The sequence below is a fragment of the Lepisosteus platostomus genome, chromosome 11, assembly GCF_059453375.1.
Source record: "Lepisosteus platostomus isolate fLepPlt1 chromosome 11, fLepPlt1.hap1, whole genome shotgun sequence".
Classification (NCBI taxonomy): Eukaryota; Metazoa; Chordata; class Actinopteri; order Semionotiformes; family Lepisosteidae; genus Lepisosteus; species Lepisosteus platostomus.
In genome coordinates, this window is record NC_142621.1 from 7,578,385 (window position 1) to 7,722,563 (window position 144,179).

General features: G+C 38.2%; 4 protein-coding genes across 5 annotated transcripts in view; 3 read left to right on the forward strand and 1 right to left on the reverse strand.

Moving 5' to 3' along the window:
- Window positions 1-7,272: 7,272 nt before the first annotated feature.
- LOC148651894 (BMP/retinoic acid-inducible neural-specific protein 3-like) lies at window positions 7,273-56,811 on the forward strand. Its single transcript, XM_088598176.1, has 8 exons — window positions 7,273-7,994; window positions 18,561-18,855; window positions 28,284-28,474; window positions 35,469-35,659; window positions 43,214-43,319; window positions 51,516-51,752; window positions 52,870-53,092; window positions 54,254-56,811. Exons 2-8 carry the CDS (start codon window positions 18,611-18,613, stop codon window positions 55,368-55,370), a joined length of 2,310 nt encoding a protein of 769 aa, XP_088454302.1. The 5' UTR covers window positions 7,273-7,994; window positions 18,561-18,610; the 3' UTR covers window positions 55,371-56,811.
- Window positions 56,812-69,223: 12,412 nt separating this feature from the next.
- dhx9 (DEAH (Asp-Glu-Ala-His) box helicase 9) lies at window positions 69,224-82,253 on the forward strand. 2 transcript variants are annotated; one of them, XM_088598177.1, is made up of 28 exons: window positions 69,224-69,252; window positions 69,971-70,099; window positions 70,471-70,611; window positions 70,695-70,833; window positions 71,102-71,241; window positions 71,532-71,680; window positions 73,403-73,449; window positions 73,636-73,772; window positions 74,078-74,167; window positions 74,526-74,687; window positions 74,946-75,023; window positions 75,128-75,319; window positions 75,435-75,576; window positions 75,948-76,030; window positions 76,171-76,327; window positions 76,519-76,616; window positions 76,837-77,050; window positions 77,151-77,245; window positions 77,580-77,653; window positions 77,862-78,014; window positions 78,324-78,484; window positions 79,211-79,322; window positions 79,502-79,663; window positions 79,799-79,926; window positions 80,040-80,269; window positions 80,458-80,573; window positions 81,016-81,216; window positions 81,374-82,253. In XM_088598177.1, exons 2-28 carry the CDS (start codon window positions 69,989-69,991, stop codon window positions 81,651-81,653), a joined length of 3,792 nt encoding a protein of 1,263 aa, XP_088454303.1. In that variant the 5' UTR covers window positions 69,224-69,252; window positions 69,971-69,988; the 3' UTR covers window positions 81,654-82,253. The 2 variants fall into 2 exon arrangements, with proteins under 2 accessions (XP_088454303.1, XP_088454304.1); XM_088598178.1 differs by lacking the exons at window positions 69,224-69,252; window positions 69,971-70,099; window positions 70,471-70,611; ... (1 more) ...; window positions 71,102-71,241; window positions 71,532-71,680 and adding an exon at window positions 71,744-72,823.
- On the reverse strand, window positions 82,230-87,874 carry LOC148651896 (testicular spindle-associated protein SHCBP1L-like). The gene is made up of 10 exons (XM_088598179.1): window positions 87,452-87,874; window positions 86,594-86,743; window positions 86,115-86,329; window positions 85,687-85,773; window positions 84,632-84,850; window positions 84,293-84,398; window positions 83,928-84,081; window positions 83,588-83,838; window positions 83,236-83,358; window positions 82,230-82,921 (listed from the first exon to the last, which is right to left on the reverse strand). Exons 1-10 carry the CDS (start codon window positions 87,872-87,874, stop codon window positions 82,661-82,663), a joined length of 1,989 nt encoding a protein of 662 aa, XP_088454305.1. The 3' UTR covers window positions 82,230-82,660.
- Window positions 87,875-96,234: 8,360 nt separating this feature from the next.
- The window catches only part of lamc1 (laminin, gamma 1), a 75,332-nt gene continuing 27,387 nt past the window's right edge, over window positions 96,235-144,179 (forward strand). The window contains exons 1-2 of the mRNA XM_088598180.1: window positions 96,235-96,871; window positions 141,215-141,519. Coding sequence (XP_088454306.1) covers window positions 96,499-96,871; window positions 141,215-141,519 — 678 coding nt within the window. The 5' untranslated portion in view covers window positions 96,235-96,498. The remainder of the gene's footprint in view (window positions 96,872-141,214; window positions 141,520-144,179) is intronic.

Below are 144,179 nucleotides of genomic sequence, written 5' to 3' on the forward strand. Positions count from 1 at the left end.
CCTCCTATGTTAACATGTTTATTTTGTCCACAAAACAATTTCCATTAATTCACAGCTTCACTTAGGATTTACTGGAAAATTATTGAACTCTAAATTGATGATTTAGAAATACAACCCATTCTTCAAAGTCATTAAAAGTCATCACTTTGAAGGTAATACATGGATCTCTTCCATCACATAATGTCTGTAGCATTTCTAGATGTCTGCCTTCTGTGCCAATGCAAGATCTTTTTAACAAATTACCACATTATAGCTAATAAAGCTTGCAAACTGAATACAAGATTCGATTCGATCCAATAAATTACTTCTGCTGTGTATTGTGCATGGAGAACAATCTCAGAATGTTTTACATAATAAGTGCATTCAGGGAAAAAAGCCACAAATACATACATAAAATAACGCTTAGCACAGTAGATCACAGTAGTGGACGATAACATCTGACCAACAGTGTGAGGTTTTCCAAAAAATATGATGAAATCTTATCCTAATTTCATTATTTTCCCTAAGCTGACTTTTTTCTAAGTATTTTTTAAGTTAAGATAGCCTTGATATGCATTTTGCTCAAAGGTGATGTGGTGCTTATTGCTGATACCTTACAACTCCTGAGTTCCTGGTTAACTTTTTCAACAAGGAACCTTTTGTATAGAGTTGGCATATTCTCCCTGTATTTGTGCTGGTTTCTCCTCCTGTCCCCCAAAGACAAGCTGACTAGACATGCCTGGCAACTCTGAATTGGCAGGAAAAGGGCTGTCACCTTCTTTCACTCCTGCCTAGTATCTGCTTCCAGGATAGGCTCTGGTTTAGTCCAGTTTCCACCAGGAAAGGAAGCTTTCTGATAATGGACGTAAGGGTGGCTGCATCATAATGTTTTAGCAGCAGTTAGAAACAAAAGCATTGTCTAAAAGCTGGTCACTTAAGTCCACATCAACGAGAAAAAGGAATCACCATTACTCTGATATTTTGTGTTGGAAAAGAAAAATTACTTTTGCAAGAATTCATTCATAGCGGTCAAAAATCCAACAGGCTCCTGTTAGAATTCAGAAATATACTGTCCATTGCGATATTGGGAGACATGTCAAAATTGAAAGACAGATAAAGAGCAAAGGTTGGTACTGTAGGTTCTGTATGCCTATGTATGTGATTTCATATTAGTTTTATCTTGTACTGTACAACTGGAACATTTTCAATTCTTGCTTATTAACTGTAATTTTGTAAACAATCTAATAAGTTGTTTACTCCACTGTTTTATTTGTGTGTTTTCATTCATCCATTTTCTAACCACTTTATCCAATACAGAGTCACGGTGGGCTAGAGCCTACCCTGGAGAGCAATGGGCGAAAGCAATGTTTTTTCACTACAAATTTAAAAAAAATAGTTGAATAGTTGAATAGAACCTCTTCAAAATGCTCACTTTGCTCCGTATTTTTCCTAGAGCTTCTATTTAAAACACTGTTTCCAAGGAAAAGAAGAAGAAAAAACATTTTCTTTTCAGATGCCTTTATCAGCTGATTTAAGGAAACCTTTGTGCTCAGTTAAATGCTTTTCCCTCACGTTGGCACAACAGTTTGATGAATCTTGATAGATGTGGTTTTATTTGATTTCTGTCCAGTTTTTGTGAATGCACCCTGAGAGAGCCGAGAGCCTGTGAGCAGAAAGATTGCACTTGTCTCTCTGAGAGTCCCTGCCAGGTGTAGAAATTTAGAAAATTGACTTTGCCTTCCCTCCTGCACTGGGCTCATTCTGATTTTATTTATTATTTTAGTTGTATTGTTAAGCTGAAGGCTGCTAGCTGGGCATGAAATGCAAAATAAATATTCACTGATCCAGTGGGATCAGTACATGCAAAGAAAAACTGAGCCTGCTTAATATTTACTGATCCCAAAAGGCCTTTGAAATATCACAATTTGAGTATATCAGCCAAATGAAATCCAGTCACGAATGCATTTAGTGTACCTCTCAAATAATCCTGACACTAGCTGCAAGACATTTTATTTCCATTTTTTTTTCCATTGCCACATTTGTGGCTATCTAGGGTTAAAAACTCTGTTTGCACCAAATTTTTCATACCTTATGGTTTAGGCAATATATTTCTCTTTACTTTGACAATTACAATCTTTTGATCACTGCACTGATCACCCACCCCATGAAAGTCCTTCACCAGCCTACTGCCTCATTAGGCTGGAGCTTTTTTTCAATACCAGCAACATTAAGCAAACTGAAAGCACATCAATTGTCCCTAAATGGGACACTATCCTCTGCCCAACCAGTGAATACTTTAAGACACTTTAGATTTTTTTATGTGAAATTAATATATGTTCCAGCTTGTACAAACTAAGAGTCAAATACTCTTATGAGCAAGGGAGGGGAATAGGAAGAAAGCATAAGAATGGTGAGATTTGGAAAAAACAGAGATGAATAAATATGTTCTATCTAACACGTTTTGCAGTATTTTCATATTTGAGCTAATGCAATAACATGACAATTAAATTGTAAAAGGGATTCTTTAATCAGATGGCTTGCAAATGGTCCATTTCTAAATATTTTAAAGAAACAGTATAACAGGACATTACAATAGGATCTAGTTAGAATATTGCTAGGATTTCTCTGACTGTAAGTGACAGAAATATATTCTGAAAAGAGTCATTATGTGCCTTTGCCAAACAAAGTCAGCAAAAACTATAGATTATAGTTTAGGATTGCTGTTGACATAGAGATGAATGTTCTTGAGTGAAGAGGCAGTTACAGTATCTCAAAAACTGTTGGCGATGCAGAACATGATGACAATCAAAAATCAGTACTGAAACCAAATTAGAGAGTGATGCAGCAGATAGGATATTATGCAGGAGATGCAGCATAATAGGATATTAAACATAAAAAATGAAATGCATTGAGCTGCAATGAATTTAAAGAGCCCTTTCAAATTCTCTTTAGCAATTAATCACTCCACCATCCATTCCATCAGGAATAACTCAGGGTATGAAAAAGCGCAATTAGCCAGCATACGCAGCCTTGTGCTAAAGTCTTAGACAACCAGGAGGTACAAAATACATTTGTTATTATGAACATTGTCAATTAATTGAAAGCTTTCTCTAATGTTTCTGTTTTATTAAAACAACTTTGACTGTTATTAATGCAGATTAGTTTGCGTGAGAAGAAACCACGTCTGCTAATTAACCAAACTTTAATTCCCATCATTAATCAGTAACTTTCTCGCAACAACGCAAAGTAAACTGAACAAGACCAGCCAATGTGAAGGGTTGTAGTAGCTAATCCATCATATTTACCAGTCAAAAATAGCTAACATTTGTTCATCCTTGCACATTTATAAAACAAATAGCCAGTTTCTCTACAAAAAATATTATACAATATGCAGTATAGTAATATACAGTATGTCACAGTACAGTATATTCATATTTCACAACAGTACAGATATAGGACAGGGTTAACTGGTGGCATAAATGGCTAAAATACCAGTACAGTTGAAAAAAATTGATCTATCTATTTGGTCAACTGTGATTACCACATTTTAAATTTAAATTTTTTACCACATTGCTATTGAGAGTGTGCTCACGTGTGGTATTACAGTGTGGTTTGGCAACACCTCGTTGCCTGACCGAAAGGTGTTACAGGAAGTCATCAGGTCAGCCCAGTCCATCATTGGAGTAGAGCTCCCTACTACCTTGTGGATATCTTTAAAACTCAGGGTGGTTGGAAGTATCGCTAAGGATACCAGTCATCCTGGTTTCTCACTTTTCTCTCCCCTTCCCTCTGGTAAGCGTTATAGGAGCATAAAGGCACAAACGTTCAGACTCGGAGACAGTTTCTTCCCACAAGCTGTCAGATTACTGAACTCTACCCCCACCACTGGCTCACACTGATGTTTTTTTTTCTCACACTGCTTGTCAGACTCTTTTTTAAGCTATATGTTATTTAACTTGTTGTTGCTGCTGCTGTTCTGTGTTTATGATTTTGGTTATTCCTTTAATGTCTTTGTATTGGAGCATACAGTACATGCAAATAAGTGTTTCATTGTACTTGTGCATATGACAAACTGAACTGAGTAGATGATTGCTAAAGAATTGTGTTTCTGACTAAAGGAAGAAAAACATTAAAAAGAGGGACAATACAGAATGTCTAAGACTTCTTCACAGTAGTGTATTTTACATATACTTACATATACATAAAAACAGTACAATTTGAAGAGTCATGAATTTTCTGGGAGCACATCTTTTAAAGTGCCAGTAGAAGAGTTTTAATCTGTTGAAGCCCTTTCCTTTTTGATTGAGAATTTGTGTATTTCGTTGCTCACTCTTGACAGCTACAGAAATGTCTGAATTGAAATGTTTGAAAATTTAGGCTGGGTTTACTCTTAGCATATTCTAGCATGGGATACTGGGCTTTTTAACCAAGGATCTGTAGTAAAGAGTCCAATACAGAATGGCTAAGATGATGCTATGTTATTCCTGAATGATGTCCAAATATCTATTTATCATATCAAGAGCACAGTCAGGAAAGGAGGGATACACTCTACTGATGAGCCCCAGCAAGGTCAAAACAGGTCTATATTTTCTAATTATCTGAATGCTCCTTTGTTGACTAGACGTGAAGAACCTTATATGAAAGGGTTATGCAGTGGGTAAGTCTTTAGAAGACAGGAAAAGTTTAAGTTATACTTTTCTGGGAATATGATTATCCTCACAAGAATCCGGGTCTGTTTTCCATGTAAAATGGAAAAGGAAAGGATTTAATAAAATGTATTAGTATATATATATGTGTGTAATGCACATGTTTGTTTAATCTGTCAATGAACATTTCAATTTTACCATTATCATACATTGAAAACTATAGTCTTTATATAGTCATATATCATATTTTGGAGTGTGTGACAGTATATTATCAGATAATGGAATACATTTTCTAGGAATATCTGAAAGTACAATGTTAAATACATTTTTAAAATGTATAATTGTTTACATTTTCAAAAATGTGTATCCTTATCTATCCTGGGCGCACAGCACTCATGTACAGCAGAGGACTCTGCTTTAGCAGGAGGGGAATTCAACATAAAGTTTCAAGGTGGGCTTGACTGGGCCTCAACTCCATGTTACTGAACCCAGTTACAGTACACATCAGCTGTGGGCTGCTTATGTCTCTATGGCACGATGGTGTTTTGCAAGGGGTGTTTTTACTCACCATGTCTTTTTTGGAGAGACGTCTTTATTTCTAGAATACATTCCTCCATATTTTTGGTCCTACTCTGACCTGCGTTTTCATTCAAAAACCTTTTTTCCCCATCAATTTCTTGGCAACAATCAGATTGCGACAAGACCCCTGAGGAAGATTATATAATCACTTCTGGAATTAATTTTTCCATTTCTATTGATCTATAAAGGATAACGTATATTTGACCATAACGATGCAAAATGAAAAGGTCAGCACATGATATTTACATTTTAAATAGCGAATAGGTTTGTTGTATGCTAGAAGTGTTCGTTCAGTAACGAAAAGGACTTCTAAGATAAACCATGTGAAGATACAAGGTGCTCTGTGTTTGACAACGAAGTCAAAAACAATCAAATTAACAATTCGTATTAAGCCATTCAAAAATATTTTTTAGGAAAGCAAAACATGTCCCACCTGAGTAATAAATACTGTATGTTCTGGCTGAGGTACAGTTTGAATGAGGCTGGTCTGCCAGTGAGAGGATTTGACTAGATAGAGATTGCAATGTTGTGCTTCACCAGCTGACTCACTAGTCCACGGGGATCGGAAAAGTGAAGTTCTTTTTTGTAAGAGGCGCAACTGCGCTCAGGATAGATGGACTTTGACAGATTTTGTAACGACTTGTATGGGTTTAAGAAATCCCCTCTGTCGGTTGGTCCCCAAGCAGACAGTATTCCTGCATGGACCATCAGTGTGTGTCTTAGATAGTAGATATCATTCCATCGATGCTTTGGAAGTGAAATGCCCAAGGAATATAGTATAAAAACATATTTCCACAAAGATATACAGTAACAGAACCACATGGTGTGCAAACCACAGGTCATTAATAATTTACTAGTGCGATGTTTATTTGGAAAACAATTAAATAAACCAGAACTGTTTTTGTTTAAGAGGGATTTTAATAAGGATAATACTACAGAAATGCATGGGTTTTAAGAAAAACCTTTTTTATGGGTTGTGCACTGAAACATCTTAATGCAAATACTATGGCAAGCAAAGGGAGAGAACCTATAGTTCAACCTGCGGTGTCAACTTGAAATTATAAATACCTTTAAACCTTAAAGTATGGGGTTCTACTCTCAATCAAAACGTTAGGTGTGTAACTGTTCATCTGCAGAGTACAATGGACGCAATGACACATCTTCATAGCTTCATAGCTTTTAATGCATGTTCATTCTGTTCCTCATTAATAAATAACCACACATACAGTGCAATGGCTCTTTATTCTACTGGATTGTGTGCAATGGAGCAGTATTGCTATTGGAGCTGTTTCTGGTCTTTAAGTCATCATGGACACCAAGTGCCCAGACCTTATTATCACATTTGAAAGGGAATTTTGTTCACTATTTCTGATCTGTACATATATTGGTTCTGTAATAAATGTAAACATAATGTGTATATGTTTTACATTTTGTATACATTGAAATGGAATGTACAGTATATAACTTTATTTTATCGTACTCAAATAGTGGAATAGTGGGTACAGTCTGAAGTGTGGTATAGTTATTCGAATCATACAGTAGGTTCGGATTTACAGCTTCTACAAACTTGATTATTCCTTTGTCTATTTGTGTGTGTTGCAAGGTCAGCATAACCGGGAAAGATCAGGTGTAAAAGAACAGGACAGTTTGCAGTCACTGAGATGTCGCATGTTTCTGCATCTCACAGTTAACAGAGGTTATTGTTACTAGAGAATATTGTTAAATATGCGGCTCAGAAAGTAAAACTAACAAATGGGGGGTTTGTAGATAAATTTAACTCCAGATACGCAAGGTGCTCGGCTTTCTCAGCATGTTTCGCCTATTGTGAACTAAAGTGCGAAATACTCCGTCCTTGAACCTCTTGCTAGGTCAGCTTTCTGTTTAGCTGTCGTTGGCACAGTGCAATAGCTTTTTTTCCACTTCTTTCATACCAATGTTAAACACCGAAACTTTACTATTCTCATAATTTTTCTACGGTACGCGTTCTGGAACAATAGTAGGCTGGAATATAGCGCACAGGAGTTTTGGTCCTTGGTCATAAGGAGCAGATCCGGTGTGATAATTCATGTTAGCGAGGCTCAGGCTAAGAATGTACACGATTCACCTCAGGATGGGAACAGTTCTTCTGCAACTGAGCCCTCCCTTGAACTGCGCACCCAATCAGAACCACTGAGGTGTACAATTAAATTGAACTGATTTGCTGCGTAAAGTTGAGTCGGAAAAGACTGAAAGGTGGTCTTTACTCGCAGAAGAGAGAGGCTTGAGAAACGCGAGGTGACGGTCATAGACTGTCAGTTTAACAACTGGGAAGTCTAAATTGAAGCACGAACAGGCTCGCGTTTGATCATGTTCACTGTTTTATCGGGAGGGATAAAGCTCTGCGGATGACGACGTATTGCTTTCCCTCATTGTCTTCATTGAAATCCTTATAGCATCGTCTCGAAACTCACTACTGCGGTATAAAGTTAAAATTATCTCAAAGTTGTCTAATAGCTCTCTGTTTTGTTCAACGAAGCTCGCTTTGCAAAGGAATTAAGTTGAAGACGACCACGACCGCGATTAACCAGCATTGTTACCAATCCTGTCTGTTTCATTTGGCTTAGGAAGAGAGGCGCAATCGTCGCAAAGCGAAACTACGCAATTAATTGAAGAATGGAATACCAGTATGCAATAAATTAAGGTGTGAATTCTCCGGTTGTCTGAAAGTGTGAAGTCTGGTTGTTGTGTGCTGGAAGCAACTCGTCAAGTAACAGATGAACCTGTAGGTGACGACGCATTTCGAAAACCCAGGTATGTGTAAGTAATCCACAGTACCTTCTAAATTCCAGCACTCATCGTTTTCAGTTTTTCCTAATCAGACATGAAATTGGTTATCACTGGTTGCTATATTTTCCATATACATCGATTTATTTCTGTTTCCCCGAGAGGAGACTTTATTCGAAATGAAACTGAGCTTGCAACTTGCTCGGACACTGTCGGAACCCTTTTATATAGGCTATATGAATGTGTCAAACGAAAGGGAGCTATATAGGAACAAAAGATTAACCTAGTAAAACTATGGTCAAAACTATGTACAAATCTGGCTCGGGAAAGGGATGATGAATAGAATCTAAAGTATATACTGTATACCGTAAATTAATTATCATAAAAATAGGAAATTCTACCCATTTAATTAAAATATAATGTCATGATTTGGGTACACGATTTGGCAGCCCATACAGTAGGTAACCCCAATCTTGCAGCTCTGCTCCAAAATAGTTGCTTAAGACGGAACTGTGTTGATTTCACGTTTGCAAACTGATGAAGGTACTGTACTGTATGTTCCCCCCATAGAATACATCGTGCTATGTTGGAAGCTTAAGCAAGTTATGTCTAACACAGAGTAAATGTAGTCTGTGCTTGTTCGGGTTCTTGACAGAAAGTAACTTGACAGGTCTAAATTTGATTTTTTTTTTAAAGAAAGTTAATTTTAAGTAACCGGACAATTTTGTGTTTAGCCGTCAAGAGCAATGCCAGAAATCTACGGTAAACTAGCCGCTGACGGTGCACTTGTAATTGTTCCTTATGGGGAAAAACCCTGTTTAAGAACACAGTCGTGTTCTTTATTGACTTCATCGGACTGCAGAAATAAAAAAATCCTACTTGAAGCGATAAATACATTTTTTTTGTCTTTGGTGTCCTAATCAAAATGAGTTGCATATTGATTTTTAGCGCTGCATGAATCTGACAAAACGATATACCCCCCACGTACTCTTTAATTTTAACTTAGTCTGTCAACATGTATTTTCTTATCGCATTGACACAATGAGCATCGATTTCATCGTGGAAGTAACAATGTGACGACTTGCTGGAATAGGGCTGGATTGCGGGCTTTTGTAGTGACATAAATTTGTAAAATACGTAAATTCCTTGAACATTTATGACACTGGAGGAAAACCGGTTGATCTGTTTTTAATCTCAAACTGAAAATTAAACTGCGTGACAGTAATCCTTAGTTTTTAAATGTACTTGAGCATAACCTTAACTGAAAAGTTTGTAAAATCTGAAAATCTATGAAGTTGTTTTCGGCCGTTAAGTGATTATAAATAAGGGCTAATAAGACCTTGTGCCGACCTGGAAAAAAAAAGTATTTGCTGGAGTCTCGTACACTGACCTCTAACGTAGGGGAATGAATGCGTAAATGTAGCAAAAACATACATACAAATAAGATGGGGAAAAAATGAAAAAAGGCATGAAGATCCAACTCATGAAAAAGACTTAAATGTTTATGTTGACATCGTTTTTATCTGCTAGGTGTTGTAATAAAACATAATATTAGGATATACAGATGAAAATGGAGAATTTAAAATCAAAGGATGCTGTGTTAAAATTGTACTATGTGCTGTTGGACTCATTGTGTATGTTAACGTCAACCGTAATCAGAACTCCCTACTCTTGAAGTTATCACCAGAGCTGTCCATGTGCAGATAACTGCACCTGGGAGTGATTAACTGGCTGAACAATCATGGAAGTGTGCTTGATGCCCTGGGAATCAATAAAAGGTAGTTTGTAACAAAGAATGCCTAAGATGGAAAATACCTGAATGGAGTGAAGGACTTTACAAGTGGCACAACACTGTAAGAGCAAGATAGCATTGTTGAAATGAATGGTGGATGTGTTTAATGAGTTTGGATTGGTTTAATTATTTTCAGTGCTGCTTTGCATTACATGCTAGGTAAGAACTGAAACAAAAAGGGAGAAAAACTCAAAGTTTAATTAAAGGAGAGCCGCTCTGACAAATATAGGCAGCTGATGACTGTTTTGTGCAAAAAACAGGCTGATAATACCTCTGCTGCTGCTTTTGTTTTATGTGTGTAGAAGTGGGTGGTACCCGGAAAGTCTTTGTTAAAGTGCACACTTTTAAAAAGCCATTCCATTAATGGTTACTGTTAATGCAGGCTGTGCTACTGATCTGTAAAGAGGTTCCAATTTAGAAGAAGAAAACATGGTCAAGGGACTTTGTTTTAATAAAACAAATAGAGGAGAAGCAGATATGAGCGGTGTTTCTGTGATGGTTAGACCCTTATATGACCAATAAAAACACATGAGCCTCAAGGGTGGGATTAATGGTGAGCTGAACTCCTAAACTTCTTGTTGTGAGGAAAGCAAGAAATGGATAGCAGCTATTATTGCTGAGAGCTAAAGAAAAGCAAATCTACCGTTGGTGCCTAGAGCCCCTTGAAAGCTGCTTTGTTTTCCCAAGATTGAGCTGAACATCCAGCTATCAATCTCGCTAATACTGCATGATGGTCCAGACAGATGAGAGAGACGGCCATAGAGGATTTTAACATGGTGAACTACATCATTATCCTGATTACTGTCTGCACTGGAGTGAGAATTTAATTTGTTTCAACTTGCCAGATCGCTGACTAGGAGAGACAGATAAATTGTAAACGCCAGAGGCCCAAGAATGGAGCCCAGAGGAACATCAAAATCCTTGAAGTAATTTCAGCCTCTGCTGTTAACACACTTTCACTTCCTAGCTTGCCTGTTCACAAGGCGTTCTCATTTTAAATACCAGTGTTACATCGCAGATGTACTGTATGAATCTTTTCTTTTGCTGATTTTGTTTTTTACAATGGACTCAACATGCCTGCACTGTACCACTTTTATCTGCAATGAAATATTCTTGTGCCACTTTACATCTGTGAGAACGGATATGAGCAACAAAAGTGATTTGGAAAATACTCCTAACTAGGGTGTATTATATGCTAAATCTTATTTATACCGAAGGTCAAAACTTGGACAACACTTGGCTTCAATGGACTTAAATAAACATTTTAAATAAGGACATCAATCCCAATCACAGAAAATGTCAATAAAAATACAGAACAAAGAATCATACTAGGGTTTCAATAGGAAATGTGATTCACTGTCAGAATAAAACCATTATTTTAATGGTAGGGTAGTGTATGACCTTGCTGATGATTGACAAACCTGGCAGCATTGATACTTACATTTGATACAAAATTGATACAAAAAGGTTCTGCCTTCGGACAAATTGCTGTTGGCTGTTTCTTCCACTTTTTCTGTGTGGCTGTAGCCAGCTGGGAAATGCTTCCAGCTTTGGGCGTCTCACATTGACGGTCCCACAAATGTTATTTTGGACTCCTGGAGAAAAGGCGTACCATAGTCTTGACACCATTTTCTTGAAGTTCACTTTTCATCTTGGCACTGCGTATCCTTACATTGTCCTGGTGGAAAATGGAAAATGGCTTGACCAAGTCAACAGTTCACTTTCCTTGACATCTCCACATGTTATCTTCCATTATGTCTGTCAAGGGCAAATTACAATCAGTGGTGAGTAAAACACTCCACAGATCTGTGCTTCCACATCATCTGCCACCTTTTCTGGCCTGCAGAAGGTGGAGCTTTAGTCTGTTCGCTGTCTACTGATGCTGTTTGCATCGTTCACTGTTCTTGCATTAAGTAACAATCAAGTCTTTTTGAGTGGTAGTTAATACAGATCCTTAATCAACTTGACAATTGTAATTCATCTTCAATACCAAACCAAACGCTGAGCACCTGACGTTTTTTAGAAATCATATGACTTGAACTCAGTATTTAAAGCACATCCTGTTTCATTTTCATTGCCGTTCGGTATATGTGTCGGCAGGAATGATGAGATGCAAGCAGTGATTCTTGGGTTTTTTTTTCTCTTGACAAGTGTAGTTTACAGTTTGCTGTCCTATTGTTGTGAAAAAGGAGCCATAACATCATATCTCTTTACACCATAGAAAACATGTTTTAATGAATTCAAACCATTCATACGTACTGTATTATTCTCACAAGACTGAACATTCAACCATTATTACAAGGAACATAATCTGTTGAGCATCTGCTTTTCCAGTCAACAACTACAATATCCAGTTTAGATTGTCCTCATGCAATTAAAATGAACTTTACTTGTATATCCCAGAAAGAAGTATTTGTCAGTTACACTGTTTACATTGAAATTAAAGATTCATCAGCAGTTTGCTGCAAAAGGCTCAGGAATTGCTTGTAAACATCTGAATTGCCTTAAAGTGCCAATTTGTTCAAGTGTAACCTGTTACCATAGCAATGGGTAAGAGTTTTTATTATTCTTTAAAAAACTACCTTTTTATAAACCAAGGGTGTTTCAAAGCTGAACTCTTCAATGCAAAGCGCATGAATCTTTTTAATAACTAATATTACAGTACATTTGTATGATAGTGACGCTGCTATTCTTGAACACTTTGAATGCCGTCCCTTTCTCTGTGAAAAGTTTATCACCTTTCTTGTCTCAACCCTCCTATATTACTGTACTGAAGTAAAGACCATAAGAGCAAAGCACACTTTTTGTCAGTTTACGGCTGTGGAACAACTAGAACTAATGTTGCATAGCTGAATCTAAATTTAGGGAGCTGTCACTGCCAGTATGTACAGTAAATATTAACCAGAATGAAAATACTGGTTATAAGTTTTATGAAGATAAGGTTATGAAGTGAATGGGAGAAAAGATTAGCATTTTGTTAATTGGCACACACTGCTTAATGTATATTTCAGAACGTAATGTACTTTCTCTTCTACCAAAGTAGATACTGTTCCATTTGTGATGAAGTCTACTAAGTGGGTATTTTAAGGTTAAATATAATGCATAGCCACTGTTTCAGTTTAATTCAGGGTAGTCAGAAAATTATTTCTTTTACATTTATGTATTATGTAATATAACTCTGAGTGTCCAATTGGATAGTATTAACCAAAAGCTGTGCTCCATGCCTTAAATCAATAAAGCCTAAATATTTCATTGCTTTGTCTAATAACTGATTACACATTTTTGTAAAGAAAAGGTCTTGGTAAAGAGCAGTTACAAACATAGAATCCTTTTTTAGTATTATTCTTTAACAGTCACCAAGGATTTAATGGTGATACAGGTTGAATGATTCAAAACCCATCCCTGCAACAGCTTATTAAACAGCTGCACATTCGTGTTGAACTTCACACCTGTGTGCAATTGAAAATTAAAGAGGACTCCTTTGATACTAATAGTCTTAAGAGGCTGGTGAGCAGGATTAAATATGAGGCTATTATGTTGGGTACTTTTGCAAGTTATATGCATATTTGTGTGTTTTCAATGCTTATTCAGTACTTTTTCATAAATGTGGATTAGGCAAACTTCATTGCTCTTTGACAATTAATTTAATTTCAGTCTGAATGATGCTCTGGATTCTTTGGTTTTCCATGTATTTGTAGGGCCAGCCAGCGAGTTAATCTTGTTTAATCTTAATAAATATGAAATTGATTATAAACATTTTTGTTAGATAATTTCTAGACACTTGGGAACTATCCGCAACTCTAAAGTTCCAGCCATTTCCACATCAACCGATTAAAAATATGCTAGCCAGACATTTGCTCTGATTTTCTGAAAATAAATGGAAAATCAATGCCTATTTCCAAACGAATTTTGACCTAAATGATTTAAATCCACTTTGTAAATAAATTTTGACTTTTATTTTATTTTTATCATAAAAATAGAAGAGAGAGTTTTCTGCTTTCTTTTTGAATTACTTTGATAGACCTGAAATGTAAATGTACAGTAATTACTTATCTAGCATATACTTACAACAGCATTATTTACATTTTTTCACTAAATGTTGGATTCCTTTCACAGTGTCCTGCTTTACAAATCCCAGGCAATGAGCTTTTTTGAAAAGTTGTTTATTTCCTTGAATGTTCTTTTAAAATGCCATAACTTGACCCGCTGTCCAAGGAAGGGCATAAATGTTGTAATAACTCCAGCTGTAATGTATAGCTTTGAAGCTGCAGACCAAACACCTCTTTTTCCATCTGAGTAATAAATTAATAAAACAGGGGCTCAGACTTGTATGTCTGTCTAACTCATTTTTTGGTGCAATAAGGAAAAAAGAAAAGTATCAGTATATCTTAACCAAATATGGCCACCGTTTAGTTTATAGCTGTATCTATGCTGTTCTTGTAGGGGTTTTATTTATTTGAATTGTCCTTAATTAATTTGCTGCATGGTAGTGTGGCAGATAGCTCTGCAGCCTCCCATCTTTGGGGTCCTGAGCTCATTGTCACCTGTGTGGAGTTTGCCTGTTCTACACAAACTCATATAGGATCTGGGCACCTCGTCCCTCCCAAAGACATGATGGCTAGTGAGCTGATATCTCCTCTGATATAATGGCGTCTTGCTTTATTTTCTGTACTTCCAGTTTAGGCTCCTGACTGCTGCAACTCTTAACAGGAGTACATACTATTCTAATATAAAGTAGCACAGTCTGATGAATGTCCCAAATTCCTGAAATAAATGCCATTTGATACCTTAACCAAGCATTTGTGGTATTTCTCTGCTTCATTCATAATGTATTTTAGGTGCTGAGTTGTAAGATATCATACACTGGTATTCTGAGATCTGGTCTCTCTCCATTGAAGAGATACTTCTAAGGTTTATCAAGCCACACAGAGATTACACCAAATCCTTTAAAATTCTATAGTAAAGCTACTTCGGAGGGAATTACATATCAGTAAGGAAATCTTCGCAGACGTTGAAACCTCTTTTGTGCTGAGTGGTAGACTTAAGCTAAGAGAACTAAAAGCATCCTTATTCTAATGCACTTCATGTGGATGGTTGGCTGAAAATAAGATTAATCCTTTTTGAATTACCTGTGTAGCCAAATGGTTAATACCAGTATTTTTTTCCAATATGTGTTTTGATTGATAAGGCAGGCTTCCTGTTTCAGGTCTGTTTAAAAACTGACCTGTTTGGTTGTTTTTTTAGGAAGTATATAGTCCATGCTGAAATAATAGCTGAAGATATTTCTGTCCTAACAAATGCTGTTGACTGAATTAATCTGATATCTGTCTAAAGACGTAGCTGCTATATTAACTAATCAGAAGAATGCGGAACATGCAGTGCTGAAATTAAACATTTTCTTTTTTTCAGAAGGAGTTTGAAAAACATTCCAGCAGCTCATCACTTTCTAATTGTTGTGCTAATTTGTGGCAGTGGCTCCATTCCTGCAATTATTACAGAGAAAATTTCAGTGCAGATGAGTAATACAGTGAGACTGATTATTTTTTCTTTCAATTACTCTGCAGCTAAAGAATTGTGGCTCTGGGAAAATCATTCCTCCTCCTTATTCTTGTGCTCAAAAAACAGTGATTCTCAACATCCAGTCCCTGGAAATCTCCTAGCCAGCTTGTGTGAGGTTTCATTAACTATTCTACATTGCAAGGAAAACAGCTTGACAATTCTTATATTTATTTAATGTATGTTGTAAAATCCTCCTCACTGCTCACAGTATGTTTATGCTGAGTTCCATGAGCTCTGCTCTGGAATTGAATGGGCATACAAAGTTAAGACTCCACTCCTACCTTGTCAGAAAGGTCTCATAACGTGGTCATAATTTAATTATCTGATTTGTTAAAACATGATCACGCTTCTTGCTTGTTGAATCCTCTTTATAAATCTGATCTGGTAATACTAATACCACATTGGTTGGTATTTTTTGGCTAGTTTACCATTTCTACAGTGCACGTGTTTAAAAGGTCTGTGTGCTAAAATGAGTGCTGAGTAGAAAATAAAGAAACCAAAAATGTACCATTTTCACTACGAATGGGTAGAACAATGCTTATTTTAAAATGACAGATTCCAAATATTCATTTGATCTGCGATGAAAGTGTAGCTCTTGTGAAGAAAGGAAATGTAGAGAGGTGTTTCAGAACTGTTCATTAGATGTACAAGATGGTTCTTCCAGCTAAAATTGAACTATTAAATGAGTTAAAGCTTGTTACCCAGCATATTTGAAAGGCCCATCTCAAACACGTAGGCAACTACAATGGTGTTGTTCTGGGTGAGTCATTTCCTTGATAAAATTAAGAAGTCTTTTCAGGAGAAATGGTCAAAGAGTACTGTTAAGAGGCAGCGGATTCGTTGTTTGCAGTTTTTGCAACAAATTGGAAATGGCTTCCCTTATCGAGGAGGTTCAGCTGTCCAGAAATATTGTGGCGCAGTGCTATGAAAGAATGGCTGAGGATTTGGTTGGAGAAACTGGAGAAAAGGCATACATATGTGTTTTCCCTTTTCTCTTCTCTTCAGTTTGCTGAATTGGCTGATGGGGTCAACACACTGCAGTTTTGCATATTTATTAGAGTGATGTTTGGAGACATGACTGCCTAAGAGGAACTGCTCAGAATCTAAGCTTTGGATTGGGTAAAATAAAAAAATGCAACACAGTTATAGACTTGTGACCATACTGGGCAAACATTCGTTGCTTGCCACAAATGGGTCCATTGCACGTTGTAAAACCGATTACATGTTTTCTGCCTGTCTTAATTATCACTGTTTAATGAATCATCAGGCTTGGTGCTGTAAAATATTATGGCTATTCCGCTTAAGCTTGTGTGTTTAATTCAGGCCAGACGTCTGCAGAGACAACTCTTTCATTCTCAATTGTGAGAAAATAAAGCAGGACATAGGCCTTTTAGTTGCTCAATGACGTAATCTGGTTCAGCAGAGAAAAAATTCTATAGAGATTTCTTGATCTATTACCTTAAATACAGGAGTTCCTTGTATTAAAAGATGTGAAATACAGGCAGTTGATAAAGATGAACTGTGGCTGTAAGAGGTAGCCTTTTTAAATGATATCGCAGCTCTGTTAAATGAACCAGTTTAAGAGCTGCAAGGAAAAAACAAAAATGTTGTTGGCACGATTAGCTCTGAGCTCCTTTGAACAAAAAGTTAAATTGCCATCTTCACAGCTGCAGCAACAAACTGAAATTTCATCATGGACACATCTGCAGTCAAGAGAGAACTTTTAACTTTGCAAAACAACATCAATATTTTATCCACGGTGTTTGGAGGAAGCATCTGGAACCTTTATCTTAAAGAAATTTTGATCAAATGAACAGTGGTCTTGACACCTTTGTGAATCTGCGTTCTGTCAATTTCTGTGAAAGTCATTAAATTCAAGTACCAGTTATCTCTAACAGATGACCACTTGGATGCGTGCTTGTGTCTAGGAATTAGCAGCTACTGTCCTGATTATGCAGTTACACCATGCAGTGCAAGTCACTATATCATTAAAGTAAAATATTTTTAGGTAACATCAATAATGGCGTCTGCACACATGATCAATCTCCATGTACAGTACAGTAGGTACAAAATGTATGTCTAAATAAAAAATACAGACATTTTCAGTCTTTACACATTGGTGTAAAGAAGTGTTTTGGGGGCATTTTTGTTATTTTTATGTATAAGCTGACATTAACCCTCTGCAGTGCCATATGTTTATGTGGTGAAAGAGTGTGTGTGCTGATGGACCGTGTTGAGCTGACTGTGAACTGGGAAAACTTCATCATGCTTTTTCCTGATACAGAGGTAGAGCAGAGTTCTAGTGGAAGGCTGGGTTAAGAAGCCGTTCTTATCTGTGGATGTTTGCAGATGCAGGCTTAAGAACACAAATCAGTGCAAGGACCGTTGAACTGTCCACTAGCCAGCAGACACACTGTAGAATTTGTTCTTCTTGCTCCCACCATGATTACAGTCAGGGTTTCGTTCAGAAATGCCTAATGCCAAAAGCATTGCAAATTTGGAGAATGTTATTACATAAGTTTTAGTTTCTCCTTTTGAGACTTTTTGCCAAACCTTATTGACTTCTGGTGTTTTTCAGCTCAAGGGTCGAAACCACATACAGTATCAAATAATATATCTTTATAAAAAAGAATATTAGCAAAGGCTCAAAGTAAAAATTCTTGATGTTGCCTTTACAGAAAATCAGAGTGGATCAGTACATGAATTTTACTTAAACAGGCCTGTGTACACGCATCATGGGATTTTGTTTCTGTTGCCTCTACTTGTCGGATCCAATCTATAGGGACATTCATTACACTCTTTCATGCTTTCATCACCATGTTATTCAGATTCAGCTGTACTTCTCCTCTTAAATGTTTAGTACTATTTTATCACTATATCAGATTCATGCTTCTTGCCTAATTAAGACTTGGAGTGTAAAAGCTTGTGCTTTTTTTTTTTCTATTTAAGTAAAAAACATGACTGAATTACAAAATGCTCTAGCGAAAAGGTATTCTCTGGTGGATGCTCAAGTATAATAGTGTAGAGTGGATGGTGAAAACAATTTGTAGGTGTTTTTAAACAACACACAGGATGTGAATGGTGTATCCTGAATAGAAGAAGGTTTGATGTACTAATCAGTGCATGCAGTTGTCCAAGTCTAGTATAACTTATTAAATACAGGCCCTGTCCCACAGTTTTTGTTTGATGGATTTGTTTGATACACTAACCCGATATTGGGGTGTCTCTCTCTTTCTCCTCAGGTCCCCAGGAATTATTAGGAGAATGATGATTCCAGGCTCGCTGCAGAAGCATGTCATGGTACTGGAGTGGCGCTGCTGTTGTTAAATGGTTTTGTCTCATGGTCCTGTCGGAGTGGACCGCCTTGAGCTTGCACTGCTGGGTTTTAGCTGTTGCCACTGCCTCTGGCCAGCATGAGAGCGCTGGCCCCATGGACTGGCTCCTGTCTGAAAAGGGTCCTTTCCACCAGTCACAGGAGTATGCCGAGTTCATCGAAAGATACCGGCAGGGATTCACCACCAGATACAAGATATACAGGTATGTACCGTGCTGTGCCAGGAAATATCTACCTCGTGCATGTATCCTGCGTTGCCAGGGATCGTCTTTCTCATGTGCCGTGTTGGGATCTGAGGTTTGTTTTTGCTTATGGTTGGGAATAATTGCTGATCGACAGTCAAACAATATGGTACCAAATTGGTGCCCTCCTTAATTATTTGTTGGAACTCAGGTTTGCACTGAGGACAAAAATGCAAATATCTTCTAAAATGTTATTTAAAATATTATAATTTGTGAAGAAAATGCTGCCTGCACAGCTTTTCATTATGAACTGTGTTATTCCTGGAGGGTATGTTCTCAACTATTTTACTGGGCATAATTAAAAGATTAAGTATGTTGCACCCGATTAGAAGTTTAATTAGTTTAAAGGACAAGAATGGAGTGTAGACCTAAAGGGACTGAGGTTGCCAGACACTCAAGGAACACACACACACAAAATAATTATTTTCCTAAGCTCAAAAAATGACTTCATATTTCTTTATGAATGGGAAACAAAACTTTTTCCCTATATCTGTAGGTTCATACTCAATCTCTGGGAATTGAAAAGCTGCAACAAAAAAAAAACACAGTAAAAATGTCAGAATGTTGCTGAATCTTTCCCAGGATTTATTGAGGGTTTCAAGGTTCACTAACATTGCTGAGGAACCTCATGTAGTGTGGAAATAAATCAGTCAAAATCTGTAATGTCATGTCAGACTACAGATCCAAGCTTTAGTGAGGACTGGACTCTATTAAAAAAAAAAGTAGAGCCATTATTTATTGACAAAAAATGTCCACTTCATTTTGACTAATCCCTTGTCCTGATTTCAGCTATTCTTTGCACTCCGACAATATGATATACTGTATAATCATGCCCCTTCAGGGTATCCCCAAGTTTAAAAAGCTGATCTGTTCACAGTCCCATCCTTTCATCATTTTCTGCTGCTGTTCTGAAAGCTAAGTGCCCTCTATACAACTGAAATCTAAGCCTGTGGGGAAAAATACAAATCAGTTGATCTCTTCCATCGCAAACCAGACGTTCACCCTAAGAAACCAGACAGGAAGTGGTTTTGAAACCTTAGTTCCATCTACCACTATTTTATTCATAACTCCATAAAAGTCATGCTGCAATATAAGTAGGCCGTAATTAAAAGGGAGCTTTCCTACTGGTAAGCTGTAGACATACTGTATATACCCCCTATATACTGTATAGTAGGTCTATATTCTGTCACCCCACAACTTACAAATTAGACTGTTAATCTGTCAGGTTCCCTTAATCATAATTTCTTTTGGCAAATGGACATCTTTAGCAAAGGACAGAGCCTTCAGAACCTTCAGCTGTAATAGAACAAATCTGTGGGAAGCTGACTTGGAGTGATGTACTGTATGTTGTCTCTTTAAAAAGCTGACTTTTAGTTATTTTGAAAATACTGTCCCAGTTAATTAGTCATAAAGAGTAGACATTTCTACAGCTATTTAAGAATGCCGAACAAACCCTGCTAAAATTCCCATGGATATAAATGTGTATTTCAAAATGGTTCTCACTGTGACAAACACCTGGAACAATGCAGATGCTTGGCTCGAGATGGATATAAAAAATGTTTTATGATCTTTTAAATTAATCAGCCACGGAGTGCAAATGTCTAACAAACATTTAACTTACCTTAATTTATCTGGTCCCTCAGAACACCCCAAATTAGCCAGACTTGTGTCTTCCTCATAAAAACATTATATTCTGATCAGTCTTCCAGCTCTAGGTTTCATTATACTGGGTAACGGAACATTAATTTGCCGAATGAAACAAGTTGCGGCTCTGTAAAAAGGCTACTTCATTGCAATGACCTCAAATTGAGCTATCTGTAGTTGTCATAATTAAGAATTAAATTTTTAATTATGTGCATTCATCTTAGGAGTGTAAAAGGAACATGTTCTGCTGGTAATTTGCTTAATGTAATGATGTTAAAAGGACAGTTTTGTTTTAATTAAAAAGTAAGATTTTATGAGATAAAAGGACACTTACGCATTTATGAACTTCGGAGTTTTGATCAGATTGATAAAAAAAATTGAAAAATGCAGGTACGTACCTTCAAAAACTCTTGATACTAAAGCTCAAAAAGTTGTGAATTCTATGCAAACGAAAGGACTTGTACAACAAAGCAGGCTGTACTATAAATAGCAGCTATTATATTAGTCAGACCGGGAATCAACACCCCCACTTTCCAAACCATCTGTGTTGCAAAACGGGCTGCTTCACTGCATCTTCTCTAAGCGGTATCTCCTAGAGGGGGAAAAATATTACGCTTCACAGGATTTGAAAGTTTTGTACAAGCCTGACTTTTTGAAATTGCGTGATAAGAAGTGTTATTCAATTTTAGTTATGCCTTCCATCAGAAAATGAATGCCCAGTAAAACAAGCAAAGATGCATCTAATTTTGGGACCAAGGCTCGTTGGCATAGAGACTTGCTCTACTGCTTTACTACTGTATATTGAAGAGCTTGCAAAAGAGTGTATTAGAGTATGTCAAGGACTTCTGTTCTCATATAGAGCTTTATGTTGAAAACTATTATTCGAACAAGAAGGTAGCAATGTAAAGACTTTTGAAGATGTTTTAGACCACGGCTTTCGATTCTCTTCTTTGTGAGCTTAAGTATTTGGGGGAATGTCATTCTAGCTGAGTTCAATTCATACAATCAGCTGTTAACTGAATCTTTGCTCACGAGGTATTGTACTGTACTGTATATAGACAGGATCTTTGACTACTAATTAACTACAGCCAGCAGCCATATCACCCTGCAACTCACAACTGGCAACCCACAGAAGCTAAGCAGGTGTGAGCCTGGTCAGTACCTGGATGGGAGACCTCCTGGGAAAAACTAAGGTTGCTGCTGGAAGAGGCGTTAGTGGGGCCAGCAGGGGGCGCTCACCCTGCGGCTCATGTGGGTCCTAATGCCCCAGTGTAGTGACGGGGACACTATACTGTAAACAGGCGCCGTCCTTCGGATGAGACGTAAAACCGAGGTCCTGACTCTCTGTGGTCATTAAAAATCCCAGGGTGTTTCTCGAAAAGAGTAGGGGTGTAAACCCATCGGCTGTTATCAATCATGGCCTCCTAACAATCCCCCTCTGTGAATTGGCTTCATTACTCAGCTCTCCTCCCCACTGATAGCTGATGTGTGGTGAGCGTTCTGGCGCACTATGGCTGCACATTGGTGGTGGTGGAGGGGAGTCCCCATTACCTGTTAAGTGCTTTGAGTGGAGTGTCCAGAAAAAGCGCTATATAAGTGTAAGCAATTATTATTATTATTATTATTATTACTAATCGTGTAAAACTGGACAAATAAGGGTGTCTCTCAGGACAGGCTTGGAGATCACTGTTCTGCTGTGGACTATTTTGGAAAGAACCAGGATCCTTGTCAAAGACTGCTTGTTACTAGGCAAAATAACAAGCAAATGCATTGAATGTTTTTAGATCTTAGACAAATGTGGAGGGGGGAGGAATGATTCACATTTCCCTACTTTAATTGTGTCCATAAAATGTGCATGTGCAGTGCAAATGTTTTTCATCATTTCAAAAAGCTTCAAAAAGACGAATGTTTCAGTCATTTTTCTGAGTCCTGTGCTGACTTCAAGGACACCCTGAATTGGTCAGTAGACGTTCCTCAGACTCTCCTAAGAGGTGTTGAATGCTCCCACTGCCTGTCCACATTTGTTATGGAGCAAAGCATCTCATTTAAATTGATCTGCCATTGAGTGCTATTGTGACATCCTTGAAAGTTCCCAAAAGAGCTTTTTTTATTTTTTGGGTAGTCTTCAGACTCAGTAGCTGTGGATGTCATGCCCATAGCTGCAGGGATAGAGTGTTGCTAGTTCATCTTCTGCCTCCAGGACAGAGCCTGGAGGCTGTGGTACAATCCAGACACAGCCATTTTCTGGAAATACCAGGATAAGGTGGTGGGCAATAAATAAATTGTATTTTCTTTAATTCTGGCACATTTTTTTGCTTCTTTCTGCAATTGAATTCCAGTCTCTTTGACAACTGACAGGTTTAAGACTGAGCTGAAAAATAATCATAATTGGCAAAGCTACCACAGAGGAAAAAAACTGTTAATGAGCTATAAATTAGAGCTTCCTAACACTTATAATCAAAGTCTTTTAATGGCTTTTTTAAAACGCTTTTGTAATCAACATCACAAAGTGTCACACGCATAAAAGTAGCTTCAGAGAAGAGTTCCTTGATTATTATTTTTTCAATACCCCTAACAACGTCTATGTTGAAGCTTAACTGTAGCAGATCTTTTGAAATAACATCAAATTGCAGGGTGTCTTTTTAGAACACATTGCTGTTTATGATCCAAAGCAGTGTTTGGAAAAGGAAGGCGACCTTTTAGCTCGCTGATTTTCTCATGAAAGTGAAAATGACAAGCGTATCGGCAGAGGATGTGTGCAACCCTACTTTAAATTTATTTTCTTACTCTCGCAAAACTGAATCGTTTTTTTTTCCTCTTGAAATGAAATACACTGGCTCAGTTACAGCAAGAAAGATTTCTTTAATGGCCGTGATAAGTTGGAAAGAGCATATTTATGGCTGGAGAAAGGATAACATGTTCTATGACCCCAGAGAGGAAAAGAGGATTTTCTTTGTGCAGTTTGGATTGCATCTCTGGGTGAAATGCAGCTCCAAAATTTTGACCTGATATCCTCTCTGAAAGCTGCCAAAGGTTTTGCTGTCAGTGTTATCGCTAGGAAATAAACAGAATAAACAGTTTAATGATAGCATGTTAGGTTAAGTGACCAGAAGGCTGTTCTATTCTGAATTCAAGGTTCAGCGTGCGTAATGGCCTATAATATCAGGCAAACCATTACAAAACCCTAAAGTGAAGAGAACAAGAGGTGGCGTGTTTTACAGAAGTTAAAATTAAATATATGGTTCATGTTTTTTTCATTCTTCAGCTCTTTTAAATATTTAATAATAACAGTTCCAGCTGGTAACCATTTAATGAGCTTCAGTAGATTTTTGAAATGAGGAATTTATTGAAAATGTTATGTGAAGGGAAGTGCACTGGGAAGTGAATAAAGGAATGTAGAGTGTTGGGATAATCTTATTACTTACTATACAGTACATGCATGTTTTGAGGGGAAAAAAAAGGTTATGGACTTTGGACATTTGAGCATAAATTGCGAACATTTTCATTAATGGATCGCTCAGGAGGGATAGTGATAAGCAACAAAGTCATTTCACAGTAAGTGTTAGCACTAAATCACCCCTTTGGTGCGGTGACTGTTGTGATTGAACCTGTTGAAGGTTAAACCTGGTGAAAATGCTAAAAGAAAAGCACAGAAAGGTACCAATATACGCTGCTTGTCCAGAGAATGATGCGTTTGTGCTATCAGTATGTCAGAACAGTGGTAGACTTGGGTGGCCAGCAGTGGACCAACTCTTCTTTAGGAATGAAACGAGTTTTTGTCTAGTTCGTCCCAGTGGATGTCAGCAAGTGTAGCTTTCTCTTTAGCAGAGAATTGCAGTGGAGTACTTCCATATGTGAGTATATCTGGACGTTTGGCTCTTGTTTCTGCATGTCCTTTGGGGGCTTGAGTTTGTAGTTCATAAAAGCTTAAGTATGTCATTATCTTTTCTGTGAAGTCTCTCAATCAGGAGCTATGCATCAACACACAGTAAATCATAACCTGGATTAAGAGCTGGCAAAGCCTACAAGCTACTTATTTAATTAATACTTAGTGAAGAAGGTAAGAGTAAATTATCCCTGTGTTTGTAAGGCCAATTACTTTTGCTGAGGCCAGATGGAAGAACTGCAGAATTGTCAGCGCCTTGCGATGTCCTGTTGTTTAAAGGTCAATTTACAGGTTTTTCATTTCAGTGCTCTGGAATTGGCCTGTTACTTTCATTCTTATTTCTTAGGTGGAGTTTATAGGATGGCATATAAATATCATGATAGAGTCACATTGACATTTCTGTTGTTCTAGTGGTCAATGTTGTTTCTTCCTAAACAAAGTAGTATTTTTTTATACTAATGCCTTAATCAAAGGATTGTGCGTTCATGGGTCTGAAAGTCTTGGATGTCATTTATGGGATGTCAAACTGGAATGTAGATATGAGGACATTGACTATGCTTTTTCATTAACATGCCTTCAAGTAACATTACTAGCAATCTGGGTAAAGCTCTGACTGTCACAAGGGTATTTATTTCTAAACCAAATTGAGGGAAGTTCTCCTAGAAATTTATTTCCAAAATTCACTGTCTATTAAGTCTAGTTAGAAAGAGCAATCTAGATAAGATTACAGTCCAGTGCAGTAATCTTCCCAACACCTTTTCCCATCTAAAATTGAGAATGTCTCCATTCAGACTGTATCTTGCAAAAAACATTTTACATCTGAACTGGCAAGATGTTAAAGATGATTGGCTTTACTTATCAACCTAGCAAATGTGTCAACAACACTTTGACTGTTGATGTTCCTACCATCTGTAAGTGTTCTCAGATAAGGCATCTTGGGGTCATTTTTCACCTGAGGTTTAAAGGCTCACATCATTGTAAAGGTATCTTTTGTTGTCCACCTTTCTAACATTCTGCATATCCGTATGCATCTTTGCTAGTCTGATGCAGAAAAGGGAATTAAGGTAGTTGAAGCATGTTCCGAGCTCAGCTGCCCAAATTTTACCCAAAGCTGAAGAGCATAAGGATATGTATATCACCTGTTTTTGCTGCACTTCATGTTTCAGAATAAAATGCAGATTAGGGATTTGGAAGGTTTTCCTCCGGTCTGCATCCGTAAACTGTTAACTGCCTTTAGACATACATGTTATTTGCACTCTTTGGACCTTCATTCAGATTTCCAATCCAAGGCTCTGAAGAGTGTTGTGTTGCTGCAGGACTGTGGAATGACCTCCTAGCCTATACAAGATCTTGCAAGTCAGTCAGCACTTTCAAATCCTGTCTTAAGACTCACTTTTATACTCTAGCGTCTCATTCTGTTTAATTAGGATGTTTAATTCTGTTTAATTTTAATTTTGTGTATACCTGTTTTTAGTTTGTTGTTTTTTTTGTGCAGCACTTTGAGATGATGTACTATAGAAACTAAAAGTTTTTTGTCTATATCTTTGCAGACACTTAGAATCACAGCTGTCACAATAGTTTTGGGTTTTGCTGAAAATGGTCTGCTTAAAACTAAATTGTAGTTTTTCGAACATCGTCCTTTTATTGATTCTGTTACTATTTTAAATAGATTTTTAATAACCATTTTCCAGTATTTGTTTTTGAAAGGTTTAAAATTACATAATAACCTTAAGTAACAGAGAAATTATTTTAGTTTTTTTCCTTCAAGATTTTTTCTCCTGTTTTTTACTCTGTGCCATTAGCAGGTATTTTCAGTTTTTAGGAGATAATGATGTAGCTGGCACTTGTATGAAAGGGTTTTTGAGAATTTTCCTGTTGTGCTGAGAGATCCCTTGTTAATTGCTTATTGCTTGACAAGAGTGTTGAGGTGATATGATTAGCACTTATTCTGAGGTTGTCTTTTCTTCAATTGTCTTCTTATATAAAAGGTGCATTGCTAAAGTGGTTCTCATTCAGCTAAATTAAACCCTTGCTGTGAATCCTACTACCAGTGACTATTAGAAAAGAGACTATGCTGTCCTCATTCAAGTCCAAACTAAAGGCCTGTATAGCTTTCCTTTAAACTTTTACTAATGACTAACTACCAGCGTTCCAAGTAGTCATCCCTTTCAGTAAACCACGTGTGCTTACCACACAATAACAAAACAAAATACATTATTTCAAGAAGTTGGATACCTTTAGCCCCTCAGGATGATGGACTGCAGTTTATCTATCCATTTTCTAACTGCTTTTTCCAATTCAGGATTGCAGGGGAGCTGGAGCCTATCCCAGCAAGCAATGGGCACAAGACAGGTTACACCCTGCACGGGATGCCAGTCCATCAAAGGCACACACAGACAGACACACTAACACCATGGCTAGTTTTCCCAGAAGCCAAGTAACTTACAAGCATGTTTTTAGACAGTGGGGGAGCACCTGGAGGAAACCCACGCAAACCAGGGCAGAACATACAAACTCCACACAGATAGCACCCCAGGTCCCAGGTTGAACCCAGGGGTCCCAGCACTGTAAGGCAGCAGTGCTAACCACTGCACCTCACTGTAATTCATTATCAAACTAAAACACTGTTAAATGGATCAAATACGACTGCAGAATTTGTAAGGAAACACCTGATAATACACATAATTGTGTTTTGGCCTTTAAAAGACACTTTAGGGTGTAGCTGGCTAATTCATCAAATGAAAGTCACTTCTATTGCTTGAGTACCATATGCCAACGTGAAAAGAGAGACACACTGAAATCACTGTAAACTGATATTTAAAAACAATTGACAGCTTAGCATGAAAGACACCTTTGTACCATGTCAAGAGAGTTGGAGGCACAATGTGACCAGAGGGGTATTTGTTACGATTACTGCAACGTTTTGATCTATAATGATACCTCTGACACCTACATTTAGCTTCAGAGCCTTAGGTCATTTTCATTTAGTTTAAACCTGCTTCTGGTTTTACTTTTTTACTCTATTTTCCTGCACTGCTGAGATTGTAAGGTGCATTGCAACGCAATTTGCTGTAAAAAGGGTTCTAAGAATAGTTTCATTTCACTGTGTTTCAAAGCCCTGAAATGTGGTAGCATTAGCGATTAGCTTGATGCGGCTTGTGAAAATAGTTTTTTAATATTTTCCAGATTTAAAGACAAACAGGTTAAAGAGAAATATTCAGTTTTTTTAACTGTTAAACGTTCTTTAAAAATCACTAATTAGCCTACACTTCTAGTTGCACTGTTATTTTGTAGTTTTAAAGTCTTCAAGATAAAACAATCACTAAGTCTTGGTGCTATTAAAAAGATGCCAGCGCTATCCCTCTTTGAGTTAAATTAGGTAAATAATTCCTGTTCTTGCACGTCTTGCTACATTGACTGCTAATTAGGGTAAATTACTGCAGTCTGCTTACAAAGAAAACATTGTTTTGCTTAAAAAACATCTTATCTCCAAGTACCAGGCAGAATGAGACACTGCATTTGTTTTACCAAGCCCTTCTAAGTTATTCATCCATTTGTCTTTCAAAACTTCTTTCAGTGTTTTGGTTGGACCAATGTTCAGCACTCACACATTCGGGTTTTATTCAAATCGGATTGCGTTGGAATTCTTTTTAAACTTCTTCTTCAAATTTTTTTTAATGACTTTCTATGGAGAACTGTTTGGAAATGTGGAATTTTCTGCTCCATCACCAGCAGCTGTAGTCTGCTGTAGTAGTGGTCCGGGTGTTTGTGGTTTTGCAGACCTGTTGGCAGGTACGGTTGACTGGCAGTAATCTGCACGCTTGCTCCCTGCCTGAGACCTCTTGCTCTTGTGTTCCAGGGAGTTTGGTCGCTGGAAAGTCAACAGCCTGGCGGTGGAGAGAAGGGACTTCCTGGGTTCCAGCTTGCCCCTCACTCCGGAATTCTTCAGCAGCATCCGGCTGTTAGGGCGGAGACCTACCCTGCAGCAGATAACGGAAAACCTCATCAAGAAGTATGGGACTCACTTCCTTCTCTCAGCAACACTTGGAGGTAATGGGAGGTTCTTGCTTTCCACATAAAGTTCGACTTTAACACAAGTTGAATTTTGTATACTTGTGTTGTCTGGGGGCGGTGGCTCTGTAGCTAAGGATCTGCACCTGTGGCTGGAAGGTTGCCGGTTCGTGTCCTGTGGCCGGCAGAGGAATCCTACTCCACTGGGGCCCCTGAGAAAGGCCCTTAACCCCAACTGCTCCAGGGGCGCCGTATAAATGGCTGACCCTGCGGTCCGACCCCCCAGCTTCTCTCCCTGTCTGTGTGTCTCATGAAGAGGAAGTTGGGGTATGCGAAAAGACAAATTCCTAATACAAGTTGAATATGGCCAATAAAGTGATCTTATCTTATCTTGTTACTGGAGTAAAACCCATTCACATTACGTCCCCCCCCCCCCCTTACAAAACAGGTTGTTGTATTTTACTTGTGTTTTATCCATCCATGATGGGGAGGGGGCCTGTTCTGGCATGCAGCTGGCGCAGGGCAGGGTGCATCCAGGACAGCAGGCCAGTTCATCCTGAATAGTGAGTAGTCAAACCACAAGTCCCATTATGCCTTGTGATGTCCGCCAGCTGCCCGGTTCTTGCTCTTGAGGACCAGTTCTGTCACACTGCTCCAAGATCTTCCTCCGGACTGGAACTGGGGTGCGCGTAGCTCCTGCAGCAGCTTAGACCCCTCACTGAAGATGTGGAAAAGCTGCTCCCTGGTCCAGTTGCAGGAGGTGATGACAAACAGCCCATCCTGCCTCCAGCCGATGAACGCAGGGCTTTCGCATACCGTATTGTTCCCTAGGCTGTGCTGTCCAGATTCATCGCAGTGTAGAGAGTTGTGGAAACGGCACAGAGGATTATAGGATGTGATTCACCATCAATCGGTGAGATCCACACCATCTGCTGTCACATTAAATCCCAATCTATCATTCAGGATCCCAACCATCCCGGACACAAACTGTTCCCCCGCACTATTAAAGCAAGGTCGATTAAACTCAAGAACAGCTTCTACTGCAGTACGCAAACTCAACAGCTAACTGCAGGGCCTCAATACACATTTGCACAGTGCACTTTTTCAATGGTCTACCATGTTTTTTTTTCTCACTCCTACATATTTATTGTCCCACAACATATTTATGTTCCATCTGTTATCATTTATTATGTTTGAAATGTACTGTCTACATTATGTGGTGTCGACTGTTGTACTTTGTATGTCCCGAGAGATCAGCACGACTAAGAATGCCAATGTACATGTTCATATAGCGATAAACTACTCTACCCTCTACTCTCACAAACACAGATATGCACACACTCACACCTAGGGCCAGTTTTAGTAGAAGCCGATTGACCTACAGCACCAATACATGTATGTTTTTTCTACACAGATAGCACCCCAAATCTTGAATTTAACCCAGGGCCACAGCACTGCGAGGTAGAAATGCTCACCACTCTTCCAACATACAGCCCACCTTTCTGTTAAGTATATGAAAAACGTCTATACAAAACCTACAGTAAGTCTGTAGGGCATTTGTGAAAACTGGTCATTTTAAATAAATGCATTATTTTTATCAGTTGATTTTTTGTTTCATTTAATTTCCATCACACATTTTTAAGTACAAGAGGAATGCACACATGCAGCACAGGCAATATAAGAAACACTTTTGTCCTGACCGAACATGTTCAGATTTGGCATTTATACAACCTGAAAGGAGGCCCTTCAAGCTGTTACACCTTTTTGAAGCATTTTGACACAACTTGAAAATGAGGGAGGTTTGTATTGCCTTTCTTAAAGTAGAATGCAAATTTACCGATTGAACTGTGCATTACAGGTGAATATTTTTTGAAGGTTTCTTGCTGAGACACTACGTTCCCATTAAAGACAACTTCAGCATTTTTAACAGAATACCATTTTACCTCCTATTTTACAGTGCATTATGGTAATATTTGAGAAAAGGATGTGTAGAAAGCACAACACTAGAATATTGAACATAATATACAGTATACATCTAAATATTTGCCCTGTGCACATTTGAATATTTATTGGAGCTACTCTGAAGACAATTGTCCAGGTGTAAAAAAGCAAACAAAGGGACAGTAAAAATTGGGTCTTAAAATTTCTGTACAGCCTCTACACCTGCTGTACAGTCTATTTCCTTTTAGGAATGTATTTGAATGACATGTTTCTAAAACATTAACCTAGTTAACAATGTGTCTAAAGCCTAGATATTGTGGTGCGCAAAGCAGATAAAGGCTTCTGGTCCTTTTACAAATGTAATGTAGAGAGAAAAAGCAATTCGAACATTCTGAAATTCACTCACATTTAAAAGATGTATTGCTGCGATAAAGGCAGAAAAGGAGAAAAAAGCTCTTTCCTTTAAAATGATGTGCTTGTAGACTGTAAATACCTGGGAAACAAGATTTCAGCTGATAAAAACAAGCTTTCAGATTTACTTTAACAAAAAAAAACAAGTATGCTGCCAGAGAGGATATCTTTAACTTGTAGACAATAGCCTTGATTATGAGATCCCTTCAATATTCTTGGGGGACCTGTGATTTTACTGTCTCTTCTCTATCATATTAAGGTGTTGTGATAAGAAAAAAAGAATTCAGGCTATTTTTCAAGCAGTGATTAAATCTGTGATCGCAGATACAGTTGCTTAGCCTCCTGAGACACCATGCAAGTAGTTTTCTCTTCTTAACTGCCACCTTTTTAGATTGAACTGGCATGTATAGTGTTGAATGGGGAACTGTTACAGCCCATATGACTGTTCCTCCCACACTGTTAGCAAGTTGTGTTTGAACTTTAAAAATAGCATGCTAGTTTGATTTTTTTCTGTTTTATTATGTTTTTTATCATCATTTGTTCCAGTGATAGAAATTCTGGTGTCTTCCTTATGTATTATAAACCTGCATTTTATACTGTAAGACAGATATACAGGTTCCACTTTCAAAATAGACTAATTATATTTATTTAGAATGTGAAATTTCAGTGTATCGCAAAGATCTAGATGTCGCACGCATTTCATATGCATTTCATTTCGGAAAAGAGATTTCTGTTGTGCTTTCATCTATACACTTTGTATTCTGTCATGATATAGCTAACCGAATTTCCTCCAGAGGGTTTCATAGTAAATGATGGTACAAGATGGTACATCTTGATCACCCAGCGATTTTGCATTTGCAGCAGTTTTTAAAAACTTTTGTTGTGTGTTATAAAAATAAAACATCGGGTGGGGGGAATATTCAAAACGTTCAAAAAAGACCTGCATTGCTCTTTTCTTCTCTTGCTCTCTGTTGTGAAGCTGGAGTGCCTGCTGCCAGCAGCTTCTGAGAACAAGTTGTCAGATGAATTTTTCTCCCAGTCATTTCCTGTTTTGCACATTTGATCTGACAAAATGCACATGGAGTTTCCTTAAAACAAAGTTGGACAATACAATGCATCTGAGTTTTACATCTGTGGAAGTCTGTCAAGGCCATTAAACAAAAAAAAAAAGGGCACAAAAGCATCTTTCGAACTTGTGCATAAAAGCTGATCTCCATTATACCTGAGAATATGCACAAGGGCTTAGTCTTCATGACTCAGTGGTTTTCTACAAGGCATTTACTTCTCTGAGGAATTAAGTTTTTTTTTAAATAACTTTTTAGTTCAGCTTGACATATAATGCAATTATGGGTGATTGCACAAACCCTCCCTGTACCCATTTACCATTATTGTGGAAAGAGATAAGATGTTTGATTTGCAAGTTTTCATTAAAAACCTGAAGGCATTGCAAAGTATTTTGTTCTTTTGGAATAGAAAAGTGATGCTGTAGTATTTTGGTGAAAGGTTTTTTCAATCAACATTTTAACCATTGCATGCATAATTTTAACCATTGCATGCATAAGGCTCCTTGAGGTGTCTGGACCCCATTAGTCTGCTAACACATTTCTGGGACCTTTCACTAAAGGTGTTGTTCTGGTCCAGTGCTGCTCCCCTCAGCAAGCATGCTGCCCTGGAAATGCAGAGTGCTTCTCTTGGATATTAGCAATTTTGCTGACACTCAACCTTCCCTCTAGGCAACTTACTTGACATAACATAATGCTTTTTGTAAGCAGTGTTAAAGCACTTTTGAAAACAAAAACTGGCCAAATGCATATTTTGTCTTCTATTCTTTTGCGTTGAATCTTTAACACTAGGATACTCCGTTATCTATCGAAAACATCATCCCCTGGTCCCACGAAACAGTCATCGTATCTGAAGCGGCATCATTCCTAAAAAAAAGATTTCACAACTTTTAATTTCAGGGTCCAGAATGTTTTATCTCCACCATCACATTTCTATACAATATCATTCCCCATCGGAAATGGGGAAACTTTATCCCACTATCTGAATTGGTTCTTACCCTGAGTGCATTCTTTCAATAATCTTTTCACCCACTAGCTCTGTAGAATCTCTGTGGGTACCAGATTGGGATCACATTGTGCTGTTATCTCTTTGAACAATGTAGAAGAACAGTTCTTTATATTCCAGTATTCCAGTATTCCTCCTATACTGGAATAGATGCTTCAAATAATACAGCGATGACTGTGTTGGCGCTATCATCAGCGTATTGCAAACCTACTGATTCACACAGTGTTCTCCCTAACAGTTCCTTTTTATAGAATTGGCCTTCAGTTGGAGCCTTTTTTCAGACACACCAATCATCTCATTGCACTGACTAATCTCCACAGCCACCATCCATAACTGATACTTTTTTTTCTGAAACAAAAGGTCGCTGTATCGTCTGCAAATGGATAATCCCACAGCACACATATACTTGGCCCCTCTGGCTGTTTCAAGATCACCCAAAGGGCACCGTGCTTGTCCAGTAATCTCATTTAGTGCTCTGCTTGCAGAAAGTGCCCTGCTATTTACATCCGCAAAACAGGAAGGAGGCTACCTGACCATTATAGGGAATGTCAGAGCTGTGAGGGATCAAAAATCTCTCCAAGCTGATGGCTGCTTATTTTAACTCTCCAGAACATGATTACAATGATCGTTCTGCCTGCACTATTTCACAGGGATTCAAAGACTCCTATAGCAAAAATCCCCTAAATTATCCTTAAACGTTGTTCACACATTCTTCTAATCTATTTTCATATCTCCCCAGCCATTCACAGACTGCGGTCTTGCACACTTCCCTCAGAATTTATTGCCCAGATTTCCATCTCTTTAACTACCTTTTCCCTTCCCCCACCCAATCTCACATTTTCAATCTTTTTACCTTCCCGACTCCACTCCTTTTTCTTTCTGTCCTCTCCCCTACACGCCTGATGAAGGCTTCGCAGCTGAAAAGGTTTTTGGTCGTTTCCAGAATGAAAACTGAATTAACCTCTATATGTTCCTTTGAAGCTCACGCGCTACTGCAGCTCCCCACTCTAACCTCTAGAAGAAATTGCAGGCAGCAAGTTATTTTAATTAAGAAAAGGAGTAACCAACTGTCTAATGGTGGATACTGGGATCCTTTGAAAAATTTGAGACATAATGCCAGTTCTCTGTACCATTGTCTCTAAATCTTTTAAGCAATACCATTTTTCATGTGGGTCTTAGCTCAGACCCAGTCACTGTTGTCAGGCACAGGCTTTTTTTTTTACTCTTAACGTATAAAGAATTTTGAGCATCTTCATCACTGCCAGAATTTGTTTTTCTTTCCAGCTGCAGGGTAGCTCAAAGTAGCAAAGAACAAGGATCAGGATGAAAATGACCTTATAAGAATATCCTACAAAGCTGATCATTTTCAATTTTATTTTAAGTCTTTTCAACTGCACTTTCGTGTTGAAACGGATATCAAAGACCATTTGAAGGAAACTTGTTACTGAGCGGTGCAGAATGTTCACTATGAAAATTGAGCTGCAGTTTAAATGCAGAACTATTAGAGGATTAAGAACAAGCTAATGAAACTGTGTTGAACCACAGCAGAGCAAGAGTCTTATGCCAGAGGTAGACTATTTAAAAAGTGCCTGAACGAAGCATGGAATTCTTTCATTTAGAACATTGGGATTTATAGGAACATATTCTGTGTATAGAAACAATTTGTGTAGGAGGCAGTAATCTGTTTAACTATAATAGTACAAGATTTGGGTATATTTCTGACTGACAACACCAACAAGGGACGAATGTGCATTAGCCTGAGTTAGTAACTGAATGGAAATGGTTCTCATTTGTCTATTTCTGCTACTGTTAGATGAGTCAGTCTATAAATGTCATGGTCACTTTCTGATGGTTAGACTAGACTCCTTTTTCTTTAGGAGTATAATAAATAAATATGTAATAAAATTATGAATTCTTGTCTAAGCATTTTTTTCATCTCACTTCTTGAATGTTTTATGTTCACCAATTAGATATGACAATCGATATCAACCTGAACAATGCCCTCTTATACTGCAGTGTTCTAAAAAAAATCAGAATGCCGCCTTTCAAAATGAGTTTAGTACCCAATTTTGTTCAAGGTTTCCCTTTCCAACACTGATTTGTAAAGATCGCTTTCCTTCCGACATCTGTGAAGATCAAAATCCAAGGTTTCATGAATGTACTGTTTCAGTGATTTAGTGGTACTTGTCACCTCAGTTTAGCAGTATTTAGCATCTCAATAGCATGAAGAACACTGCTCTTCTGTGTGAGTCCTTGTCCTACCAACGGTCATGACAATATCAATTTAGTGCAGCTCATTGATAAGCCAAGTCCTTTTTTTTTGGCTATAAACAAGCTCAAGCTTTGGTATCAATGTATTTCAAACATTCCCCCCCCAAAAAAAAACACCCAGAGCTGTAATTGAACAGCACTTGGCAAAACAATTTGGACCGCAGGTCGTTCTTATGCCTGTGTGCATCAACCAGCCTCAGGGCCTGCCTGATGTAACCGAGGTTGTGAGCCGACGTGGCTCGAAATGGAAATGTGGCATGAGCTTCTGTAGAGGCAGGGAATCCCGCTGTTCCACTGCACTGCAGAGTGCCTGGGATAACCCTGTCTTGCTTGCTCCTCCCAGGGGAAGAATCTCTGACCATATTTGTAAACAAGAAGAGGCTGAGTAAAGAGGGCAACGGGAAAGACGGCAGCGACAACAGTTCCATCGCCACTCTGGAGAACTTGCACCAGCTGGCGGCCTCTTATTTCATAGACAGGGAGAGTACGCTGCGAAGATTGCACCACCTCCAGATAGCCACCTCAGCTATCAAGGTAATGGTTTCCTAATATGCTGCTGACTTGAATACCCACTGTAAGCATAACTTTTCATCCCCCCACTTGGTTGCATTGCAACTGCATCGCTGCCAGCTAGGTGACTCCCACACTGTCTTAAAATCTGTGCAGCGGGAGTACAGAAATGGAGATGTCCTGTAAGCAGCACCTCTGGCACAGTGGGGGAAATCGTCAATTGGAAAATGAATATGTCTAACGCTTATTCGCTGTGAGGGATTCGGATACCTGAGTGCGAGCCGTCTCTGCAGATCCCCATTTGGGGACGGGGTATTTGGGGTTCAGCTTGCCGCTGGACGGTAAAGGTCAGCGTATCCGTGTGGCTTTGAAATGAAAAACCCTAGAGGGAAAATTGAGAAATCAATCATGTGTTCCGAAGCAATCCGGTATGGAGCAAAAAAAAAAAAATTGAATTCACAAAACTTAAGCCTCTGCCTCAGATCCCAAGTCATGCTGTGCCCTGGGCAAATCTGCGGTTGCATCTGTTATATGGACATTTGGTATGGTCTGCCCCCTGCATGTTAACTGAATCAAACAGCTTGAGTGTCCTATAAGCTGGTTCATCCACAGCAGGGATATACAACACTGCCCATTTGCAGTTAATATCTCATAGAACACTGGAAAAACCAGCCGTGTCATAAAACTCTTTGGGTTGTGGAAGTCTATTAAGTACCCTTGGTGTAGCGGGTTGCTATACTGTCACTTTGCTAGATAAGAGATTAGCACTCCTCTGCTCTACTCCTAAGACTATACTTTGGATCCCTCTACAACTCACAGTTAAAGACTTGGAAGAGACAAAATCACCATTAACTAAAGTCTCTCTAAATGTTAAAAGCATTAAACTTCCTGCATCCCTCTGATCACTTCCTGTCCCACTGCAAAGAGTGAACTGCACCTTCTTCAGTGTAGCCACAATAGTGAGAGGACAAATCTTGAATAATTGGTCTAGTTTGCAGACCTTTTCCTTGCGTCTCTAATAATGTAGCACCTATGATTAAATGCCAAGTTGTTCTCTTATTCCCGTAAGCTTTTCTAACCCGCAGTTTCTTTTTTAATTTGATTTGTCTTGTTTGGCCTGGGGAGTATGGTTTACCCTGGAACTGCTGTTGGAGTTTGTTAAATAAGAAATGCTTCTTAATCAGAGAAGTGAAATTGTTTAGAACGATTCATTTTCCTTCAGAGTGGTTTTGATCCCTTTTAAAAATAATCAGCCCATTTACGGTTTTACTGTGCAAATATTCATATTTAGTACAGTAAGTTTGATTTTCATAGTGTTCTTTTCTTTTTTTCTGATAACATTTAACTTTTGAGGTTTTTCATCATCTCTGCAACAGGGACGGCTGATTTCAATCCACGAAGGCCTAAAGGTCTTTTTGGCATGCTTTCTACCTGTTATTTTAATTACTTAAATTAGTTATTTGCATAATTTCCTGGAGGACTGGAGCTGTCAGTCCCCATTTCTAGACTCTTGGTTTGTCAGTGCTGCTTGCTTCGTTTTCAATGCAAATGAAGATTGTTTTGTCATTACTAAGCAGAAGAAGTTGATTTCTTAGACTGGTTGATGCTTTGTAAATTACTTTGCAGTAATCAGGGTAGGACAGTAGCTTAAAGGATCACCTTTTCTTATGAGGAATATTAGGAAGAGGGGGAAGAGTGTTCTCCCCAGTTTCAGAAGTAATTGGTATGCTCAATTCTGCTTAAACTTTGAAAACAAACACTGTCTATCAATACAGAAGGGTTTTTATGCAGCTGAGCACAGATGGCAGATGTAGCAACTGCTTCTGTACAAATACAGAATAGATAATTCACTTGAGATAGCTCCAGCTACTGAGGGAACTCGCATCACCTTGAGAAATTTCATCATCTCCAGCTGGTATCAGATGTGTTTAAAAAGAAGAAGCATGCACTTATATACATGCAATGATATGCATAAAGATTTTAAAAAAGCAAAGTTGAAATTTGGTGGCAGCATGTTAAAATGCTCATGTCGCAGTAGTTAATGGCTGAGTGTTCCTCAGATCTTTATTGAGATGCTAGAATTTATTGTGATTCGTAAGTTGCTAAATTGAAGCTTTGGCCAATAGACACATCTGTTTTTTTTCCATTTTTAAACTAGCTTAGTTTTTTCCAATTTTCATGGTGGAAACTTCATGTGTCTGTCTTTGTTGTGTTTGTTGACGGCAAGACTTCATGAAGATATTTAAATTGAACAAACTCTCTGTAACGTGCTATAAATGACAATGGCTTAGTCCTCGATGTCTGAATTTCAGAATGGCATGCAGTGTAGAGGAGAAGCACAAATTTGCCTCTCTGGTAAGAAGTAAAATCGAAGAATCTTAACACAAATAAATAGATGGTCGTCTTTGTGTTGTCTGTTGCAGCTTTGTATGTTTTTCATCCCAGCCTCTGAAACAGTTGCTGTCTTCATTTTAAACCTTGTCCCCATAATGCGGTGCTTTTGCTTCTTATTAGTGTAATTACAATTGTGGCATATAAAAGTGTAACCTGTCCCTAAGGTCTTCCTGCAATAACTTTGCAATTAAAATTCATCATGATAGCAATTGCCTTTTGGCTTCAGAGGGACTTGGTTACAACGGGTTATTTATGGAAAATTGGAGTTGAATAATGAGACCCTTATTCATCTCTCCTTACTGTGTAGCCTCTGGCAAGACTGGTGTTCGACAAATTAATTAACTCATTATCAGATGAAAACCCCATCGGTTATCATCAGTTATATTTGGGTTTGTGAGTACCTTCATAACACTTTAAGTGAAAAGGTGCATGCAGAATACGAGCGTACAGGCAAATGTTTCTCTGGTGATGTGGTAGTTATGATGAGAAATTCCTTTTTTTCCTTGCAACACCGAAGGAAGAAACAACAGTGATTTGACATTTGTGCCATTTTATATCAATTGACTGTAGTACAAAAATGTTTGATTTGTCTGCTTTTTTTATATTGCCATGATCCTCTTTGGGGGAGAGCCTGATCAGATACCTTCCAGTTTCAAGCTGCTGCAGTTACAGGAGAATGGTTTTAATGGCAGAAAAGCAACACTTACCTGATTTTTTTACGGGGTGTCTTGGTTCAAGCTAGGAACATCTGTTTCTCTGTTCAGTGTGCTGTAAAACTTGGAGAAAACTGAACTTTGTCTAATACTTTGCAAAAAACTTTGCCTCTTTTGACTTCCAAAAGAAGGCTTATAGTTTTATTTGAATTGCGACCAGTATTGGCCTGGTATGTGGTATCTTTTGCCTAGCTTGTTCTGTCAATAGTTCATAGGAATAAGACCACCCTTGATGCATTGCAGTTAGTGGTAGTGCTGGCTGTGGATGAAAATAAAGAAATGAGGAAAGGACACCGTTTGAACGTGGTAGTATGTTTTTTTTTCTTACTGCACTGAATATATCACAGAATGGGGTCAAACACTTTCAACAAGGACTGATGTCTTCTGTGGTGCACTTCTCTGTGGAAAAATGGTCCGTGATGAGCACTATCACATTTGCTGAAACAAAGCCCCAGTGTAAAGCTACTGCTTAGGGAATGCTCTGTAAATTTGTTACTTATCATTGAAGGTAGACTATTTTATCTTATTTTTCAGGCACCAAGAACAGCACATTACATGGTGGTCTCACGAGGGTTTTCTCTGCTGATGTCTAATGCATGGAACAGCACTAGAGCTATTTTCTCCCTCATGTTTGAGTCTGTAAATGCTCTAATAAAGTGTGAATTTTCATCAGCCAGATGAACAATTGACTGCATTGACTTTGCCGATTTGCAATTGCCAAACATAAAAGCAGAGAAATTCTGTTTTGAGTCCTTGTTAATACTGTATACTGTACAGTGTGTGCTTGGCTTTTATCTATTGGCTTTTTCTGTTTGCTAATATTTATATTAAAAGGAACTGTTTTCCCTTGGTGCAATGCATCGACAGAGGAATCAGTCAAAAATGAGAATTTGAGAACCTCCGAAGTTAAACGTCAAAGCCTCTAACATGGTTAAATGTCTTTAGATGTGAACAATCCCTGCTCTTAAATTAAATTAATCTCTGCAGTTTTGGCTGTATAGACCCAAGACCTCTGGGCAGTAATGTGATTAAAATTACATCTAATAATAGAGATCCTTGTCCCAGTGAGTCCCAACTGCAATTTCTTCATAATTCTAATCCATCACCTCAACAATTGCTTTTCATTTTAGCTTGGGGCTCTGAGACTTCAGGTTATTTATGGAAAGTTGGTCAAGAGTTGCAAACTGCTGATGCTTCATTCAGTACTTCAAAGTAAGTCTAGTCCTGTAGATTAATTAACTCATTATCACACTTGGATCTACACTAATTGCCAGTTCTCAGTATGTAAGTGAGCCTGAATTGAATTTCAGGTGGTATTTGCAAAAGAGGAGGTTAGTAGCACTAGATAGTGTTTTTTAGCATTTGTGGCAAAAGATGTCACATCCCACGATGCACATCACTGTGGGAAACAATCTGAAGTGCATTATGCTGCATGCTCTGCACAAATTAATTTGGTTTTGTACCGTGATAATGTTAACCGATCTTACTTTTGTCATCAGTGGTAGCATGACTATTTTTAAAATGGTAAAATAGGAGATCGTGATAAATAGGATATATGAAGATTATCCTCTTGCTTCCCATTAACATCACTGCAGAATACATTCGTCTGCGGAGCTCAACCAAATGTTGAACCCTGTGCTCCAAAGATAACATAAGAAGGGGAATCGGGCCACTGTACCACCTATAGCCATCATTTCTTTTCAGAATTGTAATCATTAAAATAATGAAGCTGCTTAGCTGGAGGAGAAGGTGATGACGGGGATAAAGATGCAAATGCTTGCTTGCTCAAAGTAATTAACAACCTGGTGATTATCTTTGAGAAGGGAAACGGAGGTCGAGGATCAGCACAGAGCACAATTTTTACTTGTTAAGAGTGCTGGTCTTTAGGATATATGCATATAAACACTATCTCCTCTGACTGCTATACCGCCTGTCGGGGGATGATCACTATTCAAAATTGATGATAGTCTTGAGTCAGCACCCATTTCCAAAGTGAACTTTGGCAGGGATACAGATACTATTTTCCTCTATCCTTTTTAATAAAGCCAGTGCCACATTGAGGCATTCTTTTTTTTTTTTTTTTGCTGCTTGATTAAATCAACTCTGGTGCTTTCCATTCTTGGGATGTGTAAATTTTATTTAAGTGTTTAAAGAAATTTCAATGTTTCACTTCTCGTAGTTCTAGTAGTTTTAACATTGTGGGGGTTTTGTGATCTAACATTGAATTATAGAAGCTGTGTTTGGCATTATTCTATGGCTGTTTTTTTATCAGTTTCTAATATTAAGCAGTTACTCTCTCTTGGTATTGCAGAGACATGTGCCTTTGCGTAACATTAAAGACACAATGAGGAAAAATCAATGAAGATAATAGAACATAACTCTGATTCACGTATTGCAAAGTGGTTAATGCTTTTATCCAAGGCAATGTGCAAGGGTTTTAAACTACGAACATGGCAAACATATTCCATATATACAGACACATTATAAAGTCAGAGAAATGTGAGAAATTATGCAAGAAGAAGTTCCATAAATCAAGTCCAGGGATATAACTTAGCATATCTACATAGTAGGAGGGACCGACATCAAATGTATTGTTAGTTGTGGGCCAGTACAATAACAAGTCAGAGTGTGCATCTGATAATGTGAAGCAGTGCTTCAGGCCTAGAGTGTGACTGGAGGCTTCTTCTAACCAAGTGTAGGAAAAGACTGGATGGAGGAGTAAGGAGTAAGGAAGAGGGATGGATCACAGGAAAAAAGATTTAATCGCCGACTCTACAGGGCAGGATGAGGGTGGGAGACTGGAGGAGTCAGTATCCTTAAATATTAACTGGTTACAGGCTTGTTTATATAATGTGAATATTGTGTAATCACTTTAAACTTGTTACTTTTTCTGAGGCTTGTTCTGATTTATGGGATGAGTGGGCGGCTTCATTTTCTTAAATGAAAATGCCTTTAGAAAAGTGCCTTGAAACCTTGCAATTTTCATGCATCAGTGATGTACAAAACAGTTCTATACCTAATTTTGTGCTTAACGTGAAGAAAAATCATTCAGCCCCCTGTCATGCTCTACAACACAATTGTCACAGTTTTGCAACCTGTTAAAAGTAAGAGTGCTGTGTGCCACCTATTTAAGGTAATGGTGGAGAAAAACACTTTTAATGTGCAAAAGATTAATGAATTGACTGATTTGACCAAAAGAAGAGGCATTACTTAACAGGTTAAAAATTTTAACTTGGCTGAATAGATTGATTCTCTGGCGCGTTTAACAGAGGTGCCAGGTGGACTTCATAATCTTGATTGTGAGCTGCAGGAAATGTTAAGATGCAGAAGATTCTATAACAGATATGATTTTTTTATACGTTCCTAGTGATGCCATCTTTTTTTACAGAACTTCAAGGGGACAAAACAAATTGCCAGTGAGTGAGTTCCTTGGGAATAAGAGCAAATCAGTTTGGTTACATATTATGAAGCTGAGATCAAGATGGCTGATGTAAAACCAGATTTCTACATCATGCATTGAGTGTTTGTGATCCCCTCCTCACAATCTTAACCACATTGCAAGCTTAAAAATGTAGCAGCCTCCATGGGGTTCTCCTCCTTATTAAAAGCTCAACGGCTGTAGTTTGTGTTGCTCGGACACTTTGACGGTATCTATTATTTTGCCTACCCATGAATAAAGTCGATCCATCAAAGCGTATCAGTAGTGGAAATAACATGGTATTCGCTGAAAGGCTGTAGGATCTCTCTGTCTTTTTGCAGGGAATAAGACTGACAGCCAGAAAGATTTCTAGTGCAATCTTTTTTCTGCTTTAAAGACAGGATTCCATCCACTCACTAATCCCAAAAGTGAACAGTCAACATTTTTCAAATGTTTCCGCTCTTAATTTAAAAATATTTTGACTTATGCTCAGAGCTTAGAATTTTTTTCTAGAAGCTTAACTTCTTGGTGAACAGGGTTCTAGTGCTTTTATTATATTGATAGGTATCTCAATGTTTTGGGTCTTTATCAACATGGTTCCAGTACAGAAGAATAAGCAATAAAATGTTGTTTTTTTTCTGTCACACCACCATATGTGATCAAATGGTTGTTAGGGATGTTGTTGCATTTCATGTTGCCTGTTTTCCTGAAAATGGAGACCCTCCTGTCCACAGTTAACACAAATGATTAACATTGTCCAGTAAAACAAGTAGTTAGTGTTCAGTTACTCCTGAGGTGTTTTTTTTTCTGAAGTACTTCTTCATACCTGACTGGAAATTAATATCTCAAGCTTATTTTAGATTAAAACAGAACATTCAAAGTAATAATTAGTTCCATGAGTGTCATTAAGGTTATTTTTTCTGTTGGGTGTACTGTAAGTTGATAGTCAAGCATTCCACATCTGTCCAATTTAATGATTGCAAGTGAAATATCAGTTTTAAGAATAATTTGTCGACGGCACCTTGAAGTTTTTTTTGTGTTCTTGTTTCCTAGGTAACAGAAACCAGGACTGGCCCTCTTGGATGCAGTAACTACGACAACCTTGACTCTGTCAGTTCTGTTCTAGTTCAAAGCCCTGAAAACAAAATCCATTTACAAGGTAATGTGGCCAAGGGGGGACACATTAGCGAGAGGTCGGTCTCATCTGTAGCCTAAACTAATCGGTTCTTGCGTACACTACCACAAAGAAGAGGAAGTATTACTTAGTGCTAGCTGAATTGCTGAATTGTGATAGAGCCGTTTATTTTCCATGTTCCATGTTTACTGAATTGGATAAGACTGCATTACTTTCCACTAGTTGCGTCGCTCCACATTTAGAAATTTAACAACGTTAAAATTCATTAACATCCTGCCAAGCGATTTTTGAAGAACTCATCCAAATTCATATTTGTCTTGAGCAGAGAAAATAAACATTCCTTAAGGCTTAGACAATATTGAGCCAAAGACGTGACTGTTGCTTAAAAAGCATTTTGATCTGTGTGCACAAAATAAGCTTTTATTTATCACTTCATACACAAATTCAGTCAATAAAGGTAAGTCTGTAGTGTAACTGAGACCTCAGGGGCTAATCCCATCCTACAAGTATTCATTCATTTTCCATGCATTCATTCATTATCTAAAAGCCAGTTCTCCAGATTATAGCAACCTAGTGCCTATTCCAGAAGTCTAAGGCACAAGAAGGGGGCTGGTTGTATACTGGTTGCTCTCATTCTGCATTGTCTATCACAGGGAGCCAGAAAGACAATTGAGCATATCCAATTATACCCAACCAGCATGTCTGTGGAAAGTATAATACCCACGAAATCTCTGGGAGAACATGAGAACTCCAACCAGAGAGCACCCCAGGCTAAAGTCAAAACTGGGACCCAAGAGCTGTGCATCAGCAGCTCTGACTGCCAAGCTACTATGTCACCCCCACAAGTAATATCCAATTCTGGATGCACGATTACTGCCTATCTTTGGAAGAACACTTTTTCCCCTGTTTGAAATCGGTCATGATTTAGATGTGACTTCTATTTACTGGCATGAAATGGCGAGACGGATGCTTTTTGAGGGGGGCTAGTGTCTACCATAATTGTGTCCTCCTTTCCTAACTTAATGGCATTGCATTCAGAGGCTTAAGAGAGCCGCTTAAATGAACAAATTAAAATTAAGATATTATCATAACACAATTAAGATAAAGTGGGAAATTTTAATTATTGATAGTCTGAAGCTAGACCCCTAACTGTCTTTTAATTAACACATGGATCAAAACAAATCATGTCTTTGCATATGAAGGTAGTAAATTATTAAAGGAATATGTTGATATATTTAATTTCTGTGATGTCTTAATTAGGACTAAACCAACACTAGTTCACAGTTTCATATTATGTAATTCAATATCAATTGCTGCACAGTAATGATACAATTGCACGTCATTTACAGAATGTGATTAAGTATAGAAGATATTGCCACCAGCAGGTGCTCAATATTTCTGTATTAAGCCGAGACCTTAATGTGGCCATTAGTATCAGCGTACCAGATGTATCAAAACACTCAGGTAATACCATTTTCAAGAATCTCGGATCACACAAATGCTGTGTTAAACTGTGAGCTTGCAATTGAAGATAGCCATCCATCCAGTGAACACGGGTGAGCTAATGAGGTCTTTCCATCAGTGGAAAATTGGAAATAAACAGTGAAAAAAACAACATTACCTGGGAGTATTAAACTCGTAGTTTAAAGAGATACATAAATGACAGAACACAGGATAAGAAGCATTTCTTCTTAATTAGCTTCAGAGTTTTATGCATTCAGTTTTTTAAAAGCAGTTTGTATGTTTTTTTTAATTCTACAGTACAATGGGAGTTGTTGAAAGCTAGCTTGCCCAATACAGTGTTGAATGGATTGGTACCTTTTTTTGGCATTTTACTTTTTCGTGTAGTGTTTTCCAAAATATGAAAAAGGAGGAAGTGCGTGGGTGGATATCCTCTAGTTCACTTTAGAACCTCACTTGATTAGAACAGTGGCATCTCAAACCCAGCCCATTTTGGAGCATTGCCCGTGACCCACCACATCAGCTCCACTGAATGCAGCAAAGCTGTTCTCGAATTAAGAAGCATCCCTTGCTGTCCCACTGTGATCAAAAAGGTAATCTTGTATTCCAGCTCCACACCACCCACCACAGCTCCCTATTGAGAGACGAAACAGATGTTTCAAAAAGAAGCCATTTAATTTACTTACGGGAAACTCAAGATGTCCTTGGTTTCACAAAGATAAAAAAAACATGGGAAGAGAGGAAATCCAGCCCTCTGATTAAAACATGAGAGGGAAACATGGCTTTTGATGAAGGCAACAGAAGAGTACAAGGCTGTAAACTGCAATGGAAGTAATGTCACTGTACCGCACACGCCTTTCATTAAAAATGTGTCAGTAACAAAACTACTGAGATGTAAAGGATGCCTCCCAACAAGCCATGAAATTAGGCCAGCATAATTGGTTGGGATAAAAAAGAACTAGCCTTTCAGCAGCAAAAAATATCAACAAAATCTGCATTTTAGAAAAGGCTGCTGTAAAAAAACTAAATTGTAGCGCAACCCTCATCCCAAAATTCCATCCAAAATCCCATTCCATTCCTAAACAGTGAATACAAACCAGCACTTTGACAGCATATTGGGAGACATGATTGCATGTTAATAAATGGAGTAACTCTACAGGAAAATTGTATGTTTTTGACGTTAATTTGTTTACTACGGCAAAGAGATGTGAGCGATTAGCAAATACTAAAAAAAACTAAAATAAAATGGTACACATCTATTTAAGAACAACGTAAAGACTTTAAATTAGATTACATTTGGCCCATCAAGCCCAGTTGATGATGTTTGGTAGTTAGTAGCTAATGTATCCAAGGATTTCTTCTAGCTGTTTCTGGACAGTTCTGAAAGTTCTATATGTGTGTGTATCTGTGTTTTATTTAGCTCATGCATGGTTGTCACAATCATAATATCCTTGAAGATAAAACAGCAAATTAAATGTGGCATGTAAAAGTCAAACTATTTTGTTTTTATTTCTTATTTAGTTGCTAGGATATTTCCTCTGAAATGTGATTCACTTAGGCTAAACAGACCAACATACTGGCTTACACTCTATACATTTCCTACAGAGATCAGTTTGAAACTAATACAGTTCCACATGCTATCCATCTAGTCTGATGGGGGGACGTTATTGTAATTGTAATATTATGATATTTTTGTAATTCTGTAATTTTGTAATTGTAAGTTCCTGTGGATGTTTTTTCTTACCATATGCGTTTAGCTAATTTAAGCTTTTGGTGACTCATTTTGTTAACCATCTGCACAGTTATCAGATACATTGTTAAAGCAAAGTGCGGCGCATAGCGTCTGATACAAGAAAAAGGGGTTAAAAGGTTTCCCTCTATGAATCATTTTTTTTAAAGTCTCCTCAGAATTTCAAAAAGAGGCAATTTTTTGCTGCAGTTTAAGAGCCTCTTATTACTACTTTTCGGGAAACAGTGTGCCTCTGGCAAAACATAAAAAAGGTTTTGATACCGAGATCATACCGTTCAGGCTTCCTTTCATAAAGACAGAGGCATTCTGAAAAACAGAAGGTCACTCACTATCTGTCAAATCAGTTATTCACAAGATTTCCTTTTAATATTACTCTATACCCTATGACAGTTTGAAAAGAAAAAGAGTACCTTTAATCTCTTACTAAATCATTGACAAGCAGTGTACTGCACATCTTCTGCAATTACTGAAGAGGGAACGGTGCAGCTCAAGGTATGTGAAATTATCTTTTGAAGGTTTGCAGCTACCATACCAGGGTGCAACTAAGCCAACTATTCTGTCCCATATCAGCATTTTATCTGCAGTAAAGCCGAATTGGTCCGGCATTCTGTTGTGCTCTGTATTCAGGTACTGTGTAGTAAGATAAAATGTGGGAAAGAGGTCACCTTGCACCATAGTTTGCTTAAACCAGCTATCCTGGGAGCATCTCACACTTGGGCTCCACTCTCCTTAATGAGCAGCACACGGTCGAGGGCTTTTTTTAACAGAAAAAATGCATCTGCCCGTTTTATTAAGAATCACCCCTGCTGTTCATCAGTCTCACCCAGCACTGAGGTGAGCACACACTGTACATAATAAAGACGTGAAAGTACAGTCATAGCAGCAGACCTGTAACAGTCTGACAAAGCATGTCAGTTATCCTTAAAGGGACTTTAGTGTTTAACCTTACATACAGGTCTGCAGGTCTAAAGCTTTCTAGTCAGGTCAATTAAAGTGTTATTCGATTGTTTTTGTTTTTTTTAGCTTCCTTCAGCACATTTTTGGGTAATACAGGAGTACCTTCTCTGCCTCTTAAAGAAAATGAAGATAAAAAATGGTAAAACCATATCATGAATACAAATGCAAATCACTGTTATAATTTTTAAGTTGATATTTAATTATCTGATCTCAACATTTCCTATTAATCTGCCTACTCGACCATAAAGCATGGTGCTTTGCCATGTTAAGGACATAAAATGCTTACACTTGCATCTTTTTCTGTACAGTCTGAAATGAAGACCTTTGGGTTAAAATCTCTAACGCAGAGTAACTTTGGTAAAGGTCATAAGCAATGTCTGAGATAAAAGCAATAAGAAAACAAATATTTGAACATGAATAATAAAAACTTGGATAAAGGTTTACAAACTGTCTCTTTATTTCAGTAAATGTGGTTTTACATTTTTGGCAGCAGTGAATAAGTCTGCCTCTAGTTTATAACATATTGGCTTAGTCTGATCTCTGGACGCAGTGCAACCAGCAATCTGTTCAGATAAATGGAAATAAAATATCTCGTAGGATGTTGCCACCTCCCATTTAGTGTGAATAGATCTGAGAATAAATCCCAACTGCCAAACCCTGGGAGAAGTTGGTCCTGCCATTTTGTTTTATAATCTAGAATACAGTTCACAATCTTAAAATGTCATCAGGGAATACAAGAAAAATGTTCTTTATCATCGACTGTGTTGTACCAGTCTTCCCTGAGGTATCCTCTCAGTTCTCCAGCGTGATGCTTGGAGAAAGTGATAGCAGATTTGAAATGAAAATGAAATCTGCGGTTTTAATCAAGATTCGCTTTTTTCCCCCCTCCCCTCTTACCACTTGGCTGCTCATCAGGCCCAGTTGACACGCCTCAGATCTTCACTTCGCATAATTAGGATGCAGAGAAGGAGTTCCTATGGCTGCTCCCATCACACTTGCTTAGCAGCCCCTGGAATATCTAATGGAAATTGGCAAAGTCTGCTTGCAGCTGCCAGAGAAGATTCCCTACCTATCACCTTTACTCAAGTTGATCTGCTGCCACTATAAGCTTGCAGCCCTTCGCACTAATTGATCCAGGAGTGAGATAGCAAGGTTGGCACATCAAGGCAGGCTAGCCATTCTCGTGATCCCAAAATGTGACCATATTGGCCTGACAGAGACGAGTGGATATTGTAGTTTAGTTGGCATTTTTATTAGAAGTACAAATCAGCAACTGTAATTTCTGACCTTTAACTGCTTGAGTTAGAATCCTCATCATTCAGCGAGGGACAGAATTGATTTGAATTGGGTTGGCGTCTGTGTTTTACCGTTTCAACAGTTAACATTTTGCAGGACTGCATCGCGCACGATTTCGTTGCCTTCCACCGTACATCAGTTTCCTACATATACATCATAATTAGATGATTCAATATTCAGATTTAAAAAGCAGGTTTACCATAGAGTTTTCACTGCTCTAAAATTATTACTAATGACTTCTTGCTTTATCGTTTCCTTTGGCTTCAGATAATGTCCAGTGGCATTATAAAATCCGAGGGTTGAGGTCTTTTTACAAGGATTTATTAAAGCCCTTAATGGTTTTGAGTTTGCACAGATTCCCTTTCATCAGAATTAATTATCACCATGTCATGACCTTTAGAATGTTCCCCCTCCCATGATGTCAACCAGAAGAAGACCTACTCATAGCCCTTTATGTTACCCAAGCCTCTTGACAAGTCAATATGGTACAAACAGAACAAACCTACTGATTGTACAATATAAGATTGCACCCAGCCAGAACTTTTTGGTTTTCTCGATCCTTGCTCTTTAGGTCAAACCATGCTGTGCATGAACAGAAAGATTTTAGCGGACAGTCCCATTACAAGCCTTTTGCTCTGTTTTATTGCTTTCTATTTCTCGATGATATATTCATTACGAATCCTACAGAAAAGTCTCAGCTGTTCGCCTGGAGCACGAATTGGTCTGCTGTCTGTAGTAGCCTAAATTCTTAATGTGATTTTTGTAAGTCCTTAGGCTCTCATTTAATCATGCTAACACTGTGTAACTGAGTCTGTTATACCAGCTTCCAGTCTCCTCACGAGCAGGCAATTGGAGTGTTGTCCTAGCTGGCCCTCTCAGACCTCCACAAGTTAGTCAGCAGCTCATCAGTATTCTAATCTCATGATTCTTATTCTCAGTACATCATGCCAGTACACTTTTTTCCATCTCCTGCAAAATCCTGATCAAAATCAGCAACTTTTTTCTGTGTTGGATTGGAATTGGAGTATGACTGATATCTCCGTCAGCTGATCACTATATGGTTTTGCATTGCAATCTGTGTGATCTTTCTCTGCCACTGTGCTTGAGTTAGAAAAACAGGGTAATGTCTGCAATAGTTAAGGAGTTGCTGAAATATTGAAATATGTAGTTGTCTAGGGAAAGCAATAATAGTGGAGAAACTGCTTACCCATTCATGAATGAGAGTGAAAATGCATAGAATGTATTCCTTCAGATCTGTGTTTGTAGTTTTACAAGTTAAGCTTTTTCTTGTTGAACCTCATTGAGTACTTTTGAGGTAGTTACTGCAAAGTCTATGCAGTATTACAGCAAGATCACAGCAGGCACCCACCACTGTTCAAAAGAGTGTTGTTGAAGTAGAATTTTTTCAACTTTTTTTTTATTTCTAAAAGCCAAAAATGTGATGTACAATTGAGGGTAAATCTTGGAGGGAAAAGAAAAGTGCCACATTAACCGTGAACCAGACTGATTTTAGAATCTCAAAGAATTAATAGCTGTAGAAGAGAAAAGCTTTAAAAAAATTGTTCTATTCAAACACAAGATAGAAAACTGTCTCAGATTACTCTCACAGCAGGTTCCAAAGGAAGTACTGCTGTGAGATGCAAGAACAACTGCACTATAATTTGGGAAAATAAAGCAAAGATATTGAAATACAGGCATTTTAGCACTAGGCTTTATTTAATAACGTCTCATTTGACCAACTACACCACAAGAGTTCTTAGTTGGAAATCTTCAGTTTTAATTAAAATACCTAGCAGTACTCAGCTGGGATACTTCTCTAAGGGAGTGATCTTGCTGTCAGGGAATCCAACCTCATCCATGGTCATACTGTATGTTCTGTTGAATCGTTCAGTATAATTATCACCTAAAGAAAAATGCTTAGCTTTGGGTGAGATAAAGACCGGATGGGTTTTACTCCTACATGGACTTCAACCTGATCTAATACATACTGTAGACTCCCATGCAACCCTTGTAAAAGAATCATTGACATAATGTATAGCATATTATGAAAGCTCTGTGTAGAAGCCGCTTTGTGGACAATGTTGTAAAGGTGCCAAAAGGTTCAATAAAGTCTTAATTGACAGTATTAATCTGCAATTTTTAAGAAGACATGGATAGGTTAGCTTTAAAACAATGTAAAGTGGAATCTAAATAAACATTTTGAAAAGGCACATTCAATTTGGGTAACTAAGAAAAAACCTATACTGAAGAATAAACCACAGTCTACAAGAACATTTGTGCTTTACTGTTACTCATGGTTTTAATAGGTTTTGTAGATTTAAGACCAAATTCTCTCCCTATAAATATTTAACTTTAAGTTTAAGCCTGTTATGGAGATTTGCTCATTTAAATTAGCCTGCTCTTCTACAGATGATTGATTAAATTACATTTTCCTATTGATGGATCTTAAATGTGGCTTGTAAGTTGGATCTCTGGTGTATATTAATGCCCTGTTCAATATATTGATGTTTCCATACTTCAGCTGTAATCTAGTGCCACGCAGGCTGTCTGACTCTACACTTTTGAAAGTTTTTACTGTTCAGTGCTAAGAGAAACTTAGTGGTATAAAACATTCTTAATGCGCTTGTACAGTGCATGTAATTATTATGCTTACACTTCATGCTTATGCTCCTTGGTAAAGACAATGAATTACTCATGAAGTAAAAGAGAGATGCTGTATCTGAAGAACAATTCAAGCTTCAAATCTTTTTTTCTAGGTCTTCAGGTCATACTTCCTCATTACCTGCGTGAGAGCTTCATCAGAGCAGCTCTTGGCTACATTACCTGCAATTCTGAAGGGGACTTTGTCTGCAAGGACAATGACTGCTGGTGCCAATGTTCTTCTGACTTCCCAGAGTGCAACTGCCCCACTGCTGATATCCAGGCTATGGAAGAGAAGTTGGTTCAACTGAAGGAAGTGTTGACAAATTACAACAAAGAGTTTGAGAACTCAGGTTAGGTCCTGCCTACATTTAGAGCAACTGAACGCTTTTGTATTGTACTCAGCGGATATTGATAGTCATTCATTTCCTCTATTTTAACAAATGTTTTAAAAACACATAGAAGATATTAATGAGTAAAAGGCTTCTGGCCTCTTCATTTCACCTCTGTGTTGTCATTCCATGGATATAATGAGTAAGTAGACTTGAAATGACTACTTAACAAAATGTGCAAATTAACAAGTAGGTCACCTTGTGAAACGTGTGCAGACTCTTTCAGTTTGGAAACTTAAAATAGCTTGTCTTAATGAAATCTGACCTTTAAGATTTTTCTTCTTTAAATATAAGTCTTCAGGATGCTCTGGTCTCTTATGGTTCTTCACTGAAGTTTTTAATAAAAGGTATCCTTAAAAATGCAACCTGCTTTTAACTAGGTGCTTCATCACTAGAAAACCACTAGAAAAACTTTTTTTCGGTCCCTTTGGGTCCTCTTCTGAAGCCTCTCTCTATTGGACTGAGCTGAACACAAACCCATAGAAAATTACAGATTACATTCTAATCATGAAGCACATTTACACAAGATTTTGTAATTCCTACCCTATATTTATTTACTTCCCTTAAGTTTTACTTTATTACTAATATTTACTTATTTATTTATACTGGATTCTTTTTACAGTTGCTTTTGTTGTGTGAAGTGTGGTGTATACTAATAGTCGATTGCTAATTGTTGATTCCAGCTGTAGGGTTGCTCAGACCCTACAGGGTAACCAGTGTTATTGTCCTGAATATCATGTGAAACAACAACCCCTACTTTACTCAGTTGCTTTAACACAGAAATCTCCTGTAGTAATTGGAAATGCTTAAAAAAGTTAAAATGGTCACACACTGTTCCTACTACACTAACAGTTATGACAAGGGTTGTGTTCCCGTTTTTACATTTTTATCCTTTTTCCATCGTGTAAAACTGAAGTTGGAGCAGTGTTTGTCTAGTGTCACAGCCCATCGCTAGCCCTGTGACAAAAGCTGTGTTCTAACTGGCATAGTGGATATCACCCTGGTGTGTTCTGCATATAACTCATATAGTTATGCATACATATTTTCTTTATCGCTATATGACATTTTGTTCTTTCAGATGAGTTTAAGTCCTTCGTCAAGAGGCTTCCACTAGATCATCTGCTGAATATGTCCACAATCTTTCAGCTGTGGAGCAAAGACATGAGCCTGCAGCGCCTCTATGAGAAGCTAGAGGGCAGCATGAAACACATCTACAGCAAAGCCCAGAAGATGATTCAGAAACTCTTCAACCTCAGTAAACGATGTGATAAACAGCCTCAGTATAGGCTGCCCAGAGAGAGGTGAGTTGTGCCCCTGACTGTCGTTCCAGGTGATTCTCAATAGTGATGACTTTGGAGAAAAAAATTAGAAAAACCCAATGAACCAGCCAAAACCCAGATGTGAAGGAACATGAAATGCATTTGAACAACAGGCTCTATTCTGGACAGTTTTCAGTTACAGTATATACCCATTTTATTTCATTTAATTGAACGTGAATGTAAATATACTGTAGTTACTCATAGGCACTAAAACTAATAAAATCAGTATTGAAACCAGTGACATTTGTTACGTTTTTACAAATACATTGTTTTTTCAAAAGTTTCTGAGAAGACTTTAAGAACTTCTTGCTATTCAAAGTTTAATTTTGGATGTACGCATTTCGGAGCATGTGAGAACTGTGAATCACACTGTGAATAGGAAAATAAAGGCCCCAGTGGTTTAGAAACAGATTTTCCAGACACCCTGTGGCATCCTGAGATGCTGAGATTGGGGGTGGGGGAAGAGACTGACTTGTATAGCAAGATTAGTCATCATTCTGAGTCACCACTTGCATGGTGCTGCAGTTAAGGAAATTAAATGAATAAATGTGTCAGTACCTTATGAGGGCTTTCATTTTTTCCCTCTTTAGGTTACACTTGCAGAAAGCAAAACTATAAAACAAGAATTGTACTTCTCCCCTGTTTACACTCGCAAAGCTAAATGGATGCTTTCCAGCTCAAGGGGAGTTTTGATTTCAAGTTTGCCAGCTCATACTTGTCTAATGCCTCCCCACTGGAAGACCTTCGGGCACCTCTTAACTGTGTTGCGTCTGTGGTCTGTGACTAGACAATAGTATTTGTGCTCAGATGAAAATGAGAATGAGCCACTCAGATTAACACCTCAATGTGCATACATTGAGTGAATGGAACTGTTTTTTCAAGGAATTCATGTTATCCAGTAGTGGTGTAATATATGCAGTGTAGGCTCAGAAACCCTGTTTAATTCAGGCAGTCCCAGTTGCATCTGGGTGTCATGTGTATGTATCTACAGTATGTAGGGTCAACCTGTTTTTCCTAACAGAAGCACCGTGAGACTTGATTAAGAGATGACAGCTGCAGGATTCAGAAAGCAATGTATTATAAAAATAACTGGAGTGTATTCATAGTATGCGTATTATTTTCCCTGTTCTGTTTCTCATGCAGACCGTTAACCTACTGGCTGAAGAAGGTGCAGTCCCTTCTGTACTGCAGTGAGAACAACCTTTCAGGCACCTTCAACGAGGAGCTGCAGAGCTGTGCCTGTCCCATGGAGCAGGACTCCTGTCAGGGGATACTCCCTTGTGTAGTGGGGGACGGCGCTAGCTGCTCGTCCTGTGCCCAAGAGAACCCAGCGCTCTGTGGCAGTTGCAATCCTGGCTACGTGCTGATTCTGGGTTCCTGCCGGCCTGAAGTGTCAGATTCCCCAGAACACTACCTTGGCCTGGAGACAGACTTCCAGGACCTGGAGATGAAGTATCTCCTGCAGAAGCACGACAGCCGCATTGAGGTGCACGCCATATTCATCAGCAACGACATGAAGCTCAACAGCTGGTTTGACCCCTCCTGGAGGAAGCGCATGCTGCTCACTTTGAAGAGCAACAAGTACAGGTCCAACCTGGTCCACATGCTCTTGGGACTGACCGTCCAGATCTGCCTGACCCGGAACAGCACACTAGAGCCCGTTCTCTCTGTCTATATCAACCCTTTCGGAGGCAGCCATTCTGAGAGCTGGTTCTTGCCCATTAGTGAGAACCATTTCCCAGACTGGGAAAGGACTACACTGGACGGCTTCCCACAATGCACCAACTGGACCTTGACGCTCGGCAACAAGTGGAAGACCTTCTTCGAAACCGTCCATATCTATCTGAGGAGCCGGATCAAGACTACCAACTCCAATGGCAACGAAACTACGTACTACGAACCCTTGGAATTAACTGATCCCTCTCGGAACCTGGGATACCTGAAGGTCAACAGTGTCCGTTCCTATGGGTACAGCATGCCCTTTGACCCCGAGGCCATCCGAGACCTCATCTTGCAGCTGGACTATCCCTACACACAGGGCTCCCAGCACTCTGCTCTGCTGCAGCTGCTCGAGATTCGGGACCGCGTGAACATGCTGTCCCGCCAAGGCAAGCAAAGACTGGACCTCTTCTCCTGCCTGTTACGCCATCGACTGAAGCTGTCGGCCAGCGAGGTGGTGAGAATCCGCGATTCCCTGCAGTCTTTTGCAGCAAAACTCCCCCATGCCGTGGATTACGAGTTGGCCAAACTATGCAGTTAGCTGCCACAAGGAAATAGAGCATTTCGTTTTGTGCTGTCAGCTTTAGGCTTAAGGGCTTGGGGGGGGGTTCTTAGCAGGGTAAACTTAAAACACGTCTTAAAGTACTTGCCGAATGTGAATAGGTTTTAAATATTGTGATCTTTACAAAATGGACCTCTGGTTTACATTTTGAACAAAGGTGGTGTGGCCATTGTCAGTGCATTTGTAGTGAAAAGGTACTACAGTAAATGATGTTTTTTTCTGTTCATTTTAAAGCTGTTTGTAAACATGGTGTAAATTAATAAAACCAATATGATTGTATACAGCTTTTGCAGGGTGATTCCGCAGTGACTGGCTACACATAGCAGCGTCTGGAAGGGTAAACATTTTTGCAAGCACTCTTAAGAAAGATCTTCAGACTGCACTGCCAGGCAACCCATTGTAAGATGACATTTACATGAGAAACCTACGGGATCATAATGCTTATGGCATTGTGAACATTCAACTTCACGACCATCTCTAGTAGTTTAGTGTTGTATCCTCCTGATTCAACCTTGAATTTTGTTTAATAGTAATTGTTATTAGTGAATTTTAACATAGCTTACTTTTTTAGCAACTGTACAGGTAGTATATTTTGATTGTTTTAATAGCACCCAGGCAGCAAGATGGACCAAGTGGTTTCCTGTACTTCTAACGACTATGTTCTTTATGCTAGCTTTCTGAGTAATATTCTTCTAATGTTTATTTCTGGATTTTTTTAAGAAGTTTTCTTTTACTGATATCCATTTTATCCTGTATTTCTACAATTCCAATAGACTATATTGTTTAATACGTGGACCTCCTAAATTCACAAGATAAAACCATACTGTATATTAATGGTTATGTCCTGTATATTCACCTTATATTCAAAAAGTAAAATTATATTAGCAGAAAGTCCGATGAAGCAATTCAGTGGTAAAGAAGTGTGGCCTTCCAGACCCCCATGCTGTATTGGACAGATTTATTTTTCTGTAATGCAAACTCTTTAAAACCCAAGGAGGATTCCTAAAACCACCTCAGTTGGTGCAAAACGGGGGATTTGAGTGTTCAATATGGATATTTAAGTCTAATAGAAACAAAAGTTATTTCCTACACACCAGCATTTCATTACGAGGATCAGTATAGTTGTACAAAATCCAGTTTCAAGCAGTGCAAACAGGATATTGTTGAAAGTAATCAAAATGTCATTTTCGTGCTCGATGCTCTGTGATGTGTGCCTAGAGATGGTGTGAGTATCCGGTTAGCATTCTCTTTCTATATTGCCAGTAAGTTCTTGCCTTTAACCAGGCACCCATCCCACTACCTTCAAAACTTTTTTTGTTGGCAGTGTTGAGCTTATTTTCTATGTTGATTTATATGGTTATTGACAAACATGAGACACAAGGACTAAATCAATAATAATAAAAAAAATCTGTCCAAACAACTCTGTGCTTCCTTTTTTCCCCCCCTAGAGATATCATCATTCAGTTCCAGTCATGTTTTATATTTCTGCATGAACTGTTTTATTAGACTGCATATCTTGGGGAAAAAAAAGTCACATTTCCCAAGATTGAATGTGCAGTCAGTCAAGGTTCACAGCTTTCTGGCGTCCCCTTTACTCGGTTATGTTTTTGCAGTTATGCTCTTTGGAGCTTTGAAGATAACAGAAGCCTTTCATGCTTTGAAAAGTGAACAAACGGTCAAAGTGCATGAACTGTAGTTAAATGCACCAGCTATTCTGCAGCCAATAAGAGGCCATATAAAGCCACAAGCAGCTAGTTTCATGACCATTTCTTTCTTATTTTAGTGCATGTTTAGACTGAAAACCCTAGAATTTCTGCCTAGCCCCATGTTGGAGGAAAAGCTAATTGAGAGATCCAATCCATCTGAAAAAGGTACTGAGGAAGGCTCTGCTGGGAGAGTGAAAAAAGTTTTAGGCTAAAGCACAGACTGTTGAGAGCATGCGCCAAAGATACGTCACAAATGAGTTTAAATGAATGGACCTCCTATTCACAGCATGGCTGTATTTTCACTAAAAATCTTAAAGGCCTTTTGCGTAGAATAGTTATTTTCTGTGACAGAACAAATGGCAAAATTACAAAATTCATTATAAAAGCTTGGAAACTCTATGCACAGGGAATAGAACAGACAGTATTGTTAATTATTCTCTTACATTTTTTATCCCAGACGGATAATGTTTTACTCTTTAATACATATCTTAGACATTGATAAGGTAGTTGTCTGAATGTAATAGCATTCCAATTACATGGAAAACCGTGCAGCTGGGAGGGTGTGTGGGATAATAAATCAACTGGTAATACTTGAAAACAGTATGAAATATACTTGTTTCTTTTAAGTATTCTTTGCTTTGCATTGTAGAGCTGTGAAAACAAAATCCCTAAGCAGACTGATGCACTATGCTGGTGGTCTTCTTGTGTGTACCTGTGGAGGAAAGGGGTACTAACAGGTGCCACAACTTTGTATTTCAAAAGCAATGTAAGCAAAGGTGACCTAAGGGATGCAAAGGAGCATGAAAGGGAGGACTTATGTTTAGAAAGTGAAGGGGTATTGATTTTATATCCTTTGGAAGTGTGAACAAGGGAGTACAGGGACCACAACACTTCTTAAATAGTTCAATAAACTCCTATTTGAGCTTGAGCTGAACTTGGAACTAACTGCTCTATGGGTACACTGGCTCAGTCTTTAAAAAATATTGGATGCTTGTCTTTGAAGTTTAGAGAACTGATAGTTTACCCACTTTTTATGATCAATTGTATTTTTTTCAGTAAGAATAGAACTATTTTCTGCTTGCACCACAAGATGTCAAACAGCCTGCTCCTGAAAAATTGATCTGAAGACTAAGTAATCAACGCTTCCACTATCTCCTCCTGAAGGACATTCTACAGTGAATGTATTTGAACTCAAATTCAATAACACTAGCAATTGGTGGTTCAATCTATACATCAAATGCCATACATTGATACAAATGTAAGTTAATTTATGAAGGTTGGAGAAGATACTTGAATACTTGATACTTGGAGCTACAAAACCGTTTTAATTTGACCACAGATGAAGCCAAGGCTACATTAATTGTTCTCAAATGCAATATATTGTAGATTAAGCTTTGTAAAAATCACAGTTTTGTTAAAATCAAGATTTGTTATATAATAATCATAAGACATTTAGTGAACTGTAAAATTGCAGCAGTTTCAGATCCATGCAACTCTTGCAGGCTGATGCCTTATGAATGGACAGATGTAAGTTTTATTAAATAAGGTTAAAACATACAGTAAACACTGAAGACTATTGTTGTAAGCCTTATGCATATATGGTACCTAAACTACATATGAACATGAAATGAGAGGAGGCTAATCAGTCAATCTGATCCATTTGGATTTAGAAGCTAATTGATTCAAGGAATTCAACCAGCTGCTTCTTGGAAGAAGCCATGTACAGCATATCAACTCCAACAACATGGCTAGGTACCCTGTTTCAAACATCCATAACCCTTTGAATAAAAAAGTGACTCCTCTTGGTGATTTTAAATGCACATTTTCTTAATCGTTTAAACATTTTTTCCATACATTTTCCTCCCTATGTTACCCCCCATTTAATATGACATTAACTACAGAATGAATAACATTTTGGGATATACTGTATACTGTATATACAGTACTATGTGTATTTTTGTTTTTATTGACCTCATACAGTTAGCCTTTTAGTTTTAGCTATGAAGTTCACAAGGCCTTAATCGTGATGGATGTAACACGTTTGGAGGAAAGTACAAATATACCAGGTAAACAGTTTTCAACAATGACTTATTGTTTTTCTGAGTTACACTATACTTACAAATCCAAATCTGCTTGGCAAGATGCTGAAGTGTGATGTTCAGCAGTTCTACCACACCAGAATCAATAGTAACAGGATTATTCACTTTTCAGAAGCAGTATTTTATTTGCCAAATTGCACAGCTCACGGAAAAGAGAGGACAGAAATAAATTAGAACCTCTGGAATGTTGTACAAACATAAGACATTCTGACCAGTTCACTTCTAATAGACCACTGGGCTGCCAAATTGATACACACATATGTGTTAGGACAAATATTGTTTTATTTAGTACTTCAATACAAGTTCTTCTTTCATTTAAGTCAGTTCATGAGTTTACAACTTTCCATTACATGATATAAAATGGAGGGAACCTTATACAACCCAGCAAGAAAGTTTCTCAGCCCATTGGGTGAAGGTGAGGGGGATATCTACTGTACAATACTGTCTATTGATATATATATATAGTATAAACTGTATAGGTTATCAAGGCAATGTAGGTTAGAGACTGTAGAGTATAAAGGAGTAGCACTGCCCGATGTTGGGTGTTGGTTGTTGGGCATAGTTCTCAGTGTTTTCAAAATGAGTTGTTTTTTGGTGCCTTCAATGCAATGCAAATGTATGTTGTTCCTTGTTCCATGTTAAAGTATGCTCAAATAAATAATGATTACCTGTTAAGCATGATTAATAATAAAATATAACTTGGAGGTCTTTACTCAGTATTCATCCTGCTGGATTATATCAGTGATTCTGTTTAGTACATACACGGATAATTGGGAAGAATGTGGGGTAGTGAATTCTAAACTACCACACAGTCAGAAATAGCTGGTCCAAAGTGCATCTTATGTTCCTAATTTTTAAAAGAAAAGTCAGCAGTCTTCATAATCCATAATTTTTAAAACATTATCTTAAGCAAGACCAGTAGATCTCAGGATGTTTTACTGTAAACTGTTCATGTACTGTATATTGTACTTGGGGGTATTCTAGTGAATAAGTAATATAAGTATGCTAACACTAATATTTGACAATTTGATTTGACAATGAAATACCCCCAATATTTTTTCAATTAAACCAATGCGACAGATGTGTGTTTTTGATTATTGCTGTTTGCATTTGATAAGTATGGATGGGGGCTTTGAATCTATATACTGTATATATTAAATTAACTTCAAGTTGTGCTTCATTTAGAATGTGCTCTTTGAGGAACCCTGTAGTGTAGTGCAACTAGTAAGGTCACTTGTATGGACCTTAGATTGAGGCCTATAATGCAGACATCAGCTGTTGGAGCCTCAGTCATCAAGGGCAAAGTAATTTTGTTACAATGATGCTACTTCTTCCGCAGGACTTTCAGCGTGAAAAAATGGAAGGTGGCTTGAGGATCTGCACTTTGGAAGAAAACGACCTCCTCTTTGCTTGTGTTGGCATAGCACATGGATGGTAGCCATGAGGATAGTTAACCGTAGAACAGGTGATTATAAAAACAGGGGAGTGAGGGAGAAGGGGAACCTGAAAATAAAAATATCTGGGGATCCCATTTTTTTATCTGAAATGCAGCATGGGCTGCCCCTGCAAACCTCATTCAGCTAGGGTTTCATTCAAGTCATCGAGATTAATGAAAGCTCTGTTTTTATGATTGCCTCCGTAATGTGAATGGACAGTGTATCCATGCCTGGTGAGCTGTGGCTGGAGTCGGTTTTTAATAAGGGAAATGGGCTTTGCACTGGTAGAGAATTCCAGGAGAAGAAAGGTACCATTTCATTCCTTCAGCAAAAATGTTTTTGAAATTGTGTTTTTAAAGTTAAATTATTATTTGAGTAGGTCAGAGTTTGTAACCTTCCCTCTAATGTCCTCTTTGTATTAAGTCCCAGGCATACTGTAGTTCCTATATTACTGTTTTATCCTGATATTATACTTCAATTAAGAATGCCTTTCTCTGCGCTCACAGAGAGCATGTGCTTCCGTGAAAGCATTCCTTGACCACACTGACAATTGTACTTGTCCTGCAGCTGTTGCTTTGGGTGGTATATATTCTCATATTTCACTCCTGTCTAGAAAATATCTTGGCACTGAGATGGTTAAAAACGTAGCTCATTTTATTCCCCCTAATGATGGTGGAGCAACAGCTGGAAGGAAGTAAACAACTGAACGTATCAATTAGGCACTGCAATCTCAAGCTTATCATTACCTCTTCAGAAGGACCACTGATAGAGTGATAGCCATTACCATTAATGACAAGATTCCAATTAGAGGTTTTTTGTTAATATTTTATTACTCAGCTAGATAGTACATCTAGTGAGTCCTGGCCCTAGTTTGTATTAAGTCCACCTCTAATGAGTCATTGCAAACAATAATGAAATAAATTAGTCCTTCCATAATAGCGCAAGGTTAAATTTAAAGTCAATACTCAGTTACTGGGAGCAAAATAATCGGGAAGGCTGTATTTAAAATCTATGCTGGTGTTGTTCTAACATATTTGTATTACATCCTTGAAAGTCTGCAAAACAAGGTACGAAGGCTGTTCATTGTACACCACTTCTGTTTTCCTTTCTGATATTCCATTTCACTTTGCATACTCCCTGTAAAACATGTGCTGTCCTGATCCCTGTGCTTGTCCAGTGTGTTTGCCAGCCAAGAGTGAGGCCAGCAAATTGTGTCACATCTCTGTTTCTTCATCATTCTGATTATGAAGGTAATATTTTGCTCCACATTTTCCATGTATCACATTGCATTATTACCACTGCAATTTAAATAAATTAACAAAATAACACAAAGCTCTTGAAAAATAGCTCATTGAACCTTAATTGCCCAATCATGGCAAAAGGAAAAGGTGATAATTGCATCTTTTTTCAATACAACATACCTCACCTTGGCTGATACTCATTCACCTTGTATAAAACAATTTTGTTACTTTTTTGGTGGATGTGATTAAGGTTAAGTCAGGTGTAACAGTCCCTGCATTGCTGTATCAGGTCTTTAGAGGAACACAACTTCCAGTAGTCATGTCTGCAGAGCCTTCGTTAAGCTCTAATGGGGGTTACAAACTAGAATGATGTCACTTAGACTTAATTATGCCTGAAAATAAACGTATGCCTTTAATTTGAATCATTAGAATTTGTGTTACAAAGGAAGTTGTCTACTGTCTAAATAAAAGCTATATACAGTAGAAGACAAGGGGAAATAATTATGAGAAGTTCTTCTAGGTTAAACTGTGTGTTAGTTCAGAACAAATTAATTAATTCTGGGCTCTTCTGATAAATGAATTGATATTAGTTTAAGGGGATTAAGTTAAATTGTGTAATAGGATAAATGGCTAATATGCTATGTCCCTTGGCTTAATTGGATTCTTAATAAAACTGTGGTTACAGGCAGCTTGATATGCTTTTACAAAGCACTGGATATACAGTTAGTGATACTTTTAAAACCATGCGTAGAGTAATTATGCTTATAATTAAATTAAATGTAGGTCTGATCCCGCCACATACAGGAATGATCCACTTTAAAGAAAAAAATATTCTTTGGCACACATTGGTGTGCTTATATCATAAACCCTGACAAAGAACAATTAAAAAAATAATTACTATGCTTAACAAATAAAGCACCACCCACTTGCTGTATAATACAAGTCAGTCACTGTACTGCATAAAATCACAGCAATTCAGGTCAAAAGTATTAGTGTAAGTAACTCTATTTGAAAGGGGTTCAAAATGAATTGTAACCGTATTATGGATAGTAATACAAGGTTTTCAGTGCTGCTGCCTCGCAACTCTTGGGTTTGGTTCCAGTTTGGAGTACCTTCTGTGCAGAGTCTAAATAGTCCCTTTCTCCATCTCCTAACTATACACACGTCTTGCACTACATAGTATTGAAATAGCTCCAGGTTCTGTGAATATCACCAGTGCAAGCAGTTTTCTGATATTGCATGGATGGAGTAATTAGGAATAGAAATACATAACAGTCAACCATTTTACTTGGAAATTAAAAACAACCCACCACACACACACCACCAACACACACTTTAAACTATAGAAAAATCAATTAATGATACTTATCTTGTATTTGCCAGTGTGGTATTCAATGCAGCCAAAATAAATTGGGGGTATATTAAGCACAAATTCATTCCTCTTGTTCAGCTGGATGAGAATGAATCACTTTCTGTACAATAATAAATTATCACTTCATGGTTTAGGTCAGTAACTAAATATGTTTTGCAAGAACCTTTTCCTCTAAGGCAAATTGTTACTAAGCTTGCCTTCAACTGTGATAATGAATGAGTTTTGCCTGCAAGGAATGTAATGAATTAACTGAAGTTATTTTATTATTATTCATTTCCACATGTATTTATTTCAGGCTGTGTCACCCATTCTGCCTTTTCACTTAAATCTAACGAGCTGTTATGATAATCTTTTGGGTTTTATCTGAAATAAGGAAAAAAGATTAAGAATTTAATGGCAAGATTAATAATCTGACCAGCCTCTCCAAGAATTACCAAATTCTCTTGTTAAAAAAATCTGTGAGAAATTACATTTTGCATTGTTAAACTGTCTTTTTTTTTTGTTCTTTTGGCATAAAACAAACACAGAAGAATCACATCCGCTCATATGCACATCATATCCACTATACTGTAGCAATGTATTCCTGAGTCCTCTTTCATACATAATTTTGATGTCATCCTGTTTTTTTGTCACGGTTTCCTGGAGCAGATAATTAAAGAATGTCACATTTCAAAATGTGATTGCCACTGACCAGGTTCAATTTTGTACAAAACAGCTCATTATAAGAAATTAGACACAAAACCCAAACATATCTGGAGTTCTTAATGTGACCTATGTGGTTTTTTTTTTATTTAGCATACCTCTCATCAATGAAAGGAGGCCATTAAGTCATTTAAATAGGTTAGAAAGGGGAGCTGTGTCAGCCAACAAGAGAGAGAACAAACGGAGGTTAATTTTTCTGAGTGGAATTATTCTTCTGTTAATCCTATCAAGTCCCCTATCAAGTCCCCTACGTGACAGCAACAAGTTTTGGGTGGAAAGCAAGTTCAGTTACAGCTTTGAGTAGCATTAAAAAAAATAGATTTCACTTTTCTTTTTCTGGAATTCCTGTTTAAGCCTGAATTATTAGCAGTGTACTGGATGAAGTGTGTTCTCCTCTTGATCATTATAGAATTTAGGTGATGAAACAATACTCAACGTAGACCAAATATGGACATTATGACATGAAAGGAAAAGCAGGCCAATTTCTGTGGTCACTTCTGTGTATTAGTCAAAACTGGGTTTTCATCCAAGTGAATGTACTTGTGTCACAGTTCCATTTGCCACTTGGTGAGACTTGGAAGAAATCTCAGTTCACCCCTTCAATTTCCTGTGGATATCAGAATGATACACAGGTGGCTTACAGTGAGACTAACTGCAGGTGTTAAAGTAGTAACCTCCAGAATGTATTTTATAGACTTTTTTTTTAAAGATGACAGAAAAACAGCATATTGCTAGTTTCCCACAGAAACATTTTTAGATATTAGCATAGTATTAAAAATTGAGAAGTGTGTTTCCGAAACCCAACATTATTTGTGTTTGCTTTGAAAGACATTAGCATACTATATGTATGCATGTGCAGCTCTGAATATTCAGAATTAAATTAAAATGCCCTGTGAGAACTGCTGATAATTAGGGGAGTATAATATATTCGGGGGTCAGTATACTAGTGACATCCTTTTTATCAGTGCCCTTGTATACTTACAGTAGATTGAAAATGGTTTAGATCATTTCTCTTATATTCCAAAAAAGATCCTCAATCATAGATCTTTTTCTCAAAGATTACTTGCGTATATTGAACACTCTGTGGTTAAAAACTTAATTTAATGTCAGTGCAGGTAAAATGAATGGATTCTATTTAAGAAATAGAGAAAAAAAATCAGTCTTTGGAATGATCGGCTTTACACTGTGAAATCTGCTGTGCTGCAGTACATCATTAAAACCTGTGAGAAAAATGTTAATGGATTGTTTGCATTTATGCCCAATTCTGAATCCAGGGTTAGTTTTCCTTTCTCAGATTTGCATCGAACAATTATTTTAAAGCGCCTGTTTGGAGTAGACTTCAGGTCTAAGGTCAAACCACTCGGAGTTGCCCGAACCACTGGCTGCTTTTGTCAGATTTGTTTTGTTGTTGAGGGGTACAGGGAAGTTGCATTTTTGTAACACTTCAGGAAAAAAAAATTGGAACTAAATATAATATGCACACCGACCAATTAATTGTATTTTTTGTTTTAAATCTGCTTGGCCATTAGCAGGAAGACTAATGATTGGGCATCCTTCCAGCGAGAGCCTTGATCTTTCCAGGGGAATGTGTGTGGACATGCAAACTCACTTTACGAAAAACCCCTCCATGCTGCAGGAAGCCTGCTAAATGTAGTTGCCAAATACTTCCATCTTAATAATTTCACCTTCCTGCAAGGGAGATAATTAAGCTAATATTTTGTTCAGCATTATATGTAGATGAAACAAAGCATAAAAAGTCCAAAATTAGGAAAATGAAATGCCTTAATATGGGTTACAACCCTCCATAGAACACCATTCAAGTCACACATCTTTAGTATTATATAAAGCAGAATCAATACAAACAAGTTTAATTCATTTCATAAAGGTAAACGTACAGTGTAGTTGTATTCTACTGGTATGTAATGAGGTAGCCCATGGAATAATTTATTCCAAAACAATGCCATTTTTGAACATAATAAGAGGACATTCAACCCATTTAGCTTATTGTGTAGTAAGTAGCCAATTCCTTAAACAATAGAATACATCGGGTATTTAGCTAAAATCATTTAAAATGGATTCATCAAGTATCAGCAGTTTTAACTGTCCATTTCTATGCTCAATAGGTATGGTGATCAAGGAGAGCACATTTTCCTCAGCAGTGGATTAAGGATTGCTCTATTTTTACAGACTTCTTGCAGTCTTCATTTCCTAGCATTTACGTTTTAACTGTCCTTTCATCTTTTTTTTTTATGAGATGGCACCCTGATAACTAAAGTTTGTGGGAGGAATAAGAATTGATAAAACTCAGTTTTGCTGAAATTGAATAAATTAATCATTTCTTCGAAGGGTATAGGAGGAAAATCCATCTCGTAGGCATATCATGTCATAACTGCCTTAAACAAAGATGATAAATGAATATGTCTAGAAGACAGAAACCAAATCTGGCTTTTGGGATAGATAACTAAGCCCACATTAAAGGAAAATAAAAAATAAAAAATAAAAAATGAGCCTACCTCTGAGAAATTACCTTTCATAGTTTGTAACTCTGATAAGATGAATGCCTTGTTAATATAAGCACAGCAGCATTTTTAATGCTTACAGATATGAGATACACAATGCATAACAATGCCGTATAGCTAGTCCTGAGGGTAAATGAGGTAAAGTAAGCAACTGCCCAGAACAGGAGAAAACTTTAGCCCTCTTGAAAGGTATCCCCCCCCCCCCTATTTTTAGAAGTGTACCAAATATTCCCACAATCATATTGACCCCCTCTCACTCTTGTGGTGTCAAAGGGGTTGTGGACACTCTCTTGGGCATGGGCAGGCTCCCAAACCCAGCCCTTTTTAAAGCTCTTTTGGGTTCCTTTTCTTCTTTACACACACTCTCCTTCAAGAGTGGTGATCACACAGGGTAACAGGATACAAGACTCCACCTTCTGTTACTTCTAGTCCCTTTGCTTCAGAATCTCAAGGTGACCAAGTTCATCCTGTTGGCCTCACCGCCCCACACCCACACACCTTAACATCTTCATGCTGAACTCACAGCTGCCAGCACACCTCACTCTGTGCCCAGCCACCACTGCACTATCTCCCTAGAGGGTATAGCTAGATAGACCCCACTTGTTTGCCCCAACACCAATGCATCACCAGGGGGAGGGTCCCTCTACCACACAAGCCACTCTGGTGCACGCACACACACCCTAATCAAATCACAACTCACTCATCCAGCGGACAACGACAGCCCTGCTCTCACCCCCTAGAAAGATGCTGTCCTTTTTAATCTTTCGGGGATCTCATAAAGCTCCGTTTCTTCTAATCAGTCTCCTCCCAGACTGACAGTCTCGCTCTTTTCCCTCACAACTCCATCTGGAAATGGAGTTCTTCTCCAGCCCCCCACGGGGTTTACTACAGCGGCTAATCAAGTCTCAGTTCACTCCTTCAAAGCGGCGCACTCTTCTAACATCGCCCCGTCTACAGCAGTGTCTCACACCCGCTACGGTCATGCTCCAGAGCGGCTCTCTCACAGCAGAGCATCCACACTCGGGAAAGCTAATCTCCCACGTCCTCCCACCGCCATAACTATAGCAAGACCGTTTGGTATCTGTTACATCTTTTTCTCTTTTAAAGACGTTTTAAACCACTCCCACACCTGCCGTTCATTCCACTTATTCAGGCCAGGTGTGGTTTGCACGGCAACGCGTCTCCCTTAATCTGGGGCTCCGTCCCCCACACCAGACACTCCCTCCATTACACCACAATCTACTTTAAAACATGAACAGTTGAGTGAAAGCGTTATTCATTTTTTTTACCAAAGTTTTCAAGTTTTTTAAAAATAATTTTAAAGGTAAGTAAACAATTGCAATACTTTATTCATCCCAAAGGACCAATTTAAGATGGTAGATAATAGTAAAACCATGCTAAAGTTTTCATTTACAAAAAAAGCGATTGATTCATACGGGATATTATATATTATATAGGGGATATATGCGCAACATTGTAGTTTCCTTGTTCAGAACATATTCCTGAACCAAATTAACGGGAACAGTTTCAGAAAAAAAAGGCTGTCTATGCTTGGATCACATCAGATCGGGTACGTGATTTTAATTTATAAGGACTTGTTTACAAAGACTATTCCAGTAAACAGGTAAAACTTGTACACCCACGTTTCCATGCTGGTTCACTGGCAGGGTAGTGTAATGAAAATGCGGTAAAATGATAAATTGATTTAATAAGCAAATATGGACTTTGAAGGCTCAAGAATGTCCCAAGCACTAGAGAGACCTCTACAGGTGTCATTGAGTATCTGCACGGTATGAATTGCTAATTCCCTAGGTCCTCCCACACACAATTACAGGCGGAAAGACTACTGCTCATGCAGCTTTGAAGATGCAGTCTAACAACCTTTTTTAAGTGTCAATATACAGTGGTATATTAATCCGTGTCAACGGTTGTATGCTATTATCAGCTATAGGTTTCACTTTTGCATATTTACACATGGATGTATTCTACAACAGTATTTGGGGTTTGACAGATAATTCAACTTTGTATAATCTGAGTAGCATCAGGGTACTAAAGTTATTGATTTCTATTAAATGCAGTTAGGCTGAATAGTTCTATATTCGAAATCTCAGCAACTTTGAGAATAACAACTTGATCACAGTCATTCTAAAAGCAGAAAAATCCAAAAACTATTCAACATCTAGATTAAAATTCACTCGAACTTTATGCAAACATGGGCCAATATTCTACGAGATCTCGGAGAAAAAAACATTTTATTGGAATTTCATTTTTTCAAAAACCTGCCTTCTGCCCTTTTCCTTCTGCGTGCACAAATTAGACATTAAAAAGGTCTGTATCCTACAAAACATGAGAATGTTAAGTGTAAACATAATGTTAAAGTACCTTTTCTCCAAGAACCAAGTTTTCTTTTTACCTTAATAAATTTATATTGCTAGGCAACAATTTATACCTTGAATGATACACCAATTCCCTATATAGAAGGAAAACTACATCACTAAACGTCCTAAATTTTGAAATGTTTGCCACAACCATGTCTATCAAATAATGCACACAGACGGTCAACGTGTGGCGTTTTTTACACCATATTGCTGCGGTTAACAGTCTTAAGGTTAGATTTTTTTTTTCTCGGCAGTCTTACGGTGAGACTGATTGATACGATGACTTTATTTTCTGAAAGTGTGTGGTCCAATATTGGATGGCCCCGCCCCCGGTATTATAGCTTGCTTCCGGGACGGCCATTTTGTATTTTGGTGAGGAAGTGGGTTCCTCTGCGACTGTTTATACAGGTTTGTGGGCCATTTATCTTGAAATCCTGTTTTGCAGACGTGAAAATGTGTGTGCAATTCCGAAAGATACCAAATATCCAGTGAAGCTGTACTGTTCAATGAATTGTGATAGCTTCAAGCCGGTATTTGCGAGTTAGCCTCTATTAACTGGTGTGACACGGGTTTTTGTCTCTGCATACCACACTGCGTTACTCTGGTGCTGCATTTCAGTTGCTTTGTAACTCAATGATATGATAGCAACGCCTGTTTTCATATATGTTTGAAGGTGCCACGCTCCTTTATTCAGATTTATTTTCTTGTCTGTGCAAACCTAAACTCTACACGCAAGAGGTTTTACAAGGGCAGGAGTACGTGCAGATAATGTAGAAAACATGGGTCCAACTGAAAGAATGCTTCATTTTTACAGAGCCAAAAACGATTCTGGCAATTGTGCTTTAAGCTTTCATCGTTAATTCACATGCAAAATCCTCATCAGCTGCTCAGCAGTAGCACAGCAAAAGTGTTGATCTTGAAAATGTCTACATAGTACAGTAGTGTTTAGTGTGCACTGAGTACTGCGGTCACGCACAGTGGGAGTTTTCAATTGATCTTTTGAAAATGTTGTATTCTAAGATGTATTTTATACGTGCACTCACACTTTTAGTTATATATATATAGTTTCTGATTTTTCCGTTCCGTGTTATTTTTTTTGTCAACATTTCATTCTTACACTTATCAGGAGTATTGCCAGCGCACGATGGGTGACATTAAAAACTTCCTTTACGCCTGGTGTGGAAAGAGGAAAGTCACTCCCAACTATGAAATTCGAGCAGCTGGAAACAAAAACCGACAGAAATTTATGTGTGAGGTATGCATCTTGTTGTGCGTTCTGTGTACTTTTGTTTTTCAGGTTGACTTCTGTATGATCTGTTTCAATGCAAGGCAGAACAAGTAGGTTAGCCTTAATATGTGGATGGTTCTACATTTATCCTGCTGCTTTATAGGTGATTACAGCTTCTTGGGAGTCATCTTCTTAAACCTACTTCAAATATCTTACAAATAATTCATCAGCAAGACCAAAAATAGTGATTAGGAAAATGTAAATACTTCTTTCTCTTAAACAATGGCTGCTTTGTTTTAGACTTCCAGCAGTTTTAAAATGGATCAGTGGTTCGGGAAGCTTGCGTGTTGTCAGATTGCCGCTAAAATGTGCAGTTTAATTCACTTGTGTCCTCTCAGGTCCGTGTCGAGGGTTTCAACTACACTGGAATGGGAAACTCCACCAATAAGAAGGATGCTCAAGCCAATGCTGCCAGAGATTTCGTCAATTACCTTGTCCGTATGGGGGAAGTGAATGCTAGTGACGTCCCTGCGTTGGGGGTTAGTAGGCGAATGTATTTGTAAATGGGTGTTAAGGTTACCGGTTAGTTGCTTTTATCCCAATGTTTTCTTTTGGTTTAAAGGCCAGTTTACCAGCGAGTGATTGTCCTGATGGTGGAGGAGGAGGAGGGGGAGGAGGAGGTGCAGGCAGTGGGGGCGGCTTTGGAAATCTGCCTCCAAATGGACCTATTCCTCCACACCTGATTGTAAAGGCTGAGCAAGGTGAGATGCCAGGAGATCCCCGGAGCAAGTAATAATGGGGTCTGATTACATGTGGTTGTCATATGAAGATATCAGACTGCCAATTGGCTGGCAGATGGATAATTAGAGCTTAATAGTGTTTTCTATAGGTAAAAAAAGAAAGTGTGTGTGTAGTGCTAATGGTGTCATCTATTAACAGTATAGTGACAGTATATACTAAACTGATGGACAGTGATATGGTAAAATGATTGTTGATTTGACCAGGAAAACTTCATTGTACACAACTCAGGTTCTGAAGCAGGACCTAGCTCGGGACCTGTTCCAGGGGTGACTGGTTTGGGCTATTCTGGTTTTAACAATGCCCAGTGGGATCGTGGCGCCAATCTTAAGGATTACTACTCAAAGAAGGAGGAACAAGAAGCACAAGCAGTAAGCCTTATTAATCCGTTATTCTGCAGTTTTCCAAGCTGGTTAACAGAATGGTTTTCAAACTTCATTTAATAAAGGAAAACATTAATGCATTCCATTTTTACGGTCTAATGTAAGTAACTTTATGATACTTGACATGAGATTAGTTTCTAGAGAATCTTTATCAAGCTATGGGTCAAATTTCCTTTCAGATTTTCCATAGAGAAGGTGCTTCCATAACCCTTTCCTTTTAAATGTTACACAGATGTCCATTATTACTAGTAACTCCTGCTTTTTTTTTTGTCTTGTAGACTCTCGAGTCTGAAGAAGTTGATTTGAATGCTGGGCTTCATGGTAACTGGACTCTAGAGAATGCCAAAGCCCGTCTGAACCAGTTCTTTCAGAAGGAAAAGAACCAATCAGACTACAAATACAGCCAAGTTGGGCCTGACCACAACAGGTCTGGGGGATCCACTGGAGGTTCTTTTGTCAGAAAATGTTTTTTGGTCATTTGTCCATTCCTTTGATATTCAGCTTTTCACCTTTTACTAGTGTTATGTGAACCATGCTTTGAGTGAATAGTGAAAAAATGTTATGGCAGCATCTCTGTTATGCAAATGTGATGATGATATGAAGTTATTTAAATGAGGAGTGTTAAAAGCTTTTAGTTTTGGCAGGTCAAGAGTTCTTAAGACTATATAACACTATGATCTTATTAATGCATTTAAACTCAGTTATGACTTTTTGGCTAAGTTACTGTGAAGCAGTTTTAGTGTTTTTCTAAGACATCGGCTTCTGTATCTGCATAAAAGTGTTGAAATGTGTATGCTGCTCTGCTGAAGCTGCAGTGTTTCTGTGAATTGATAATGTCCTAGGTGGGCAAGCCTTAAATCAAACTGTCTCCACTCTTTTGTGCATGTGAAAGGGTTAGCTGGGTTTGAATTGCAAAAACATAAGTGTCCTGATTTATAAAGTAAGGCAGTGGCTCTAGGTTTTTTCGGACGTTATTTCTGTGTGGTGACAGTATGTTTCTCAGCTAGCATGTGATACAGAGAGAGCTTTTTTGGGTGTATCATGAACCCCCAGGAAGGCTCGGAGAATATCAATGTTTTTAAGTCATACCTTGGTTTTTGTCATTGACATTTCAACAGTTGTATCCCTTTTGAGATCTCTGAATGTTCTGTCTCTGCAGACCTTATGTTACATTCTTAAACATTTAAAAATTGCACAACCTTAATGTGTTGCTGCATAATGGAAGATCTTCCTATTGCTTTATATTGTTTTTCGTTAAACGAGGTAATATTGTGGGAGATGGTAACACCAGAAATCACTATCTTAATGTTACAAAACATGTGACATGACTTAGGCATCACTAAGCTGTCACATGGTTGCATCCAGTGGGGGAACATAGTAACGTACATGGTTCTGATTTCTGGTGTTGCTGTTCCATTAGGTTTTCGAGAAGCCCACAAGGCAGATGGGACTAAGGTCATTGTTAAGCCTGGCAGAGAAACATACTGACATCCAAGATTAATTGTAGCAGTGGATAATAGGCCTCTAAGAGGCAAACTTCACTTTCTCTTGAAGCTGCTGTGCTTCAAAGGTCAGTTCTCCGTTGGTTTAAATAATTACACTTCATCGCTTCCTTTGTGAGTCTGCTATTGGTTAATGTATTGGCAGTCGTAATGGCTTTGACAGTACATTTTTTCTCTTCTAGGTGTTATTGAAATTTGCCTTCACTTCTTACATTTTGTAGATAACTGTTTTATCCGTAAAATCGAATGTTTAAATGTGCTTTTGTAGTTACAAAAACTGAAAGAAATGTTTTCTCTTCAGACCTGTCAGTTTATAAGGGTTGTGTTTCTTTCATAACCCGAAATTTAAAATGCAATTTATATACACAAAAAAAGCAGTCTTTGAAATCGCATCAATACAAAATTAGAAGGAGAAATAATGTATGTAGTTGTGTGTGCATCGCCAGCGTCCTTCAATTTGATAAAAGGTTGTGCTGAAGTGACTTGAGCCCTACATTTGAAGCTGGCAAAAATTAATTTTTGTGTCCGAACGCAACCACTCATTTCACTTACCAAGCTGTTTTTTATCTTCTGTAGTTAAATTATAGTATTGTTTTTATGTAAATGTTTGGAGAAAAATGCTGATCTCACCCTTTATGTTGTTACAGGAGTTTTATTGCTGAAATGAGTATTTTTGTAAGGCAACTGGGCAGAAGTAAGTATTATTCCTTCTTTTACACTTTGGATAAAAGTTAACTCATAATTCATTCCTTTTTTTTTTTGCTGAATTTTGTCTTAAACAGAAGACTTTTTACACTTGGATCTTTCCATAAACGTAATGTATTTGCGCTCCATTGTAAATGGATTCGGTCTGTGCCTAACCTGTTTTTATTTTTGACAGAAATCTTTGCCCGTGAGCATGGCTCTAACAAGAAGCTGGCTGCCCAGTCCTGTGCGCTCTCTCTTGTTAGACAGCTGTACCATCTTGGAGTAATTGAGGCTTACACGGGACAAACCAAAAAGAAGGAAGGAGAAACGGTGAGTGGGGTAGCTTTTGTGTAACGGGGCGTGTTGGAAAGAACTTTGAGATCGATTTGTGTCTGAGTCTTGAAATAAAGGGGGGTTTGCGACCTGGACTTCATTATCGAAAATGAATTATTTTTCCCTGACTTGAAATTTAAAAATCAACATGTTACAATTAAATTTCACTATGGCTATACACACATTGCTCAGGTGGCAGGCCTTTTGGATTAAATTCTGTTTCAGATGGTTCTTGAAAGGTCACATATAGCCGAATCAGACCACCACAGAAGTGTAAAACTTGTTGTTCTCTGTTCACGCAGCTGGAAGCCTTTGAAGTAAATGTTACTGACGATTTGCAGCGGCAGCTGCACTCTGTCGTTCAGGAGCTGGGCCTTCAGATTCCTCTACCGGTGAGCTCTCTTAAGACAAACATGGCTGGTGAAACTTCAGTAACATTACATTTGTTACAACCGAGAATTATGTATATGTTGAGTGTAATAGAAATGTAACGGGTGGAATTGTTGAGTGGCACACTATTTTAAAATCAAAGTACTCGTCAACATATTCCTTGTGTAAATACTCCAAACACTTTTTCACATGTTCTCTGAACCTGTGTTTTACTTTAAATATGCTTTGCTGGCAGACTGTTACTGTCACTGCTACAGTCTCTTAAGGACCCATTTGAATCTTTTTTTCCTCTAAGTCTTGGGTGAATTGCGAGAATAATATGAATGAATTTGGCAATTTTTGTTTTTTTTACATGCCCAGCCTGAAGCCCCAGGCAATCCAGTTTCATTGATACAGGGCAAAATTGCCCATTTTGAGCCTTCCCAGAAGCAGAGCATGGCTGGTGTAGTGCCCTGGTCACCACCACAAGTCAACTGGAACCCCTGGACAAGCAGTAATATTGATGATGGACCTCTTGCTTTTGTAAGTGCTGAGCTGTTTCTGTTCTTTCTGCATCATTAAGTAGTTTTAGTGCTCCCTGTGGCATTTTCATTTTACATATCTTGTGTGAGAAGATCTTGGGGAACGATCTGTGCTGCCTGACTTGTATTACCCATATTATTTCATTTGTGTTCAGTCTTTTGTGAATTTTCATTATTTGCTTTGAGAACACCACTACAGCTGAATGCAAGTTCTGGTGAGAAATTAAGGATTCTTTTTGTTTTGTTTTTTTCCTCCCAGTGTACCCCAGAGCAGATCAGTTCAGATCTACAAAATGAACTGATGTATCAGCTGGAACATGACCAAAATCTGCAACAGGTGTGCGTCACGTGCAGTACTTTATTTCTTTATTCTTTATGGTGCACAGAATTTCATCTTGTGGACACAGCATAATTTTGATCACCCAGACATCTCCATTTCAGATTCTTCAAGAGCGTGAGCAGCTGCCCGTGAAGAAGTTTGAACAGGAGATTATGACTGCAATCCACGGTAATTCTGTCGTCATCATTAGAGGTGCCACAGGCTGTGGAAAAACCACTCAGGTTCCGCAGTATATCCTGGATGAATACATCAAGAATGGAAAAGCTTCAGATTGTAACATTGTTGTCACCCAGGTAAGGATACAAAAAAAGTGTGGTTACTGAATGAGAGGACAACAAAGTAATCTAAAATAGACATGTAAAAACTGTCTAGAATACAACAAAATGCTGTTTATCTTTGTTTTGGTAGCCTCGCCGAATCAGTGCGGTTTCTGTAGCTGAACGTGTCGGCTCTGAGCGGGGCGAAGAATTGGGGAAAAGCTGTGGGTACAGTGTGCGTTTCGAGTCCATCCTGCCCAGACCTCACGCCAGCATTCTTTTCTGCACAGTGGGTAGGTGTCGCTTACAGTCGGAGATTTAGCCAGACCTGGGGAAATTTGTGTCTCCCTGGTGACACTGCAAACCCGCAGGTACTTGACAAGATGCAGGCGTGCTGAGAGTCATTATCACACCAATCAGTTGTGTGCCAGTTCTTAGAGAATCCCTGCTCACTATTTGGTTCTATCACTAGCTTTAGAAAAGAGATTGCTGGACTGAAGAGCTCAGTCTGTGCTCTGAACACAAGCCTGTTCCAATTCAGCCTTTACTTTGAAATGAGAGGCATAAGCTATAGCATTTCCATCTTGACAATGAGAGGATATTCAAATTCTAAGTAGGTTCATTTGGGTGTTTTTAATTGTAGTAATTTTTTTTTCTTCTGCAGGTGTACTGCTAAGAAAATTGGAATCTGGTATTCGAGGAATCAGTCATGTCATTGTGGATGAAATTCATGAAAGAGATCTGAATGTCAGTATTTCACATTTAATTTTTTAAAGATCTTAAAGCCTCAGTGATTTTGAATATAAAAATTCTGAGTATTTGTCTCATTGCAATCTTGTTTTTGAGATCTTAGTTGAAGAGGGACTGAAATGTTTTTCCTGTTGCAGACTGACTTTCTCATGGTTGTCCTGAGGGATGTTGTACAGGCTTTCCCAGAAATCAGAGTCATTCTCATGTCTGCTACTATTGACACCACCATGTTCCGTGAATATTTCTTCAACTCTCCAGTGATAGAGGTTTTTGGACGAACATATCCAGTTCAAGGTTTGTTTTTAAAATGCTTGAAAAATATTTTTTGCAGCTGTAATCAAGATTGTTTCATTACTTTTTGGATTAGGCATTAAGTTCATACTGATATAGTTTTTCACATGCAGACAACTTATCCAAAGTGTACTGTTTGTGTGACTGTGTATCATGCACAATGCAAGCCAAATAATGCAGTTTTCCTTATCAAGAGTATTTCCTGGAGGACTGTATCCAGATGACTCAGTTTGTTCCTCCCCCATCTGATAAAAAGAAAAAGGATAAAGATGAAGAGGGTGGAGATGAAGAGGTAATTCTTTATTGCTCTTTATCCTGATTTTGCTTGAATGCTTTCGACAGTAGCTCTACATGACCATAAGGTCACATTGTGATCCTACTGTGCAGTCAGTCCTGCCATTTATCAGTTTCATTGCAAAGTATGAATGTCTTATTACATTTATCCTAGATTAGCAAGCAGACTGTTGCAATTATTTAAATTTCAGTTATTTTTAAGCATCGCTCTGTTTCAGACAAACTGTAATGTTATATGTGGACCAGAATATGGCCCCGAGACCAAAAACTCCATGGCCCAGATAAATGAGAAGGAAACGCCCTTTGAACTGATTGAAGCTTTGCTGAAATACATTGAAACACTCAGCGTTCCTGGAGCTGTGCTGGTGTTCTTGCCTGGCTGGAATCTCATTTACTCTATGCAGAGGCATCTGGAGATGAATCCACATTTTGGTAGGTGGCTTTCTAATTCGGCACTGCAGAGATTTTGAAATAAGTGTTGCCCTTATGTGGATTTTATTTTATTGTTATTCATTTCCTCTCTTTTTCTTAGCAAGTCACCGCTACAGGGTTTTGCCTTTACACTCCCAGATTCCACGTGAGGAACAGAGGAGAGTGTTTGATCCTGTGCCTGACAATGTTACAAAGGTTAGTCATGTTCTGCAGTGTTTTATTGTTATAAACCTTTTTTTTAATATTTGGGTTCATAGGTGAAATGGATATTGTCTAATTTGGCTCCCACCAAATTAATTTGGCCTTAGTGGTATTTAAATTGCCCTTTAAACATGTGTTATAAAAAATTGCTAGAGCTGTGTAATTTCAGAAAAATGACAAATGTAGTTCAGAGCTAATTTTTATTATTTCTTCCCTTTAAAAAATGCATTCTGCATCTTTATATAGCTAAAACTCAATTGCTCTTAAAAACTATATGAACATTTTACAATGTTTGCACTGTATGTGAGAGATGATTTTGTTTTTACAGGTTATCTTGTCTACAAATATTGCAGAGACCAGTATTACAATCAATGATGTTGTCTATGTGATTGACTCCTGCAAGTAAGTTCTTGTTAATATTCTATCAACTTGTAAATTGTAGATCTGTTAAATCGCAAATCCATTAATAGGTCAAATAAGCAATTATATTTATTATAAGCTTATAAATTGACCCCCCCCCTGGGAACAAATCTACCTAGTTCTCCTTGATAGCCTACTTGTGCAATATGATTTGATGACTAAGAGCTGTGTTCTTGTTTTTAAATTAAAGGCAAAAGGTTAAACTGTTTACAGCCCACAACAACATGACTAACTATGCTACAGTCTGGGCATCCAAGACAAATTTGGAACAGCGGAAAGGCAGAGCTGGCCGAGTCCGACCTGGATTCTGTTTCCATCTGTGTAGCAGAACACGGTTTGAAAGGTAAAGCAAGTCCTCATTTACATGTTCGAAATGACCTAGTACAGAACATCTGGTCACTTTGCAAGCATTCATTTACATTTTCATCCTTTGGGTTTCTTTCATTTTTTTTCTAGCGCTGGTGTTAATTAGAAGAATCTTAGTTGACGCTCTCATCATTAGCTGAGCAGCACGCTGCTTAGAAACCTAGAAACAATCAATAGGGATTGCATTTCCAAGCACATTGGGATTGAAAACATCTTGATGCACGTAACAGTGAAATTCCTAAGATGACAAAAAAGTGAATCCTGTTCCTGCCATTTTTTTCCCCAGACTCGAAACGCATATGACCCCTGAGATTTTCCGTACTCCTCTGCATGAAGTAGCCCTCAGCATCAAGCTTCTAAGGCTTGGGGGCATTGGACATTTCTTATCAAAAGCTATTGAGCCTCCTCCCTTGGATGCAGTTATTGAAGCAGAGCATACTTTGAGAGGTACTATTTATACAAGTGGTCCTTAGTCTTGGTCCTGGGGGACCCACTGTCTGCTGGTTTTAGTTCTTCCTGGGCACTTAATCACTGGTACTAATTGGTGCTTATAATAAATCTGCTTGCTTGTTTGGGACTTTTTCTGTTCTCAGGCCTGGGTTTTAAAAATATTTTTAACTTGTTTAACATGTTAACATGCTTCAAGACTACAAACCACTTTTAAATTAAGGACTCTGCTAAACCTGACGTTTATTCACTTTAATGCGCTTGGGTACGATAAGCAACCTACAGCTTGCTAATTTAAGATTGTGTTCCTTACTTCTGCCTAAAAAAAAACTAATTTCATCATAAACTAGTCACATATTAACGGAGGAGTTGAAATGTCAGTGTATTCGTGCACTTAATATTTTTCAGTCTGCTTAATTAGTTGGTCACATCTGATCTCACAGATCTGAATGAAGGCTGTTTTTAAACCTTCATTCCCTAATTAAGAGGGTTGATATCAATTTCAAATTCCATTCAGGTTTTTATGACCTGAAAGCTAACTTTAAAAATAAAAACTGAAATCAATTAGCCTGTAATTAATTCAGCAGGAGCAAATACAACATTATAAAAGCAGGAACAACAGAACAAGGATCAAGCACCACTAATTTGCACATCAGGCTAATATAGTTTCTTGGCATTTTTTTTTAAACCTATCCAGTAATGCAAATGAACTTTTGTTATTTTAAGAACTGGATGCTTTGGATACCAATGATGAGTTGACCCCTCTAGGCAGAATCCTTGCCAAACTCCCCATTGAACCACGTCTTGGAAAGATGATGATTATGGGCTGCATTATCAAGTGAGTCTTATAATCTTTACAATTGGTTAATTTCATACCAGTCGTGCAATCTAAAGGTCTTAAATGTCCTTGTGTACTCATGACCTATATATAGAAGTTGTGAATGTGTATATATAAATGAATGAATGGATAAAAATTGCTTAGCAACTGCAGCAAGATTTTCCCTGCCTCTCTTCCAGTGTTGGTGATGCTGTGTGCACAATATCAGCCGCCACTTGTTTCCCCGAGCCTTTCATCAATGAAGGGAAGCGTCTGGGGTTTGTCCACAGGAACTTTGCAGGGACTAGGTTCTCGGATCACGTAGCCCTTCTTTCCGTGTTCCAGGCCTGGGATGATGCCAGGTACGTTCGTTTAAATGTCTAATCCAAATTTTAAACTCTATTCTTAATATCCAATCCTGTGGTTAATCCTCATACATCTAGTTCTGTAACTCCATGACTGTCTTTATTGCCAGATATTCTTGTCTTTACTTGTAGAATGGGTGGCGAAGACGCAGAAGCTCGATTTTGTGAGCACAAAAGGCTAAACATGGCCACTCTGCGGATGACATGGGAGGCTAAAGTGCAGCTTAAGGATATCCTCGTTAATTCTGGATTTCCCGAAGGTAAACATTTTGTGGTGTTTTCACTTGATTGGGGAAACCTAGAAATTGTGGGTTTGTTTTGAAGTATGTATAATTTTGCTTTTGAGTTTTCAGAAGGTTGTTTTATTTTTCAGAGTGCTTGATGACACAGATGTTCAATAACTTCGGGCCAGATAACAATCTGGATGTGGTCATCTCCTTGCTGACATTTGGCTTTTATCCCAACGTTTGCTATCACAAGGAGAAAAGGAAGATCCTCACCACCGAGGGGCGCAATGCTTTAATCCACAAATCCTCTGTTAACTGTCCCTTCAGCAGCCAAGACATGAAATATCCTTCACCATTCTTTGTGTTTGGAGAAAAGGTGAGTTTGCTCATGAGGGATGCAGAAGGGTATAATGTAAAAGCATGTCAATTTTAACTGCAAAATATTTTTCTTATTTGGGCAGTGAAAGCAACTGCAATCATAATAAATGAAATTTGTGGGCATTCAGAAGGGATAGTTGTTGTAACCCTGATTTCATATAACACTGCATTTTAAATTTTGTGCAGATCAGGACAAGGGCCATCTCGGCAAAAGGAATGACTTTGGTCAGCCCTCTTCAGCTGATTCTGTTTGGGTCAAAGAAAATCACTTCAGATGGTGAACTTATTTTACTTGATGAATGGTAAATATCGATTCTGTATTCTTTTGCCTATATAATAAGTTTGTTATAAATTAATATTAGTAATTATTAACCAGAATTAACTACAAATATGAAATTGTGTTTCTGAATCTGCATAGTACAGAAAATAAATTATTTGGAGTATATATATTTACTGCTTGTACTCTCAACTATTCATTTTTTGACTTGTTTCACAAGAACCTGTAAAGGCTGCCTCGGCCTATACTACTGGTAGCCTGGGATTCTCACTTTTCTTTTTATGTCCATGACAGTCTAGTTTATATAAAGGATTATCCTTTCACTAGAACGCATGGATGAAATACTCTAGCTTTGACTGAAATTCCAGAAGAGCTTTTGCATATAGTATAGTAAATTGCATATAGTAAGGTTGTTCCAGCTATACCTGAGGCCCAGTACTATTGGGTGAATTGTCATCTCTTTCTAGGATAAAACTGAAGATGCCTCATGATGTTGCTGCCTGTATTGCTGCTCTCAGAACAGGAGTAGAGGCACTTGTTGTCGAAGTAACTAAAGATCCTGAATACATAAGACAGATGGGTCCTGTGAATGAACGCATGTTGAACATCATTCGTCAAATTTCAAAACCCTCTGCCGCAGGGATACACCTAATGGTGAACAACTCAAGGTAATTAAATTTTTCTGATATTTGGTTTTGAGCTGTGCCCTGAAGGTCAGCTGAATTGTTCATGACATCTTGTATTAAACCAACAGGATATTCATCTAGTTATCCAGTTTGAACATTTTTTTTTTCTCTGTGACAAATAATGATTTTTATTTTCCAGGTTTGGGGATGGCCCACGGCCTCCGAAGATGGCGCGGTATGAGGGTGGTGGGGGCTACAGAGGCCGAGGAGGCTACCAGGGCGGGGGTGGCTATGGAGGAGGGGGTGGCTACGGAAGAGGTGGTGGATACGGAGGATTTGGAAATGGAGGCGGTGGTGGTGGATACAGAGGAGGGGGCTATGGAGGAGGGGGTGGAGGCTTCAGAGGCTCAGGCTATGGGGGATACAGGGGAGGTGGAGGACACAGGGGAGGAGGGGGTTACAGAGGTGGTGCATTTTAGAAGCCGTTTATGCTAAAGGGATACTGCTTGGGTGTATTTTTCCTAAAAGGCCATGGTGTATGGAAATCCTTATGTTCAGTAAACCTTTAAAACTTTGGACTTGTGGTTCTCAGAGGTTGTTTTTTTTTACTTTCAATCTGTCTTTGTGGAGTTTGTTTCTAAATTTAGTATGCAGTTAGTGCTTTAGGTCATGTGTGCCCAACTCCAGGTATCAATATATGCTGTCCAGCAGATTTTCTAGGTCTCTTTAAATCCATCCTCTTAAGAATGAGAAATTTGATTTGTACAGTTAAGCAAATATTGAGTTTAGTTAGGTAATTAAGGGCTCATGAGGAAGAAAAAGCAGAAACTGTCTGGTCCTCCAGGACAGGAGTTTTATACCTCTGAGCGAAGATATTCAGTTCTCGATCTCTGCACAGTGAATTGCAATAGAATGCTTGTAAAATATCTGGACTTCAGCTAGGCTTGGAGTGTCAAATTGTTTTAAAATAAAAGGCAAATCTGTATGTCAAATGTAAGGAATCCACTAAATGTAAAAAAGGCAATATGTGAATAACAAACTCTACCCACAGTGGATTTAAATAAAACATTTAAAGTTGATTTTATTGGTTTGCTTTAAGTAGTCTTTCCATGGTACACATTTGTAATAAACATCAATAATACATGGCGTAATGCACCATACAGTATGAAGATTGGGAACTTTTAAAATATAGTTTTCAGGTTTTTAACAACATTTGAGAGAGCAATCTTTCATCCATCCATTTTTAACTTAAAAATATCAGTGTTCAGTTCCATTCAGCTTAAATGAATTTGTAGGTAAACAAAACTTTTATTAATCTGTGGTACTGGGGAGTGGATTTGTATGTGGATTTTAGGATGGAACCACTCCTGTAGCTGATTTGAGTTTTTTACAACTCCTAAAGAACTGAATGGAATGTTTTTGATAAACATAAAAAGGCACATTAAAAGTTTTCATAGTTAAAAAATATATCTTGGATTTTGTCAGATTAAGAAGATGCAGAAATATTATGGAGACACCCAATGTCTCCCATGGTATTGGCTTCAAGTTTATTAGTATTAATTTCAAGACTAAGGTTTTGTATTGCCTTTGAAAGGAGATCTGTCTCTCTTTGGTCTCCACTAGAAAGCTGCTCCAGATCATCCTCATGTATTTGACAAAGATTATTGGGTCCAACGATGGTTACTCCATAGCCTTGGTTGTTATGAATATAGTTATTGCACATCTTCAGTTTTGGCTCTGGAAGAACCTGTTAATAAATCAATATATAACAAGCCATTGAGTATCCATAATGCTACTGTGCTCTGTGTTACAAAAGGATGAACATCCAACATTTATTATTAAAATGAAGTGTCTGGTCTCCATGTTAAAGCCAGTTTGGCATTTAACTTTTTCTAAAATACTGCTTTTGATTAATCAAATCATCTTTCAAGTAAAAATAGTCAAGAAGTAAATATACTTAAGTTACACTTAAAAGTAAAATGAGTAATCTAAAACACGTTTAAGCATTTATGATTCAGAATATATCTGATTTAACATTAAGAAGGTTTGTATAGGTGTTACCTTTACAGAGATGCCTCCTAGTGAGGTTTTCAAGATATCTTTGGTCTTGAAATTGCTACAGTGGTGGATATTATTCCCCTCCAGTTCTGCAACACTTCCAGGATACAGTTCTACCCCTGCCCCCTGGAGAGAATAAATACTTACACTCAGTTATTAAATTAGGTATATAATGGAAGATGGAGACAAGTCATTCAACATGTTATGTGGCTGAAAATTAATTCAACTGTCATTAAAGGAAATAACCTAACATTTACCTTTATAATATTTTAGATACTTAACAGGCAGCTATGCATGTATGGCAGTATGTCTTTTAAAATGAGTTTCAAAGATGAGAGTTTTTTTGTTAGGTTACCTGAGCACCAAAGATCTCACAGTTTTTCATAACCAAAGTAGCTCCTGTCAGAACGCAGATGCCAGTCCCTTCGCACTTCAGTATGCAATTCTCCAAAGTCATTTGACCAGATTCTACTACTATAATGCCATCACAGGTCTCACGCTGAACTAAAGTTAGGTTCATCAGAGTTACATTTGAGGCTTTGGATGCAATAAAAGTGTCATGTGTGGGATCTGAAAAAATAACTGCATCTTTTTGGTTTCTAGTTCCTAAAGACAAAAAATAAAGCAATTAAAAAGTCACCATGTGTGCAGTGTATAGCATATATGAATTAACATTGAGTTCAATTAATTTGTACCTTGTATAGTGATGTCATCTACCAAACAACTAAGTGCGGCAGCCTGATATTTCCCTGGGAAAACCATCACTATGTCTCCAGAGAAGCAGGAGTCTAGAGCTTCAGATAGACTGTCATGCTGTTGAATCAGGGTGTCAGCAGAGAGGTTCTTTATCTGCTCTTCCAAAGAAAGATGCTCCATTTAAACAGTGTAAAAGAATTTCACACAGTTCTCTTCAGTTTTGGTTATTAGTTGAAGAGCTATTCTACACAAAATGTTAAAAGTGTAATACTGCAGTGGTTTATTTAGCAAGTAACTGAAATTTTCAAAAAAAGTAAAGTATTAACTGATAATTTTGACTTATGAAAACTTTTTACAAACATACCATATCAGCTGTCATTATCTGGGTTACTATATGGTTTACAATTTTTCCAGAGGCCCTTTGACCTTTTCTTCGTTTAAATATTCTGGGAAAGAATGGTCCATGAGCCCTGTGATCAAGGAAAGAATTATTGTTTAACATGCTTCCGATATCTGCTTTCGATTATGTCAGCTTGTCCCCCTTAAACCCGCTTAAAGGTTAAAGATGTTTAAAAACCTAATACAAAACATTACTTCACCTAGCAATGAAAAGCTACTATACAATGTTAAATCAAAAGATGAATGATGTAATATGGTGACTGGGGAACTAATGAAGCTCTTAAAATATAAATAAAACTCTTACCTGAGGCGCAAGTCTTCCCATAATCTTAGAAATCTAGCAAGCATTAAGATTTCATAGTGCTTTTTCCAGCATTCAACAGCTTCTATAGGTAATGGATCATCTCCAATGGTGCTCTGATACTCAGTCAGCTCTAATTGTTTATTCCTGTATTCCTCTAGGGTCTTCTTAAAGCGCGTACCAATTGGGCCTGGAATAGTCCCATCCTGAATGTCATAGTACCTGTAAAAGGCATGGATGTAAGATGTAAAAACAATTTGGAAATTTTAAAATAGAAGTTACATTTCCTAACTTAATACTAGAGCTACAGGGAGTGGGGGAAAATACAAGGAACCACTGGGGTAAACAAAAACACCAAATATATTGGCGGGAAAAAAGAGCATCCACATGCAAATAATGCTACCAACAAGTAATGGGCTACCAAGCAAGCAAATGTAACATGTTCAGATGAATCATCCTTTACTATGTTCTCGACAAACATGATGTGTGCCGACTTTTAAGAACTCTACTACCCTGAGTGCTTGGTAGGGTTCCATAATGTTGTAGGGCACAACTTCCTTAGTTTGGGTTCATTTGTTCCATTAGAAGAAAAGGTCAATACTGTACATATTGTTATTTAGTGATACTCATCATCTTTACACCATGCTGTAACATTTCTTTCTTGCTGGGAGCGGTGTCTTTCAGGGTGACAATGCTGCTATCCACAGTGCATGTATGATTGCCCAATGGTTTAATGAGCATGACATTGCTGTTGTCCATACTGTATGTTATGGCCTCAGTCACCAGATCTCAACCCAATCAAGCTTTTAATGGATATTCTGGAATGATGCCTTAATGACTCTTCTGCACCTCTATTATTTAGCACTGAATTGACTCTGTTGTGGGAAAAAAAGATGTCACATCCATTCTGCAGAATTCCGGACTGCAGTCGATTCTATACTACAGGAAACAGAGGTAGCTCAACACCTATTAAGTGAAGTTACATTGGTGTTTCCATTTTTGCCCATTTATCTTTGTGGTTTTAATTTCTTGCTTGAATGGCAAGTGTAAACACTCACAGCTGTAGGCGTTTCTCAATAACGCCAGCATATTCTTCACATTCCTCTTCATCATCCCAGTCTCTCCAGAGAACATCATAGAAAAACCTTGATTTGTCAAAATGTAAATTAAGTTAGAATGTTACATAACCATCTGTGTTGTAGAGAGCTGTTCTACATAGAATATTCAGCCTTCTTTAATGTGTGTTCACATAAAACCAATAAACATCATCTCTAAAAGAACTCAAATCTGAACACTTAATTGATGTTCTGTAAAACACTGAGGAACAATTTACTAGTGTTTTATAATGACAAGAATACTTCATGACAATCATTGGAATTATGTAATTTTTCAATTAATTAACAAATAAAAGCCATAAAGGACCAATTTTATACCAATACAACTAATTTTCGCAGTGTGCCTATTAAATAAAAATCAAATACTGTACCGTGCATTTTCCAAAGCTTGGGCAATGTTTTTCATTGAACTATCTAATCCCTCTATGGGGTATACATCCAGAACTGGGACACGGTAATCATGTTCTTTCAATATTTCCTCAGCTAGCTCTCTTGGCAGATTAGAAATATTTGAAGAAAATGGCTCCACAATGGAAACAGTGACTCGCAGAGGAGGAAGCATTTCTTGACATGGCTTGCTGTTCACCTAAAATAGTTTTTTTTACCGATTTAAGTATACAGCACAATGTGCATTAAACTGTAAAATACAAAATTAACAAAATACACACTTTATTGTAGTCGTAAAGGAGAATGTTTACCTAAACAAGTTAATTTTTTTTTTTTAATTGCAGGATTCTTATTCACTTTTAATGTCTTGTTTTCAAATTGATGTTTCCCCACTTGCTGTAGATGAGATATTTTTCTTAAGTCTTTATAAAATGACTTCAAGGTCAATTTCAGAACAACGTACCTCAACTAGAATACCAAGATAAGGTATCTGGCCATCTTCACAGTTTCTAAAGAAGTACTCTGGATTTGTTTTCCATACTCCGATCCAAGAACTGTTAGTGGCAAGGTTTTTGATCAAATAGTTGCTTAGAGCTTCATCGGCATCTTCTGCCTAAAGATCAGATAGAGGTATGGTACTAATAATAACAATTGCTCACGTTTATATAGTGCTTTTCTGGACACTCCACTCAAAGCGCTTTACAGGTAATGGGGATCCCCTTCACCACCACCAATGTGCAGCCCCCACCTGGATGATGCGATGGCAGCCACAGTGTGCCAGTATGTTCACCACACACTAGCTCTCAGTGGGGAGGAGAGCAGAGTAATGAAGCCAATTCATAGATGGGGATTATTAGGAGGCCATGATTGGTAAGGGCCAATGGGAAATTTGGCCAGAATGCTGGGGTTACACCCCTACTCTTTTCGAGAAATGCCCTGGGATTTGTAATGCCCACAGAGAGTCAGGACCTCGGTTTTATGTCTCATCCGAAGGACGGCGCCTGTTTACAGTATAGTGTCCCCGTCACTATACTGGGGCATTAGGACCCACATGGACTGCAGGGTGAGCGCCCCCTGCTGGCTCCACTAACACCTCTTCCAGCAGCAAGCTTAGTTTTTCCCAGGAGGTCTCCCATCCAGGTACTGACCAGGCTCACACCTGCTGAGCTTCAGTGGGTGACAGACCCTCTTTTTCATGAAGATAAAGCTCGTTAGGAAAGGGTTAGCAGGTAAAAACCAGCAGCCGTGGCTTGGAGCTCCGAGGCGGTCTCTGGTAGGAGATGCTCACATTGCGTGACTGAAGTTTGTACTATTACTGTACCTTGCATTGTCCCAGAATCTGGTCGCAGAACAGGGCAGCCCTCTCCACATGGCTGAATCTGTGACTGGAGATGTAAACTGGCGGCAGGTTCAGTGCTTGCTGTGTCGTCTCAGCACACCCCTCTCCCTCAGGTGACGGTGTGAGAAGCCTCCTCCGCACGGCTGTCTTCGGGTGGAGGCCTGGCGTCTCCGAGCCGGTTTCCACACCTGCAGCCCTGACCTCGGGGCACTGCTGTGGGGCCTCTGGTGCGTCTGGTTTCATATTTTCTCCTTCCTCCGACCCTCGCTCTGCGTTGTGGTCGGCCGTACCACCCGTTAAGGGGCCGTGTTTCGGTGAGCTCGGAGAACCGTTTAAAAACATTTGAAAGCCTCTAGTGTTTTTTTCTCCTCGTCGTATGCGTTCGTTGCGTCTTCCGTTGGACATTAACGGCCGGTTGACGTCACAGGAACTGGCACGAGCATGACTGTGTGGCACGTGAAAAGTAAGGTACGTTCAAGAAGAGAGGCTGCACCAAAATCACCAGTATTATTATTAACCACTAACCGGTTTAAACGTGTTAATGTAAAAGCCGGTACATCTTTGCACCAGGCAAGGAAGACCACCGTCCTCTTCGAAAAGTCTTTGAACGTATCCAATTAATTTTTCTGTCATTACTAATTTACAGCTGGACAGATACTGTATTCTTGCGGGGCGACAGCCTCACAATTTAACACATCGTTTGTTCACCTATCAGCTGAATACTGAATCAGGCTCAGAGCTTTAATGTCTCCCGAGTGAAGAGACAATAAAAGATCAAAAAAACTTTGTGTGATTACAGTATCTGTCATGTTAACCTGTCCTTTTTTGAATTAAATTGTTTCGCTACCTCTTTCTGTAGATTAAACATAGTGTGCTTCATAATTAGATAAGTGCCATGTAATATATTTATTAAGCAGCTTTGCGAGATATAGTTTTAGATTAAAACCACACTTCATACAGATTATTTTAATTAGAAGCTGTAGATAACTTTTAAAAATCACACGTATTTTTTAAAGAGGAATATTTTACTTTTCTGATATCTTGTTATTAGGAAATTGATGATAATACAAGGAATTACAAACTAATAGTTTTATTTTCCAATGGCATTTAACGTGTCTGTATCGGGTTGGTATTTGAACTGAAATCATACATACACACTAGATGTCACTCTAACCTTCTTGGAATTTTATTGACTTTTTTGTTTTAAAAACAGACGTGGGCATTTACAAATTTAAAATGTTTTGTTGTGGTACGTTTTATTTAGCGCAAAAGGGAATTCTGAAATGTTTCAATGTAATTTGTATTGATTCAGGGCTGTGTGGTAAATATAATTTCAATATAAATTAAATCTAATGTTCCAAGTGTATTACAAGGAAAATAAAATATTAGACAAGATTATTCAATACTTTTTTGACATTCATTTTATGACGACAGTCCTAGTTCTAATCAACGCCATCCTATAAGCAAAGCCGTTTTATAATCAGTTTATCTCAATTGAAGTATTTTCCAAGACTTTTCTTTACTTGAACTACAACACGGCGATAAATAACTTCTCTCAAGAAAATCTAACTATCCAACAGCTTCATTTTTATAGATAACCACGTAAAACTTTGAAGCTAAAATGATTGAAAAGTGCAAGATGTGTTATGGATAGAATCTCTTTCTCTCAGCTGTTTATCTCTGCGGCCTTTGCAAACATGTGCTCTTAAACTTGAATGACATGAAAGTACTGACGTGGAGAGAGCTCTCTAAGGAAGCCTGTTAAATTCTGTAAGATAAATCCGTTTAAAAGCACCATTCATCATCTCACCCTTTATCTTTTTCGGAAGATGATAGCTTGCCCCTCTAATATGACATACATAGGGGTAATTCTGGGGGCAGAGGGGGAACAGACTAAACAGTCATTGTCAAGCAATTCAGCTGGAATCAAAGCATTGTCTGATGTTGTAATACCCATCTCTAAGGACAGCTATTGTTGGGTTAAAGTTAAATAGGAAATCGGCTCTCTGCATTATCATCATGATTATTATAAGGCATTGTTATGCTTTGAGACTCTGAGGAAAAAGCTGATCTCCTTTACAATGTACTTTAAAAAAATCACGTTAAGACAGGTTTTGGCTTGCCTTCCTCCTGACACATGGATGTTATGTGAACCCTGAGACAAAACCTTTAAGGATAATTGCACAGATGTGGGAAATTCAGAAACAGGGGCCAAATTATGGACAGTGGAGAAAATCTGTCTGTTTAGTGGGAAAAGACAGGGTATTTTATTGTGTTGTTGGTTTATAATGACAACTCTGTTTAGGCCTATAGTATCTTAATGTATGACATACTGTATATGCTTTGATGTTTCACTGGTACATTCCATTGGGTTGACTTAGTATTTCCATAATACTAGGAACAAAGCCGTACAAAAGGACATACCACGTCTAATTCACTCAGGGGTGACTAGATGCATATCTTCACCAAGATGAGGCATCAGCTTCAATAACATGGCTGGGTAGCTTGTTCAGTTCCAAAGTAAAACTTGTCACATGTAGATGAAGCACACCAAAATTATCTCTATCCCCATTTAAATACCAGAGATAACACACTATGTCACTGAAACAAGAATCCAACATCTATCCTTTCCTTTTGCTGTACTACTGTGGAACTGTAATTAATAAAACAGGTACTACTTATGTAAAGTAAAATACAGTAGAACCGAAGAAAATTATTGCACTTTATTAATACTACAGCATTTGATGGACATAAGCACATCAACAATCCATATAATACTATAGTATTATGTACTATTGTACATAAAGAAGCCTTTCTTCATCTAATTAATTGAGGTTCAGAAGGAATTTTCTTAAAGTGTTTGGAATTTTCACAATATTTCAAAGTGTTCTTTAGAGTTTCCTCATGAGAAATGTAGACAGTATATCTTTAGATTGGTTTACAAAACCCACGGTGTATGGCAATTCACCTATTATTTAGAGTAAAAGAAGTCCAGCTAATTTGTTGTGTACAGGGAATACATTTGTGAAGATTGCTTTCCTCCGACTCTGATTCACATGTACTGATAGCATCTCATGAGCTATAAAACAACAATAAAATGTAATTTTCTCTTAAAGATAAACCCTTTATAACTATGTGTCATCACCTAAGAATATCTGTTGCATGTAACGCTTGAGTTAGAACTGATCATCAGAATCGCAAAGCCAGGCACTTTGTACTGAATGTATTGAAAATCATTTCGTGCTGCTTCATGAACTAAAGAGTTAGTCTTTCATTACACATTACATGATGGAGTCTCGTGAGTGTCTTAACAGTTAATTTGCATTTTCTCCACAAAGATTGATTGATCTTTGTCATCCAGCCTGGGTCATGTCTCTAGCCAAGTGCTATATTCACAAAGCTGTAGCATGCATTTGGCTTTGTAATGCTGGGAGTACAGTTAATAATAATTCCTTACACTTACATAGCACTTTCCTGGACACTCCACTCAAAGCCACTACCACCAATGTGTTAGCCCCACTTGGATGATGGAAAGGCAGCCAAAGTGTGCCAGTATGCTCACAACACATCAGCTATCAGTGGAGAGGAGAACAGAGTGATAAAGAAAATTCATAGATGGGGATTATTAGGAGGCCAGGACACCAGGGTAACACTCCTACTCTTGTCAAGAAACACCCTAGGATTTTTAATGACCACTTTAATGATCACTGAGAGTCATGACCTCTGTTTTACATCTCATTTGACATTTCATCTACATCTCACCCGAAAGACATCCTGAAATCTTTTTTACAGTATAGTGTCCTCATCACTATACTGGGGCAGTGGGACCAACACAGACCACAGGGTAAGCACCCCCTACTGGTCCCACTAACACCACTTCCAGCAGCAACCCTTTAACTTTACCAGGAGGTCTCCCATCCAGGTACTGGCCAGGCTCACACCTGCTGAGCTTCAGTAGGCTGTCAGTTGTGAGTTGTGAGTTTCAGGGTGATGTAGCTGCTGCCAGTTAACCTTAGTGGGTTAGGGTTTCAAAATCAGTGACCCTGTATGAACACCTGCTTGTTTAAAGACCTGTGATATCACAGTATAAAATCATGAAACAACTGTGGATTCTATTTTTCTTAAAAACAAAACATGGAACTATAAACAAAAATGCTGCTAGGTAATCATTGACCATTTTTTCATTATGAAGCTAGAATACAGTATATGAATATTTTGTAATCAACCCCCTGATAAAATTATGCAGTCTTATTTGTCACTTCAGATCACATGTGTGTTCTTAAATAGGCTTGTTTTATAACTATATACTCTCATGTTAGTAATATGATACCCAGAAGAATTTATGTTATCCAGTTGCAGACATAAATGTTTATTTTTAGCCATGATTCTCTGTCAAGCTGAGATATTTTTTTTTCTGTGAAGCAGTTGTCCACTTTTTGTATTTAGATTTGGAAAAAAAACAAATGCTGTATAAACGGGATGTAAGACGATGTTTACAATTCCGGTATCCATGTTCCCAGAAACAACACTTTTATGTGAAAAAGTTCACTTCCCTGTCATGTGCACATCTGTTTGCGTTTTATTAATGAATGTGTACTTAAATGCTTAAATTGAAATCATTTCCTTCAAAAGGACAGCGAGTCAGTTTAAAATGCCAATGGTGAAATTAAACAGCTGGACTATAACAGGCACTATCTTGTTTTCCGTGAAGATTAACCCAAAGCTAGAACAACATACATATACAGTACATAAGGGATTTTTGAAGTGCTTCTATGGCACCCAAGTGAGCAGAAAGGATGCTATCTTGAGAATCATTTTTAAAATCTTGTATGCTGACTCTCAGAGCATAATTTTAGCATCAGAGATGTGAATCATTCTGTGGGCTGTTATCACTGTGGTTATCCTGGTGCCCCAGTGACTGGGTGTAATATTCTTGTAGACTACCATAAGTACAGGAATGATGTAAAGAACCCTTTTTTATACATCTAAGTTGGATCCCTCAGAAGGCCCAGTAGTTTATTTCTGGAAATATTATGAGTATCACCAAGAATATAAATATTTTTTGTCCTTTATCATGATTATGTATTTTGTTGGGTGTTTATTCCTTGATTGTTTGACTCATTTGTTCAGAATGAGTTAAACTGTTCTTTGTTTGGTATCTAACATGTGATACCCTCTTAATTTCACCTTGTATCATTGGGTCCTTTTTCCACTGTTAATGTTCAAGTAGCCATATGGGTTGACTTTGTCTATACCCTTCAGCATGTTAAATCCAGTGCCTTCCAAAGAGTGATGGAAAGGTTACTGTCTGATGAAAGAGGGAAACTGCAGATGCTCCAAAGAACACCATCTCATCTGTGAAGCATAATGGAGGTAAAGTCATAGGCTGAGAATACATTACCACCTTTGTAACCGACTCATTTGTCTTTGAGGATGATGTTGCTGATAATGACAGTGGCAGAATGAATTTACCGTACTTAAACAGTTGATCTACTTATGTAAAAGAAAATAATTCCGTGTTTATTAGGTAACACTTCACCTTGCAGTAGGACAATGACCAAACATATAGCCACTGCAATCTTAGTCTAACCAAATCTCCAGATTTAAATCCAAATGAGCATGCATATTACATGCTGAAGAAAAACTGAAGTCAGAAAACACAAGACTAGGCAAGAACTCAAAATGGCTATAACAAAGACTTCGCAAAGCAACTTAAATGATTACACAAAGTGTTTGGTTAGCTTTGGTTAGCTCAATGGGTCACAGACTTCATGAAGTAATTGCCTCAAAGGCATAAGAAACCAAATACTGACCTGAATTTACTTTGAAAGAATGTGTTCCAATACTTAAGGTCACTCAAAATCGCTAGAGATAGTGATTTTGAACAGAATATTTTTTCTTATTCTAATACGATGAAATGCATGCCTGGTATCACCCCTCAAAAAATGTAAATTATATTGTACTTCTCATTCTTATTAATCTCGCAATCACCAATACAAACTGTTTCACTGTAAAGTAAAACATAACAGTTTTGATTTTGCTGTCTCAGTAGTTTTGGAGAATACTCTACTTGTATTGCCGAGTCTTCTCAAAGGCTTCTCTGTTGAGGACAATTCTTTAAGTAGAGGGGCTCCAGCCGTGGACCTGAACAGCCAGTGTATACAGGATTTTGGTTTGGCTGGGCTTGTAATGACCTGACTCAGTTCATTATTTTCCTAATTGGACAAACCTCTTCCAACTCTTCAGGTGTTGGTACTTAAGGAGCAGCAGTTTCACTGGCTCTCCAAGACCAGGACTGGAGACTTCTGATTTGAAGTCAGGAATTAATCTTGTCTTTATTTGAACCTATTCCAGAGCCAAAATCTCCTTCTTCTTCTAACTCTGCAACCAACATCTTAAATCTATTGTTTAATTTCCTTGATTTCATTTTCACTCTTTCTGATTCAGCCTCTCCCACGGCTTACTAAGTTGTGAATACTGTTGGCATTTTTTTTATTATGACTAATGCCATTTTATAAACAGTTTTTAAAATGATGAGGTCATTCTTATTGTTTGGTGCAGTATTGTAATTTCACAACACAACTGTAATTATTGTCAATGCAGTTACCATCATACAAAATACGTGGTATAACCTTCATTTGTCCCACACACTGTACAACACAATACACAATTATATACCTATGCAACTGCCAGGTTCATTAAGCATCTAGTTAAATATAATGTTCTGTCACCAGTTATTTTACAGACAATTTTAACTCTGCTTAGGAGGCAAAAAATAACAAAAGCTGCTATTATAGTGCATGTTTTACTTTTGCTGTTTTGCTGAGAGAATATACTTTCATGCTTACTGTATTATCATCAAATATCATATTACAAATTATCCATATAGTAATTTATTTTTTGTCTCGTTGTGTTTGAGAGATATATGAAAGTTCTTTCTTGGCATTATGAATTCAAGAATGATTACTAAATTAATTCCAGTTGGCATTACTATATATATGTGTGTGTGTGTTTAAATCAGTCCTCTTTCAAAAATGCGTGCTCTTCTTAAGGCATTGAAGGGAATCATGGAATATCTTCTTTGTCTTTATTTGTATAATTATTCGGGAGAATTCCCCAGAGAAACAAAACGGTGTTGTGGAAAAGCGTGCCAGGTACATTTGAAAAACATCGTGTTTAGACATGTATGGTTAAGCCTGGTTTGTCATAAGATGAAAAATAGAATCAACATAATATAATTTAAGATTTGTATTGCTTGCGCACATTATCATATTTTCTTTGTGTAGACTGATTTCATGACACTGTTATTGGTAATTTACTGTAGGATTTTAAACTGATATTTTTACTATTTAATCTATTTCTATTACCGCATAATAATGTAAACGTAAATGATAAAGTAAACCATTTACTCTTAACAATGGAATGAACCGACTTTATTTTTATTTAGTAGTTTATTTAATTAGGTTGTTGGTGTTTAACACATTATATCAAAACACAGGGGAGCTAGTTAAAGAGTTAATACTACTTGTCAACTGATGTTTATACGGTTCTGAATTCTTTTGGAAAAAATACATTAAACTTTTTTTTTTAAAGAGAACATTTCAGTTCATTCTTCAGCGATACTATCAGGTAAGGTAAGTTCTTGTACAGAACGATCTGACAACTCTGACTTGGACCTTTCTAAAGCGGGGTGGTGGTGGGGGGTATTTAATGTGGGATTATATTATATAAAATGTGACGAATAAAGTTATTATTGTTGGTGTTTATAGTCTGATTTATGACTATGTATTTAGATAAAAGATCCAATAATAACAACAAATCAAGTTATCAAAAATATTTTTTATAGTTGTTTCAATATCCCATTTAATTTAGACATTAGTGGGGCTTGAAGGTTAAGTGGAAGACCAGAAAAGGGCCGCCACCACTTTCTGAGAGGACATTGTTCCAAAAATTGGTTTTTCGTTGTAAAGCAAAGATTCCGACGTCGGCCGTTCTGACCAAAACCTATATATATGTATTTGGTCTACCTTCTTATCATGGTTAACAAAATTTAAATGAAAGGATATCAGATTAAGGTACCAGTCTAAAGCCTCTATTTACACATGTTAATAAAACACTGAAGGAATTTATATACAGTACCTAAAGGAATACGTTTTGTTTCACTGTCTCATTTACTTAAAATAATATTCAGCAGGTCCTGAATGAAACCTTACATTGACGGCTCAAGTGACCCTTTGTGAATTTCACATTTGAGATTTCTTAGCAACTGATTCAGTCTATGCTTTTAACAATTTTAACTTAGTTTCAAAACAAATTGCATTTTTGCTTTAGACATTTTATGTGATGCACACATATTTTAACGTATATTTGCAAATGTAATTTGTTCTACTGTAGTCATTGTAACCGTATGTATTAAAAGAATATCATCTGCATTGAGACAGCTCAATGTTACATAAAACTCTTCCCTTGTAACCGACTGACCACCGCTATGGGGTTTTTGAAGACGTTAACCAGCGGTGAGGGAGAATTCTGCTTCTGCCCTGAAAACTTTCGTCGAGTTTAAGTCTGTAATATTACTATTAAGACTCCTAAAACCGCACACCTCCCACCTACTGAATTATTTCGAGTTGGGGGGCGCTCGAGTCTCAGGCTTCGCGTCTTTTTAAAGACTCGGTAGCCCCTCTGAGCGTCACCCCCAGGCGGAAGTGGTTGTGATTTTTTTTCCACGTTTCTTTTGACTTGCGCACTGCCTACGAGGGTGTAGTCTTGTTCGCTGCCCCTTTTTTTTCCCTTCCCTGCAAACTTTTTTTTTCCATGGCGCTGGCCGCATCTAACAAGTTCTGAGTTTCAGACTTCGGAAGCGAGAAGAGAGGGAGGGAAGGAAATTGCAGGAGCCGGAGAAGGAACAAAATCCAGGGGTTGTCTCGGTTTTTAGTTTTTTTAAAAGAAAAGTTTGCAACTGCGAAAAGTTGCGGGCTTTTAACATTTTTTATAGCCTTTTGCTATTTTTTTTTCCTCAGAATTTCAAAATGCATTGGTTTACTAAAGTTTTAACTATATTGACTTGCTTGGCTACGTGCAGCAACGGTGCAATGGATGAATGTACTGACGACTTGAACCGTCCCCAGCGCTGTATGCCGGAGTTTGTTAATGCAGCTTTCAATGTTACTGTTGTGGCCACCAACACTTGCGGTTCTCCACCCGAAGAATACTGCGTGCAAACCGGGGTGACGGGAGTCACCAAGTCCTGCCATATCTGCGATGCCAGGGACCCCAGGGTATATCACGGCGCTGTCTACCTCACCGACTACAACAACCAGGCGGACACTACCTGGTGGCAAAGCCAGACAATGTTAGCTGGCATCCAGTATCCCAACACAATTAACCTAACCCTTCATCTTGGTAAGAACCGCCGTTGTGTTCCTGTGTTAGAGAGCTTCGGAACATCAGATTACCTGTAGAATTGCAAATCAATGATCTAACATTTAGTATGAGTTTAATTTGAGTTCCACCTCCTCCACCATCTCCAGGAAATCCGTGTTTCCCACTACAGAAACAAATCAAGGCGACTCGACACTTTTTTTTAAAGTGTCATCTCGATGAAGCTGCCTTGTTCGTCGAGTGTTTCCCTTGGGTGATAATATTTTTTTTTTTAATTTGTAATGTTGAATCGAGAGATTTGTTTTTGTTTTTGGAAGTTGCTACATGCATTTCGCGCAGTGAATGCTATTGTAACGTGTTAACAAATATAATTTACCCCCATGAGATGTGTGCAAAGATCAAAAAGCTGTCGGATCCGCTTCAAAAGGACCCTAGAGCTCATGGTACGTTTCTTGGAGTTGAATTACAGTCAGTTGGACCACTGGTATTATAAAAACACAAGGAAATTCAGTTTTTATCCCCGTCCCTCAAAAGTACACTTAAGGCCAAAAAAGTGATTCTCCAAGGCTTTTATCAGATGAAAGATCCTGCGCATTTCTCTTTGAGGACGGGATAGATCTCGGATCTAGGTTTATCTCTCTTTTTTTTTTGCTGCGTGAATCCTACAGACTCCAGAACTCAAGGAGAGTCATTAAACAAAACAGTAAAATGAAATTTAACCACAGTGTAGTTAATATTTTTCTGCCTCGTAGTCCATGCACTTTTCTCCCACCGTTTACTCAACGCTAGTGATTAAAACGTGTTAATCGTAGCAAACTTCGGTATTAGGTGCTGAATATGAGCGAAGTTTGTTAAAATAACCCAGTTGAGTCTAAGTTGTAGTGAAATTAATCCGGTCTCTTCAGTAAAGTTCTCTCTGGCTGAGTTTTGTATTCGCGTCCACTCTGCACTTTTTGAGTGCTAATATATTTTAACTGCCTTTTTTTTTGGTATTTCAAATATCTTTCAAATATAACATTTCTGCCTCCTTTAAAAAGGTTTCCATCTGCCGGAACTTCGCGTTTGATTTGTCCTTTTTGTTGACTAGATATGCAATTTCTGTCTGAAGAAGGCAGTTCTGTACATGCACAGTATTTCAAAATGAAGTTTAGAAAAAGCGCTCAGGATTGTGTCACAGTTTCCAAATTGATTTTTAGAACTCTCTTTTTATTTTCTTGCTTGCATTTTATAAATGAGCTAGAAGTCTTAGCGTTCTTTTGAACAGTAATGTATACCTTTTTTGTACCAATTTCTAGAGATTGCAGATTAGTAATCAAATCCAGATCCTCTGTACTCAACTGTCTGGGACTGCTGCTGCATAGTTCAGTAATTTGGTTTTCTCTGGTATTTGGACGTGCCCTGGGGGAATGAGTTTTAATCAGATTTGCAAAGGCATTATTTACTTTTTGCGAGTTGAAACATGACGTTTGGAGCTCATTGCCATGATTCGGATAGCCATAACTTAATATTGTTTTGTGTTTTCAATACCGATTTGTGTATTTTTACACATTTTCCATTAGATAAGTTAAATAAATTACCAAAATGGCGAACTGAGTCAAAACAAGCCTAAACGCTATTTACGGCAATATCACCTGGTTGGAACAACGAAATGTGTGGGGGGGAAATGCAACAGGATTTTTAAAAAATCTTGTATTTATTTATATCGAAAATACTTAAGATATAAAGTCAGACAACTGGGTAAATTCCTTGTGCATTCCAGGGCTTTATTTTACCAAATCGTATTTGGATACAAAGGTGTTATATGTAATTTGCAGTAGACTGTCTTTTTCAGTCTGTTGTAACTGAGGTCACTTTTTTACTCCATTTTTAATTGATCACTTGGTACTTATGGTGATCTTTAATCGACAAAGTTATGAATGGGTGTTGAATTGCATCAATGAAGCTGGGTGTATTTTTGGTCTTAGTCGTAGTTAGCCAATCAGAAACCTGCAATACACCCAGGCATGATAACTAGCAAGCCGTCTTACGTTTGTGATACGGTGTGATGCTTTGTTTTTGTCTAGTAACGTTAGAAAAAAACAACTGTTAATGGATATATATGCTGCATGGGAAAAAAAGGTAATAGCACCATAGTCGTGTTGCCTGCATTTTAAAATGTGGATACTTTTTAACCAACGTTTGTCCTAATGATTAAACTGACTAGCGACCCATAATGTTACTGTTTTCACTTGTTGCTGTAGTCACACTGTATTCTTTGGAGACAATGTTGTGCAGTAAAAATCAAAATAAAACTTTCTGGAACAGATTTTCTCTACTTTGAACTACTGTATCAGAAGAGTTAATATAGTGTGATGTGTTGATTTCTAATTTATGCTAGATACATCTGATAAAGTCACAACATTTCGCTTTATTAAATGATCTTCTTATGCTTGTCATGGGCCTTTGTAATGGTATCACACAGATAGAAGGTAGTAATATTAATACCACCCTCCTAAAACATTTGACAAATTACAGTCCAAAACTTAATGTTGTCCAGATGGTATGTTTGCAGTATTGTTCTTCAAAGGTTTGACCCATTGCTAAAAGGGCTTACAAGTTCATTTGTTTAAACCATTTAAAAATAAGTCATTTTTATTCTTGTTGGGATGTTATTAGAATATTGCTGTACCTAAATACGTTTAATTACCACTGCAGCTCTATTGGTAGATCTCCATTTTATATCATATAACTGCATTAGTTTTCCCTGACTTTAAAGTGTAATTTGTTCTTGGGAATGTTTTGTTCTGCGGTACAGAGTAATTCTTTCCTGCATGGGCTATTATTCTAAACAGCTGGTATTGGTTAAGACCATTGTAAAATGTGGGTTAAGTGCAGCCCACAGTGGTTGGTTGATGCTATACTGTGATGTGCCATGTGAGTACAGTGCTCTGTGTAAGTATAACTGTTATTTGATGTTGTGGTTATATGTAACATGGTTGCACAGTTGTCTTTTTTATTTTATGGATTTTAAAGTTATGTGCTGCTCTGCAGCGACATATAACTCTTGTCCTTTTGAAAATGCACTTGATCCCTGTCAAATTTAGAACCTTATGTTTTTTTATTCTCACGCAAGGCACACCAAACAGTTTATATCCAGATTATTTTAAGGGTTTATTGCTGGAGTAAAGTTCAGCTCCTAATCCAAGATCTGCTGATTCAGGCTTCCTTACTCTGCCAAAGACCAATATCCACACAATGGCTGTTGGATCTTTCTCTTGTGCAGCTTCACAAGTTTGTGGAGCTCAATGCTCAACAGCGTTAGGCTCTCCAAATTCTGAGGTTTCAATATCTAGCTTAATAACCCCATATTTTCATTTTAGCTTTAAATATATTACTTAAGTTCTACTCCTGGTTTTATTTGAGTCACTTTGTCATTTTCGTCTTGCGGCATTGTTCGGTTATGCATATTATAAATATGCAATGTGTATTATGCTTGTGTTTTTGTCTACTGCTTTGTGTTTTATGAAAAGTCCATGTGCCTTTTGTAGCCTAAACTATCTGCTATGGAACAGTCGGTCTATGGGTCCCTAGTGTGCAGTTGGTAAAGAATTGTCCTCCATCAACCATTGTAGCCAGCAGTTTAGCCTCAATTTTAGATTGTTTTGCTAAATTGTCATGACTGCTATTTATGATTTTTTTTGTACAATGCTGAAAGTAATGTCTTGAATGTTAAGTAGTTCAGTTACTTCAATTAGAAGAATTATTGAATCCAGTAAGTGAGATTTTTCTCTGCGAAGACCTTAAAATGTTTAATAGTTTAAAGCTAAGAAGTGGAATGTTGCTTACCAATGTTTTTTTTTTAATCATTGTGTAATCTTATGACTTTTGATTAATGGTAGCATCTAGATCTGGTGTCTATTGGAACACCAGTGTCCTCATTCTTATGTCTTGTTGTTGATTATAATGATGATATTTTAGGTTCCATTTTTATATATAGCTGTCTATATTTGGTGGTGTTCGACACCACCATGACATTCAAGTGAAATCAACCTTTGGCGTAAAAACAGAGCTGATGTTCACATCATACAGTAGCTCTCTGGGAGAATGTTCACGTGCTTATCCTATTATATCTCTGAGAGGGTTTTTTTTTTTAGAAATAAAAAAACTGTCACCAAGGATGTCCCTCCCATGAGTGTTTGAATTTTAGTGTTTCAATGTCATGCTCGCAGGATTGTGATGAGTGTGTCTTTGTGACGCTGGTGTACAGGCCTAGTAAGCAATCGAGGTTACTCAAGCCATCTGTTTGTGTTACCGCTCTATTCCTGTTACAGTGGTATGACAAGGTGCGCAAGAGAAGATCGCAGGGCTAAAACAACAGGGGTTGGGTGCCGCATGTGGGATTGCTTGTGCTCGTTTTCTGTTAATGCTCTGCAGGCATGAGTTCACTGATTAAATTGTTCGCATTACGCGAGTCATTGAATTTCTGCTTCCTAAGCAAATTGATATTGTGGAGGAGGTGACGCGGGGAGTGGGGAAAGAATATTGCAGCAGCCAGTCTGCCCCAGTCAGCAGCTCTCGGGCCACAATGGAGCAGAGTCACAACGACGCGTCCTCGCGCGCCCCCTCGCCCGCCTCAGACCCCCCGAAGGGAAGTGAACTTGTCGGTTTGAAGAGAATTCGCCGACAACCCCCCACTCCCACCCCACCACTGCGCTTTTGCTTCGACGGTGACATCAAAAAGCTTCCTTGGAAATGAATAGGAGGTGATGTAGGAGGTGTGAAAAGATCACTGTAATTTGGGGTAAATCACTGATTGTGCAGCATTAAGGGGGACATGCATGTGTGCGAATAGAATTAAAGGTGTCGGTGTTTGATCTTTTAATAATCTGATGCAGTTGGTGTAAAACCCTTATGTCTATGGTTCGCTTTGCAAAAGGCCTAATCTGTACTTCTAATAAGCGTATGTGATGCACACTCTTCAGGTAGATATTATATAAAGTAGTTCTTCGTATTCCATAATGTATATCCAAGTTACACTTTAATACTCAAAATGTGTCCACCTGTGCAGCTTGCAGTGCTTACTGTATGTACCTGCTGTGCTTTGCTGAATCAGAAGAAAGCTGTTTGATTTTTTTTTTTCTGTGTCGAAGAACAGCTTTACTTTCTCGGCAGAAGCTGCCACACCCGGGAAAAGCAACCGTGAAATCCTGGGGTAAAGACTGGCTTAATCGAGGCGTTTCATCAGCTAGTCTTCATTTGCCCCTCATGGATCTAGAACAAGCTTTACGGCTCTAAAGATGTTGCTCAGTGATGAGTTTTGCAGGGATGCATTTCAGCTGAGTTTAGTATCATGTATAAGACAAAGGTTGTCTTCTATCCTATTTAATGGCAGCATGCAGGTTAAATTCCCAAATGTATCAGAAAACTGAAAAGCAAACAAGTTTATTATCAGCTAGTTTCGTAGCCTTATTTAATTTTCAATCTGAGATATGTTTTGAAAGGATTTCTTCAGATTTCATGTTGATAACCACAGGCGTGCATCACAGTTCATTCTGGGCAAAATATTTATGGATAGAAACCCCTTTTTAAAAATTAATTCCCGATTGGAGTTTTCCGGGTTGTTTTGAATGAGGTACAGAAGGTCTTTCGGGCCAGTTTAGACACCAGGAGACAGGAAGTGTGGACGTTCAACTAGGAAACAAAGCTTGGAAAAGTCCTTATTTGTGAGCGAGGCCTACATCTGTTTTAGGGGGGTAACAGCCTAACACTAACTTGAGGCCTAAGCTTTTGTTTTTATGTTTTTATACTTGATTTTGATCTCCTTTATCTATGAACCACAGTGCTTCCTACTAGGGATCATTTTAGTAGGAAGCAGACATGTCCTGACCTGCAGATACAGACATAATGTAATCCAGAATGTCTTGGGATGTGAGGGGAGTGGGGGAGAGAGATGAGTTGGAAAGATTTACAACTCTTTATTTTTAAGTTTACATGTGAACAGATGTGGGGTTAAAATTGCCGACCCTCAACAATGTGACCAACCCAAAGTTGCGCTGTCTGGGACGACTCAAGACTACGTCGTGAACCAGGAAACGAGAAATAGATTTGAATTAAGGTTTGGGAAACAGCGGGATGGATTTATCTGCTTAGCTTAATTAACGGAAGGTTTGTGGATTTCATCTGTCATCATTTATTTTGTCAAAGCTGGGCTTTTTTTTAGTTTTGTGGAAAATGAGTAGATAACAAAAACTGGAAAACTATCTGTATGACCTTGCAAACTTTTGTGCTGCACCATCTCATAAATCATTCTTAGGAAAAACACAACAAAGCTCTTAGAAAAGGATAGACCTTTAATTAGTTGAAACTCCTGGATTCTGTGAACTTAATAACAGCATTTTGGTGGCTTCAGTTCATTTTATTTTGTAAGAATTGGAATTAAGAAAACGCCAGCAATCCAGTAATTTTTTTAATACACAGTAACTGGGCATGATTTCTTCGGTGTCCATTTTTTCCACTCATCCTATGCACATTTTTGTTATGCACATCCGTTTTAGAGAGTCATGAAAGTATGTGCCTGGACTGTGCTGTCCTGGATGTCCACCAGATCCTATGCCTTGTAGAAGTCCCCCAGCAGTATTATACACTTTAGTGGGGTAGGGAGGAGGAAAACTGGAGTATTTCCCATGTTGTAATGAAGTTTGTGCTGCCTCCCTTCCGGGTTTCGGAAGCTTCCTGTATTTCGGATGACTCATGTTATAGATCTGCAATAAGAAAAAGACAGATGTGGCTTTTTAAAGGAGATGTTTATGAAACCCTGAGATGTGGATCATCTGTAAAACAGAAACGTCCTCTGGAGGTGACTTCTAACAATGACTGATTTGTTCCTGGAGCAGCACGTTTTTGCCTGCGCTTTCTTACATTTTAAGGAATCCAGGCTGGAATGAAGGCCTTTGCTGAAATGGCTGAGAGCTATAAATTGTTGTAGTTGTACAGCAGGAATTCCTGCACACATGACTGTTCATGAAAGGAATCTGGGAACCTAAGGAATTACTTAGGTCTCTCCCAACATGTTCATTATATCTAACCACACAACACCTCAGCATTTTGAGAGGACATCCTGTCCTGTAGACAACTTGATAAAAGTACGAGGCCCTGGGCTTTGAAAACCTCAATCTGCCTTCAAGCTACGATGGCATGATTACAGAGTGACGTACTTTACCAGTGGATATTCAGATTCTGTACCTAGCACATATTTGATTGATGTTTTCTGGTTGTTTTACAGGGCCAAGTTTTTCTGCACTTTTTTTCCCCCCCGTGTGTCATCCTCTGCACACGGTTGGCCTATATTTCATGGCTTTCGTGATGTAGTTTCAGTTTTCAAAACTAGACGTGTATTTATTAAGCTGTTTTTCATTCCTGCAGCGTGGTGTCCAGCCAAGCAGGGTTTGTTGAACCGAGCAGAGGCTGGTGTCCGTGTAAGGCATTTGCGATAGCTGAATTTACACAAAATGAATTCCATTCTGTGGAGGAACTAGGGGCTGTTTTTCATCTGTAAGGCAGTGATGGAATTACTCCATATATAAGCTGCATTGTGCTGTAATGTGAGTGTTGAAAGAAGATCTGTAAGAAATCATCAGTTTCTTAAAAGCCCAACTTAAAAGGCCTAATTAAAAATAAGTCTTTATGAAATTTAAAAGCAATCTGTAATAGACTTGATGCCCTTAAATTATTGGATAATGCCTCGTTTCTGAGCTCCACAGAATGTTTTCTTCTGGTTTGGCATTTGCCCATACAAGATCTTATTGACACATGCTTTTAAAAACATACCCCTGAGAGATGGTTTTGTAATACTGGGAATCCAAGATGGGAATCTTGCATCCCTGCTATGTAACTGTTAAGTGTTAATAGCTTCAGTTGGTAGGGGGTTGAGGATAATCGGCTTCGAGCTTTCAGCTTCCTTCTCTGTTTGAAGAGCTGGCTACAAAGCCACCGAGTGAGTTCTGCCCTTTTACTGTAAAGTTTCAACACATGCAAAAAGGGCTTATATTCTACAAAGGTGACAAGTACTGTTCTTTGTTCAAACTCAATTGTTCCACACAAATCCATAAAACTGTATTAGATCTTAAAGGGGACACCTCTGTTAAGATGACTTGACATCCTCACTCCCTCAAGCTTCCATGTTTTTTTTATCATAAATACAAAACATTTAAAATTCTGTGTGATGACGCCCTGCCCTAAGAAATGTTTATTAAACCACACGCTCCTGGGAAGAGAACTCGTTTCATGGAAGAGAAAAATTCTTTGCGGTCTCCTGGGACATATTAGTGGGTGTGAATGCTTAACAATAGTCATAAACTGTGTGATGGGAACTAGAAATCTGCCACAGCAGCTTGTGTGAACATTGTGGTATTCTGGCTACAGGATGGAAAAAATGCACTATGGGAAAGGGCAGAAAAGTCAATTGACCACAACCCTGATTAGAAACATGGGTGCAAGCAGTATGTGTCCCTTGACTACAGCAGGGGGCCTGGGGTCCTCCACAGATTTTCCCAAACCAGGCATCAAAGACCCTTGTCATCTCTTGAGAGTGGCCAGCTGTTATAAATTATCCTGATGTGAAAAAAAGGCAGGTAGGGCCTATTGTTAAGCGCTGAAAGGTATGATCTCAGCCCTGGAAGCATGTATTTACAGAGCACAGCTTGAGGTTTACTGGAGTTCAAACAGGTGTGTAATCTGATCTAAAGACCTGTGGAAATTTGAAGGCTGTGGTGCTTAAGAGGTTTGTTAGGAGCACAACAGAAACATGAGTGTCAATGTTTAACAGGCTGAGTTTCAGTCAGCGTTGCTCCAGACTTCATAATTGAGTGAAGTTATGGATGAGTAGCATACAAAAGTGGGCTTTAGGTAAGGAACAGTATACAAGGGGTAGCCCCATAACAGGAATCTGGTAACCTACTGTATCTACCTTCTCTGCATTTTGGGGCACAAAATAGTCCCATCTTGAGATTGTGGTTTTAAATAACCATGGTAATTGAACATTTCACCACAAAATCCCGAATTTTATTCCTTTGTTGATAAATGCGGCAACTACCTATTTTTTATTTCGCATTACTCATCACCCGCTTTGTCAAGACCACCCAGAGTGGGTGATGTATGGGCCTTCACCTTTCTGCAAATAGAAATACCTGGTAAGATCACTTCTCTCGCAAACCAAAGCTTAATGTTTAAAAGGAAAGCATTCACAGCCTCTGCTGTCACAGCCCTAATATGGCATCTGCATTCTGTCTGACGGCAACAGTTGTAAAAAAAAATTGTTACAAGCGTTTGACAAGGGTGTCGATTTCTCTGCTTGCTATGTATATTGAAAACAGATGAGCCTAACCACATAAAACGGAGGGAATGCTGTCCTTTGGTAATAATTGGCAGTAAAATTAATGAACGCCCATTAAATTTATTTTAGTATCACTACCCAGTACAGATGAAGCCCATGTTTGACATAATGTATTGGAAAGAATTTTTGCAATGCACAGTAGATCAGTGTTAACATGTGGCAGCTTGATTTTTTTTAAAATAAACTCTTCATCACGGTGGTGTGCCCGGTTAAAAGGATTCAACAGGAATAAACCTTTTTTTTTTACCACTTGTCCATGTGGAGTGCTGCTGGTTGAATGTCAGAATATCAAAGCTGTGGTGATTCATTCTGTGAGTAATGGTCTGATCATGTAAAATCACACACCCAACACCAAGTTCATAGTCCCTGCTGCCTGCTAATATGCTGTGTTCAGCTTACACTGGGAAAATCAGGAGTTGTAACTGCGAAAGGTTTCCATTGCTGAACTGCATGATGTTTTTCAAAATATCTTTCGATGACATGTTTTCCAATTTGGAAATATATTTTGCACAGATCTTTTGGCATGGAATTCAGTTAATAATTTTAACCAAACAGTTGTCCCCCCTATCCCCCAAACATTTGTGAGTACAGGTCCGAAGAGTAGAGAAGAGGTAGGCCTTCAAAATTAATTTCAGAAGATGCGTTCTGTCCCATCCTGTGTGCATCTTGCCCTTTAACCCCTTATTTGCATGCAAACCGAACATGAAATTATGTGTGAATACTGTGGACAAGTTTCAAAGGACCTTGAAGCACTGAATTTATTTTCTAACCAAGAGTGGTAGTTGTGGCTCCAAAGCTGAACACATTAGGGCCACAAATACAAAAAGTTTACTGTTGGGCTAAACTGGATATTTCACTATGCATAATTTGGAAGTCGTCCATTTTATGATTCATTTTGTTTTTATGAAGTGAACACTCAGTAGGGTTTTATTCTTTTTTTATTTATAAAAAATGATCACGATCTATAGGCAAAGTATGGAAAATATGAGAAGTGAATAGTTTGTTGCTTAGTAAAATAGACCACTGAAGAAAGTTTGGTTATTAATTACACTTCTAAATGTAAAAAGTTTCAGAAGTTGCGGTTGGTTGTTGTCATTGTGCTCACCAATTCAGTGACTTATGGACGATTATGGGCTGGATAAAAAAAAAAGCATATACAGTACTTTAAGAGCCTAAGATGTCATATATTAAAACCAATTGTGAGGTAATATAACATTAATTTGCCCATAAAAGAAAAAGGGGAAAAATAACACCACGAAGTCTGAGGTGAGCAAGCCTTATCTCCTTCGCGGTATTCAGAACTGTTTAATTTTCGCCATTGAGAAAATGTTCTGTTCTTGTTTGATTTCAGACTCTGGGTAATATTCATTTTGAGCAAGAAAGAGGGTGACAACATCACTGTGGGAGGGCAATAAGAAAGGTGCTGAAGGGAGAAAAGGACTAATTATTCTCATTTTGGAATTTTAAGTCCTGGTGGCATCTGCCATGTGTCTGTTAATGACACCCCTTGGGCCATGCTTCCTGTCCTTTCAGAGCATCAGTCTTACTTTTTGTAAATCGGGATGCTTGAGCCTACCTCTGGCTGATCTGTCTGCTTGCAGAAGGAAAAATGGAACTGGCTGATTCCATTTTAGACAGGTGACTTGGAACAGCTTCCTGCAGTTACGTGGTGAATTTTGTGGAGAACATAAGTACCAAGCATTTTTAATACGATTTTGAGTGATTTAATGACTTTTGCCTCGTAAAAGCCCTGTCGTGTGATGCAGTTTTTGGAGTTAAGCTTCAAATTGAAAGCTGTGATCGGCCATAGTGTATTTAAATTCCTTCCTGGACAGAGCATCCTGAGGAAAGTTTAAAGTACAGGAACAGACAGATAATGAGGTAACATGCATAATATTATGAAAGCAGAACATCTAACAACTAGGATGTTTTCAATTCTGGTTCTTGAGGCTTTAGAGTCTTTGATGTATTATAAATCTCATACAACTCCTTGACCAGTGGGAAAGAATTAAATTTGATTTTAGAAAATTGGTTGAACAAAGTAAGCAAATGCTGAAACTAGAATATCTTGTAGCTCTGGATGAGGGGAATGGAGAATTCTTGATTTATTGCACTGCATGTAAAACATGTTAATTCTCATCGACCCTATTTTTCTAATATAGCAGAAAATGACCAAAATACCAGATACATGGGCCAAGGCATTTAGTGAAAATACTTCCAGTTTCTGTCGTATCCTTCTTAATTGGAAATTGTTTTTCTTTTCTTGGCACTGCTGGATTCTTCTAGTCACCTGCCAAGTGGTTAAGGATTCTGGCTAAAGCTCTTGGATAGCGGTGCTTTTTCAAAGCGAAAAGAGACATCTTGTGAAGGTTATTAACCAAGGTCACATAGGAAGGTTTCAGAAAAGGAAAAAACAAAAAATGGTTTGTAGGTTTGAACTAGTAACTTTGCTTTAAACAACTTTAGTTGGTAATTTAAGGTTTTTGATCAATTTGGCAATTGCATAAATAAAATGTCAAATCATGTTATTTTACACAGGGGGCAAATGAGATGTGTGTTCCCTTTTGATAACCTTATCAGATTCAGTAAATTGATCTGAAACGTCAGAGCTACAAGGTAGGAAAAATGTAAATTTTGGACAAAAACAAAGATTTTTTAAAAATCCATTCAGACCAGGAGCTCCTTCTACTTAATTGTCTCCCAAAATGGGCTGTCATCTGAATGGGCTACTTAAGGTGACACGAAAAGAAGGAAAAGCAGACTCGACAAACTCAAAACTCTCTTTAATGGCAGAGAACGGATAGATACAAAGTGATGACACAGATTCCATCTGCAGCAGATTTTCATCAGGATGCTTTAGGCTGACTTGGGCCAAAGCTTTGATGTTCAGACAATGGCTTCTATGGCTTTCTGGCACAAAACATCTGCTAAATTTAGAGTAAACAGTACCAAGTTTCTAGCCTGAAGAAAGAGAGTGTGCTGTCTGCCACCATAGTTCCAAGTGAAAACAATGGTGCTAGGTGGAACAAGGGCACGTTGTGATAGTCCTCCTGTTTCCCTGTTTCCAGTTTTTCACTTCAAAGAGTGGAAAGAGATCATATTAACATGTGAAATTGATTCTGCCTAGTGCTACAGAACGTGCTATCATACAGTTGTTTTCTTTTGTAAACAAAAGGAAGGTTTTTGTTCTGTAGGCTCGTTACCATCATTTGAGTGGAATGTTTTGTAAATATGCAAAGAATTTTAATTTTAAGGCGTATTTGTATTTAAAATTGGTTTTTAATTTAAGTACAAAATAATTGCTAATGATCTGCAAGTGCACTTTTTTTGCACTGTTTTTCAGGTGGAAATGTGCTCCGGCATTAAAATGGTAAATGAGGTGAAGAAACCAATGGCTCAATTCTAAGACGAGCCAAGAACAGCAACAGATGAAATACTGAAATACCCTCCCTAAGGCATCAAAGGGCCATGCCCATAAACCAGGATTAGCTTCTGCTCCTACTGTATCATTTTCTTTCAAAGTGAACATTGATTGCAATCTGTGAAAGGCTTTTGTTTAACAACAAGGTTAGGTATGACATTTGTTTCTGAGCTGTGCTTAAGGTTTTCTTTTTCTAAATGGGAGAAAAGTGAACTTTGTCCATTTTCCAAATAATATTTAAGAGAAATGTGAAAGCGTCATCTCAGACAAGCATACAATATGTAAGATCATGTGTGAAACTTTAGTAAATGTAGTAAGTTAAAGAGGGTTTTTATCTTTATTATATTTGGTGATGTTGCACAAAAACAAAATAACTGGTAGAAACATTCCATGTCATAATCCTGTCTTTTTCAATGGAAGTGTTGGTTAGTTTGGCCCAGTATCTATACAAAGCTTGCAGTGTACAGTGCTGAAAGTTTAGAAAACCTCAATTATTGATTAAATTCTTTTGTAAGGAATTTGTAAAAGACTTGTGTCATAGTTGTCTCCCACCTTTTTAAATAAGCAAGCACACTGTTTAACAAACCAGACCGCATTCATGCCACAGTGAGTTTCACACAACCGGACCTGGTATCTCCTAACACAATCAAGACCTACTGCTCAGTTGTCGAGTTTGTTGAGGATTGTGACTGTAAGTTTGTTGAAGTATAGTTCTTACGAATAGTTCTGGTAAAATACTTGAAGATCGTCTTCTGAGGTGCCCTTGCCCATCTGTGAGGCAGTGGACAGCTAAATGAAACTGATGTTTTTTCCCTAGTTCTTATGCTGTTTGGCAGAGAGATTTGTGCTTGGAATGGGTTGTGAAACATGCTGTATTAGTCACAGGAAATAAGATTCAAAATTCTGTAATCTCTGATTCTGGCCAGGTGCTAGCCTGTAATTGGAATTGCTTATCTTCTGGCAGCATATTAAAATTTCAGCAAACTGTTTTTTCTGTCTTTCAACTAAAACAAACTGTATCTAGTTATGATAGATCCCTGGTTAACAGCACCTTTTCTTTTTTTTTTACTTTCACCATATGTGATTGAAAATTACTGGTGGAATGTATCGCAACTTTTTTTTTTGCATAAACTATTCTTTGGAAGAACTCTAATGAGCTACTTCCAGTACTGACAGAGGAGGTGATATTGAAGTATGAGCAGTGCACTTTAACCTATATCCCATCCGTTTCTTTGGCTGTCAGGTATTTTTGTGACTGTTTTATGTCAGCTGTTAAGTTGGGATTCTGCTGAATGAATGAATGCTTCTCAAAAAATGAAAGCTTGGTCTTAGGAGAACTTGGTAGAACCTGTTTGTTTTAGATGCATGTTGGTACTCGTTTAATTACAAAAAAAATTGAATCCATTTTCTTTTTTTGCTCTGCAAATGATTAGTAACTGGTTGATCACATATAATTTTGCTTGGCATGAAGCTATTTTGCTTCGCTTTCTGCCAGCCAACTTGGCCTTCTCCAGTTAAAGATGAAAAGTAAAAACAATGAATGTTTGGTCTTGAGAGTAAAGCATTTACTTTTGATTTAAGTAATCTCAGTGCCTGTCTTTGTGTTTGCATGGGACCAGCATGAACTGGAAGCTCTATTTTTCTGGCTAATAGTCTAAAATAAAAAAAGAACACTTCAAAAGAAAACGCTTCGATTGAACGAGGCAAAAAGGACGGTAACATAATTTTGCTAGAAATACAAGCTCTAATGCATATGTGTAATAAAGTATATTTCTTTAATATTTTACAGATTGAATATTCGTTTATGTAATGCTGCAGCTTTTATAATGTTCTGCAATTACGTGGAAATGCTTTGTAATTGATTTTTTTATGATCTCAAACATAGTAAAGTCATTTTTTTTTGTATTGAGGTGGCCTAAAGAATTCTTTGTGTTGGATCTGTGACCACTAAGAATAGGCCATGATGACAAATGCCGCTGTAGTTAGAAAGGTCCCATACCCTGAGTACTGAAAAAGCAGCGTCTGATTTAAGATCAGACTTCCTGCCCCCTCTAGTCTTCTTGCTTGTACTCAGAAGGCCTATTTCATATCGCTGCTATTTCTATTCTTGCCATATAAGCAGATCTTTCAGAGGCCGGTTGGTTTTTTGTAGCTTGTCAAAAGACCTCTTGGGTGTAAAGAGGCTCGTCAGTAAAAGGCAACCCAACAACTTCGAGTGATTTTACTGTGTGTTAATCTAATATTCTGTTCATTTTCTCGTGCTTTGAAAGAGGAATGGGGTTTTACATTTGGTAGTGCAGGGAATTGTAGAGCTCAAAGCTCTAAACATGACCATTTTTCTTCCTCCTGTGATTTTGAATTTCCTTTAATACACTTGACTGGAGGATCTCCACCCCCGGTAGCAAATTTTCATTGTAAAAATGAAGAAATCTGAAAAAAAGAAATTGAGGACATAAAGTGTAGTTATACTAAACAGAGTGACAGAACAGAAAGGCCTAAACTTTCTATCAATGAAAGCATTCCTGCCTAGTACAGGTTGGGGAATACTCCATAAAATAGTGTTGCTTCCTCAAAAACAAGCCCAGCAAAGATTTTACTAACAAGCAAGCAGTTAATACTGGGGGATTTGTACCATTCAGAGTTTTGTTTTGCACCCTGCTGACCTTTTGGCGGTTATGATGTGTTTTCAGTACAAATTAACTGACAAGTGTGGCTGGCCTGGTTAGAGTTCAGATTAGTGCTTAGCTAAATGCATGGAGAATTGTATTCTTGGGAGCACTGTTGTCCTGGCATTGAAGTGAAAAATCACAGTGCAACTTTTGTTCCTTTAAAAACATGCTTTTGGCCTAAACTGTACTGCGCAGATACAACTGCTCTGATCTGGCAGTGAGGCAGCACATTTTGTAGTGTTAATTGCTGATCGCAGTATATCGCACTTGGTTTTGAAACCACCTACAGAGAGTTCTGTGTAGATGTTATTGCCACTTCTAACTTTCAGAAATAAAAAGAAGATTGAGTTGTCATGGCAGGATTAGAGTTCTTTGATGGGTTAAGTAGACCTAAAGTAGGATTTAACAGTTGCCTCATGGAATTCTACCACTTGGGAATTTCAAATTTCAAGAAATTGTGTTGTGTGGTATGCTTTAATAGTTCTGTGATGCACTCTTAATAACATACTATGTTTTTACATTAACAAGTGTATTACATGATTGGGTGCAGTTATTCATTTTTACTTATTTCTTGGGGTCTTGGAACAGCTAGACTTTTTTTCCCCATCAACACAATGTGTACACATGAAAATTTACACTATCATGCCATTTGGATGTCAATCTTGAATCACATTGTGAAGATTAAAATGATCTTTGTTAGGAAACAGTGTAGTGAATTTAGTTAATTTTTTACCAGTTTAACTTTTAAGTCTTGTGCTAAATATATTGTGCATAGTTCATTGTCTGGGTTCTCACGGTTTTTGCAGTATGCCTGTGTGTGATTGGTTGTTATCAGCAATGGATTAATAAGTAATAGAAAAAATACAGAAACTCACTTATAATAAAGGGATCTGAACAATGCAGGTAATTGTGATGGTAAGTGTGCATTTGAGAAATGGTCTTACAACACATGGTTTCTACACCCTAAAATCATATCGTTTTGTAAAGAATTTAAGTTCTGTGTACTTAAAACCCTGTTTTTCTTTGCTTACTACTAGCAGGTGTATTGTATAACTAAAACAAGCAAAAGATTTTAAGTCATGTCAGTATTATCAAATATTTCAGCATGCGTAGGCTGCAAAGGAACAAGTAAAGGTTTATTCCATGTTGAAAAGAGATGAAAAGAAACACAACGTTTCGGCTGTGGAGCCTTCTTCGGGTATGACACAGCTGAAATGTTGTGTTTCTTTTCTTCTCTTTTCAGCATGGAATAAACATTTAATTTGTTCCTTATTATCAAATATACATTTCTGATTAAGTTCAAAATGTCACTGGTGTTGTCTGCATGGGATGAGCAGGAGAAGGAATCGCAGGAAGTTGTGTTGAAAGTAAACTCTTTTACTACACCTTGATCCTCTTTTTGGTTTAATTTGCTCTCTTAGTTACTGCATCAGTCCAGGATGTCATGAAGGGGCATCTTCAGAGGATAAACCGAAATATCTGTGTCTCCTTCTGTATACTTTCATCTTTTCCTTTTGTTATTCAGTGAAAGAGTACTCTACATTAAATATTTATTGCAATGAATGCAGTAGCTGTGAGGGACTGTCTCTAACAATTGTCGTCAGGTAAATCATCATGAATTGCTGTCTTGGGACTGTGTTTATTGCAGGTTTGTGAGTGGGCACCACACAGGCACAGCTCAACTAAACTGCTGATACTTTTCTGCTGTGCTTGTTCCATTTAACAACATAAGATGTATTTTTTGTTCTAATCTGTCTTCATATGTAAACCAGTTTTATAGTACATTTACTGTAAAATTACTGCTTTGTCTTTTAGCATTTTCTTGGAAATTTGAGTAAAATTTAAAATACTTTTCCTTACTTCCAGTGCCTTGATTAGTGGATTAGTTTCTTGTGACATGAGTGACTCTGCGTTTATAGACTCCGATTACAAATCTGTTCTTAAGGTGGAGGAAAATGTGCTTTCACTTACTCACATTGTGCCTCCCTAATGTTCTTCCATCCCAGAATTTTGGAATTCTATTAGAACTTAAAAAAAAACACTTTTTACAGTGATTTGTCCTTTAAGTTTTTCAATGAACATTTGTGCTCAAGTTTAGTGTTTTAATGCATTGCTGTGAATTATTTAGTGATATAAAGATTTTGCCTGATAAGCCACTCTGAAGTTCGGTCCTTTGGATAGCCATTTAAGGAGATCTTGAATCCTGAAAGTTGTTAGTATAACTTCTTATGAATGGCCTCTATCAATAAACTTTTTTTCTATTTAGTTGTCAGGTTCTTTCTTTACAGTCATGTTTTCCTGTTTACAAAAGGGTAATTCAGTCTCCTGCAAATAAAATAACAGTGCTGTGAAAAGGAGGTCTCACTGGCCAGTTCCTTTGTTTCTTCAGCCAAACATCTAACCCCCACTTCCCCCACAACAAGGGAAATTCAGCACAGTGTTGTGACATTCCTGTCTTTAAAAAGTGGACATCTGCACTTTAATATATCCGGAAACATCTTAAAATCCCAAAAGTCCAGTTTTGTTCTTAAATTTGGTATCTGAATGCTTTGCCAAGATTCGTTAATCTCTGCTTGCCTATTTTTTTTACAGAATACATGAAGGCCTTTCTTCAGCCTTGGGGGGAAAAAAAACAAATATTTATGAGCCGATTAAAATCTCACTGGTAACCCTAATCATTTACCCTGAGCCACACCTGCTGTTCAAATATTACTCTTTTCATAGCTAAAGAATTTGAGTGTGATTCTTAAAGGAGTTCGCCTGTTATTACTTTGTCATTTGTCTTAGTTATTGATGTTGTGACAGTGATGATATGGATAAACTGATTCTTTTGAGGTCTATTTTGAAAAGGACAGAAAATCACCATAGTTTATTAAACTGGTTATCCAAGCATTGCACATGATGTAGATTAACTAAATATTCAAGTGCAAAGAAATGGTAAGTGAAGTTAAGCTTTGTTTAAGTGTTGTATTAAAATTTTGCATGGAATTTTAATATGCAAAAATAAATCAACTTAAAATTAGACTTATCTCTTGCAAGTATTATGAGTTTCTAGAATTATAACATCACTTTATTAACCCTTTACAATTTCTTGCATTAGGAATGATCTTTTCGCATACCCCAGCTTGCTCTCCATAATTACCAACAATAGGACAGAACTGAACGATAATAAATGTTGTAGATGAAATGAAAGGCGCCTGTCAAGAATAACTTGTTGGTATTTTCCAGTCAGTTTAGGCTTGCTTTCAAATGTTCAATGGAATTTCAAAAAAGTAATTGAACATTTAGCTGGTTTAGCTGCTGTAGTTAAAATTGATTACATGTCATTGTCGGAGTATGGAAGCCATGTTTTTGATATTTATGATTAAGCCTATTTTTCCCCAAAAGTAACGGCTTAGCCACTGTAGCATGCTATATGTGTCTGACAACTTGAAGTTTCCCATTGCATAGACTCTTTTTGTTCTTTGGATGAAAGGCATAAAACTAATGAAAAGCGTATTAAGGAAAAAAGGCAGCGGTTAAGGAATTTTGCAATGCCAGTGCACTTTAAACTTGTAACCCTTTCAATAAACCCACACAACGCCTAGGGTTGTTCCAGTCCCCTCTCACGACAGCAAGTGAAGTCCTATCTGATTAGATGTGAGGCCCAGACAAAATTCATATTTTTTTTCCCCTCTCTCCCGAGTCCTGCTAAATTCACAAAACCCTTTGTTGTCCCGGTTTGTTGTGGGGGCGGGTGGAAGGCTTGCCTTTTGTTCATCCGTTCCCAGTCATGTCTCGCATTCTCCCAACCTCCTGTTTGAGCGCCGCTTTAAAGAGATGTTACAGAAAAGATTTGAAATGACTCTTGGCTGTGTGGTGACCACAAAGCCTAACTGCAACTCTTGTTTGCTTTCCATTCATCAGTGTTTACTTTGAAGTTTAAACTTTACATTCTCTCTGCAGAGAGCTAATTGAAAGCCGAGTAGCAGGTTGGTGGGTAGTCACAAAGAGCTAAATCAAAGCATTTCTTAAGAGGCACAGGAAGGCCCCACTACTTCACCTAACAGGTCTAACTGAGCTGCTATCGGTTTTAGTAATTACACACCAGTTGCAGGGGCTCTACAGAAGTTCAACTTATGTATTGTGGTCAAGGGATTTTTTTTATTTTATAAATTACTAGCATTTGACGCAGACCAGTAATGTTTTTTTCCCCCATTTGTTAATAAATATTAAACACTACTGGTTGTGGTTTATATATACCCCTCTTGAGGCTTCCTCAGCCCAGTGCTAGATGGAAAACCTCCCCTGTATTATTCCTAGCATTCCCAATTTCAGCTGTTCTCCTCTGCCTTGCTCTTGCAGTCTGACAGTTTTAGACATCTTTTTCTTGGTAGCCTTTGGTCGCTTTTCCATGTCAGTATTTCCTGGGTCCAGCGACGAAATTTCATTTCAAATGCTGCGGTGATGCGAACAGTTTCACAACCCGTCTTTTATGCCCTGTAGTGAATAGAATTTCAAATGAGCTGTCACTGCCTAAAAGCTCATCACGTTGGGCAATGCAGATCCAAGCACTGGTGGCAGTTGTCCCAATTTTTAATGTAACGCAAACTGCAGAATGTTGGTATTCCAGTACGGGAATACGGGTCTAACACCTGGTGATTTCAAAAAGTCACATTGTTAAAATACCGTGTGCAGGTTTAAAAGCTTTCTGTTAATAGTCCTGGGCCCCTTGAGTTTGCGAATGAGCTGTCATGTTCAAGGACCCATGACGTCTGGCGGACTGAAGCTGGAGGCTCTACATGGCACAAGAGGAAGCAGAACTTTGCGGCTGTCAGGTGACCCTGACCTGACCCGTGAAATTTCATTACAGATCACCACCCCCTTCCCAGGAATGTAGCTTGAGCAAGTGGCATGGCACGATCTCGCCGCTCAATGAAGCACCAAATGCAAAGGAATAATGCAGTTTTTCCATGTTTAACGGCAACATAGCAACGTCTGACCGGCATTGAATCACAGGGCCGAAATATGAATCCGATTCTTCATGCCAGACCATAGGAACGTTTACATGATTGCAGTCAGTTTTGGGCAAGAGTGCCTTGTATTAGGGACTGATTTCTGTTTGTGTTGTGATCCAATTATAGTCTTCACAGTAGAATTGCAGAACTGTTTTTTTTAAGCAAGAACATATTTAAATGTTCTTTCTGAAGTGCTTAAGGCTGGAATCTTATTATATACACTGAAGTGTCTTTGATATCAGGTATAGAATATCAGCAGGCAATGCAGCAGTAACAAAGATATGGGTATTTTGTTCTTAAAGCAGCTGTTGAACAAATTCATACACAGGTGAGAAGCAGTGGATACACAGTCGAGTACAGGGAGAAACCATTTCAGATATGCCCTGGTTATTTTTTATCCAAAGAAAAAAATATTCCAGACACTATTTAAGCACATGCAGTACATTTCACTCCACTGAGTCAATCCAGACAGTTCTCAGCTCTTTGGGATACAAGAGGTTCCAGGGTTTTTAAGGAATGCCAGTTATGGGCTTCATTCCTTTAATGTACGGCTGGCTGTTTTGATGTCAATAGCATTCAGAAGTGTACACAGCAGGGGCAGATAATGGTATATGTTGAACTTCAGTTGTCAGTCGAACAGTTTTACTTCATGGGAATTCTTTGAAGTTTGAGAATGTGATATGGGAAATGCTACACATTGAAATAATCTGTGGTTACATTTTTGTTTTTGCTGGTCCAAGCATTCACAAACTACAAATTTTTCTAAAGTAAGGGTAAATACACTGATAAGATTACCTGTGTGATTCTATGTGCTCTGGCTAAAAAATAGAAACTAGAGAGTAGGTGGCGACAGTTTATTACACACTACATTGCCCGAACACCTGGATAAAGCCCAAATATCTGCTGGCAATACAGGCCAAAGCAGTCTAGAAAATGCTGTCTCTGAGGAGTTGCCACTTTGAAAGGAATGCATTTCTTTTTTCCTTGAGCGAGGAACAGCTATTGAACTGTATAATTATTTTTCATGTTAACAAGTGCTGCTTTCAACTAGTAGTAAACTTTTGTGGCAGGAGTTATATCTGTATTAAGCATGTTTGAATTATTGTGACTGTGACTTGCAATAGGTGATCCTGTTCAGGTAAATGAAGACAGGCTTGAGAGCATTTTCCCAATAACTGGCACAAAAAGGTTTATTCATGTACTATTATGAAATGCTTAAGGGCAAACAGATAACCTATGTTTTTTTCCTTCATAATACAAGCCTGTGTAGTTGCTGTCGGTCTAGGCAGATTTGTTTAAGTACAAAGTTCCTGGCCTCCTGGGCTACTGGACACATTCACCCACAGTGTTGTGCCTACTGGATGTCCACCTGTATGTGTTTATAATCCCCTATTCCTGGCTCCTCTCCTTCAATACTGACTTCATTGCAAAATTCAGAGAGAGGTACAAGATTGTTGCTTTGTTTAAAGAAAAAAAATAGTTCCAAAAAAATCCTAAAAGCACTGCGGCAGCTTTGCGATGCTCAGTCACTTGTTTCATACCTTCATTTTAATTGTAATTCATTAAACAGTTTAATGGTTTTCTTTGTCAAGTTCTAGAAACACTCATGATTCTGCATTCATATGGAGTGTAATTAATCTCCAGTGTAATTTTTGGTGATTAGCTCCCTGCTCTTCAAATTTTAAGAGGCGCTGAGTCTAGTGCTCTTCTTCCACATACAGCGAGCTGATTTAGACTAAACAAATTTCAGTTCAAAAGAAACATGGATAAGATCTCGGCTCAAAAAAGTCAACTAGTTAAACAAAGGGGGGAAAAAAACCCTGGTTTTTATTTTCTCTTTTAAGAAAATGAAAGATGTCTCCTCACTTATCTTTATCGTGAAGAGCAGCCTTTGAAATTACCTGTTAGCTCAGACAGAAATCCAGGAATCTCAGCTTCAGTAGTTATCATTTCTTGATTTGTGTTTCACGCACTGTTATCTATCCACACAATTCACCTGGTGTCCCTTGGTAGCATCTTTAATGGAGTCAGGCTAAGCTTTATTTTGACTCTAGCTTTGGAGTATTAAAGAGCCCTTAGTGTTTGGTATATACAAGGTGTTTGCCTCAGAAAAGCATAGGATAGAGAGAGATCAAAGATATGCTGTGGCACTTTGTCCTGCAACTGGAAGTTCTTACAGTTGGCTACAATATTGGGGAGAGAGGTCTCGGCTACATTTGCTGTTGGCTTTTCCAATGCACTGACCTCTCTTTCTAGGTAGTTTGCCTCTGGCCCTGCATGTTATCAGAGAGAGACCCCCATCTGTCCTGAGGTTGGCACTAGAGCTTTGAGTTTTAGGAACTACAGTGTATGAAATAGCAGGTTAGGCTTGTTGACAACCCTAAGATGGTGTGGGATTTCAGGCAACTATTTGGTTAAATACTGGTTAATTCATAAAGTTGCCTCATAAGAGAATTAAGTGTTTCATAGATGGGAATACAAATTATGATGAAAGAGGAAAAAGCAGTACTTGTACATGGTTATTGACAGTAGGGGTACGAAAGTTAGCAGACGGTGATGGTTTTTTTTTTGCTGTTCTTCATATTGAAGCTGTGCGTCCTTCTGAAATATTTGTTTGACCCATACCGTTAAGTAAGAAAGAAAAGCACTTCTCTGTGTGGTCTGTATCTTCTTAGGTGGGTTTCCCTGTTTAAGATTTAATACTGGCTTGCCCAACTTGACTGTAATGTAAACTGAATGTGGGGCAGTAGTTAATTAGAGACTTAACTAATTCCAGGGGACACACTGATGACCCTTTACAATCTTATAGTAGGAAGTATATTGAAAACGCAGTGGCCTGCCCCTGCGTCTAGAAGAATTAAAACAGATTTGATTTTCCAACTTGCCTGACAGCCTGAGGGACAGGATTTCCTTTATTATATAGTATGATATTTTCCCTGCCACAAATACTAAGCTATATAACAGAGGCAAGCATGTGCCTGCACTGTAATTGGTGCTTGCCCTGAGCATGGAAAGATCCTCTTTGTGGTTCCAAAATGTGGTGTTTAAAGTACTTTACCTTAATGTCCTCACAAACAGATGTAAGCAGGTAAGTGCTTAGAGAAATGCTAAACTCGCCAGCTTGTTAATTCACAAAGGGGTATGAATTGTACAGTATGGAACTCTGCAGCTATTTCAGAGTGGTTGGTAGAATTTTTTATTTGCTTGAAAATTAAAAAGCTACTATTTCAGTATTTATAAAAAATCAAGGCTGATAAACATAGGCAACTAACTGTTCCTCTTGATTTTAATTGGTGACCATTATAGCATTGTTTTAATCTTGATATTGGAAGCAGAGTAAGCACCTCAAATTGTATATAGCAAGGAAAATTATAAAATGATTATAATGGACCAGTGGCCCAAATTCATTGCAATTAAAGTTCTAGTGTGGAAGACATGTCTGTTAAAAAATCTAAACAAGACTCACCAAGTGAAATTCACAGGTTCATACTGTAAGTACACTTAGCTAGTATAATATCTTCATTTCTCATTTACAAGCATCTTCTATGGCCCATGGTTAGCTGTCCATGATGACATCTCCAGCAAAAAGCTCTCACTTGTGAAACGTTACCAGATCTCTTATTAATATTTTCATTTTTGTGTTTCTGTATCTTTTTCGGTTTGAATGGAATGATAACATTTGTGTGATCAAGACATGCTGATGTGTGGCACTTTAACTGCCTGGCTAAATGTGACAGGAATCAAAATCATTGGAGCATAAGAAATGTTATAAAGAAGAGAAAGCCAGAGAAAGAGAAAGTCGAACAGTCTAAACTGATTGGTAGTTACGGCTACTTTGTAAGCTGGGAAGTGTTTTCAGTAGTACAGCTAATCTTTTCAGAAAGATGTGCTTTCTGTTTCTGGTTTTAAGTTTACGTCTAACTCACACTTGTTTCCTCTGCATTTTGGATTTTGCTTTGAATTGGAGACATCCACTGCATCCACCTTGTCAGTGCTTTTGATTATTTTAAATACCTGAGTCGGGTTCCTTCTGATAAGATATGTTATCTAACTGAGGCTTCTGCCTGGACACTTCCCAAAGTGCCTGCAGCTGTTCTGGATTCTGGAAAAAAAATAATAACACCTTCACCTTGAGGTAGGTCTGATTGGAAGTCGTCACACAGAGCGTACACTCTTTGAGATACTGCTGTAAATGCTGAGTAAATTCCCGTTTTTTTTTGATGGTACTGTTGTCAGATGCATCTTTGTTCACAACAGGGGAAAAAAAAGGCAACTGAGGATGCCAAAACCATTCTTTGTACAATAAGCATACTTCTTTCAAAAACGTTTCTTAACCTGCTTGTGAATCAGTGGTGGGAGAGAGTTGGTTTAACTGTAATTGTCTATGGGCACGTCTCCAGAATCAAAGTGATAGAAATTTCAGTGATAATTCAGCTTTTGCCTGCAGAAGATTGCCATGTGAAATTTCCCTTTGATATTTGCCCATAATGTACACATGAATAGCTGTGCAATACTTAAGGGATTTCTTTTGACATATACAGTAGATGCCTGCATAACATAATCCCAAGCAGCAAATTGAGCTGGTGTGAACACTACTTTAGGGGTAAGGTTAGGGTAAGCTCAAGGTTTTAGGCTGTGATTCTTATTAAGGCTGTTATTAAGCTTATGTTTCAGGTGACAGTGCCTCAATTTAAGGATAGGTTTTGGATATGCTATGATAACCTTTAAAGATAGGATAAGGATAGTCATCTCTCGAGATGACGTTAAGTAAAAAGGTACCATTAAGGGTACAGTTAGGTATAGTTGTACGAGAAGTAGGGACCAGGTTGGATTTCAAGTTGATGTAAGGGTTACAGAAATGTTAGGTTTGAGGCTAAGGTAATGTCAAGATACAGTACAAGCCCTGCAATGAAGAGGTTTGTCTCCAAGGTTCTCAAGAGTAGGACAGGGAGTTCTTGGGTCTCTCTCTGCCAAGTCATTCAGAATCCAGAAATCTTCCCAAGTGACTCTCCAAACATGAGTTCAGGTCCAGGTGTGAATTCTGGATTGTAGCAAATTTCAGCACTGCAATGGGAATGTAGATTGTGAGAGGGGGGCTCAGCACGTTTGAATTGAACCTGTGGAGGATGGCATCGATGGAGGTCACCTGGATCCTTTTCCATTGTAACCTCATCCTGAACCAGTGTGAGACAGTCTCCAGGACTCTGCTGGAAAGAATCCCTAAAATAATCCCTGGCGTGGGCTGCTATTTGAGGGGGAGTGCTGGTCACGTGGTCTGGCCTTGGTTCACTGACTGTTTATGCAGCTGTTTTAGGTCTGGAATGTAATTTAAAACAAGCATCTTGGACTTCACAATTTCATTGAATAAGCTCATGGGAACCAAAAAGTCATTCTTTTAAATGACTGATTCATGTTTACTTCATGCAGCATTCCCAGGTTTGTTCAGCTTTAATGTGCAAAGCGAGTGTAGGTTTCCCGTCATAAATGTGTCTCTGAAAAGCTGAGTCTTTGTGTAACGTTTGAATTTTTCATTCGGAAATAAGTTACATCCGGTCACCGGGTTACGTAAAACTCAACATGTGCAGGTTCTAATGTGTCAAAACCTCCCGTACTGTAGGTCCTAGTCACTGTAGGACTAGTACTGCAGGGATTTCCGTGGATGAGGTGGGTGGAGAAAGAGGAATTTCGATCATAAGGGCTCCGTTTTACACTCAGCCTTGCTTTGTTCTCGTGCACCACATCATGATATCTCTATCGCTGATGTTACATTTCTCATTTACTGTACTTTTTTAAGTGTAGGCCAAATTTTTAGGCTTTTAAAATGTTTTTCCATTTGATCAACATTAATATTCCTACATAAGAACATCATCAATTTTAAGTGCCTTCTGATTTGCGTAAAACTCAAGCAATGTAAAGATTTGCAGTACAGGCCCCTTTGGGAAGTCGGGGAGTGGGTGTTGTGGCATTTTGAATTAGTGGAACGCCAGGTATCCATTAGAGCTAGCTTGAAGTGGGTTGAACAGGAAATCTCTTCAAATCATTAGGCATGAGATTAAATCATGAGATTTAAACTACTCTTCATTAGTGAGATCTTTGATTTTTAAATTTACTTTTTTTTATTTCCAATGCCTCTTGTTATCCACTGCCCCCCATAAAAGTGCATGTGCATACTATGCATATGCATCAATGGTGTTGGTTTGTTGGCTGTAGGGGGTCAGGCTAAGGTTAATTTCATGCTGAAAATGACTACATTTCAGCTGTTAAACCTTCTTTAGATGTGTGGCACCTGAAAAAGGCCTTACAGCCAAAATGTTTTTTCTTCTTTCATTTTCAGTGTGGAGTTATAGACTCCCTGTCTTTGCTCTGTGGAATTGCAGCCAGGAACAAGTACAAGTTCATTCAGTGATGATTCACAATGTCAATGGAAACACCACTTTTAAGCCTATTTGCTCTACATCCTGATACTTTTCATTTTTTCTTGGGCCTGAACTCATGATGTCCTTCAGTGGTAAATTTAAATGTTGATTGGATCTAGATTATAATAGTAGGGCATTCCTTTTATGGAGGGAAACAGATTTTCAGCTTAATTAGGTTAGACTCTTATTTTTTACCATTGCACATTTAAGAAGCATCATATAGCACCTACAACAGAAAACACATTCCCATCGGGGTAATCATTATAAAGTTGTTAGAAAGACTAAGAGACAATAGATCTAGCAGGTTTTTACATTCATTGAATGTCAAAGTTCAGTCTTCAGACAAGCATGTGCTATAACGTTATCATCTTCTGTTTCCTATCCGGAAAAATGTTATGACTAGACGTCTGGTTATACAAGGCTGTGGGATGCTGTTGTGATCTATTTCCTGTGCTTAAAGTATATGAGATGCCTGACTGGTGTACTGTTTAGGTGAAATGTTGTCTAGACAGTATTTGTTTATCGTTCAAGTGACATATTGTGTTGTTATGGTTTATGGGTTATTATGTTTTGAGCTTAAAGTGTTATCGATAGTTTATTCACTAGTACCTTTGTGTTTAGTTCAATCATCTTACTATTTTTTAGGGATTTTGCAATTTATAGAATTCAATTACTTTTGTAATACTTTAATGTGTGGAATATAATGTGTGTCTTAATGCTGTGATATATCTGTGATTTTATTAGTAAAAAAAAATCCTTTTTGTAATTTTGTTTTATAGAAACTCAAAAGCACTGCACAGTAATGCAGCAGATGTAAAAAAGGAAGAGAAAAAAGTAAGCACAGCTAAAACTGAGTAAATTAAAATTATGCATTAAAAGTTGCATAGAAAGAAAAGGTTAACCTTGACCCCAGTTTGAAAAATGAGTTGCAGAATCTAAGGATTTGGGGCGTGAGTTTCACAGAGGTGGTGCTGTGGACACAAGAGAAGGCTGTATCTCCTACTGTGGGGAAACTTGTCTTTGGCAGAGTAAGAAAGCCTGAATCAGCAGGTTTCAGATTAAGTGCTGGACTGAATCTATCCAGTAAACTCTTAACCTGGAATTAAGCGCTTTATGCACGAGCAGGAAAGCCTTAAAATCTTAAAAGGTTTTAATGTAATTTCTTTTTCGTTTGGTGATTGGACGAATGGAGAACGGATTGGAAAAAATTCCTGAAGTCCGTAATTCATGTGAGAATAGATATTCTGCATTCATTTAACTCCTCTCCCAAAATATCTATGCCTGTGAGTCATGTTATTCTTGGGAGAGCTGTGGTGTCTTGAGTGTTCTCTTGCAAAGGGGGAGATGAGAAGATAAACCCATACTGACACCTTAGGCACTCCAGAACCTACCCCGAAAATGGACCTGAACTAAAGGATTGACAGTGAATGAGAAGAAAAAAAGTCAAAGACTTGTTTTTCATTCAATTTACGATTTTAGTTAAAGAAGCAGAAAAGGCTCATTTAAATACTGCCTAAAGGAACATTTATAGGTCTGTTTAGAGTTATTTAAGTTCAATGTTCACATGGTGCTCTACATATTTATAGTACTGTGAATAATAAGTCCTACAATTTATCTTCCTCTTTGTACACTGTTGAGCATTGTGTTTTAAATCCCCTTGAAAATATGTTTTTGTCAATTGTAATAGAAGACATTTAGACAGCATTGATGTTGGTATTGCCCACAGAACCAGTGCTAACTGTAAAGCTGTTAGGACAGCACAGTGTACTTTGGCTGTATCAATCTGCTTCAGGCCATACCTCTGGGAAAGGTATTTAAGATTCTGTTTGGTATGAATTTACAGATAACAGCAGTTTGTTCTAAGTTCATATTTTCATATTGGCTAAGAAGTTAATAACGATAACAGTGCATGTTTTCAGTCCTCTATTGTAAAAATATTCAGTCAATAATCAATGTTCCATGGTTAAGTAAACTTATTTTTAACCACATGTTGCAGTGAACTACAGGACACCGATTTCTTTCTCCATCTGAACAGCAGCAAAGAACACAATTTTCCACAGCATCAGCATGAAAATACTTGAAATGGCTAAATGAATTCTTATTTTCAATCTTTGTTTGTGTACTAAAACGCAAGTCAGAACATCATGACCTCAACTGGGGCTATATGATGATTGGTGAAGTGTAAGACAGTTATTTCTTAACAGTTGGATATTACACCATGAAGACTCTGAAGCATTTTCCAAACACTTGCTTAGTCCTGTATTTTTTTTTCAGAAGCAATTTGCTTTAAATAGTGATCTTATCATGGAACTAATAATAATGTCACTGTTTTAGGGAATGCTGAAAAGACCCTCTGTTTTCACCAAAGATTCAAAGGCGGTTCTCTCTGTAATTCAGCAGTGTTTCTCACTTGGTTCTTGCAGGTCACCGGAAATGGTTTATTAGGGATTAACAATGGCTGCAGTTTGCTAGGAGATTAGTTTAGCTGTAGTTTTTCATTTATGTGCCATTGCTAAATGGAGTCCATTCAAAACTCAAAATATTTCCTTGACTTTGCTTTAGTACAGTACAAGCACTGCCATTCTTCTGAAGATGAATTTAAGGGAATTCTTTGTGCTAGTGATATTAAAACGTAAAAAACTTAAATTAGCGTACATCATACACCCTTTTATGCTTATACCTTGGTCCACAAATAAAAGGAAAACTTAATATTTTAATTAAGTTCATATAAAACATTTTTGTAAATGCATATGACATTTTGCATTCTGAAACGGGATTGTTCTGTGAGTGGCTTCATTTGTACGAATATTTTAAAAGGCATACAAGTCTAATTAACGACTCATGCGGTCTGCTCTTTTAATATCTGCTGTTGCATATCCAGTTGTAAAAGTTTGTGAGCATTTTTGACAGATTAATTAAAGCAAATGAGATGCATCAGTATTGCACTGGAAAAGTGGTTCCGTCTATTGAGGTCAGTTATCTTTTAATTGCCTTTTTTATTTTGTACAAGCTGAGAAAATGGAAAACTACATTTGTGGTCTCACAGATCAGGAGGAAGTCTAGAGAAGATACTGTATCTACTGTATGTCTCTTCCTGTACATTAGATTGACTTGCTGAGTTTATCTGCTTTGTTTAGCTGTTTTATATTGCTGAGAAAAAATAACAATAAATGCTTAACAAGAAAATTAACTCCACGTGTTAGCACTCCAAGCTTAATAGTTCATATGTCTTCCAAAAATGTCATAATATGGTAATAATTGAGACAAGTCTTCTACTGCTTGTAGCAGATTCTTAATTTTAGAAATACAAGTCAGAAGCCTGTGTGAGATTTTTTTTTCTTAGTTTAAACATTACTTAAGACCAAATACAATGTAATACTGTGGAAACTTTGTATATACTATAACTAGACTATGAAAGTTATTTAAAGTACCAGAAGATCCCTTTTCTAAGGCTAGGTAGTCCAAACATTGCCTTCATATTGGTTAACTGTGCACATATTTCTTCAAAATCTGCCATCTTGATAAAGATGCATCACCAAACGATCAGCAAGCTGTATTCTGCTATTGGCGATGTCTGCTGACAAAAGCAAGGACTGGTTTAGATGAAAAAAGCATTCAACTGGAGTCATGTCTGTAAGCATGTGTTTCTTTAGAGATATTTTTCAGTATTCTGCTGAAATTTACGCTTCCAAATGAAAAGTTTTTATATTGTCCATCGTGCAGGAGAAAAGGGGGTAGGGTATTGGCTTGAAAGATTATGAATTCCAGAAGCTCAGGTGTCCTTACTGTCATTATTCTATAAAGTGTTGTAATTTCTTGTCTTTAGATATTTTGCTGAAACTTTTGGCTTTGTAAATGCTCTCTGCTGTAAGTAAACAAAATGTGCTGTTATAAAAGTTCCCAATTGTTTAGCTGTTTGATGTACATCTCTTTGTAGACCTTGTTTACTGCACATCTGCTGCAAGAAAGTAGCATTTGCAGTGTGTATCTGTTTGGCACAAAAACATCATTCTTAATGCTTAATTCTGTTTTCACTGCATGCTGTGGCCTCCCTCTTTGGTCTTTGAATCGATGTGTCTTCTGTTCTTAGGATCTTCAGTGTAATTCAGGGCATGCCTTGAATCCAATCATAATCCTTTCATAGGCAAACATTGCCACATGTACTAGCGCTAAAAACATTGACTTAAATGCGAGTTTTCTCATAAAACCCGAGATTAGTTCTTTTTTTTTTACATAAAGGGGCATGTAGTGACTGACTATATTTGATTACATTCATATGTGTTTTTGAAATAAACTTTAATGATTAGTCTATATATTTCTATGCTCTTCAGTGATAATAAACATGGATATGTTTAAAATATATGGTGAATGCATTTGTTCATTTTAATCAGGTTTTAAAGCTGCTGACATCTGTTTGGGTCCAAGAGCGACCAGCTGTTATACTAGTGTAGCCCACTTTGAGTGCTGTTGTTACAGCTTGTGGGATGGCAGACTGAAACAGATGTTTCACAGCAAGGTTTTGAGCACAGCACTGCATATTTCCCAGGCATTGTAGCAAAGTGCATATGCCCACACGTCAGAAGTCAAAGCTGTCATTGTTCATTTCTATGTAAAAGAATGTATGAGGTAATGGGAGGAGATTTAATTGGGCTGTGCTGTGTCAAGGTCTAGCCAGGCTGCTCCCTGTGGAGTTCTGAGCTCCATGGTGCTCCTACACTTTGCTCCAATGGTTTATAAGGAAGGAATATCATTAAAACTCCTAATTAGACAAATGAATGAAAAAAAACCTTAGTAATGCCATTTAATGTGAACCCAGTTTTTTCAGTGTAAACAAGTGGGGAAAATGTTTTTTTGCTCAGATATGTTCTCTGTATCCGTAGTGATCACTGATTCCTTTTATTAGTCTTGAAAAATTAAGGTCCAGCTGTGATGTTACTTTCCTGGAAGCATCTGGGCCTGTAGGTGTCTCATACTGTATATAGTACTGAGAAAGTACTGTGACTAACCAAGGGTATTTGTTTTTCAGTAAGTAATGGTACCAGTAATTTAATGGTTAGAACTGCATTCAGAATTCTTAGTCTGCCTAACAAATCTAATTAGTTGGACAAATAGGGGAATTGTTCATTTTAAATCTGTTTAAGAAGAAGAATGGGGACACTTATGAGTCGTTTAATTTTCGTGCGTTTCCCAAAAGCTTGCAGTTAGCCTCGTATTTAAATTGGCATGAGGATGTTCTCTTGTGTGTGGAATGTACATTGGGTCCCAGTTTACGAGCGCTAGGTTGTCGAAGAGCTGTTTCTGGTGCTGGTACTTCCAAACCAATGCCGCAGTATGGTGATCAGGGACACTGCTGTAAGGGAGTTAATGTACTTCACATGAAATGCTAATGCCGGCATCACACTACATGACTTTTCCTAGGATTTTCAGTCGTAGCCTTCATTTACATAATTGTAAGAAAATCACAGTGGTCCCTACCACTGTCTGCAACTCGCTACGATAAAATCAAGCTGGTTTGATTTTCTCGTTGTGAGTCGCAGGTCGTAGGGGTGGGCTCGTGTGTCTGTGACACTCAACAGCCAATTTTAGTTCATATGAGGTACAGTAAATTGTGTATATATACAGTATAGAAGGTATATAGGTAAAGGTAATTCAGTCAGAAATTGCACCTCTCAAATTAGTCTCCTAAATCAAAATTGATTACATGTATTCATATCTTAACCTCCTAAGCTCATGCTCTATGTGAAAATGTATCTTGTAATAAAGCATTATGTTGACTTTTGTGTAATAGTCATTTTTTAGAAGTTTTTAATATCGCTCTCAGGGCATCATTCCGGAGTATTATCGTATTATCTAGCAAACGGAGAAGTGCTGGCATGTTTTGCTTTGTAATTTCATAACTGTGAGGATGGCAATTGTTCAGCACGCTGAAATGTAATACTTTGCTGAAAGATGAACTCGGTTTCAGACGACTATAGCCTCAAATAAAAATGGAGCACACCCTTTTTTATTCTTGTACTTAAGGACTGGGAATATTTTTTTTGCATTGTATTACCGTGTACGATTGCTCTGTGTAATTAACTACCACAGATCATAAGAGAACTACCATGCTTAGTATGCAGTTGTAGAGCTGTGTTTAAGAGAATGACAGAAATCTCCAGTGGAAGGCGAAGCGTCCGGGATCTCTGGATGTGCCAGGTTCAGTGGAAGAGGGCAGCCGTGGTCAGGCATGGTGACAATGACAGGATTCTCACATTAACACACCTGGTCTGGAAACCACCTGTCGCAGTCGGGGCCGTATGTGAGGAATGACATCTGCTGGTGCTGGCAGGGGCTGAAAGGAGGGGAGGGTACTCTATTTTCAGGTAGAGAGGCAGCCGCCTGAGGGGGTTGGTGGCTTGCTCTGTTGTGGGTGCTATTACCCAACAGGTTAAAAGGAGTCTGTATTTCCGTGGGAGCAGCTTTGTTTTGTGCTTAAAAACAAAATCCTCATTGATGTACGACAAGGCTCGTGCTGAAACTTCGCTCTGTGTGGTAACCGGGGATGTGCCGAGGCTACGCAACTGTTTCAGGCATTGCACCCACTGGGTTTGAAACGAACACGCCCACTCTCCCCGGGTTCAACAGGGCTCGGCATGGCGCAAATTCGGCTTTCCGTAAAGCCCCCCTTGGATCCCCTTGGAAACGTTGGGAGTTCTGGGAAGTTAACAGTGCGTCTGTGTAGAGGAGGTCGAGCGGTAAGGTGTCATCTCCCTCGTTTCTCTTTCCAATGTTTCGTCAGCGATTCGCCCTCCATTTTTAAGTGTAATCGATATTTGGGTTTTAATTAACCAGATTGTAGGGATTTAGAAATCTTAAATAGCAATTGTTTGTGTGTGTCCACGCTACTGCTAAAAAACTGGTAAATGTGGACTTCACAGTTGTCATGGAGAAAGTAAAGGCTTTACACAACCAAAATTTTATATTGTTTTTTTTTTCATTTTCAACCAATTGAGCCTCTGGCTTCCACAACACTGTACCTGTTATATTAGGTATCTTGCCTCCTGTGTGCTGTCCCATCAGGGAGACTGTAATACTGCTTATTGCACCAGTGTACTCAAAAGACTACTGTGGCAAGAACTAATTCAAAATGTTAAACAAAAAATCCATTAAACATGTTTGTAATGACACCTTTGATAATTACTGTTCTACAGATAATGCTGTTGTAAAACTGCTCAGCGTAGACGTGGTCGTTTTTTTAAAACATTCTTTTAAACTGTCATGATCTGTCAAGGTCCAGTCCTCATTCATGGATAGCATTCTGCTCTGTCAATCGCAAGTGTGGCTTATATCATCTCAAGTGATTATGATGATGAATACATTGCATACTGAAGTCCTGCGGTGCCTTTGGTTTGTAGGGGGAAAAACAAATGGCTGCAGTAATCTAGCAATTAAAATCGTTGGACAAAGCAAATGTTCTGCTGCCAGGAGCTCTGGAATCTCAAGGGCAGTCAGAGTTCTCGTTGCAGTTTAACGAGCTGTTGTGCATGAGCTAGTGTGGGAGAGCATGGGCAGCTTTTCTCCTCTGACTTTTGTGGTTCAAGGGATGTGCCTTCTAGTGCTTATTGGATTTATAACCTTCTCGTTAGGAAAAGTTGGCATCGACCTATATTTTTTTTTTCTGGCTTCATTCATAGCCTCAAATAATGTAAAGATTTTATGGACAGAAGTGGAAAAACAAGTTTGCATTCACAGGGATAAACAATTAGTTAAGTGCTCACATGTTCTTAATTTCTACTGCAGCATCTCTGTGTGGTCATGCATCTTTGTGCCACATCTTTGTTCCATCTTCACAGACTGATTGGATCAAACGCTACAAGTGCAGAAGACTACTTGTACACCACAGAATGTATTGGATTGCGCTGTCTTGTGTTCTAATGACCAGTTGAGGTTACGAGAAACCACCTTGTGGTACATTTGCAGATTGTAGGCTGCCATAGAAATCTCCTGCAGTTAAAACAGTATTCCCCTGAAGACAAATTTGTCGGCAGCACTTTGTGAGTTCCAGACGCAACACTGTAATGCTGTTTACCAGTCAAGGGCCAAGGTAAAGATTACAGCTTTTCCTTGCTTCAGTTCAAACCCAAGGCCTAGTAACACTGAAAGTAATCGGATAAGTATGTAGAATATTCCTTCTTAAATGTTCACCTTGAGACCAGCTATTAGTGGTTTAGAATAATGGTATACTGCAGGACTTGAAACAGGTTGTACATCTGTGGAGATCAAAAACATGGTTAGGGGTAACGTGATAGGGACTACAGATACAGTGACATCTGCTTTCACCAAAATGTTTATATTAATCAACTGTTCACTTCTTTAGAGATGTACCATCGGAGGTCAGGTGCATTCAGTCATCATTAAATGTAACTGTTTATTTTTAGTAACCACTGTGGCACATCTAATCTATCTTTACAGTTTATATATACTATTTTACACAGGATTCTTACATTCCCACAGAAACGAGTACTTTGCATTGAGATGCTGTTTATTCAGGGTCTCTCAGGGCTTACTTAATCAGATTCCTAGGAACTTGAATCGTATATCCAAGTTACTATTTGGAAATATCGCTTAAAATGCCAGTGGTATTTGAAACTTTGAAACTTGAAACAGCGGTACTTTCTAACTGATACAAGTTTGAACGTCACTCTCAGCCCTGAGATAGTTACTTGTAAACCATCAGTTTACAAATATAATATCAGCCAGCATGCAGAACAAATTATTTTTTAAACCTGGATAATTTTAAGGCACATTGTGGAACCACATCTTTTCTGCTTTAATATGAGAAGTTCCAGAATGCTTCTCTACAAAATGTTTTGCCCTTGCCCCAACCTTTTGTTTCGATAATTTCAAATAGCCAATCACACCGACCCCACATGTCATCAGGAGCTGGAAGGAAACCAGGACACTGAAACAGAACACAGGGATACTCCTCAGAGCCAGACGCTCAGGGCTCTGTAAGCCCTGGTGCCTTTTTTTTTAAAGTTAGGTGGCATCCTAGGATTCCTTCCACTGCCGTTCATATCAATTGGAAAACCCAGGCTGGTACATTAGCAGACAAAAATGCTTTCTGTGGTTGAACTCGTATTTAGAGTTTGTAGATGGACCCATCAGTAAGGCCTACAACACCTTCAACAATCCCGTTCATTTTCATTTCATGACATGCAGGTAAGGAGGGAAAAATCTCCTGGGTGGAGCATGAAGGGTTTTGCTTTGGGCTAAAGGTCACTCCCAGTCATAAGGAGACAGTACGCTGCAGTGGAGTGTGGCTCATTCCTTTGGCTGTTGGCTAAGGTATTTTCCCTTTTGGTTGTGATAGCATTTGTGTGATTTATAGCCCCTTCTATTTTAATATGTTTAATCTAGCTGGGCAGAGCTCTTGGTATGGGGCTGCTGTGACTTAAAATCACAGACACTGTCTCTGGCTAAGTAGCTAAAAATAAAGCAGCAGTTAAGAAGTGGTCAAGGGGAAACTAATCCTCTGAAATATTTTCTTTTTTTGAACGCCCCTCTGTGATCAGGGGCGTGAATTCTTGCTTTGAGACAAATTTCTTGTGAAGTGGAGACACTACAGAGTGAGACCAGGTAATTCGAGCTTAGACATAACTTTCACTATTTTTGTACCAGAAAACCTATTCATTTATGAAAATAGTCAATTCCATATCTCTCATGGCGTATTAAGTACTCCTTAAGGATAACTACATTGGACTTAAGTGCTGCCCAGCCCCTGTTTTTCCTGAGAAGCTGCCAGATGCGTTATAACTACCTTAGTGCAGTTTTTCTTGTCTGGCCTGGAGGTTGTTCTGTTCATTTGATAGTTTGCCACTGCATGGTGAAAATAATTGTTTGGAAAGGCCTCAACATTTATAGAACTTTCCAGTGTTTTTTTATTCAGATTAGGAATTTGTAAGTTCTGTTCTTCTTATTCTCTTAGTTAAGACATGTCTGTCTGTCTGAGTGGCAGAGACAAATATCATTCGATCAGCAGAGTGTTCAGTAGATTTGAGGTGGACAGACACCATTCCTGCCCGTGTCTGACTAATTATTGATTCCTGGTGCCTTGCAAGCTAAGGCTCTATCTCCCAGTCTTGGAGCTTCTCTGCCACTTTTTGCCACCACCTAAATGCATAACCACAGATGGGGAGAGGAATAGTCAGTATACTTTAAATGCGCTTTTCTTCGTGTGGTTTATGACCTGGGGACGGGAGCCTTGATCTAAATTTACAAGCCAAGTGAAAATACAATATTCAAGATGCCTGACATGGGCCAATTCCTTATCCTTGCAATGAACTGAAAAAGTCCAGACATGGCACAACCAGTCACTGATATTTATGTTGAGGCCCGTAAATCACTGTAACTCATAGTGAACCCACAAGCAAATATTCAGTGAAGTAAGTAATCTAATGATGCTTTTTTTCCTGTGGATTTATTTTCCATCTTTGGCAGTTTTTGTGGCCACAATAGTAGTTGACAGCAGAAGTTTACTCTTAATTAGAAGATAAATTATTGCAGGTTTGACCACTCGAGCAGTTATTTAAGTTGGTCTGTTATCTAACGATTAAGGTATGCACTGTAGTCTCTTGAGTTAAAGGAGCAGAAGGAATGAGACTTTGGTGCAAGGCATTAAATCTCTCAAATTTATAGTCTTCCTTTACAGTATGTAATTAAGGGGGTTAGATTAGTTAGAAACATCCCCTGTAGCATCTAGTTATTTTGCCATCGCTCTCCTTGGTTAAATTAATAATGTTTGCTTGGATCCCTTGCATGTTGCTCAATAGATACACAGTTATCTTATACTTTGGAAGTCTGACAGTGCTAAACTAGTACTATTACACCACAGTTGCTTTGATTTGTGCTCCATGTAAATTAAAATAGTTCACTTTATTAAAGTTTATCAGATTATAGCCAATGAACATTTGTGTTACAGCATTTTCGGTGAATCCTCATTGCTCATAGACAGTGGTGTAAGAATTATGTCTGCTCCATGAAAGTACATTTTCTCTAAAAATCAGAAATCAGAAGGGTTGGATTCTTTATGAAGTTAGAGAACCTGATTTGTGTAATTAATCATTAAGACTGCAAGTATACTTAGTGAATAACCATTATTTAAACCAGTTGTCTATCTACGCATTCCTTGGCTCTTCTGAAATGCATTCCAGAATGTTTAGCATAATTCCATGTAAGGATCCCAAAATCTTCAGCTTTTATCACATATAGAATTTGCTTAAACCTTCTACTTGTTATCTCACTTTAAGTAATATTTAGCAATTGGAAAGGCAACAAGTTAAGAGTTAAGACTGTATATCTAGAGGCTGTACATAGCCTATTGAAAACTTTCATTATCTTAGGATCATATTTTGGCATAAAGGTGCTAGCAATGTGTAAATAGATCTGAATAGATCTCCCTGTCGGGTGTTGATTTCTCTCATCTAGTTTGTGTGGAAGTCAAACAAAATTGTTTTCTTGAACTAGTGAGTTTTTTTTTTTTAAGTCAGCTTAGTCTTTTTCAAATCCATTTCTGCCATTGTCTCAAGATGTAGTACCTGTACATGAATGACGTTCCGGAATGTACTGTACTGTGGTGTTTTGAATGAGCTTTCATACACGTCTGTAGCAAGACTGGGTGTACTCACAAGACTTGAGTGATGGGTGTGTGAACAATCTGTAACCCCCTTGACACTGCCCACCCCCCACTACCTGTCTGTTGTGAGCTGCTGGTCTCAGCACTGCTGAAAGTTTGCCTTTCACAAACCGCTTGGCGTCAGTGTGCCTTGGGGAAATGCATTCCTTACCGTCAAGTTTGCTATAACCCATGCCACAGCCTCATTCAACTGGAACATCAACAAGTGATGGCGAGATACACAAGGCTGGACAACCTTACTACCACCACCGCTACAGCAAAGAATATTTTAAAGATGGCAAGTAGGGGAAGGCCATCAGTAGCCACTTTAAACCTGAAGGTGTGAGTTTCATTTTTGTAAATAAGACAATACTATGTAGAGAGTGTGAACTCTTGTTAAGCATGTTAATAAAAAGATTGCTATCAGAAAATAATCTTCGTCACTGCAGTGTCCTCTACTTTTTTTGTTTTGACCCACTCCTCTCCCTTTCTCATTTCTAGATATTTGTCTGCACAGATGTTGCAATTAAGAGAGTAGGAAATGTGAATGGTTGCAAAAATGCTACCTATGAAAGGCATTGCTCACCGCTACCAAAAATGAATGGTTAAATAAAGCCTGTCTGCTCTGTGGATAATTTTCAGAGCATGTAGGTCACAGGGGACATCGCTCAAAGTGTTGTTTATAGAAAAAACTTAAGTGATCTACAAGAGAAGTTATTTCTGCATGTAACTCACATATCCTGACAGTTCGGTAAGCTAACGTCAGTTTGCACATAGCATATCTGTCATGGGCATTAACAAAAGCAATAAAACATGGTCCCCCTCTTTAAGCACACTTGTTTCGTTGTTGATATGAGTTATTGCTTGAAGGAGCCATGGAATGTATGAAGCAACTTCATGCGGTGCTTAACGCTCTTTCCTCTGTTTCTTGAATCGATATTCTTTTAAAATCTATAACATTATACCTTATGGCATAAGGTGTTAAGGGGAAAGAGTGTTATGAAAGCAAACAAGGGAACCTCCAGCATCCTGCTCACCTGTCCAGTTAGTGTTGAAATGCCTTGGCTTTTCAAACTACGTTTTCAGCTATTAGTTCTGTTAAAGCAGTAACTCTTGTTAAAAGTCAGTGTGCTGCCTTAGAAATGTGTCAGCCTGTATAGTAATACCATTGCTACACTCCGAGCAGTAGTTTTATAGCTTATTTCCACCTTGAACGGTGTACTGTACATTTTTACACTGAACTTGCATTTTTGTTAGAAACTGAAGTATTCTTAAATCTTTGGCTACTTCAGTTTTTCCAATGTGTTTTGCATTTGAGTTGTCAATACTATATAATCCTTAATTGTGCTGTCCCTTAATTATGTTTTTTTTATTAATATAGCTGCTACTTTTTTGGATGGATTAAAAGCACACAGTAGTATTGCTTCCATCATGTTTGGGACTAGAGACATCAACACAAAATCTAGATCAATCCCCCTAGTCTCAGGCTGTCTAATGTTCTCTATTGAAAAGGCGTGAAATGGTTTGGTGATTTGGTGGAGTACGTTTATGAATGTAGTCAAAACCTAGCTTGATCTAGCATCACTGTTGTTCATTTTCCTGTGGTTAAAGCATTCAGGGTAATAAAAGTGGCTGAGAGTGTATTAAGAAGTTGTTTTAAAGAGAATAGTGCTTATGTTGCTGCTGCTGGTGCTAATTGTCTTTTTAGAGTGTCAATCACCTTTTTTCAACCTGAATTGTTTGTTTTCAGTGGGTCTTCCAGTAAGGTGTCTTGGCTGCTTTTGTTGGTGATTTGAAGAGGCTGCCTCAGTGACATCAGCGCTCCATATTCCAAATAATTTCCTTCCTGTCCTCCACTTCCATCTGATAGAGACATCTCATGCTGGTACCCTTAGGATAACTCACACTGCTGCACATATCCAGTAAAGGTTTCGAAAGGGGCAGGGCCTGTTGTGACCCATTTCTGTTTTTTTTATCATCTTTCAATTGGTGTGTAGTCTGCACTTTCCCGATGAGCTGCAAATTCCCAGTTTACAGTTTTCCGCCTTTTTAAAAAGCGCACCCGATTTCACTGTCTGGTAGACTAGCTGAAAGAGCTGGCATCGACGGGGGGGGAGGTCAGGTGGAGCCAGGCTCCCTGCTGAGCCATCGCCAGAGGGCATCTCAGCTGGTGCTCCCGATCGCAGCTCTGTCACATGCATTCCTAAACTTAGATTTACAAGTATTTCAAGCAAGCATCATCAAAATCACAACCGGTACCCACCAGCGCTGTATTTCTTGTGCAGGACAAAAATGGAATCTGGAGGTGTGTTTTACATTGCCTGAGAACATTGCAGAATATGTTGGAGCTGTGGTTTGCATACCAGTGTTGGCACAGCAGCATTTAATGTATAGGAATATAAAACTCACTGTTCCTTCTCCCACACAGTGTCACAATTAAAACTGACTCAGGGAAAAAAAAGTCCCCTGTAATATAACCCATGTTTCAGCCTGCCTGAAAAAAGGCTGAGTGGGACAGTTTTGGGGATAACAGACAGCTGATTGCTCAGTAAATCTTGCATCTTAATATCCTTGTTCGGCCTGTTTTTTTTTCTATGGAGAGGTCTTAGTCTGGAGGGTCTCCACCAGTTGTAAGCCACCTTTGTTTGGCGTTTGTTCCGTACCCTGTCAGAGTATAACCTGTGCTAACTGGAACTGGTGCTGTTCACCGTAAGAGATATTGGCAACAAGTAAATTGCCAGTTGTTGACTTGATGGGAATCATTTCTGTGTGAATGACCTTGCCAGTCCATCTGTTGTGCATCTATGAAATTGGTACATGAGCTTTTGAGGGATGTTTTATTATCTGTCAGATAAATGGTGGTGTAGAGCTTTATTGCTGTTGACCATTTTGCAACCCATTGACCCAGGTGTGCTGTGACTTGGCCACACAAGTCTTTCAAATCCCAAGGCTCTATCTGAGGCACACTTGAGCCTCCAGGTTAATAGAGCAATGTCAGGCTTTTTAAAAACCTTTCCTTTATAAGCAGGGTGTTTGAGTGTGTTAAGCCCGTTAAGATTTTAATTTTTGCACTGTATTAAATGAGAAGCTGTTGATTGGTCCTGCAGCTGTTCCAGAAGACGACAATACGATGGCATTGACTAAGATATTTTTAGCATTTGGGTGTCGATGAAATAAAATGGTTCATATAATAGAAAGTAAAAGCTAGGGAGAAATGTATATTGCACGTACATTATTTTAAAACTTGGTCTTGATGGACTTATTTTTGTATTACGTAGAAGGTGGGTTGTAACGACCCTTGGTGTGATTTTGGTTTTCTGTGTGCATGGCTAATCTCGAGAGGTTTTCACCATGTAAACATTTCAGCTCTGTTACATTCACATGCCTTCGCCCTTCCTTCTCCTCCCTGATCCCCTTGCTCTCTTCTCTTATTAAACCAACATTTGGCCTCCTCACAGCAACTTCCTCCAAGCCCAGACTTTTTCACCAACCCCTGTTCCCAGAGAGATGCTGTTGCCACAGAGTCATCCCAAAAGGATTTTGTTGAAACTTACCTTCATTTTCTTTATAGAACCTCTCCGTTCATTTACGGATTTCATCTTTTCACACCTGCTCTCTGCCCATTCTCACCTGCTCTGTCCTTTGTTCTCTTGTGGTTAATATGAAAAGTTTACTGTACATGCTGTAGCAGTCTTCAATAGCTCATTTAGTATGCCTCAATATGATATTCTGTATAACACGATGATACTTGATACTATCTCAATTTTTATGTCTGTCACATGTTAAATGGATGTCTTCTTTCACTACTACTATGTGTATAAGACACCAATACACAGCTATTGTTTGGTATCGTGAAGGTTGCTCTTCATATTTTTTAGGTTTTGCTGATAAACACCTGTTTTATAAAGGATCATGGCCACTAACTATAACATTGAAAATAAAAACAGTAAGACAGTACAATTCTTCCAGACACTATTGCTTTATTTCATGCCTAAAACGGAGAACTGACAATGCATAGCTGAGTGTGAAGAAAAATGAACAATATTGTTCTCACCCCCAGTCGCTGGTATTTGAAAACTTCTCAATTGCGCTGTAAAACGAACAGTGAACTACTTTTCTCAAGGCTCTTTAATAACTATGCCAGATGTTTTCCATATAGAGCTGTCTTAGATATATATGGCAAATGTGAACAAGGAATGAAAAAATGAAAAGCAGAAAGTGGTGTAAAAATCAGTAATGAACATAAGAACCATTTAATCATTTTGCACTTGCAGTATTTTACAACTGGAAACTTCTTTGTCAAAATTTTCATTTTTAATAGTAGAAAATAATAATATAAAATATTTTTCTTTAAAAAAATATCCTGCTTCTAAGGTTCCTACATCTTAAGTCATTTTGAGGCGATGCCTTTTATTTCTTTTGATGGTGTGATTTTAGTTAATTGCATAGCAGACGCCCTTACCAAAGGCAATTTACAACAATAGGTGCATAAATACAAAAAACACTCAGTGAAAGGAAAAAAAGGTAGAGTGATAAAAAGAGTGAAAGAAGTGAAGAGTTTTGCAAGAAGCACAATAGACACATGTCTTCACTCAGGAGTCAGGAATTGATTACTGTAAAGAAGAAAGGGCACTGAGCAGAGTGAAGAATTGGTTTTTGGTCAAATTTTGTGATGGTGTGAGAGATCACAGGGGAATGGGATAAAATCTGGAGCAGGATGTTACAGCAATTTAAAGAAATATATTACTTAAAAAGGCTGGGAAAGTCAAAGGCACGTGGAGGGAATATCATAGGTTTTAGCATATAATGAGTTCCATGCCAGGGGAGCATTTTCAGAACCTAAAACGATCCAGAATGTGTGATTCTGAGAGTGCGAAAACCGTCACATTAAACTGTGGTGTAGAACTGAAGGATAAACAGAAATCTGGAACATAAATTCCAAAAGAGCATTTTAGATTTGAAGGTTCAGAATGAGGGCAGCACGGTGATGCAGCAGTTAGCGTTGCTGCCTCGCAGTACTGGGGTCCTGGGTTCAATCTGGGGCCTGGGTGGAGTTTGTATATTCTCCCCATGTTCACGTGAGTTTCCTTTGTGCGCTCCAGTTTCCTCACTCAATCCCAAAAAATACTGTAGGTAAATTGGCTTTGGGGGAAATTGGCCCTTGGTGTGAGTATGTGTGCATCTGTGTTTGTGTCTGTAAGTCTGCCCTGCGATGAACTGGCGTCCCACCCGGGGTGTATCCTGCCTTGCGCTCATTGCTTGCTGGGATAGGCTCTAGCTAACCCGCAGCCCTAAATTGGAAGAAGAGGTTCGAAAATGCTCCTTGGTTTTATAAGTCTGGAAATAGTTGTCTGAGGTTGAGACTCTTGCAGAAATTGGCAGTTGACAGACCTCAAGGAAATCGACCTGCTAAAGCTGTTTGACTGGCAATTTGGGCCATGACCTCTGAGGGTAGCCTCATTGCTCTGTCTCTTATCATACATTTCTGGAATTAGTTTTCTAGTGACTCCCTAATGAACAAAACTGACACTTTCAGGTCAGAATAAATGGCTTCCTTTCAACACTTCCACTCTTTTCCAGGCTCTTTTCCCCCTACTGATCCTTGTGGATTTTTGCACAGTATCTTTGCCTTAGTGTCTTAATAAATCATGAAAGAATTTATATTTAGAAGCCGTATTATATTTAGGTTGTTAACATCTCTGGATTTTAATCATCAACAGTTATACAAAATGTATATATGATGTATTCAAGGTCTAAAAAAGAACGTTTATGCCAAATGTCTTGTAATGTACACATACTCAGTCAGGTCTCTCTTTTTTTTTTTTGCTGTGTCCACAGGCAAATCTTTTGACATCACTTATGTGAGACTGAAGTTCCATACCAGCCGGCCAGAGAGCTTTGCCATATACAAGCGTACCAGTGAGGACGGGCCCTGGGTACCTTACCAGTATTACAGCAGCTCCTGCGAGAAGACTTACCAGAAGCAGAATCGTGGGTTCATCAGGACTGGGGAGGATGAGCAGCAGGCGCTGTGCACGGACGAGTTCAGCGACATATCCCCCCTGACTGGGGGCAACGTGGCCTTCTCCACCCTCGAGGGCCGGCCCAGCGCCTACAACTTCGACAACAGCCCTGTCCTGCAGGTATAGGGAAGCGCCTAGCGCCGGAAAACAGAAGCAAGTGTAGGCAGACCAGGAATGGTCTGCTATTTTGTTACGGCCAGGATAAAAAAATGTACTAATTGGGATGTGGAGTTAAAGAGCACAGTGCTTGTTTTTGTAGGAGCAGACATCAATGGCAATGCTTTTTTTGCAAGGACTGCAACAGTATTTTAAATGTGCGCTAGGCCTTTTCTCTTTCAGATTGAGATGTGTTGGGCTTCTATAGAGCTCTGTAGCTGAAGACCCCGAGGTGATGGAGGACTTAAAGAAAGCCACTGTTATTACAGTGTATCATAATTAGTTTAAGGGAATTAGCAAGTGGAAAGATTTCATTGGCAGTCAGTGTCTTCGAATGGACACGAGTTTGCTTGGATGGTATTTCTCAGACACCTTTCTGTCATTCATTCGTCTGGTGGCTAAAGAAATGCATTCATGTACATAGTGTTACTGTGTTATCTAGGGGAGATGTGATAGTGTTCTTCTGTTGTCAGCACGTTTTTGCAAATTCCATTCGCATGCCATTCCCTATCAGGCATTACCTGTATCCACTGTAAGTCAGAGAAATCAAAGTAACTTGTGGCTTGATCCAATCTCACATTGATAAAACACAGACAGAGGGAATAATTCTGTTTGGACTGTCTCCAGCCTAATTTGTTTAACAGAAGATAGCTAGACAACCCCCTGCTGTCCAGTTCATTTCTACTTTGGGTCCAAGCACTAGGCTTGATCTGTGCAATAAAAGCACCCGAGTACCTCCACTGCAGTGCTTAAGTAAAATGATTTTGCATTGCAAAGGAATGAAAGATTCAGGTTTTTGTATTATTTAATACAAAGGAACAAGTAGAGGTTTTTGGAGACTTCAGTCTGCATGCTGGCACAGCTCCCCAGTCGAACCTGTTCTATAAAGAGACCATTTGGAATCATAACTACAAACAGTGAGAAGTTATTTGGTGGACATTTGATTATTGCTGTCATTGAAGCCTAACGGCATGGAATTGAACTGTGATTTTCCTAAATGTGACAGCAGAAATAAAATATTTTAGAACGATTGAAGACTTCCTTAGTGACACTGCCTCAGCTCTATAATATGACTCTTTGTTTGAAAGAGAATAGCATTGATTAATGCGGAAAATACTAATCATTCCTACAAATCTGCGTTCTGGTTGAATTAATAAGATATTAGGTAACATTGTTTCCCAAGTGCTTTACTTTAGGCTTCCGTCAAGTTTGGATGCAAACAATTATCTAATATTGGAGAATTCCCAGTGCTGTGTTTACATTATGAGACAACCCTTAACACAGGGTATGACAAATACTACTTTAGTGACTCGCTGGACTTTAGAAATAGACCCTAAGTGCCCTCCAGTTTTCTGTGTCATCGATGGTGCAAGAACCAAAAGACTGTAAATTGAAATCATTCGCATTTAAAATAATTGGGCATATTCATAATAGGGTATTTTTGGATGCATGTGCAAAGAAAGCACATTACTTAACTACTGAACTATGCATACATTGAACATATAACTTGTCTTATATGCACAAAAGTGTTTGCGTGCATTGTGAATGATCTTTATGGCTACAAAAGTTGACATAAGGAAGTCAATGTCTTATATGGATTAAAGTAGATTAACTCTTAGCTGCCTTGACCACATCACTGGGTAGTCAATTTCCATGCTTCTCTTGGATCCTTTAGATATCCACCCAACAGATAAGGCTGTTTAATTAAAGAGACAGCAACTCCCAGGGTGGCTGGAACCCCACACATCTGTGTGTGTGTGGCGGTGCTGTGGCATGGAGGGGGGTTGTAGGAGGTAGGGATGGAAGGATTATTTTAAGATTAAAGATGGGAGTCTTCAAAGATACATGCCTCCAGGCACCATTTTAGCCCCTGTAGGCTAGAACTAAGTTTACTGCCTTGGGTGAGAGAGATCAAAAGCTGAGCGGATGTTATGAATAGTAAATTGTGATTTAAATCCTTGAAAAACAAGGCGTTCAAAACCATGTGTGGATTAAGGTTGGATAACCATTCAAGGGTGGGGGTATAATGATGTCATGATACAGTAGACAGAGGATAATGATTGCTGAGATACATAACATTCCATTCCTGAAGAAGACGGTTGATGCTGTTTGGAAACTTGGTATATCCTGCATTATATAGATTACATTTCATCTAAATTATTTTTTAAAATATGGTCAAGCAGTAAGGTGTTTAATTAGTTCATTTTCATTTTACAGGAAACTGCCACAACACAAGGATGTAGCTTTTATTTAGCAAGCATTTTAGTCTTGCGTTGTCAATAACATTTTCTGGGAGTCTTATCAGTTTTGAAGTCATGCAATATCCTATTACTGTTATTTTAGTTTGGCATTTGTACAACAAAGGCAGTACAATCTATTCATAAACCTGCTGCCAAGCAGTAGTTTAAATATTTAAGACAAACTTAACACTCACCAAGATTTCGGTACCTTGAGCAGCTTGATAATCAGGTAGCAAATCTGTTGAACAATTTAGTATAAATTATTATTGGCTCTTCTGTGATCTAAACAATTATCAGCTTGCATTTTAAAATACCCTCATAAGAAAATGCCAACAGGAGATTTTCCTATGTAATTCTCTACCTCTACCCACTCTTTAAATTTAG

Excerpts from the sequence above, each read along its gene's own strand:
- LOC148651894 (XM_088598176.1), top strand. The coding sequence starts at position 18,611 with ATGTCATGGTACTGGAGTGGCGCTGCTGTTGTTAAATGGTTTTGTCTC. Across the intron at positions 35,660-43,213 it reads TAGCCACCTCAGCTATCAAG|GTAACAGAAACCAGGACTGG; the intron begins GTAATGGTTTCC and ends CTTGTTTCCTAG. Across the intron at positions 53,093-54,253 it reads TATAGGCTGCCCAGAGAGAG|ACCGTTAACCTACTGGCTGA; the intron begins GTGAGTTGTGCC and ends TTTCTCATGCAG.
- dhx9 (XM_088598177.1), top strand. The coding sequence starts at position 69,989 with ATGGGTGACATTAAAAACTTCCTTTACGCCTGGTGTGGAAAGAGGAAA. Across the intron at positions 71,681-73,402 it reads GTTGGGCCTGACCACAACAG|GAGTTTTATTGCTGAAATGA; the intron begins GTCTGGGGGATC and ends ATGTTGTTACAG. Across the intron at positions 73,450-73,635 it reads TGTAAGGCAACTGGGCAGAA|AAATCTTTGCCCGTGAGCAT; the intron begins GTAAGTATTATT and ends TATTTTTGACAG.
- LOC148651896 (XM_088598179.1), bottom strand. The coding sequence starts at position 87,874 with ATGTCCAACGGAAGACGCAACGAACGCATACGACGAGGAGAAAAAAAC. Across the intron at positions 86,744-87,451 it reads AGATTCTGGGACAATGCAAG|GCAGAAGATGCCGATGAAGC; the intron begins GTACAGTAATAG and ends TCTGATCTTTAG. Across the intron at positions 82,922-83,235 it reads TAGGAGGCATCTCTGTAAAG|GTTCTTCCAGAGCCAAAACT; the intron begins GTAACACCTATA and ends ATTTATTAACAG.